The sequence below is a fragment of the Macaca nemestrina genome, chromosome X (assembly GCF_043159975.1).
Source record: "Macaca nemestrina isolate mMacNem1 chromosome X, mMacNem.hap1, whole genome shotgun sequence".
Taxonomy (NCBI): domain Eukaryota; kingdom Metazoa; phylum Chordata; class Mammalia; order Primates; family Cercopithecidae; genus Macaca; species Macaca nemestrina.
The window spans coordinates 129,951,914-130,096,092 of NC_092145.1; the positions used below are offsets into that span (position 1 = coordinate 129,951,914).

Sequence of the window (144,179 nt, forward strand, 5' to 3'; positions counted from 1 at the left end):
AATCCCTCGTTGTTGTCAAAGGACAGGGTTAGTCTCCTGTTTAGGAGGACACTTCCTGTATTTGGTCTACCTGGCATTACGTAAAGGTATGGCCTCATAACAGGCTCTCAGCAAATATTTACTTGCTGCTTGACAAGTGTTTTTTCTTCAGTATAATATGTTTTTTTAACCTGGTTTCGACCTAGGTGACAACCTCCACAATGGTTGGTTCATGAGAAAATGGTATCAAAAGAATGAGTGCAGAGTGAGGAGGGTTTGGGGTTGGATTAGGAGTGGAAATTTTGCGTGGCTTTGGACATGTAAATACAGGGAAAGGCAGCTGAGAGACCCACAATTATTGTGTCATTTTCAAGGCAATATAATGAGCTTCTTTCATCTGAATGGAGCTGCTTATGTAATGTGGGCGTGGGTGTTGAGTTGGGGGAATGAATAGGGAGCACGTTCATGCCTTTCTCCAAGCAGACCTATAAGAACATTCCTGTCACCCCCTACCTCTCTCTTCTCTTTTCATTCTACCCACTAAGAGGAAAGACAGGAAGCAGCAAAGTCCACTTCAAATCACACTAAGTAAAAAGCCAAGTATCCTTGTGTACTTAGCATGTTATTTAAATACGTTGCTGCTGATGGTGACATACCCTGAAAAAGTTACATAATCTGGTTGTGAAACGCACAACAAAGAAAGGCAATATCTTCACTGGCAATTGTCTATAAGTTGCACACTGTAGGGACCAAGGGAAAACATTCCCTTCACCCTCTGAAGGTTTGCTGAAAATCACAGACAAAAGGCAGATGCAAATTTATTTGATCATAATTTTACATGAATGTGGGAGCATTCACAATGAAAACTCAAAGATACAGAAGAAACTGTCCATTTTTCTGCTGAGGTTCAACAAAGTACCGATAGCTGTGTAGAAATGTGTTTGGACAAAAACGGTGGGGAAACCTGGTAAGGCCTGTCTGTCTAGATTCTTCTTGGCCTCTGAGCGTGCATTCCTTCCTTCTGGGTATGGGGCAGGTCCCTCTCTGGAGTGGGGGTGTCTCATGACAGTCAAACAAGGTAGATTAGGTAGTTTTTCTTTATGGCCAGTTTCTACACAGAAAGGCAGGGAGAAAGTTAGAGTAATAATTTTAGGTTTTATGGCTGGCTTTGGGAGAAAGGGTTTCTGACTTCTAATTCATTTTGGGGAAGAGGGATTCTAGTTTCTGTAGCTAGCCTTGGGGGAGAATGAGAAGCCAGCAATAGGAGGGCAGGAGAAAGTCAGAGATAACTGCTTCTGAGACCTTCATTTTGGGGTATCATTTTCTGAGACCCTACAACACCTATCTTTTCCTTTGCTCAGAGTTGAAAACCAACTTGCCCATCAGCTTCAGAATTCACAAAAATGGGCACAGCAACTGAAAGACAGGTGTCATTATTCTTTTAAAATCCGAAGAAGGCCAACCCCAATGACTTTTATAAAGCTGTATTTCCTGAGTTAATGGAAAGAAAACTTTAGTATTAGACATTTAATGGTGTCATGCTTTATTTTCTCTTATCCAAATAAGGTTTATTTCATAGCTTATCTTTTTTGTCTGTGTCCTTATTTTTGGAAGTTTTAAGTTTGTAGTACCTTTATCCTGACTACAGATCAAAACCAGTTAAACGCCCTTTAGCGAAGAAGAACATATTGAGAAATCACAAATCATTGCTGTGTTTACATTTCTATTATAAGAGTTAAATATTTGTTTTAAGTAAGGGATTATTGTTACTCTTAGTTGCTTCCTAATGAAGGTTGTTTAGCAAAGCCACTTCAAAGCTGTGAGAACACGAAAATTTTGTATCTTTCTTCATATTTTATAGCAGGAATCAAAGTTCAGTCAGGGCTCCAACTTGCAGAGACCTCCAACTTAGGTTAATAAAGAACTAGTCTTTTATGTGGATTTTGTCGTTGTTGGGCAATATTTAAGGGACTTGCTAATAGTTCTTTGGAAATTAAAGAGTTAGTTGTGGAAGACCAATAGAAGGGCAGGGAAAACATTACTTGGGTGAAGTAGCCTGAAAACTTAGTTCTAAGGCCATAACTTATTAACTGAATGACCCTGGGCAAATCACCTTGCTGAACCGAATTATTGGAATTGCACTGGAATTGAGGAAAAGGTAGCTGAAAAACCCTAACATGGAACAATTAGTATATTGGTCCTGAGCAAGCACTCTGGAATCAGACTGCCTGGGTTCAAATTCCAGCTTGGTTGACTGCTGCATTTGACCTAGAGCAAGTTACTCAACCTTTCCATGTGTAAATTCACTATCTATAAAATGTGGACGAAAATAGTACCTACCACATAGAGTTGTATGGTGAGTAAATGAGCTGGTATATGTAGAGCACATAGGAAGTTCTATTACTTCCAAATGTGAGTTAGTATGCTTACAGTGGTCTTAATATTGAAATCGGTTAATGATCAGTTCACGTACAGAATAATTTGCCACATAGGATGCTTAAATTTTTATGATCATGAAGAAGAAAAAGGCCTTACGGATGACAACCAAAACCATCTACACCCACAGAACTCACTATTTACAATCATTGATGTGACTTTACTACTCCATCCTCCACTGTCTTTATTTTTAAAGTTTTAAAATGTTTAAAAATTTTTATTTTTAAAAAATATTTTATTTGAATTTTGGTGGGTACATAGTAGGTATATATATATTTATGAGGTACATGAGATATTTTGTTACAGGCATGCAATGCATAATAATCACCTCATGGAAAATGGGGTATCCATACCCTCAAGCATTTATCCTTTGTGTTACAAACAATCCAATTCGACTCTTTTAGTGATTTTAAAATGTACAATTAAATTATTATTGACTATAGGCACCTTTTTGTGCTATCAAATACTAGGTTTTATTCACTCTTTCTGTTTTCTGTGTACTCATTAACCATCGGTAACTTGCCCCCACCACCCACCACTATCCTCTCCAGCCTCTAGTAATCATCCTTCCATTCTCTATGTCCATAAATTTCATTGTTTTGACATTTAGATCCTACAAAGAAGTGAGAACCTGCAATGTTTATCTTTCTTTGCTGGGTTTATTTCACTTAGCAGAATGGCCTCCAGTTCTATCCATGTTGTTGCAAATGACAGGATCTCATTCTTTTTTATTGCTGAATAGTACTCCATTGTGTCTAAGTACCACACTTTCTTGATTCATTCCTCTGTTGATGGACACTTAGGTTGTTTCCAAATTCTGGCCATTGTGAACAGTGCTGCAAGAAACATGGGAATGCAGATATCTCTTCAATACTCCAATTTCCTTTCTTGTGAGTAAATACAGTATATCCAGTGGAATTACTGGATGATATGGTAGCTCTATTTTTACTTTTTTGAGGAACCTGCAAACTGTTCTCCATAGTGATTGTACTAATTTATTCCCACCAACATTGTACAAGGGTTCTCTTTTCTCCACATCCCCGCCAGGATTTGTTATTGCCTATCTTTTGGATTAAGCCATTTTAAATGGGGTGAGATGACATCTCATTGTAGTTTTGATTTGCATTTCTCCAATGATCAAAGATGTTGAGCACCTTTTCATATGCCTGTCTGCCATTTGTATGTCTTTTTTTGAGAAATGTCTATTCAAATTTTTTGCCCATTTTAAAATTGGATTATTAGATTTTTCCAGTAGAGTTGTCTGAGCTATTTATTTATTTATTTATTTATTTATTTATTTATTTATTTATTTTGAGACGGAGTCTTGCTCTGTCACCCAGGCTGGAGTGCAGTGGCCGGATCTCAGCTCACTGCAAGCTCCGCCTCCCGGGTTCACGCCATTCTCCTGCCTCAGCCTCCCGAGTAGCGGGGACTACAGGCGCCCGCTGTCTCGCCCGGCTAGGTTTTTTTTTTTTTTTTTTGTATTTTTTAGTAGAGACGGGGTTTCACCGGGTTAGCCAGGATGGTCTTGATCTCCTGACCTCATGATCCGCCCGTCTCGGCCTCCCAAAGTGCTGGGATTACAGGCTTGAGCCACCGCGCCCGGCCTAAACTATTATTCTTACCCAATAATAAGACTCCTAATTGAAAGGCCTGCCTTAAGTCAGATTTCAAACTCTCATAAATATCTTGACTTTCCCCTCCCTGCCCAAGATTCTGTCAAGGTTTCTTTCTTTTACTTCAATAAGAATAAAGTCATCTTTGTCTGATCAACAAGTCATCTTGATGATATTTATGGGAAGCCAGTCTTCCACATGGATTAATGGAATTAGCTCTGGAATTTGAGTTAGAAGAGTTTAAGTCATAGTTCTGCTACTTGGTCCACTAATTTTTAGATACCTCTTCTGTAAAATGTATGTGTATATAAAAGTGCCGGGCCGGGCGCGGTGGCTCAAGCCTGTAATCCCAGCACTTTGGGAGGCCGAGACAGGCGGATCACGAGGTCAGGAGATCGAGACCATCCTGGCTAACACAGTGAAACCCCGTCTCTACTAAAAAATACAAAAAACTAGCCGGGCGAGGTGGTGGGCGCCTGTAGTCCCAGCTACTCGGGAGGCTGAGGCAGGAGAATGGCGTAAACCCGGGAGGCGGAGCTTGCAGTGAGCTGAGATCCGGCCACTGCACTCCAGCCTGAGCGACAGAGTAAGACTCCGTCTCAAAAAAAAAAAAAAAAAAAAAAAAATTAAAAAAATTAAAAGTGCCTAGTATAGTGTGTGATAAAGGATACTTAATAAATGTTTCTTACATTATCCTTACTTTTCTTTTTGGTTACCTGCTGGAGAAGGGAAAGCTGGGGAAATGAGTATACTGTTAGTCTGTTTAAGCCATCATCTTTGGGTAAGTGCTCCTTGGCCACTAGGAACTCACCTTATAAATATAGCTAGTGCTAGTTGAAGACCCTGGGGGATGGGCATACTTCTCTCTGCCAGGGCCACCATAGTTTTCTGAAAGCAGTGCACACAAGACCCAGAGCAAATAGTAACTTTTCATAACTGCAGAGAACTAGTAGCTAATCCTTATGGGCAGAGGGCTGAGGAGGACCAGCACTCAACTACTTTCTATACATAAGAACCTTGTGTGTATGCAGGAGGTGTCCTATGTAGGCATTTCCTAGGCCTTCCAAGGGTTTTCCCCATGAACATAATCTTGCTCACTGGCTCCTCTCTGCTTTCTTTCTCACTTCCTGTGCCAGTTATTGATTCATTGACTCTCAGATCCATATTCACCCTTTTTGCCTGCTATGGGAAAATGGATCTGGGCCTTTTAAATATGCTTCTTTTGCCAGCTGCACAAAGTTCATCTTTGTCAGTAGAAGGTGCTAGAGAGACGTTGTAGGAGAAAAGTATTTCATTTCATGCTCTGGTATGCTTGCTCAGGCACTCTCCTGTAGGGCTCTGGGCTTCTCCAGTGTAGACAGTTTCTCCAGTCCCCAGTCCCCACAGTGCACAGATGCCAGCAGCATGTAGTGTCCAGCAGCTTCACCTGGCCCCCATCTTGGGTGGTTTTGTAGTAGAGTGCCTCTCATGAGAAACCTCCCTGCAAACATCTTCTTGGGAATCCTTGATGATGGATTTTGTTTTTCTAGCAAGTTAACAGAAGGTGGGTTTCTAGCATTAAAGTATTAAATTTCAACAAATTGATTTTTAAAAATATAATTGACTTTTATTAGTAATTTATGAACTGGGCATCATCCAGTCTACAAAATAGACAGAAATTCCACTGGGCATAGCAGAGCAGTCAGTTTTTGTAAGATAACTTTGGCGGGAACAAGGAAGCAGCATAGTGCAAAAGGTGAATTGGTTAACAACAGGTTACTTTTCTTGTATGAGTTAAAGCAGAGGGGATTTTCTTATCCTGCAGGCTCAGGTTGCCTTGGCCCCTTTTGGTTGGTTGCTCTGAATCTCCTGTTTTTGTTTTAGAAAACTGGCCCATTTGGGAATTTGGCTCTCATTTCTTTCCTGATTTCTTGGAAGGTCAAATCTTACAAGTAAAGAGCTTAGGTTTCAGTTTGATTATATCGAACCTTAGCATGAGTGACTCCATTTTGGGCTGGTTTATTGGGGTATAGTACATCAGCTCTGTCCAAATCAATTGCCTTCCATAAATTTTATTTAACACCAGCAAATTCTGCTGGTGAGGCACCACAACTTCTCTGTCAGTGAGTCATAACCATGACTTGCTGACGAGGTCTGGATCTCATCCCTGGGTGAGGTAATCTTCCTTGGGAACTCTATTTTGGGACCTGGTCTGTTTACTTCTGTATCTGCTATTCTTATATTCTGTAGTGTTCTCCTTACCTTTTACTAGGCAGTCTCTCATTTCTCCAATCCTCTGTTATAGTTAATAATTGTTTTTTGTTGTTGTTTTGCTTTGTTTTGTCTTGTTTTGTTTTTTTGAGATGGAGTCTCACTCTGTCACCCAGGTTGGAGTGCAGTGGTGCAATCTGGGTTCACTGCAACCTCTGCCTCCCAGGTTCAAGTGATTCTCATGCCTCAGTCTCCCAAGAAACTGGGATTACAGGTACCTGCCACCACCCCCAGCTACTCTTTTTTTAAATTTTATTTATTTATTTATTTTTTGAGATGGAGTCTTGCTCTGTTGCCCAGGCTGGAGTGCAATGGCGTGATCTCAGCTCACCGCAACCTCCGCCTCCTGGGTTCAAGTGATTCTCCTGTCTCCGCCTCCCGAGTAGCTGGGATTACAGGCATGTGCCACCATGTATGGCTAATTTTGTATTTTTAGTAGAGACAGGGTTTCTCCATGTTGATCAGGCTGGTCTCAAACTCCTGATCTCAGGTGATCCACCCACCTCGGCCTCCCAAAGTGCTGGGATTACAGGTATGAACCGCCACGCCTGGCTACTTTTTATTTTTAGTAGAGACAGGGCTTCACCATGTTGGCCAGGCTGGTCTCGAACTTCTGACCTCAAGTGATCTGCCCACTTTGGCCTCCCAAAGTGGTGAGATAACAGGCGTGAGCCACTGTGCCTGGCCAATAATTGTTTATAATAACATTTCTTTGTGTATTTTTCCCCTGATTGAACCCAAACTGATATGCTTCTCAAGCCATTTCTTTATCTTATCCTCTTTGATTTAATGTGGTGTACCAGGCTGTTCTTGCATTGCTATAAACAAATACCTGAGACTGGGTAATTTATAACGAAAAGAGGTTTAATTTGCTCATGGTTCTGCAGGCTTTACAGGAAGCATGCTGCTGGCATCTGCTTGGTTTCTAGAGAGGCCTCAGGGAGCTTTTACTCATGTTGGAAGGTGAAGCAGGAGCAGACATTTCACAGAGCGAAAGCAGGAGCAAGAGAGAGATAGAGCCGGGGGAAGTGCCAAAGACTTCTAAATGACCAGATCCCCTGTAAACTCAGAGCAAGAGCTCATTTTATCACCAAGGGGGTGGCCCAAGCAATTCTTGAGGGATCTGCCCTAGGATCCAAACACCTCTCACTAGGCCCCACCTCCTACACTGAGGATTACATTTCAACAAGAGATTTGGGCCAGGATAAACATCCAAACTATATCACTGGGAAAGGAGACAAGGCCCTGCCCTAAGTATTTGCCAAATCCCCCATTAGAAATAACTAAATCACAGTACTCATCGGTCTTTTCTGGAGCTTTGGAGATTTTGTAGCTTCAAGTACCCCTAATTTCAATGTTTTTTTCTCCTCCTTCCAGTCACCACTGCTCCAAGGCAGACAGTTTCAGAGCCTTGTAGTCTGTATTATGGAAAGAGCATCATAGGGAAGGGGGGCATAAAGAAGAGGGGCTCTAGTTGATCTTCTAGAGAATTTGAGAGCAAACACATCCTGCCTTCACAGAAATTAATTTTCTTTGAAAACTTCCTCTACAAGAGGCAAAAGACCCAGTTATATAAGAAAAATCCATTGTTCCTTTTATTTCCTTTTATTTATTGGGAGCTAGAACCCTGTCTGAATTACGTTAAAAGAGCATTTTGGGCCGGGTGCAGTGGCTCATGCCTATAATCCCAGCACTTTGGGAGGCTGAGGCGGGTGGATCATGAGGTCAGGAGTTTGAGACCAGCCTGGCCAACATGGTGAAACTGTGTCTTTACTAAAAATACAAAAATTAGCTGGGCGTGGATGCGTGCGCCCGTAATCCCAACTACTTGGGAGGCTGAGGCAGGAGAATCTCTTGAACCCGGGAGGCGGAGGTTGCAGTGAGCCGAGATTGCGCCATTGCACTCCAGCCTTTTTGAGACTTCGTCTTAACAAAAAAAAAAAAAAAAAAAAAAAGAGCATTTTGCCTTCTTTCAGCCATAATTTACATTACAAGGCATGATACATTATCTGGTAATGTCCGGTCACAATGATTTCAATCTCCTTCTTCATGTGCTGTGTGTGTATTTCCCTGTTTTTTAAATTTAAATGAAACAATCTCAAACTTCAAAAAATAAGACAGGCTACTAACAAAATACATTTAGAAATAATTTATGAAATTGAGAATAAACAGCATTTATTTATAAAATTGCTTCCCCTTTCTGTACTAACTTTTTACTCGATTGAAGTTATTTTTACATTCTTTTAACCCACAAGGCAGCTGCTATTTGACCATGTCCCTCATTCTGTTCATTACTTATGAGTGTTTGTAATCCTCTCCTGCATCTTCCATTCCAAGGCAACCACTGATCTGTTTTCTGCTGCTATTGATTAGTAAGCATATTCTAGAATTTTATGGAAATGGAATCATACAGCATGCACTCATTTTTGTTTGACCTTTATCACACAGAAAAATTATTTTGAGGTCCATCCATGTTGTATGTGTCAGGCCCCTGAGCCCAAGCCAAACCATCATATCCCCAGTAACCTGCACGTATACATCCAGATGGCCTGAAGCAACTGAAGATCCACAGAAGTGAAAATAGCTTAACTGATGACATTCCACCATTGGTGATTTGTTTCTGCCCCACCTTAACTGACCAATGTACTTTGTAATCTCCCCCACCCTTAAGAAGGTTCTTTATAATCTTCCCCACCCTTAAGAAGGTTCTTTGTAATTCTCCCCACCCTTGAGAATGTACTTTGTAAGATCTGCCCCCTGCCCCCAAAACATTGCTCTTAACTGCACCGCCTATCCCAAAACCTATAAGAACTAATGATAATCTCACCACCCTTTGCTGACTCCTTTTTCGGACTCAGTCCACCTTCACCCAGGTGAAATAAACAGCCTTGTTGCTCACACAAAACCTGTTTGGGGGTCTCTTCACACGGATGCGTAAAACAGTATGCACTGCTAATCCATTCCTTTTTCAGTTCAGCAAATGTATTTCTCAGTTCCAAGATTTGTTTTTATTTTAAATTATTTCAATCTCTTTGTTAAATTTCCCTGATAAGTTTCTGAATTGCTTTTCTCTGTTATCTTAGAGGTCACCGAGTTTCCTTGAAGCTACTATTTTGAATTCTTGGTCAGAGAGATCACATACCATCATCTTGTTAGGGTCAGTTACTGGTTCCTTGTTTTGTCCATTTGGAGAGGTCATGGTTCCCTGTTTGCTGTTGCTTCCAGTGTATGTCTTTGCATTGAAGGATGAGTTATTTATTCCAGTCTTCTCTGTCTGACTTTTTTTTTTTTTTTTTAATTAGATATATTTGCTTAGAGGTTGTTTACTGCTAGGTCACTGCCTCCTTTTAGCTCTAGGTGGTGCTTGAAGCTCAGGTTCACCTTTGCTCTAGTAAACAATCAGAGCACTGCCCAACCCAAATCGGGGAGGTCCTAAAGGGGATAGCCCAGCATTTTGGGAAGGCTATCTAGTGGTTCATGCCCAGGGGATCTATAGGATGAACCTCCTACAGCATGGTGATACTGAGCAGCCACTCTGATTTGGCGTCTCCTGCTTATGAGTTTTCAGGTCTGGGAATGGTAGTCCTGCCTCCCGCCTTTGTCACTGCCTGTCCTCAGGATTATTTTTCCCTTCAGGCATTCGCGATGCTTCTGGTGGGTTAAGGCAGAAACATCCTGCCCAGGAACCCAAGATGGTGGGGAAGTTGATTGTGCACCTCAATCTTACTTTTTCCAGTGTAGAAACAGTGAGTTGGGGGAAAACTTTCTATGCACTTGGTGCCAGGCAGAATGGGGCAAGGGCACTGTGGATGTTGAAGTTTGATTCTCTTACCGTCGGCTTAGAGTTTTTTACTTCTCTGCTGCCCTGGAAACAGTCTCATCTTCATATATAAGATCTAGGATGTTTCTGGTGATAATCTTGGCAATGTATATTTGTTTTTGGTTTTCTGTGGGGAGGAGAATGAAGTGAATTTGCTTCTATATCATCATTTTGGAACAAGGAGTCCCAATCCTTTTTATGGTTTAGTAGTATTCCATTGCATGATACATCACAACTTTTTTTTTTTTTTTTGAGATGGGGGTCTCTCTGTGTTGCTCAGACTGGTCTCAAACTCCTGGGCTCAAGCTATCCTCCCACTTCAGCCTCCTGAGTAGCTGGGATTAGAGGCACACACCACTATGCCTGGCTTACATAATTTTTATTCATTCACTTGTTGATGGATATTTGCGAAGTTTCCGGGTTTTGGCTACTGACAAGTAAAGCTGCTATGAACATTTGTATACAAATCTTGTGTATGTATGCTTTGATTTCTCTTTCGATGAGCAAATACTTAGGTATATGTTTAACTATTTAATAAACTGCACAATTGTTTTCTGAAGTGGTTGTACCATTTTACATTTCCACCAGAAATGCATAAGAGTTTCAGTTGTTCCACATTCTCACCAACACTTGGTATGATCAGTCATTTTAGTTTTAGACATTCTAATAGGTGTGTAGCAGTTGCTCATTGTGATTTTAATTTGCATTTCCCTTTACTAATGATGTCGAATCATCTGTTAATGTGCTTATTTGACATCCATATATCTTCTTTGGTGAGGTGTCTATTGAAAATTTTCGCCCACTTTTAATTGAGTTGCTTCCTTTATATATTCTGGATACTAGTTCTTTAACAGATATGCAATTTGCATACATATTATCCCAATCTGTGGTTTGTCTTTTTATTCTCTCAGTATTTTTTTGAGGAGTGAAAGTTCTTAATTTGGTCGAAGTCCAATTTTCATTTCTTTTATTATATGTATCATGGTTTTGATGTTGTATCTAAGAAATCACTACCAAACCCAATGTAACAAAGATTTCCTCTTATTTTTTTTTCTAGAAGTTGTACAGTTACAGACTTTACCTTTGGGTCTCTGATATATTTTTAGTTAATTTTGTATATACCGCAAAGCGTGAATTTAAGTTTGCTTTTTCGAATATGGTTGAATATCCACCTGTTCCAGCACTTGTTGAATAGACTAGCTTTTCTCTGCTGAATTGCCATTGTACCTTTGTAAAAAGCCAATTGACTATATTGATATGGATCTACTTATGGATTCCCTATTCTGATCAACTGACCTATTTATCAATCCTTACACCAACACCAACTGCAACTTTATAGAGTAGCTTACTCTTATCCTCAGTGTATATGTTCCAAGACCCCCAGTGGATGCCTGAAACCATGGATGGTACCAAACCTCATCTATACTATGTTTTTTCCTATGCATATAAAACTATGATAATGTTTAATTTATAAATTAGGCAAAATAAGAGATTAATAACAATACTAATACAGTAGAATGATTATAATAATATACTCTAATAGAAGCTGTGTGAATGTGGTCTCTCTCAAAATATCCCTTTTTAAAAGTTTTATTTTATTTTTAATTGACACACCATAATTGTATTTGTGGGATACAATGTGATATTTTGATACATGTATATTCAAAATATCTTCTTGTACTGTATACATCCTTCTTCTCTGGCATATCTGAATTGCTGGCATCACTACTCTTGTACTTTAGGGCCATTATTAAGTAAAATAAAGGTTACTTGAACACAAGTACTGCCATACCATGACAGTCAATCTGATAACTGAGATGAATACTAAATGACTAATAGGTGGGTGGTGTATACACAGCATGGATACACCGAAAAAAGAAATGATTCACATCCTTGGCAGGAAGGCACAAGGTTTTATCATGCTACTCATAATGATGTGCAATTTAAAACTTATGAATTCTTCATTTCTGAAATCTTCCATTTAATATTTTTGGACCATGGTTGACTGCAGGTAACTAAAACCACAGAAAGCAAAACCATGGATAAGGGGTCACTACTGAAGTCAAGTAATATAAGTCCTCCAACTTGTAGGAGTTGGAGGACCCCTACAAATCAAGTAATATAAGTCCTCGAACTTGTTTCCTATTTTTCAAAGATATTTGAGACATTCTAGGTTCTTTGCATTTCCACATTAATTTTATAATCATCTTGTTAAGCTTTAAAGACAATCATGCTGACATCTTATTTGGGTTTGCTTCAAATAGACATCTTCACAATATTGAGTCTTTCAATCAATGAACATGGTGTAGTTCTCCATTTATTTAGGTCTTCTTCAATTTATCTCAGCAATGTTTTTCAGTTTTCAGTGTGTAGGTATCACATGCACTTTGTCAGGTTTATCTTCAAGTATTTTATATATATATACATACTTGAGATAGGTCTCACTCTATTGCCCAGGCTGGAGTGCAGTGGTGTGATTATGGCTCACCACAGCCTTGACCACCTGCGCTCAGGTGATCCTCCCATCTCAGCCTTCCAAGTAGCTGGGACTACAGGTGCACACCGCCACACTAGGCTAATTTTTTTTGGATTATTTTGTAGAGATGGGGTTTCGCCATGTTGTCCAGGCTGATCTCGAACTCCTGGGCTCAAGTGATTTGCCTGCCTTGGCCTCCCAAAACGCTGGGATTACAGACATGATAGTATTTTATATTTTTGTTGTCACTGTAAAAGATATTGTTATAATTTATAATTTAAATTTCCCATTTTCATTGCTAGTATATAGAAAACACAATCTATTTTTCATTATTTATCTTGTATCCTACAACTTCGCTAAACTCACTTATTCTAGTATCTTTCTTGTAGATTTCACAGGACTTTCTGCGTAGACAGGAATGTCATTTGTGAATAAAGACAGTTTTATTCTTCCCTTACAATATGAATGCCTTTCATTTTTGCCCTATTTCACTGGCTGCAGCTTCCAGTACAATTTTGAATAGAATTGGTGAGAGTGGATCCTTGCCTTGTTCCTAATCTTAGGGGGAAAACATTCAGTCTTTCACCATTAAGTGTGAGGTTAACGGTAGGTTTCTCATAAATGCCTTTTATTAGGTTGAGGAGGTTCCCTTCTATTCCTAGTCTGGTGAGAGTTTTATTGATTAAGTTTTGAATGCTAAACCCATCTTGCATTCCTGGGATGAACCCCACTTGTTCATGATGTATTTTCCATTTTATATATAATTGGATTCAATTGCCTGGGGCAATTATAGAGCTCACTTAGTTTTTTTCTTGTTTCTCAGCGATTATTGTTCATTGCCCAATGTCCAATGTCTTGAAAACTGCTGTTTTACAGTTTTGTCCCTGTAAATTTGGTCCCCATTACTCCATCTTGACTAGAAGCAGAAGTTCAAATGTTGCATTATCAACGTGAACTCTGGAGAAACTGTGATTTAAAAAAACTGTCTTTTCTGAATCATAAGCCAAAATAATGTGTATGTTTCCACACTAAATAGCGATAACAGAGACTCAGAAATGCAGCAAATAGAAATGGAAATCCAAGGCTCAAGAGGCATCTGTAAGTTTGAGAAAGTTTGCTATTTTATTTAAACAGCAAATTAAACATATTTTGTAAGGTTAGCAGAAACAGCTCTTTTTAAAATGATATTCATAATTTCTATTCGAAGAAAAGAAATCACTAGCAAGTGTGTATACACACACAGAGGAATGGGGAAGCCGTGAAATTAAAATTTTTTTAAAAAAGCAACCTTTACATCAATTGGCCTAGCTCATGCAGAGATCCTTTAAATTGAACCTAGGCATGTTATGCCCAGACCATTTATTCCCCGAAGAAGACCACCAGAGTCCAGAGTCAAAGCTAAGCAGCAAGGATCTTTATTACAGGTTCGAACCTGGAACTCTCCCTCGCTCGTGAAACGAGACGGGCAGGAGAGCTCCCCCACTGAGCTCCGAGCAGTGTTATATAGTCTAAGAAAAGTGGGCATAGAGTTATTATACAAATCAGATATATGATTGGCTAGTGTTTGAACAAGGCGATTTGGCTAACTATGATTGGTTCCCGCCATTTCTGATATTTTGGTTCAAACTTTGAGGCGGGAGAGCAGGTTTATGGCAGCAAGAGTTTATCTTACTTAAACACGTCTTGTGACCTTGCCTCAGAACTTACAAAATCTCTGGTATGTGCAAAACAAAATCTCTGGTACGTGCAGAAAACCAGGTACTCACAGAACTTACGAAATCTCTGGTATGTGCAAAGATTAGAGAGCAGAACAAGGGTGTAGCGGGTGGGGGGCGGGTACACATCTATCTTTGTGTCCTTTCAGGCACTCCAAAAAGAAAATCAATCAAGAGTGGTATCTTCTTATAGGTTAAAAAGACATTCAATATTCATAGAATTGCTTCTCTGCAAAACTTTATTTATTTATTTATTTATTTAGAGACAGAGTCTCGCTCTGTCACCCAGGCTGGAGTGCAGTGGTGCAATCTCGGCTCACTGCAAGCTCCGCCTCCTGGGTTCACGCCATTCTCCTGCCTCAGCCTCCCAAGTAGCTGGGACTACAGGTGCCCGCCACCACACCCGGCTAAGTTTTTGTTTTTGTATTTTTAGTAAAGACAGGGTTTCACCGTGTTAGCCAGGATGGTCTCCATCTCCAGACCTCGTGATCAGCCCGCCTCAGCCTCCCAAAGTGCTGGGATTACAGGCGTGAGCCATCGCGCCCGGCCAAAACTTTAACTTTAAAGATAAGTATACTTGTTATTAGTTATCCCACAAGTTCTGGAATACTTTGAGAATATATTCCAATTTTTGTGATTCTTATTTCTTATTAATTTACAAGGGGAAGTTAAACCTTTTTAGCAGAAGTGGTGGTTCCAGTAACATCTGGTGTTTATAAAGAGTAGCTTGTGGGTGGGGACTATGTCTCCCTAATTTGTCAGTAGTTCAATACTGCATTGAAAAACAAATTGAAGTGGCCTAAAAGCTATAATTTTAAGAATTATGTTAGCCGATTTGAGCTTTGGATCCATTGTTCTGGAGTATTGATTTTCTTTTCCCAGGGATCTTAATTCAGTTTAGTTTTACTTTTCAATGAATTATTTGTTCATTCATATAATGGTGCTTTGAGAGAGGATTTGATATACTGTTTCAGAATCTATTCAAAGGCTCAGATCCAGCAGGAACAAAACACTGCTACAAGGACTTCCTCTAGACACACCTCTTTTCACCTCTGCAGCAATTCACTTTTCACACTATGGACTGGGCTCCCTTTGAGTAACCAATAAATCACAAAAGGTGTGTGTAAACTGTTTTTGTTTCAGTTATACCCGACTGTCTTATTAGGCATAGATCCAAGTGCAGGCTACAATCACGATTTTTTTTTTTTTTTTTTGAGACAGAGTCTCGCTCTGCCGCCCAGGCTGGAGTGCAGTGGCCAGATCTCGGTTCACTGCAAGCTCCACATCCCGGGTTCACGCCATTCTCCTGCCTCAGCCTCCCGAGTATCTGGGACTACAGGCGCCCGCCACCTCGCCCGGCTAGTTTTTTGTATTTTTTAGTAGAGACGGGGTTTCACCGTGTCAGCCAGGATGGTCTCGATCTCCTGACCTCATGATCCGCCCATCTCGGCCTCCCAAAGTGCTGGGATTACAGGCTCGAGCCACCGCGCCCGGCCGATTTTCTTTTTTTTGAGATGGAATTTTGCTCTTGTTGCCCAAGCTGGAGTGCAATGGTGCGATCTCCGCTCACTGCAACCTCCGTCTCCTGGGTGTCATGCGTGTCCGTGTGAAGAGACCACCAAACAGGCTTTGTGTGAGCAATAAAGCTTTTTAATCACCTGGGTGCAGGCGGGCTGAGTCCCAAAAGAGTCAGCGAAGGGAGATAAGGGTGGGACCATTTTATAGGATTTGGGTAGGTAAAGGAAAATTACAGTCAAAGGGGGGTTGTTCTCTGGCGGGCCGGAGTGGGGGTCACAAGGTGCTCAGTGGGGGAGCTTTTTGAGCCAGGATGAGCCAGGAAAATGAATTTCACAAGATAATATCATCGCTTAAGACAAGGACCGGCCATTTTCACTTCTTTTGTGGTGGAATGTCATCAGTTAAGTCGAGGCAGGGCATTTGCACTTCTTTTGTGATTCTTCAGTTACTTCAGGCCATCTAGGCGTATACATGCAAATCACAGGGAATGCGATGGCTTGGCTTGGGCCCAGAGGCCTGACATTGGGTTCAAGTGATTCTCCTCCCTCATCCTCCCAAGTAGCTGGGATTATAGGTGCCTGCCACCATGCCCGGCTAATTTTTGTACTTTTAGTAGAGACGGGGTTTCACCCTCTTGGTCAGGCTGGTTTCGAACTTTTGACCTCAGGTGATCCGCCCACCTCGGCCTCCCAAAGTGCTGGGATTACAGGAGTGAGCCACCGCACCCAGCCTTACAATCATGATTTTTTAAATCTTAAATTTCATCTCCTAATTTAAGATTTCATCTCTTTTGAATAAAATAAAATCTCAGCTACTGGAGTACATTAATTAATGCACCACTTCATATACATAACAGTTTCCCATGTCAGTCTGAAATCCGACTTACATTTTCCTTCAAAACACTTTCCATTTTTTCCAAAATTTAATTATCTATGGAGCAGCTAAATCTCTGCTCCAAAGACCATTAGTAGAATGTCAATGTAATTTAAAGAGGTATTAATAAGATAGCATACCTTAAATTCTGGTTTCACATTGAACTGAATTTAAATATTGGTTTTATTAATTACCAGCTGCAGGACTGTTCCTCAGTTTCCTCTTTTTGTTGCTGGGGGGAGACAGGGTCTCACTCTGTCACCCAGGCTGGAGTGCAGTGGTGCTATCATGGCTCACTGCAGCCTCTACCTCCTAGGCTCAGGCAATCCTCCCACTCAGCCTCCTGAGCAGCTGGGACTACAGGCATGCACCACCATGCCCGGGTAATTTTATTTTTTTGTATAGATGAGGTCTTGCTATGTTGCCCAGGCTGGTCTCAAACTCCTGGACTCAAGCAATCCTCCTGCCTCAGCCTCCCAAAGTGCTGGGATTATAGGTGTGAGCCACCGTGTGTGGCCTGGTTTTCTCTCTCTCTTTTTTTTTTTTTTTTTTTTGGAGAAGGAGTCTCACTGTGTCACCCAGGCTGGAGTGCAGTGGCACAATCTCGGCTCACTGCAACCTCTGCCTCCAGGGTTCAAGTGATTCTCTTTCCTCAGCCTTCCAAGTATCTGGGATTATAGGCGCCCGCCACCACACCCTGCTAATTTTCGTATTCTTAGTAGAGATGGAGTTTCACCATGTTGGTTAGGCTGGTCTTGAACTCCTGACCTCAGGCGATCCGCCCTCCTCGGCCCACCAAAGTGCTGGGATTACAGGCATGAGCCATCGCACCCGGCCAGTTTTCTCTTTTTTTTTTTTTTTTTTTTTTTTTTTTTGAGACGGAGTCTCACGCTGTTGCCCAGGCTGAAGTGCAGTGGCGCGATCTCGGCTCACTGCAAGCTCCGCCTCCCGGGTTCCCGCCATTCTCCTGCCTCAGCCTCCTGAGTAGCTGGGACTACAGGCGCCCGCCACCGCGCCCGGCTAATTTTTTGTATTTTTAGTAGAGACGGGGTTTCACTGTGGTCTCGATCTCCTGACCTTGTGATCCGCCCGCCTCGGCCTCCCAAAGTGCTGGGATTACAGGCTTGAGCCACCGCGCCCGGCCCAGTTTTCTCATTTTTAAAAATGGGATAAAGGCTGGGCACCATGGCTCATGCCTCTAATCCCAGCATTTTGGGAGGCTGAGGCAGACGGATCACCTGAGGTCAGGAGTTTGAAATCAGCTTGGCCAACAGGGTGAAACCCTATCTCTACTAAAAATACAAAAATAAGCCTGGCGTGTTGGCGCATGCCTGTAATCCCAGCTACTGGGGAGGCTGAGGCAGGAAAATCATTTGAGCCCAGGAGGCAGAAGCTTCAGTGAGCCGAGACTGCGCCACCGCACTCCAGCCTGGGCGACAGAGCAAGACTCTGTCTCCAAATAAATAAACAAAAATTAAAATGGGATAAGATTAGTATCTAACTCATAGGGTCGTGGAAGAGAGTAAATGAAATAAAACATATAAAGGGTGTAGTACTGTGCCCAACACATGGCAAATGCTTCACAAGTTGCTGTTTTTGCCTCAGATTAAAACCACTGGGAATGTTTTCAGTGGAGTGTAGAGTTTCTTTTTAAAAAAGATAGAAAATTTGGCCGGGCGCGGTGGCTCAAGCCTGTAATCCCAGCACTTTGGGAGGCCGAGATGGGCGGATCACGAGGTCAGGAGATCGAGACCATCCTGGCTAACCCGGTGAAACCCCGTCTCTACTAAAAAATACAAAAAAAAAAAAAAAAAACCTAGCCGGGCGAGACGGCGGGCGCCTGTAGTCCCAGCTACTCGGGCGGCTGAGGCAGGAGAATAGCGTGAACCCGGGAGGCGGAGCTTGCAGTGAGCAGAGATCCCGCCACTGCACTCCAGCCTGGGCAACAGAGCAAGACTCCCTCTCAAAAAAAAGAAAAAAGAAAAAAAAAAAAAATTTCTGATTTTGAGGGCTTCAATATTTAAAGGGGAAAAGCAGGCTGGAGGGGAAAGAGGGAGGGCATGGTCACATGACTGAATTTACATATTGCAAAAGAACAGGAGCAGGTAGGGGAATAGAATAGTCAATTATGTATTTGTCTAACGCTTAGTAAATTGGCGCTTTACATAAGATAAGCTGAACATGGAGTAGTTACCTGTGGAGATATTTAACCTTGTATGTGTAGCTATTTGCTTTGAAACAAAAGGAAAGGCAGTTTCCTGCATGACTCAACTTTTAGTTTAATTTTTTCCTTTGGCAGAGTGAATTGGGTTTCCAAGATTTTATTTTCCCAAAATAAAATATTGCACCCAAAGTACATGACACAATCTGATTTTATTTTCCCAAATCTAATTTTATTTTCCCAAAATAAAATATTGCACCCAAAGTACATGACACAATCTAATTTCATGTGGCCAACAATAACTTTCACATTGAGCATATGAGAAATCCAGGGAGACTCATGGCATAGACTGTGATATAAATAGAATCCTTAAGTTGTGAAGTGTACCCACCTATACATGGACTAAATCTGTTTTTATGAGATCATCACTGACTCCATATTGAGCATATTAAGGAACCCAGAAACATCTATGGAATAGGGTGTAATATGAATGGTCTGCCTTCAGCTGTGTAATGCACCCAACTGTATATACAGTAAGTCTACTTTCATGGAGTCATCACTCCCTTCCACACTAAGCAAATTAGGAATTCAGAAAGATCCCTAGCATAGACTGTGGTGTGATTGCTGCCTCCTTGATTTGTGTAGTTCTCTCAACCATGCATAGACTAGGTCTACTTTGATATGACCATCTCTAAATCACATTCACATATGAATAAATCTGAATAATTTATGATATATACTGTGCTATAAATGGCAGCCCTTCCGTTGTGCAATGGAACAATCTCTACATGGTGGACCTGTTCTCTATATTTATCCATTCTTTTTTCTTCTTTGAATTTTCAAGTACAGATTCCCTGAATTTTAGCTGAAGAAATGATCACCAAAATAAAGACAACATTTCTCAGCCATTTTTGTAACAAATTGTGGCTATGTAACTACATTCTAGACCATGTGTATAAGGCATGTGAAACTTCCAGGAAGCGTCTTCAAAGTGAAGTAGATACTTTTCCAGAAAATTTGAATGAGACTGGATAGTTGAGGCTAAGAAGTCATATTCGGACATGAAGTGGAAGCTATGTGTGGAGGATAGTAGAGCAACAAACTGGAATGGGCCTGTTTCTTAATGATTGGAGGGTTACTATGCCAGTCCTGGGTTGCTGCCTTTCACTACTTACTTGAGAACTATCTTGTTTATAAGCCACTCCTTCATGTAAGATGTGAGTCCAATGTAGCCATTCCAAATCCCAACTGTTAGGGTTATTTTTCTGTGTCAACTTGGCCAGGCTGTTATGCTCAGTTGTTGGTCAAATGCCAATCTAGATGTTGCTGTGAGGTTATTTTTTTAGATGTGATTGATATTTAAATCAGTAGATTTGAGTAAACAGATTACCTTCCATAATGTGGGTGGGCCTCATCCAATTAGTTGAAGGCCTTAAGAGAAAAGACGGGAAGTCCACTGAAGAAGAAGGAATAATGCTTCCAGATTGCCTTCAGACTCAGGACATCAACTTCTTGCTGGTATTTCCAGTCTGATCTGTGGGTTTGGGTCTTTTCAGCCCCCGCAATCACATGAGGCAATTCCTTAAAATGAATCTTACCATCTCTGTCTTTCTCCTTCTGTCTTTCCGTGTGTGTGTATACACACGTTCTGTTTTTCTGAAGAATCCTGACTAATCCATCAACTAATTCAGTTTTCGGTTTATTTTAGTTCATATATTCTCTTCTACTTCAAAGACCGCCTGCTTAAAAACTATAAATAAATGTTGCAGAAACCAGCTATGAGCCAACAGTGTAACTTTCAGACAAGTGATTTTATACGTCTAAAATTAGGTACAAATAATTAGGCAATAATACTCTGCCTTTATCACAGAACTATTTTGAGGACAAAACAGCTGTGTTTGGAAAACAGAGGCAAAAAAAGCACTTTAAAAAATATAAAAGACTATAATTCTTGATATCCAGAATGAGTTATATATCAACTGTCGTGCTTAACAACTTACTCAACAGCTAAAAAGAACAGACTTTGCAGCTTGTAAAGAAATATGACTCAATTTTCAAGTCAAGCACTTCAAACAGAACTTGAAACGTATGCCTGCAAAATTCCATTCATGACTGGGATATTTTGTCTGGTTATTGCGTCAAGTTAAATGGATAATTGCTTTACTAGGTTTGCATGCCTGGCAGCCCACTATCAGAGTTTTATGGGGATTTTGGGATCTGTAGAAGCTGCATACAAGGAGGCACACTTTTTCTACCTTTACCTCTGTAGCTGAATCTTAGCATCAGAAGTTTACTAGCTAAAGAGAAAGCTTATCCAACCTGCTGCCCGCAGGCTGCATGTGGCCAAGGACAGCTTCGAATGCAGTCCACTGCAAATTCATAAACTTTCTTAAAACACTATGAGATTTTTTTCCTGCAATTTTCTTTTTTTAGCTCATCAGTTATTGTGGGTGTTAATGTATTTTATATGTGGCCCAAGACAATTCTTCTTCATCTTCCAATGTGGCCCAGGAAAGCCGAAAGATTGGACACTCTTATGAGAGCATCTTTTGTTCTTGACCCAAATGGTAGCATAAGTGACTATTCCATCGCTTATCTTTGTTATGAAGAAACCCCTTAAGTAATAAAACAAAACAAAAAACTTTTCTCTTTTTTGATGTATTCCATGTACACAATTATCAATATTTTGGAGTGTTGCCTCAATTGGTCCTTGTGGCAGCCCTAAACTTTTTTTTTTTTTTTTTTTTGAGACAAGGTCTCGCTCTGTCACCCAGGCTGGAGTGCAGTGGCTCAATCTCAGCTCACTGAAACCTCTGCCTCCCTAGCTCAAGCGATCCTCCCACCTCAGCCTCCTGAGTAGCTGGGACTACAGGTGTGTGCCACCATGCCTGGCTAATCTTTGTATTTTTTGTTGAGATGGGGTTTCGCCATGCTGCCCATTCTGGACTTGAACTCCTTGGCTCAAGCAATCCTCCAGCCTTTGCCTCCCAAAGTGCTGGGATTACAGGCGTAAACCACCATGCCTGGCCTAAACTTCTTATAAGTCTTGATTAATTCTATCTAAACTCCAAACTCACCTAACAGATACCATATTTTTTTTTTTTTTTGAGACAGAGTCTCGCTCTGTCGCCCAGGCTGGAGTGCTGTGGCCGGATCTCAGCTCACTGCAAGCTCCGCCTCCCGGGTTCCCGCCATTCTCCTGCCTCAGCCTCCCGAGTAGCTGGGACTACAGGCGCCCGCCACCTTGCCCGGCTAGTTTTTTGTATTTTTTAGTAGAGACAGGGTTTCACCGTGTTAGCCAGGATGGTCTCGATCTCCTGACCTCCTGATCCGCCCGTCTCGGCCTCCCAAAGTGCTGGGATTACAGGCTTGAGCCACCGCGCCCGGCCCAGATACCATATTTATCTATTCTGTTAACCCCATTGGTTTCTGCCATATAAATGTTTTCATCATTCCTCAGTAACAATCTTTCTCATTATGCCACAGTGATTATACACTCATCATACTAAATCTCTTATTCTCTGGGATATGTCACTCTTTGGCATCTTTCCCGAGTCTATCTATGTGTTTTTCTTGTCTTTACATGTTCATAATTACTGTAATATCTCCTAAGCAGGAGTCTTTTTTGCAGGTCAAAGTTAGGTTTCAGCTTGCCTAATGTTAGGTATAATTGTGACTTGTTTCTCAGGCCATTCTTGCCATGGGGAAAAGGTTAAAGACCATCTACCAAAAAGAGGTATTTGGAACAAGCCTGCAAGAATTTTTTAAAATTAATTTTTTGGGGGAATACGTAATACAAATACATAGTACAAAATGGCAGAAAGCTCCCTAGGCACCCAGTTTCTCTCTCTGGAAAGTAAACAACATTGTCGATTTCATGTGACTTCTTTCAGAGATGTTCTAGCATTTAAAAGACATACACCAAATAAAAAAAAAATAGAAAAAGACACACACACATATATGCAAACACACACACACGAGAGAGAGAGAGAGAGAAGGGAGGAGAGCATACTGCATGTACATTATATAACTCCTTTTTTTCACTTAATATATCTTGGGAAATGTTTTATATCAGTACACATACAGCCATCTCGTTCTTTTAAATAGCTGCATTATACTCCATTATATAAATGAGCCATTATTTATCCAATTCCTTATTGAGAAACACTTGGGTAATTTCTAATCTCTTGCTATAATAAAAAATGCTGTAATGAGTGTCCTTATACATACATAATTTCACACACCTATGAAAATATCTCCATAATAACTAAGAGCAAAACTCCATAGTCAGAGGGTTTGTGAAATTACAATTTTTTGTAGATATCTTTGACCATTAGTATAAGGGGAAAATGGAATCTCTCTGTAGTTTCCATTTGCATTTCTCTGATCACAGTGAAGTTGAGTAACTTCTCCTAGCAAATTGTTTTGTTTTTGGTTTTATTTTGTTTTGTTTTGAGATGGAGTTTTGCTCTTTTTTTTTTCTTTTTTTTTTTTTTTGAGACGGAGTCTCGCTGTGTCTCCCAGGCTGGAGTGCAGTGGCGTGATCTCGGCTCACTGCAAACTCTGCCTCCCGGGTTCACGCCATTCTCCCGCCTCAGCCTCCCAAGTAGCTGAGACTACAGGCGCCCGCCACCACGCCCGGCTAGTTTTTTGTATTTTTAGTAGAGACGGGGTTTCACCATGTTAGCCAGGATAGTCTCGATCTCCTGACCTCGTGATCCACCCGCCTCGGCCTCCCAAAGTGCTGGGATTACAGGCTTGAGCCACCGCGCCCGGCGGAGTTTTGCTCTTGTTGCCCAGGCCAGAGTGCAGTGGCACGATCTTTGCTCACTGCAACCTCCGCCTCCTGGGTTCAAGTGATTCTCGTGCCTCAGCCTCCTGAGTAGCTGGGATTACAGGTGCCTGCCACCATGCCCGGCTAATTTTTTCATTTTTAGTAGAGACAGCGTTCCACTATGTTGGCCAGGCTGGTCTTGAACTTCTGACCTTGTGATCTGCCTGCCTCGGCCTCCCAAGGTACTAGGATTACAGGCGAGAGTCACCGCACCCGGCCTCTTCTTAGGTTCTTAATGCTGAAAATCCTCAAGGTATCAATATATCACCTCATTCCCTAGAGTTCTTGATATGCCTATCAAAGCCAGGTGCTTTTTATATGCAGAAGTGATGAGAATGTCCATCCTTGCTCCCCTGGTGTTCCTTACCTCCTAGGCATTGACTCAGGCCCCTGTTTGTGTCTCAGTGGCATTTCCTTTTTTTTTTTTTTTTTGAGACAGAGTCTCACTGTTGCCCAGGCTAGAGTGCAGTGGCATGATCTTGGCTCACTGCAACCTCTGCCTCCCGGGTTCAAACGATTCTCCTGCCTCAGCCTCCAGAGTAGCTGGGACTACAGGTACATGCCACCACAACTGGATAATTTTTATATTTTTGTATTTTTTCTTTTTATGAGATGGAGTTTCATTCTTGTTGCCCAGGCTGGAGTGCAATGGCATGATCTCGGCTCACCGCAACCTCTGCCTCCCGGGTTCAAGCGATTCTCCTGCCTCAGCCTCCCAAGCAGCTGGGATTATAGGCATGCACCACCACACCCAGCTAATTTTTGTATTTTTAGTAGAGACAGGGTTTCTCCATGTTGGTCAGACTGGTCTCGAATTCCCGATCTCAGGTGATCCACCTGCCTCTGCCTCCCAAAGTGCTGGGATTACAGGCGTGAGCCACTACGCCCAGCCTAATTTTTGTATTTTTAGTAGAGACGGGGTTTCACCATGTTGGCCAGGCTGGTCTCGAACTCCTGGCCTCAAGTGATCCATCCACCTTGGCCACCCATGGTGCTGGGATCACAGGCTTGAGCCACCGCGCCCAGCCAATATTTCCTTTTAAAACCAGCTCTTCAGCTTCTGCCTACAGGACATATTCTCAAGGCAGGTCGGTCTGGGAGCAGGGAATTGATATCTGGGACACACAGGCTGTTTTCTTCATTGCCTGAAGCCATCCTGATACAAATAGAGTTCTCCTGACCTTACTCACCAGTATATCATGTAAGCCTGAATCCCAGTTCAGGTGAAACCTGGGGTCACAGCTCTATAAGGCATGCTAGGTCCATCCCTGTGGGGGTCCCTACCCTGCTTTCTCCTTCTATTCCCTGTGCCTCCTGTCTTACACCCCACCTCTAAGTCTCTGTGCTCTAAGTATAGTGAATTATTGGCTATTCCCTAAATGTGCATCAACTTTCACATCTCCTTAACTTTCCCCATGCTGATGTCTCTTCCTGGAATCTTCTTTCACCAATTTCTACTTGAAGATTGCTTCTTCATTCTTTATGACTCAGCTTCAATGTTCATTCACCTGTCAAATCTTCCTCAAGGCCCTTCCGCATTGCAGAGGCCTCTAGCATCCCCCCAGGCTCCTAAATTAACATCTAGTTATTTATCTTTTGTCTATAAATAACTATTTTATAACTACCATACTGTTTTAGTAGTGCTTTTAAAATAATTTTCCTACTAAAAAATTAATGATATTCTGACTTGGAACTATTTCTTAGCCAATCCTGGCAGTCTCTGACTGGGAAATCAAACACAGACAGTTGCTTGATGGTAGGAGTTATTTCTCAGGCACTAACACAGAAGGTATGGTCAAAAAGTATTGGCGATGTAGATGACAAAGTGATTGAATAGATAAGGAATGATGTGGCAGACAAGACAGCAAGCAGGGAGCAAATGGCAGTGCCACAGCTGGGGGCATGTAAAAATGACAAGTGTTTTCCTACTTCTGGGAGTGACAAATTACTTCAGAAAACTAAGAAGGGGATCTGCTGAAATTCTTGACTCATAGGTTAAGGTGCTTTAATGGTACATTCAAGGAGAAGAGGCAGAGTTCCTGAAATCAGGACTTGACCCAGTCTGGGCAGTGGGCCAACTAGCTACTCTTGGGAAGGGGTGTATGTCCTAGATGATTCTGGACTAAGAATATCCTGAGGAGGGGGCTCTTAGGTCTCTTGGGTGTAGGAGGATATCTTGATAGACACAAAGATGTGCCTTGTGGGTGTGTATTTATAGTAAAAAATATGGCACTCGATATATTTAGTGAATAAATAATAGAAAATAATTTAACTTTCAACTGGGCAGCTATTAGGAAGGTATGTATGGAATTGTGTACGGTATATTTCTGTGACAAGTCTGATTTCCACTTTCCCTTGCTTTTTTCTTATTCCTTGAATTTATATAATTTTGTCTTTTATATATGGCAATTTTCCATTCATCTTATTTTCTACTTTATTTTAGATATACAAATAAAACATATTTATTATAAAAGTAGAAATCTCAAATAAGCAAAAATGGAGAGGGAGAAAAATTTTTCCCAAATATCATCTTTTGAAGATAACCGCTGTTAAATTTTGGTGGCTACCTTTATAAAGACGAACATTTTTCTTAGTAATCTTTTTATAATATTGAGTAGAAAATAGCTTTTCTCTCACACTATAACTTTAGTTTTGAAATATTTACTCTCTGCCGGGCGCGGTGGCTCAAGCCTGTAATCCCAGCACTTTGGGAGGCCGAGACGGGCGGATCACTAGGTCAGGAGATCGAGACCATCCTGGCTAACACGGTGAAACCCCGTCTCTACTAAAAAAATACAAAAAACTAGCCGGGCGAGGTGGTGGGCGCCTGTAGTCCCAGCTACTCAGGAGGCTGAGACAGGAGAATGGCCCGAACCCGGGAGGCGGAGCTTGCAGTGAGCTGAGATCCGGCCACAGCACTCCAGCCTGGGCAACAGAGCGAGACTCCGTCTCAAAAAAAAAAAAAAAAAAAGAAATATTTACTCTCTTTTGGCATACCTTCCCAGAGATAATGTATTTAGAACCATAAATATATTATATATAGTTATTGCATTCTAATATATAATAGATTATATTATATCTAGTGGCTGAGATCAGCCACTAGAGATAGGAAGGGAAAGAGGAATTTATGGAGAATGAGCAAGAACTATTGAAATCCTAAAGAATCCCTGGTTTTGTTCTACTCTGTATGTGTGGACAGGGGAAATTCCTGCCTAGCTGCCATCCCCAGTTTGTGCTTTACAACACTGCGTTGTAGCCTATCTGAGTTTCTGTCCTACTTGGTTCTCCTGCCTCTTGCAGTTCTTCTCTCAGCAGCAGGGCTGCCCTGATGTGAGGGGACTCTCAAGGCCAGTCTTGGGCCTGTTTTCTCTGGCCTTGCTTGAGGTGCCTTCTTCACCATGGCTGATACAGAGGCCGGGAAGGACTCAACCTCCCCTCCCCTGAGACTCTCCTAGGGAGTCCAGAATCCTCATTCAATATCTTTCCTATCACAGTGCTGTGTTGGAAAAGCACTGACTTTTCACAAATCCTTCTCTGTTCTTTGCCTAGAGGTGGAAAATCTTGGAGAATTAACAGCCACTTCCTGCTTTCTAAGGGAATGGTCTTCTGCTAACCTTCCGAGGGGCTTAGGTTATCCTTTGTGTAATAATTCTTGAATTGGGGTGGGAATTTCTGCTTACCTCCAGTGACAGTCTTTGACTTGGATCTAGGATTGGTCTTCTTCACGAAAGTAGAGGTTTTGTTTTGTACAATGCCTAAAATAGTCCTTAGGAGAGTCTCTGTCTTCAGAAAAAATATCTGTCGAATGAGTGAGTGGATAAAAATGTAGTTAGGTTTCTAAGGTACCAAAAAAACTAACTTAAGCAGACTGGAAGTGGAGTCTATGCTAAGAAAACTATGGATGAGAACCAATAAGTGTAGCAATACTCGTAGGGGAAATGTCTTCAGAGATTCCTGACCCCTTGAGGCAGCTTTAACTGGGAGAGTACATCCTTTAGTTCCAAGCTTCCAGTGGAGTCCATCTGAGCAGAGACTGGAGTTCTAGAGTTAGGAAACAGAGACTCAAATAGACGATGGAAAGGCCTGAGCAGGGAGTAGCCCATATTAGGTTTGGGGCGGAAGGGCTGGAGTAGGCATGAGGGAGTGGATGAGCGTGGGGAAATGAGGGTTCCTGTGGAGAGGACAGGTTGATTGTCCCTTTCTTTTTCACTTATATCACTGGGGAGTTCTTAGATGGAATGAGCAGAGACTGAAACCTTAGGGTGGGCGGAAGAGGGTAAGTGGAAAGAGAGAGAGAGAGGAGAAGCAGCAGCAGTTAAAATGCTTGGAGCCCTTAGTTACAAAACAGGATTTTCACTTCTCTTTTTTTTTTTTTCTTGCTGGTAGATGCTGTTGCCCGCTGAGGGAGGGTGTTCCTGTCCCCAAAGCCCCTTCCCTTTTTGCAGAGCCCCTTCACCTTACTTTTACCTGGGAAAGCCGAAAGGAGCTATCAGGACTCAGGAAGTAAGACTGAGAAAAAATGTAGATGTAGCAGGGAAACAGAGTCAGAGTCCACAGCAGGGTGTACAGTAGGGGACAGGGAGGTGATGAGGGAAGAACTTCTATTTCCCAACCCCAGCATGATCCAGAGGGAGGCAATTTTTAATCACACAGGAAGGACCAAGTTGTTTGCCTTTGTGTGCTTTTTCATAAGTAAACACGAATAACCTTTCTTTCTGGATAAGGAGTCTTGCATTGGCTGAAGAAATGGAGTTCCATTTAGGAAAAGGAGCTCTTGTCTTGGAAGTTAACATATAAACCCATTTTAGCAGATTGAGTAACAATACCGCACGATTATTTTTAGAAAAAGGAAATATACCCCAAGACGACTAATTATTGTGATGGCAAATGGCAAACGAAATGGTTTTATTGTCAGACCCGTGATTTTTCCAGTGCCCTGGTCTTCTCCAGGAGCAGGTGTGTTCTTTGATGGTCTGTCATATGCTCAGTGTGACATAGACCACATTCCTTTCCCATCTGCAGACTTGACCACGACATCCTGATCTCAAAATCTGAAAATGTAAACTGAACTATACCCCTTTTAGGAATCTATTCTTAGTGATTTCTGTGAATTAACTTCTTGCTAAAATTTCCACACACTTAAGGTTTTTCCACACATGATTTTGTCTCTCCTCGAGGAAACGAAACAAATAAACCAAGATCTTTTGATCACATGACATTTTAGATGCAAACAGGCAAAAGTATTTGTTTCAAGCATTAAAATAGTTCCTTTATTCAAGTAACAATTACAAGTATCTTAATTATAATGTTTTTATTCAGAGTTTTTCATTACTATTTTTAGGAGATGTTGTGTTTTTGTTGTTGTTGTTGTTGTTGTTTTGTTTTGTTTTGTTTTTTGAGGCGTCTCGCTCTGTCGCCCAGGCTGGAGTGCGGTGGCGCGATCTCGGCTCACTGCAAGCTCCGCCTCCCGGGTTCACGCCATTCTCCTGCCTCAGCCTCCCCAGTAGCTGGGACTACAGGCGCCCACCACCTCGCCCAGCTAGTTTTTTGTATTTTTTTAGTAGAGACCGGGTTTCACTGTGTTAGCCAGGATAGTCTCAATCTCCCGACCTCGTGATCCGCCCGTCTCGGCCTCCCAAAGTGCTGGGATTACAGGCTTGAGCCACCGTGCCCGGCCGAGACGGAGTTTCTCCATGTTGGTCAGGCTGGTCTTGAACTCCCGACCTCAGGTGATCCACCCGCCTCAGCCTCCCAAAATGCTTAGATTACAGGCCTAAGCCACCGTGCCTGGCCAGGAGATGTTTTAGTAAAATGGTTTTGAAGCCAGTCCTCTTGGGCTAAAATCTTAGCACCATAGTTACTAGCTGTGTCCTTGAGAAGTTCTCTGGGTCTCTGTTTCCCTGCGTTCTAAAATAGGGTGTATATGGGTATTCGCCTGTTAGGAGGATTAAATAAGTTAATACATTTAAAGTTCTGGGAACTGTTTTTAGTGCATAATAAATGCTTGATATGCCTTAGTATCTATTACTTACACCCTCAACGGTTCAATAGAAGGAAAACAACTTGGTGTAGTGGCGACAGAGTAAGCTTAGAATCAGGAATATATCGATCTAAATCCTGATCCTTGCTTGATCTTAGAAAATTATTTAGCCTTTCTGAGCTTCAATTTATTTATTTGTAAAATAGGAATAGTAACATCTAGTTTATGGATGTTACTGAGTATTAAGACAATAAATAAATAACCCAAGTAATGTGAATACTCTAATCTCAGCAATAAATAGGTAAATACATGCTAAACTTGCCCCACCCACCTCCCCTACCAGTACGGCTTTGTGCTCTTTTAGGTCAGCAGTTCTCCAAGTGTGCTTCCCAAGGCATTTCAGGGGAGTCCATATCAAAACATTCTCAAAATAATACGAAGATGCTGTTTTCCTTTTTCACTGTATTAATGATTGCACTGGTGGTGCAAAAGCAAAAAACAAAATTCTGACCCCTTAGCATGTATCAAGGCAGTGGTGCTAAACTATACTAGTAGTCATTGTATTTCTCATCCCCACACACTCACAATTTTAAAAAGCCCCTCTCGATAGGAGGATCACTTGAACCCAGGAGGCGGAGGTCGCAGTGAGTGGAGATTGCGCCACTGCACTCCAGCCTGGGCGACAGAGTGGGACTCCATCTCAAAAAAATAAAATAAAATAAAATAAATAAAATTAAAAAAAATTAAAAGCCTCTCTCATTTAAGAATGTCCTTGATGAAACAGCGAGAATTATTAATTTTATTAAATCTTGACTCAAGTACACTTAAAAAAATTCCCTGCAATGAAATATGAAGCATGCATAGAGCACTTCTGCTGCACATTGAAGTAGAATAGATGTCGCCAGGAAAAGCATTTGAGTGATTGGGTTGACGGCTTAACAAGTGGCTTTTCTCGTGAAACACTCTTTTTACTCCAAAGAGCAACTGGCAAACTATGGTTTTTCAGACTTGGAGATTTGGCAAACATTTGCTTGAAAATGAATGAAGTCTGTTTGTCACTTCAAGGAAAACAACTGACAGTATATGTGGCCAACAATGAAACTCAAGTGTTCAAATGAATATTACAGTTTTGGAAAACTTATTCCACTATTGGGATTTTGACATCTCAGTACCTACCGACTCTTCTGATGAGACCAGTTGTGATATTAACAAATGTGATGTTTTGATATTATACAGTAGGAAATGTGCCAGCATTTGGAAGGGCTGCATAACTCAGGGAACCGATATTTTTTCAAATGACCAATGTATGATATAAAATCTTGCATGAGTAAATGATACATTAAAAATATAAGATAGATCAATGGATTTTAATATAATGAAGTATAAGAAGTTCATAACAGACTTTCTGTTCCACGTTACAAGCAACCTTTAAGAAATCAAGTTTTGGTGTTGTGTCCGAGAGGAATATCCACAGTTATCTGAAAAGCTTATTAACATACTCTTTCCTTTTTCAGCAGCATATTTCTGAGGGGCCAGATTTTCTTCATATACTTCAGGTTGAATTCTTCAATCAAAACAACTTATCCCAATAGATAAAATGCAGAAACTAGTTGTCTTCTATAAGCCAGGTGTTAAAGAAGTTTGTAGAAACAGAAAAGGATGCTATTCTTCTCATGAATTTTTTGAAAAATAATTTTTTTTTTTTTTTTTTTTTTTTTTGAGACGGAGTCTCGCTCTGTCGCCCAGGCTGGAGTGCAGTGGCCAGATCTCAGCTCACTGCAAGCTCTGCCTCCCGGGTTCGGGCCATTCTCCTGCCTCAGCCTCCGAGTAGCTGGGACTACAGGCGCCCGCCACCACGCCCGGCTAGTTTTTTGTATTTTTAGTAGAGACGGGGTTTCACCATGTTAGCCAGGATGGTCTCGATCTCCTGACCTTGTGATCCGCCCGTCTCGGCCTCCCAAAGTGCTGGGATTACAGGCTTGAGCCACCGCGCCCGGCCTGAAAAATAATTTTTAAATCAAAAGTATGTTATTTATATTACCACATAATGAGTCTATTATTATAATTATTAAATGGGCCAATAAATGTTTCAAAATTTCTTAGTTTTAATTTTGTTTACGGACAATATCAATATAACCCACATGAGAGCTCTTTGAAATTCTCCATAATTTTGTTTGCTTGTTTTGTTTCTTTATAGACAGGGTCTTGCTTGTTGAGTGCAGTGACTATTTGCAGTTGTAGTCGTAGCTCACTGCAGCCTTGAACTCCTGGGCTTAAGCAATCCTCCTGCCTCAGCCTCCCAAGTAACTGGGACTGAAGGCATGCACCACTCTCCACAATTTTCAAGCGTGTAAAGGAATCCTGACACCAAAACGTTTTATAACTGCTACTTTAGATCATTATTTCTGAACACTAGAATGTCTCAACACTAGCATCACCTAGGGAACTTTAAAAAATGAACAACACTTGGCACCACCCCAGATAAATTAGAGTATTTGTATTTGCAACCCGGGTATTAAGATATATGTACTTTTAGAAACTCACCAGGTGGCGCACCTGTACTCCCAGCTACTAGGGGGGTTGAGGCAGGACAGTCGCTTAAGCCCAGGAAGTTGAGGCTTCAGTGAGCTGTGATTGCACCACTGCAATCCAGCTTGGGTGACAGAGTGAAACCCTGTCTCTAAAAAAAAAAAAAAAAAAAAAGCGAAAAAACTCCCCAGATGATACTAATGTACATCCAAAGTTAAAAACTATTGCTGTAGGGTAGTCTAATCATAAGAATCTTCTGAGGCAGTTGTTAAATGTGGCAGTCCCAGGTCCAAATCTAATGAACCAAATCTCCAGGGGAAGGGCCTAGAAAATCTGCATATTTAATAAGCACATCAGGTGATTCGTAAAATGAGATAATTTGGGAAACATTGCACCATTCTCTTCCCAACTTCCTCATTCTTGATGACAGGCTCGTTAGTTGCTAACAAAGGCATTATTCAACTAAATTCAACCCACAGAAGATTGTAGTATATGCCTTAAAACTTCCCCTGAGCAGCTATCTTTTAATGTGAGATTTTGCTGCAGAAATGACTTCAAAACTTAAAGTTTTGAAAGTATAAAGACACAGTAGTTAATTGTTTGACAAGGCACTGTTCTTGTGTGGAAGGTCTCTCATCCAGGCTACTCAAATTTCACAGTTTTGTGGGGGGCACTTTATGAATTTGAGTTGGGTAAATGAATGAATTCTGCATAGGCAGCTGACTCTTTACCTTAAATATTCAGAGGCACCTATGTCAGAGGACCAGCAAGAACCAGTTTTTCTGACTTGATTGTCTTGTAATTCGGATAAAAGCTTTGTAAATACAAAAATATCATGTCCTTATGAATTGCAAGAAGGCAAATAGATCCAAGGAGAGGTTCAAATGGATTACCTTGGAGTGCAGACTTGAAAGGGGTTTATGGGAATCACTGGAGAAGTGAAACTTGCCCGAATAGAATATATCCTCAAATTCCGACTTTTTCTCTTCTGGTGAAACAGGAAGAAGGCACTGCCAGTATTAAATAGTAATTTCCTGTCTGCAACACCACAGTCATTTTTTTTCCTGATCAGAGAAGTCACTGAACTATGAGCCTTTTGGAGGTAGAAATCGAACCTTAGTGGTTTTTACGTGTAAAATGCCTAATACCTGGCTCTTAATAAATGCTCAATAAGTATTTTCTGAATTGAATGAAGTAGTGATCAAGTCTAGATCTCAATGTTAAAAAGGTACAACAATTCAATAATTCTATATGGAACATTTCTTTTTTTTCTTTTGAGACGGATTCTCACTTTGTTGCCCAGGCCGCATACTGTGGTGTGATCTTGGCTCGCTGCAACCTCCGCCTCCCAGATTCAAAAGCAATTCTCCTGTCTCAGCGTCTCGAGTCCTGGGACTATAGGCGCACACCACCATGCCCGGCTAATTTTTGTATTTTTAGTAGAGATAGGGTTTCACCATGTTGGCCAGGCTGGTCTTGAACTCCTGACCTCAGGTGATCCACCCGCCTCGGCCTCGCAAAGTGCTGGGATGATAGGCGTGAGTCACCGAGCCTGGCCTATATGGAACACTTCTTTTTTTTTTTTTTTTTTTTTTTTTGAGACGGAGTCTCGCTCTGTCGCCCAGGCTGGAGTGCAGTGGCCCAATCTCAGCTCATTGCAAGCTCCGCCTCCCAGGTTCCCGCCATTCTCCTGCCTCAGCCTCCCGAGTAGCTGGGACTACAGGCGCCGCCACCTCGCCCGGCTAGTTTTTTGTATTTTTTAGTAAAGACGGGGTTTCACCATGTTAGCCAGGGTGGTCTTGATCTCCTGACCTCGTGATCCACCCGTCTCGGCCTCCCAAGGTGCTGGGATTACAGGCTTGAGCCACCGCGCCCGGCCTGGAACACTTCTTTAAGGTAACTTGTGCTCAACAAAGCTCACATTGAAAATTGTAACAATCTGTAAGAGAAACTTAGTTCTTCCAGAAAAGATATACATAAAATTGAAAACAATGTTTTCCTTTGGAAAGTGGGAATAAGGGAGTTAGGGGAGAAGACTTTTTCCTTTATAGCTCTGTACCATTATATATATTTTAAACCACGAGCAGATATTTTATATAAATTATTTTTAAATGTCAAGTTCAAAATTTGAATTACATAATCATTTAAGTGGAGACGTTGAAGGGACTTTGGAAATCCCTCTCTTCCGCAGCCCCAACTCACAGAAAAGTTCCAACTGCCTCCTCACTATTATCTACATGCAACAGTTGTTAGAGTGCCCACAGTTGTCCACTTCTTCCATCAAGAGGTCGATTAATGAGAGTTAATCCAAAGTAATTGTACAGAAATGTATTGATTAATTTTATCCTTTCCTATCCTATTACTATTTAATTAACTCAGTAATCTATACTTCTTTGATAGTTGCACAATACCAAATTAAAAACCGTAATTTATCTCTTTACGTATAGTCTGATTTCTGCCATTGTACTGTTAATTCTGAATGGTAGAAACTTTTTCTCATCTCTGTCTCAAAACGCTGTGTACTAGATGTATATAATGCATAGAGAATAGTCCTCTGGCTTTGGAGTCAGAAAAACCTGGGTCCAAATTCCTGGCACTGACTTCCTGTGTGACTTTGGACAAAGTAATTAGCCTCTCTGAAATCCAAACTTTTCTTATTTTTAAAAATAATCAAACATGCTCTATAGGATTATTTTGAGGATTAAATTACATAAATCAAACCTTTTAGTCTATAATGCATGTATAGTAGGCATTCTGCAAATAAGAGCTTTTGCTATATAAAGCCTTAAGATGCAGAACATACCTTGTTACTTAAAGTGCAGTCCTCCACAGATGAGCGGCATTGTCATCCCATGGGAGATTGTTAGAAATATAGAATGTCAGGGCACACCCCAGATTTACTGAATCTGGATTTAAACAAGATTCCCAGGTGATTCATATGCGTGTCAAAGTTTGAGAAGCGTTGTCTTAAAAGACCATTCTTATTGTACATGTTTAAAGTGTACAACATAATGTTTTAATATATTGATATTAATATACATATACATAATGATTACTATAGTCAAGCAAATTAACATACCCAGCATCTCATAAAGTTACCTTTTTTCTTTTCTTTTTTGTGATAAGAGTACTTAAAGTCTAAGAGATTTTAAAGTAAAGCCAAGAGATTTGTAAATCAATTTGATATGAATATGTGCAATTAAGCACTTACATCTACTGGATTAGATTCTCGTTAGATTAGATTCTTATCTCATTATTCGATGGGAATTTCTGATAATGAACCCCCAATAGAAAGTTTGCATTATCATATGCTTCATAGTAATCCCTTCAAGATACTTGATAAAAAGGATTTATTTCTGCTCTAAATTTTGAAACTAATTAGTTGATTTCTACTAAATGTGAATGTAGAGGGATTCATGAATTTAAAATTTATCTTGAAAGATTTTTTTTTATTAACCTCAAGCATTGTTCTTCTCACCTGCAAGAGTTAAAGAGCAAGGGAAAGAATTACAAAGAATAGGAATTGCTTTATTGTTGTAAATATGTGCCTGTAAATAGACAGAGTTGCTTAAACAAAACTAGCTCTTGAATCTATAATCTGATATATACATTTGCTTGAACTTTACTTATAGAGGGACAGGACCCAAAGAGGGGTTTGATGTGGTCAGTTGGAGACAGAGATGAAAAATTTCTACCCCAGAAGCCTCTCCATAAAGCGAGGAAATCTGGAGTCTTAAGGGCTCAACAGCACTACTTTCACTTCTCCATTGCTTTGTGAAATAACGTTACTTGGACTGAAGTTCCAGTTTCTCCTCCATAGGACTCATGTGTCCCTGACTGTCTTTATTAACATGAGCCAGTGCTATGGCATGATAAAAATAGAATCAAGGGGGAAAAAAAAACTAAGAAGCTTTCCAAAGAGAAAGTAAATTGCAAAAAACCTGGAACTTTCTCTGGGGTGTAGAAACCCCCCACTTGGCTTTGGAGTGTCTAGTCCCTTTTCCTTAAAAAATATGCCAAAATTGCACAATCTCGTGGGATTAGAGGACACCAAGATTATGCAGGTTTAATTTTTCCAGGCTCTTTTATCTCTGAATATAAGTCTGAGAACTGTTCAGTTGGCTCTCACAAAGGAACCTCTGAACTTCTAGCAACTACTTGATGACAGAAACTAAACTTTTCATAAAAGCTTGGATAAACAGCGATATTTAAACTGCTTGGAAGCTTTGCTCTTGAGAGCCACTGTCCTAAAACAGTCAGGTTGGAAGAGAGAGATGGTTTGGGGAGCCCACTATCATCTTTAGAGTTGAAGGTTTACCAAGCTCATTCTTTCTGTTATAGTTCAAATTATCTAAACATGCAGAGAAAAGGATGCCAAGGAAAACAGAATCCATATCTTACCTCAAAATACAGTTTTAACCTCTTAGTTTAATGTGTCTTTTTCATTTAATTCAGTTCTTTACAGAGTACCATATTTTGGATGTTTCTCCCTTGCAAATCTCATGTTGAAATTTGATCGTTGGGCCGGGCGCGGTGGCTCAAGCCTGTAATCCCAGCACTTTGGGAGGCCGAGGCGGGTGGATCACGAGGTCAGGAGATCGAGACCATCCTGGCTAACATGGTGAAACCCCGTCTCTACTAAAAAATACAAAAAACTAGCCGGGCGAGGTGGCGGGCGCCTGTAGTCCCAGCTACTCGGAGGCTGAGGCAGGAGAATGGCGTGAACCTGGGAGGCGGAGCTTGCAGTGAGCCGAGATCACGCCACTGCACTCCAGCCTGGGTGACACAGCGCGAGACTCCGTCTCAAAAAAACAAAAACAAAAAACAAAAAATTAGCCGGGCGAGGTGGCGGGCGCCTGTAGTCCCAGCTACTCGGGAGGCTGAGGTAGGAGAATGGCGTGAACCCGGGAGGCGGAGCTTGCAGTGAGCCGAGATCGCACCACTGCACTCCAGCCCGGGCGACAGAGCGAGACTCTGTCTCAAAAAAAAAAAAAAAAATTTAATTGTGCATTTAAAAATAACTAAAATAATATAATTAGATTGTTTGTAACACAAAAGATAAACGTGTGAGGGAATGAAGACCCCATTTACTCTGATGTAATTACACATTGTATTATTATCTATATCAAATTATCTCATATACCCCATAAATATATACCCTACTATCCACAAAAATTAAAAATTAAAGGCAATAACAATACAAAGTATTTCCTTAAAGTAAAAAAAAAAAAAAAAAAAAAAAGAAGCAGAACATCAAAATTTGGAAAATTCCCATTCTGATCATGTGGTAGAGAAGGAAAGAGTGTTTTCGGGAGAAAAATCTAAGGGTACTGTGGAGCAACCACTTGCTAAAGAGATTAGCATGGCTAAAAGAGAGCTAGGTGCTAATATTTAATACAATATAGGGCCTGAAGGCATTTCAGAAATTTTTGAGGCTGCTCCTCCCATCCACTAGCTCAGAGGCCTAGAAAGACAGAAAAGTTTTGGGGGAGATGCCAGGGTATTGCTGCCCTGTGCCATCTCAGGATGCTGCTCCCCAGATCCTGACCACTCCGAGTGGAGCAGCCATGGCTGAAATGGCCCTAGGTACATCTCCAGCTGACACTCCAGAGAATACAAGCTGTGCACTCTGGTGACATCCATGTGGTGCTAAGTCTGCAGGCATGCAAAATGCAAGAGCTGTACCTAGTGGAGCTGTAGGAGCAGGGCTACCACTCTCCCGACCTCAGAATTATAGAGCCACTAGTAGTGTGCAACTCCAGCCTTGAAAAGTGACAAGCCCAAATTCCAGTCCATCAGAATAACCACCTGGGCTGTACCCAAAATAGCCATGGGGGTGGGGCTTCCCAAGGCTTTGGGAGCCCAACCCTCCCACCAATGTGCCCAGTATGTAGGTAAGGGAGATTATTTTGGAGCTTTAAGATATAATATCTATCCTGCTGGGTTTCAGAATTGCTAATAGAGCCTGTTACCTTTTTCTTTTGGCCTATTTCTTCCTTTTAGAATGAAAATGTTTACCCAATTACTACACAACCATTGTATTTTAGAAGTAAATAATTTTTGAATTTACAGGCTCACAACTCTAAGGAACTTACTTTAAATCTCAGATGAGACTTTGGACTTTGAACTTTTAAATTGGTGCTGAAACAAGCTAGAACTTTTGAGGACTATTGCTATCGAATGATTGTATTTTGCAATATGAGAAGGACATGCTATTTGGGGGCCAGAAGCAGAACGGCAAGGTTTGCATGTTTGTTGCCCCAAATCTTACATTGAAATTGGATCCCCAGTGTTGGAGGTGGAGCCTTGTGGGAGATGTTTGGGTCATGGGGCAGATCCCTCATGAATGACTTGGTGCCATCTTTGCAGTAATGCGTGTGTTCTCGCGGAATTAGTTCTATGAATGCTGGTGGTTAAAAAGAGTCTGAAACTTCCCTCCCATCTGTTGCTTCCTCTCTTGCCATGTGATCTCTATATAGCAGGCTACCCTTCGCCTTTGCCTTGAGTGGAAGCAGCCTGGGACCCTCACCAGATGCAGATGCACAATCTTGAACTTTCTAGTCATCAGAATTGTGAGTCAAATAAACCTTTTTTCTTTATTTTATTTTATTTATTTATTTATTTATTTATTTTTGAGATGGAGTTTCGCTGTTGTAGCCCAGGCTGGAGTGCAATGGCGTGATCTCAGCTCACTGCAACCTCCACCTACCGGGTTCAAGTGATTTTCCTACCTCAGGCTCCCCAGTAGCTGGGATTACAGGCATGCGCCACCACGCCCGGCTAATTTTTTGTATTTTTAGTGGAGACAGGGTTTCTCCATGTTGGTTAGGCTGGTCTCGAACTCCCAATCTCAGGTGACCCACCCACCTCGGCCTCCTAAAGTGCTGGGATTACAGGCATGAGCCACTGCACCCAGCCAATCATTTTTCTTTACAAATTACCCAGCCTCAGACATTCCTTTATAACAGTACAAACAGACTAAGACACAGAAGCATGAAGAAGAAGAAATAGCAACAGATTCAACTTTCCCTTTTCCTTTCTTCTTTTGAAAGGCACCCAGCAGAAAGGGTAATGAAAGACTTGAGTTTAGGATAACAATCAATGCATGAAAATTGAGATTCTCTACAAATTTGGCTGAGTCTTTGGCCTCCTGGTCTTAACAGAAGCAAATTGTTATGAGGCCAAAGCAGAGTTCATATAAATATTCATTTGTACGAGCTTCAAAGAATAGGTAAATACACAGCATAAGTACAATGGAAATTCTCAGTTGTTCAACTACGAAACAGAGCAAGTGTTTTCTCTTTTTTTTTTTTTTTTTTTTTTTGAGACGGAGTCTCGCTGTGTCACCCAGGCTGGAGTGCAGTGGCGCGATCTCGGCTCACTGCAAGCTCCGCCTCCCGGGTTTACGCCATTCTCCTGCCTCAGCCTCCGAGTAGCTGGGACTACAGGCGCCCGCCACCACGCCCGGCTAGTTTTTTGTATTTTTAGTAGAGACGGGGTTTCACCATGTTAGCCAGGATGGTCTCGATCTCCTGACTTCGTGATCCACCCGCCTCGGCCTCCCAAAGTACTGGGATTACAGGCTTGAGCCACCGCGCCCGGCCAAGTGTTTTCTCTTTAATATCAATTTATGATAGAAGCAATAAAGCATTATCTTGGCTTGAGGAGGAAGTGTCTCTGTGTCCCAAAACCTGAAAATCAGACTGGGGGAGTGATAAGAGGTTAACAAAGGAAAACATAAAAACTAGGGAAGTGAGGCAGAAGTTTGTCAAAATGGGCTTAAAAGAAACAAGCCCTTGTAGCAAAACTCTGTCAAGTATTTCCAGGGGTTGATTTACCTTAGAGTTAATAATAGAGATTTGAGTTTTGGTGTTAGAGTTTTTTGCGAGATTGTTAAAGCAGATAATGTTAGGTAAAAGCAAAGGGTGACAATTAAAAAGCAGAAATCAAAACATTTCATGAGATTGCCAATTCCTTCAGCATTCAGGTATTTGTTTTACTGACTCCGAGTAATACCAACTAAAGGGTAATGGCCAAAAAAAGAGGAGCTATTCTATGTACTATACGTGGTCTTAAAATAAAACATATGAGGATTACATTCAATTTCCCCTTTAACTTATATCATATTTCATTATAAAACATTTTTCAACTGAAAAATATTTTAAAAAGCTTCAGAAACTTTACAAATGCAATAATCATATTATTTGATGCTGAAATGGAAGTCTCTCTGAGTTGGAAAACGGGAGTTATTCAAGAGCAAACAGTATACATTACAATCAATTACATCCTAAATAACAAAATCTCTAGTGCACAAGAAGCCATTACAGCTTCATAGAAATTCAGAATGTTGTACTTAATAAAGCAATTATAGGCCGGGCGCGGTGTCTCAAGCCTGTAATCCCAGCACTTTGGGAGGCCGAGACGGGCGGATCACGAGGTCAGGAGATCGAGACCATCCTGGCTAACACAATGAAACCCCGTCTCCACTAAAAATACAAAAAAATTAGCCGGGCGTGGTGGCAGCGCCTGTAGTCCCAGCTACTCGGGAGGCTGAGGCAGGAGAATGGCGGGAACCCGGGAGGCGGAGCTTGCAGTGAGCCGAGATCGCGCCACTGCACTCCAGCCTGGGCGACAGAGCGAGACTCCGCCTCAAAAAAAAAAAAAAATAAATAAAAAATAAATAAAGCAATTATAATCTGTCATCCCATCCTCAAGATAAGCAGTATTGTTCCAGAGCTTACCTTATGGATTTCTTTGGTATAAATTAAACCTACTGAAGTATAACTAAGAATTTTTAAATGTCATATTAATTTTACCCTATGGGATACGTAACATGTTCCTAAATTCTAATATGTTCAGGTTAATTTTTATAGAATGTCAATTAAAATTAATCTTCTGCAGAGGAAGTGCATTAATACCTTATATGTAATACCGTAATTGTGTCTGCAGGCAATGGCGATTATAAAAATTACTAAGGTAAACTATGAAAGTGAATAAGGGATAATAGGGCTGTGTTTCTAAAGATGTAATGTTAAACATTATTAGGAAAAAACCTTTATTTTTATATCATTATGTACTCTCATATGGGCACCAGCACTTTTTGTTTTGTTCACTTTTCTTTTTTTTTTTTTTTTTTTTTTTGAGACGGAGTCTCGCTCTGTCGCCCAGGCTGGAGTGCAGTGGCCGGATCTCAGCTCAATGCAAGCTCTGCCTCCCGGGTTCACGCCATTCTCCTGTCTCAGCCTCCCTAGCAGCTGGGACTACAGGCGCCCGCCACCACGCCCGGCTAGTTTTTTGTATTTTTTAGTAGAGACGGGGTTTCACCGTGTTAGCCAGGATGGTCTCGATTTCCTGACCTCGTGATCCGCCCGTCTCGGCCTCCCACAGTGCTGGGATTACAGGCTTGAGCCACCGCGCCCGGCCAGAGGCGGAGTTTCACCTTGTTGGCCGGGATGGTCTCCATCTCTTGACCTCTTGATCTGCCCACTTGGCCTCTCAAAGTGCTTGGATTACAGGCGTGAGCCACCGCGCCTAGCTGTTTTGTTCACTTTTCTTAGAGGCATTTCTGATGTTATGACAGCTATGATGTCACTAGGCAGTAGGAATTTTTCAACTCCACTATCATCTTATAGGACCACTGTGGTGTACACTGTCATGTATGCGGTCCATTGTTGACTAAAACGTTGTTATGCAGCACATGACTGTACAGTGAAAATTATTATTATTATTATTTTGAGATGGAGTTTTGCTCTTGTTGCCCAGGCTGGAGTGCAATGGAGTGATCTCGGCTCACTGCAACCTCCACCTCCTGAGCTCAAGTGATTCCCCTGCCTCAACCTCTCAAGTAAGTGGGATTACAGGTGCCCACCACCATGTCCAGCTAATTTTTGTATTTTCAGTAGAGACAGGGTTTCACCATGTTGGCCAGTCTGGTCTTGCACTCCTGACCTCAGGAGATCCACCTGCCTCAGCTTCCCAAATTGCTGGGATTGCAGGCATGAGCCACCATGCCTGGCCCTGTCCAGTGAAAATTAAACCTCTCTTCCTATCTGATATTTGTCTCTCAGATCTCCTCCCCAGAGGCAATCACTATTGTCACCTTCTTGTGCATCAATCCAAAAATTATAACTAGTAGTATGCAATGACACAATATCAACTGGGAGGAGGTGTGGTGACTTTCTTAAAGGAGGGGCTACATCAATAAAGAACTTGTTAAATACATTACTATTGGCCGGGCGCGGTGGCTCAAGCCTGTAATCCCAGCACTTTGGGAGGCCGAGACGGGCGGATCACGAGGTCAGGAGATCGAGACCATCCTGGCTAACATGGTGAAACCCCGTCTCTACTAAAAAAAAATACAAAAACCTAGCCGGGCGAGGTGGTGGGCGCCTGTAGTCCCGGCTACTCGGGAGGCTAAGGCAGGAGAATGGCGTAAACCCGGGAGGCGGAGCTTGCAGTGAGCTGAGATCCAGCCACTGCACTCCAGCCTGGGCGACAGAGTGAGACTCCGTCTCAAAAAAAAAAAAAAAAAAAAAACATTACTATTGGAACATCCAAAACCTGGAAGTCTATGTAGTTATTTAAAAGGATGAGATCAGTCTGCAAGTACTAATGGTGAAAAATTATACAAAAAAGGTAAGAGAACAGCACATGTAGTATCCTACCATTTGTATACAAAGAAGGATATATATAATTTTTGGATTGATGCACAAGAAGCTGAGAATGGCAATTGCCTTTGGGGAGGAGATCTGAGAGATAAAGGTCAGATAGGAAGAGAGGTTTAATTTTCACTGCAGTCATGTACTGCATAATGAAGTTTCTGTCAACAATGGACAGTGTACATGACAGTGGTCCTATAAGGTTATAATGGAGCTGAAAAATTCCTGTTGCCTAATGACATCATAGCTGTCATAATATCATACACAATTACTTTATTTTAAAACTAAAACATGTGTAGCCTAACTGCACAGTATTTATAAAGTCTACAATAGTGCTCAGTAATGTCTGAGGCCTTCACATTCACTCACCACTCACTCACTGACTCACCCAGAGCAACTTCAAGTCCTGTATCCTCTATTCGTGGCAATTGCCCTATACAGCTATACCACTTTTCATCTTTTATACCATATCTGTACTGTACCTTTTCTATGTTTAGGTATATTTAGATACACAAATACCACTGTGTTACATTTGCCTACAGTATTCAGTACAGTCACATGCAGTATAGGTCTGAAGCCTAGGAGCAATAGGCTATACCATATAGCCTAGGTGTGCACTAGGCTATACCATCTAGATTTGTGTAAGTACACTCTGCGATGTTCATACAATGAAATCACCAAATGCTGCATTTCTCAGAATATATCCCTGTTGTTAAATGATGCAAAACTATATTTTTGTACCATTTACAGTTTTTAAAAACATGTATGTAATTTTTTTAAAGAAATAAACTATTGAAAAAGAGAGGGAATAGTGAACAGTGTCAAATACTATAGAAGTGTCAAGGAGGATATAGGGTGAGATAAAGGCTATTAGACTTGATGATTAAGGGGCTTTGGTAACTTTGAGAAAATAGGTTCAGTTGAGTCATTTGAGTATTGAGAGTGGTCAGAGAGCATACTTCAGAAAGACAAATAATTTATCCTGAGATAGTTGAAGTTTGATGGATTACATTTGTGATTGGTCTGTTGTGTGTGTGTATATATACATATATATTTAATATATACTTATATATACCTTTCTCTAGTTATGGAAAGGCAATAATGGATTTTTTTTTTTTTTGAGATGGAGTCTCGCTCTGTTGTCCGGGTTGGAGGGCAATGGCGCGATCTCCGTTCACTGCAACCTCCACCTCCCAAGTTCAAGCGATTCTCCTTCCGAGTAACTGGAATTACAGGCACCTGCCTCCACACCTGGCTAATTTTTGTATTTTTAGTGGAGACAGGGCTTCACCATGTTGGCCAGGCTGGTCTTAACTCCTGACCTCAGGTGATCGGCCCACCTTGGCCTCCCAAAGTGCTGGGATTACATGCATGAGCCACCATGCCCGGCCAGGCAATAATGGATTTTATATGGGACTGGGAATTGGCAAGTAGGATGTGACAGAAAGACATATTGTTGTGGAATTTAGAGTGCCACTAGGAGCACTTAGAGTTGAATAGAGGGTAGCCAGGGTGGAGGAAACCTGGTGAGGACTGAGAGTGAGCTAGGAGGGATGCTATCATAATGGAAATAACTTGGAGGGTGTTTTGTACAGCAGGAAAAGTAATTGAATAATAGGAATAATGTCCATTTAGAGGCACAGATATCGAGGCAATAACTTTAACTACTATTCAGCAGATTAATAGAAAATCATATTATAAGATTTCAGCTACAAGGGATATAATTCTATTTTATTTTAACCAATGAAGAAAAAGCTGTTTAAAGCTGATTTTGTATGCTTAGTTTTTATCAAACGAGAAATAGTAGAAATAGTAGGCTAGCTTGACCTAGTGCACACTTTTTCATTACAGAATTTTTTTTCTGCAAAGGAGGTGTTTCCATCAAAGGGGTAACTTATAGAGACAAAATAAAGAATGGGCATAATCAAAATTCTGCATATTGTATTTGAATAAAACAGTAAGTGTGACTTAAGACAACGTGGAGAAGATGGAATCACCGCACAATGGTTATTTCATTGTACTTCCAGGCGAGTTCTTGGTAACCCACCATAAAGTGTTTCTGGAGGTCGGTGAGACCTACTCTACGGTGTCTCACGATTGTGATTGAAGCTACACTAAAGTGAAATAAATCAATGTTTGTCCCTACAGGTGTTATGGTCTCTTGATCACAGCTAAATCCTTGATGAGCTAAAAATGCCTGAAGACATCCCTGAACCTGATTTTGTATGATTATACTGTAACTGAACCTGCCCCTAGGGCAATGAGTCTGGTGTTTCCTGTGATGGCAGGTCAAGTCAGATTCAGGACTAGTTGAGAAACTGTCCTTATCGTGGCTCATACATGAGAGCATGCCTTCTTTTTTTTTTTTTTTTTTTTTTTTTGAGACGGAGTCTCGCTGTGTCGCCCAGGCTGGAGTGCAGTGGCGGGATCTCGGCTCACTGCAAGCTCTGCCTCCCGGGTTTATGCCATTCTCCTGCCTCAGCCTCCGAGTAGCTGGGACTACAGGCGCCCGCCACCACGCCCGGCTAGTTTTTTGTATTTTTAGTAGAGACGGGGTTTCACCATGTTAGCCAGGATGGTCTCGATCTCCTGACTTCGTGATCCACCTGCCTCGGCCTCCCAAAGTACTGGGATTACAGGCTTGAGCCACCGCGCCCGGCCGAGAGCATGCCTTCTGAAGTGGATTTAAGTAATGTTTCATGAAAAAAATAACGCAGAAAATCATGATTAACAAAAATAAAAATGCTAGTATACTTTTAAATATATGATATTTTAAGACAAGTCATTGAACAAAAGTAAACAAAATCAAATCCATTACGTGGAAATGTTCACCTCTTAAGGGTTTGGAACTTAGCTTTTTTTTTCTTCTCCCCATAGAACTTAGCTTTGATTGGAGTTAGGTAGAAAATGATGAAGTGGTTATGATGTGGGCAGGCTTATTCTTTGTTGGTTAACTTGAAGCAGTCAGGGTAAACCAGTTAAATGATTTTGAAACCCTTAATTTTTCTGCTTTTGGGCAAGAACTGACCCATTTGCAGATAGACTTGTCTGTCCTCCAGAAAAGACATAGATCATAATACATTTGGGCTGTATAATCAAAGTTAGATATGACTTAAGAATGCTAGTTTTTAAAGTGAAAAAGTAATACATACACATAGAAATTTCAAAAAGGTATAGAATGAAAAATGAGTCTTGTTCTTGAAACACAATTGCTTATTTCTGATTTCTTGTGTAGAGTATAGAAAAAGAAATATTCTAGAAAGGCTATAACAAATGCTGGTGAGGATATGGAGAAAAGGGAACTCTCATACTCTGTTGGTGGGAATGTGAATTAGTACAGCCACTATGGAGAACACTTTGGAGGTTCCTCAAAAAACTAAAAATTGGGCAACCATATGATCCAGCAATCCGACTGCTGGGTATCCACCCAAAAGAAAGGACATCCGTACATTGAAGAGCTATCTGCATTCCCATGTTTGTGGCAGCACTGTTCACCATAGGTAAGATTTGGAAGCAACCTCAGTGTCCATCAACAGATAAATGGATAAAGAAAATGTGATACATATACACAATAGAGTACTAGTCAGCCACAAAACAGAATAAGATTCTGTCATTTGCAACAACATGGGTAGAACCGAAAGTCATTATGTTAAGTGAAATAAGCCAGACACAGAAAGACAAACATCACACATTCTCACTTATTTGTGGGATCTAAAAATCAAAACAATTGAACTCATGCACATAGAGAGTAGAAGGATGGTTACCAGAGGCTGGGAAGGGTAGCGGAGGGCTGGTGGGGGAGGTAGGGATGGTTAATGGGTACAAAAAATAGTTAGAAAGAATGAATAAGACAAAGTATTTAATAGCACAACAGGGGTACTATAGTGAACAATAACTTAATTTTACATTTTAGTATAACTAAAAGAGTATAATTGAATTGTTTGTAACACAAAAGATAAATGCTTGAGGGGATGGATACCCCATTTTTCATGATGTAATTATTATGCATTGTATGCATGTATCAAAATATCTTATGTACCCCATAAATATATACACCTAGTATACCCACAAAAATTAAAATACAAAATTTTAAAAGGAAATATTCTATTACATAAGCATGTGTATACATATATTGCTTAAAAATACAAACTGAAAAATGAGTTCTTGCTAAACAAGAATATGTTAGAGATCTTTTCTTTTCTTTCTTTCTTTTTTTTTTTTTTTGAGATGGAGTCTCACTCTGTCGCCCTGGCTGGAGGGCGGTGGCATGATCTCGGCTCACTGTGACCTCCACCTCCCGGGTTCAAGGGATTCTCATGCCTCAGCCTCTGAGTAGCTGGGATTACAGGTGCCCACCACCACGCCCGGCTAATTTTTGTATTTTCAGTAGAGACAGGGTTTCACCACATTGGCCAGTCTGGTCTCAAACTCCTGACCTCAAGTGATCCACCTGCCTCGGCCTCCCAAAGTGCTGGGATTACAGGCGTGAGCCACCGCACATAGCCTACATAGGATTTTAAGTATGCATACATTCTCATTTATTTGGCCAATATCTTATTTATGGATATAATTTTTTCTAGTCATGTATTTTCTCAAGCAATGCCGCAACAAATATCTTTTCACATAAGTCTTTGTGTACAAGTGCAAATATATAGCTTGGATAAATTTATAAAAATACAATTGTTGGGTCAAAGGGTATGAATATTTGCATTTGAGAGATACTGGGAAATTGCCGTCTAAATATGTTTACAATCTCATCAGCAGTGTTTGAGAGTGCTTATTTCTTCACAACTTTGCCCACACTGTGTATTATTGTTTTGACCTTTGGTATTTGGAGAGAGAAAACTTTTTTCATTTACGTTTTAAAAAATTATAAGTACCAATGAGAAATAATACTTCTTAAAAATTATAGATGAGTAATGAAACAGATTTCTCTAAAGTCATATCTGACTTTGGCTCTCTTTTGGGCGAAGGATCCCAGATAGTGTACTGTTCTAGAAAGAAACTTTAATTCTGTTGTTAGGGTTCTTACAAAATGTGTAACCATAAACTATTTTAATAAGAGACAGTTTCGTAGATAGGTTTCATTTTTCGAAAAAGGGGAAGAAACACCATTCTGTGGCTTGATGTGGCTTTGTCAGTTACTGCCTCCCCACCTCCCGGGACTTCCCACTGCCTCTTTAGCACAAATCAGACTTAAGCAAAAACAACTCTTTTTCCATGGGATCAGTTATAAAAAGAATGGCTTTGCAGTGAGCAGTGCAGTCTACTGGTCTCGTCAGTGAAAGGCTTGTGAAAATTTCTGGAAAGAGCACTGGCCGGCTTGTTCATCTCTCTGTTTGGTCAATTGCTGTGTTTCTGCTGGATCAGATGAGCAGATTGGTTAGTGAAGGTAAGAAAAAGAAAGCAAAGGACCCTAGAACTCTGCTATTATTTTTTGTCATCTGTCTTCTCACGCTTTCTTAACCCTTTATCACCAGAGCACAGATCCATTCTTATGACATCTAAAATGCTTTTCTAGCTTACCATATCAGAGGCAAGTGGGAGTTTAAACAAGCATTCAGTGGAGTTGAAAAATAAAGAGAAATTAAGCCCAATACTTCCTTTTCTTACCTCCTCGTGTCCACATTCTAAGCATTTCTAAAATACATATATTTTTGCCTACAATTTTTGACTGATCTGATCAAATATTTATTGTATCATTTTTGCAGTCCTCTTTCACTAATTGCTACACTGGTTTAGCGTCTGCATTTTTAAAAGAAGGCCTAAAAACCTAAGCAAGGTTTTGCAGGGACAACACAGCTCTTGAATTCAGTTATGGTGATGCAGTTTTAGAGACGAACACAATCATAATCCTTTCCAGTTGGATTTGACTCTCAATTATTCAGTTCAGCAAGCTTGTGATAGTGTTTTTCCATGTGGCAGGATGTATTCAAAATGAATGTGATCTATAGTGAGGATGCTTTTCAACTTTCATCTGGGTGATTTGGGGAAAGCTTCCCTCTTGGTATTAAAGATAGCGCATGTACGAGTGGATTTTTGTTTGAATTATCTTTAGACTCGCTTGAACATTCTTTGTCTTGTGCATATGAATCTGTGCTTAAATATAGACCTGGTTTGGACAGAATATTTATACTGATATTTTTATAACATTTCTTGCGTAGGTCAGTGTGAGAAGATTGTTTCTGAGCTTGAGAAGCTTCTGGAGGATTGAAGAGTATTTGAAGTCTGTGTCAAACATCCACATCATAAGTGGAATTTTGGAGATATTCAAAGGTAGTACACTAATTCTATTATCTCAGAGCAAAGTGATGTTTGGAGTATTTATATCAAGTCACTGAGACATTTCCCATCACATATGTAATGATTATTTTAGATACATAAGATATTGTCCCTCTAGGCTCTTAATAAACATTATACAATGTAAATATGCCTTCATTAACTAAATATGGTTATTTCCCCTCCCAATTTTTGTTTAAAAACGTTTCAAATCTATATAAAAATTGAAAGAATAGTACAACGAACACCCATATTTTCATCATGTATATTAATCAGTGGTATCCTTTTGCCACATTTACTTTCTCTCTTGCTTTGTCTTTCTGTCTCTGCTTGTCCTTTTATATATATGTATAAATGTAAATAAATATAAATATAAATACACACACACACACACACACACACAGTTTTTTCCCTGAATGGTTTGAAAGTATGTTGCTGACTTTAGGACACATGTCACCCCTAAATTCTTGAGCATGTATCTCCTAAAAATAAGAGCAGTCTTCCATAACACTGTTACAACACCACGGAAACATAACATCGACACAATACTGTTATCTAAGATGTGCTACACATTCAAATTTTCCCAATTATCCACATGTCCTTTAGAACCTTTTTATTTTTTAAATCCAGGATCCAATCAAGAATCTTGCATTGCATTTGTAGTTGACATGCCTACAGTTAAGTAAATGTTAATGATAATTGGCATAATTAACATGATTAACAATGATTAACAATTATAACACCAAGGAAATTTATATCAATACAATACTATTATGATAGGTTTTCTTATTTTTGTAGTCCTCTCATTTTGCATCAAAATACGTTGAAAGTGATTCAAGAAAACGATCCATAAGGTTTAATTTTTCAATTTATGGTATATCAAGAAGGAGTATAAAGAAAAATCCAAACTATGATAAAAATATATTTACTAATATTTCTTCACCAAAGTTTACATCTTCTGAACTAAGAAAATTCACACATCAGATCGTCCTTGGAAGTAGCCGTTAACTTTGGTCATAAGAATCTAAGCAGAACCAAACACAAAATTATTTATTTACTTGGTCATATTAATATGAAGAACAGAGGGCTTTTGATTTATGATTGTACTATCTTAGCCATCAAGTTATACTTTCAGAAATTAATTTGTTAAGTAAGAATTGCTTCATATTTGATAGAAGAATAGATAATCCCAAATTATATGATTTGTAACAGAAATTGAAATATTTTTTTTTTTTTTTTTGAGGCGGGGTCTCGCTCTGTCACCCAGGCTGGAGTGCAGTGGCCGGATCTCAGCTCACTGCAAGCTCCGCCTCCCGGGTTCACGCCATTCTCCTGCCTCAGCCTTCCGAGTAGCTGGGACTACAGGCGCCCGCCACCTCGCCCGGCTAGTTTTTTGTATTTTTTAGTAGAGACGGGGTTTCACCAGGTTAGCCAGGATGGTCTCGATCTCCTGACCTTGTGATCCACCCGTCTCGGCCTCCCAAAGTGCTGGGATTACAGGCTTGAGCCACCGCGCCCGGCCCAGAAATTGAAATATTAATGAGCAATATTTTAGAGCATTCATCAGTAAATTCAGTACAAGTTGAAATAATAGGGATATAATCTAAGGTATGTGATGAAGTGATTATTTCCAGGTCTAAGGAACAGGTATTTTTAAAGATAAGAGTAAGGAAACTGCAGATGCTATTTTATACAGGGAGGTCCTTCCTAAAGAAGCTTTTTGTTTTAGATAAAGGTCTTGCACCATTCACTGAAAAAAAAAAATTGGAACATGTAATACAGATTTGGTTACATTATCATAATTAAATCATGAACAAAACAATATTCAAGTTTTTCAGTGATCACTTTTCAGCAATTTACCTGCAAGTCCCCCACATCAAGAAAGTCTTAAAAAGTTTACATTGGAATTATGGGATTTAGAATTTATATTATAGGATAATATAATATAGAGGTAAAGAGATGAAATACGGGATTTTGAGTTTTGCGGGTATTAAAAAATAACACATGACCTACATACAATCTTAACAAGACAGTTCACTCTCTAATTTGAGACAAACATAAATTAGCTCATTTGATTGGAAAATTTAAAAAAAATAATGTGCTAAGGAATGTCAATGAAAACAATCTCAAACATTGCTGGTGAGAGAATACATTGATCCAAGCTACTTGAAAGGAAATTTGGCAATAGCTTTGATCCGGTAATTCTGCTGCTCTAAGTCTGGCCTGTGGAAATACTCACGGAGGCATATGCAATAATTATACATAGAGGAAAAGCAAGACTAACCTCAGTGTCCCTCAAGAGAAATGATTTACTAAAATAAGATGTGTCTTTAGATGTACTATTTCAAAAACTCTTAAAAGTTATATCTCTGTAAGCAGACATGTTGACAGGTAGAAGCCAAACTGCACCCCTGCTAGCTAGGCTCAAGATCTATGAAACAGCAGATAACAAATGTTTTCCTGTCTATAATTGCAAGATGTTATAGCCCATGATGGTGGAAGGCAGTCCCATCCCATTGCCTCCATTTGTGTGTGGCTGCTAGAAGTTTTTGCGTCCATCTCAATCCAGCCTCTTCGGGTGTCTTAGTTCACACACCTCCACAATGTTCTTCAAGAGGCAGGATCTGTTTTGCCTCATCATCCAAAATTTCCACACTCCCTACCAATCCTCAATCTTGTTTTCCTTTTGCTCGTGTCAATTTTTCCTTCTTTCCAAAGACTATTCCAGTGATTTATCTTTTCTGTTTTATTAAAGTTTCATGAAATCCTGATGAACACCTTGGGGTAGGGGAGAGAAGAGCCTAGAATCATTTTTCTAATTCAGATGCAAGGATTCTGAGTAGATGGCCAAGGGTTCTGAAATGTTAACATATGAGGTGAGACTTGAAGGTTATGGGTGGCGGACCAGAGGATGGGTAGGGAACCAGAACTCTCAGGACAGAAGACAAAAAATGCACAAATCCCTGGGATAGGCATGGGGCTCAGGTGAACTGGGAAGGGATCAGCATGGCTGGGGTCCTGGGTCCTGTGGGAAACAGGCAGAGATGAGATTAGGAAGACAGATAGGGAGCACACATCACAGGCTTACCCTGTATGAACTTAATCCCTGAGGTGATGGGAAGTGGTTTGTATTTAAACAGAGAATCTGTATTATTTATTTATTTATTTATTTATTTATTTATTTATTTATTATTTTTGAGATGGAGTCTCGCTCTGTTGCCCAGGCTGGAGTGCAGTGGTGTGATCATGACTCACTGAAACCTCCACCTCCTGGGTTCAAGCAATTCTCCTGCCTCAGCCTCCTGAGTAGCTGGGACTACAGGCACTCACCACCACACCAGGCTAATTTTTGTATTTTTAGTAGAGACAGGGTTTCACCATATTTGTCAGGCTGCTCTCGAACTTCTAACCTCAGGTGATCCACCCACCTCAGCCTCCTGAAGTGCTGGGATTATAGGCATGAGCCACCGCACCCAGCCTGTAATATTAAATTACCCTGTGAAAGATGGTTGTAAAATTAAAGATGAGGCAATGCCAGGCTATAGCAGTGTCATGGTTTAGGAAAATGTTCATATGGTTAGATTAAAAAACAGAGGATAAATTAATTGTATTCCTGAAAGACATATGAGCATTGATACACAATTGGGACATACGTGTAGTCATCTGGGCCACCCCTCTGGGGTGAGTGCTGGCTTTCCCCTGGAGCCTTCCTTTTTGCACTTCACTGCACCTTCCTTCTTTTATTTGGCAAGTGCTGTTGTTACTACATGGAATCAGGGCTGATGCCCTTTTCCTGGAAGGACTAATTGCTTGCTATTATGATTGCGTGATATTAACTGCTCTTAGCTATACAATAGTGTGATATGTTCTAAGAACAGAACACACACTTTGGAGTTTGTAAACTTGGGCTTGAATCTTGCCTGTAGTACTTAGTCATTGTGTGACCTTGGAAGGGGTATTTATCATATCTGAAACTAGTTTTCTCATTTAGAAAATCTAGATAATGATAAAGATAAAAAAATTAAAAGATTTTTAAAGAGATATGTCCGCATCTAGATTATGATCATGTCTAATCTGCAGTGTTGTTGGAAGGTTAGGGGCTATGCCTGGAAAGCACTTGGCATACAGCTGTCATTATGATGCCTATCCCATTTATTGCATCTGCTTTTTGACTTAGGTCAAGGGTAGGCAAGCCACAGCCCAGGACCAAATTGGCCCCCTGCTTGTTTTTGTAAACTTTAGTAGGAGCACAGACACAGTCATTTGTTTACATATTGTCTATGATTTCTTTCTTGCTATGCCAGCAGGGCTGCAACAGAGTTTGTATGATTTGCAAAGCCTAAAATCTTAACTCTCTGGCCCCGTATAAAAAAAGTTTACTGATCCCTAACTTAGGTTTTTTTAAACGTTCCCCCTTATAAAGTTCTTCTCTCATTAAGTTTTCTCTTTGACTCCACGCTTGTGTCGTTTAGATGTAAATTAAAAGTGTGTCCTTTGATCAGCATGCTCAAAGGATACAAAATTACAGTTATATAGAAGAAATAAGTTCAAAAGATCTCTTGTACAGCATGGTGACTATAGTTGATGATCTATCATATTCTTGAGAAATGATAAGAAACTGAATATAAGTATTCTCACCACAAAAATAATAACTGTGAGGTAATATATATGTTAATTAGATAGATTTTGCCATTTCACAATATATACACTTCAAAATACCATATTATACATGAGAAATTCATACAATTTTATCCGTCGATTTTTAAAAAAATCAATAAAAAAATGTGTCTATGTGAAGAAGTGATAACAACAGCTTTTGGAAAAACTAAATGCTAGTCTAGAAAGAAGAACCTATGTTGCAGTTTCTTCTGAAAAGCAAGTAAATGATTTAACAAGGCACTGCACTTTAGCACATATTTCTAAGTTGTGAATTTGCACATAAGGTTAATTTTGGCATTCCCCTATCTGTTAATGATTAATGTGGGCTAAATTTGCCTAGAACATCCCCTCTGCAAATGTTCTCAGGTGTCTCTTCCTTCACACCTAACCAATCTGGGAGAATTTTATACATTTTATATATGTATATTTTATATGGAATATATATAGCTTTACATATATATAGCTTTATATATATATAGCTTCTCTAAGATGAGAAACAAGAATTCAAGTGACAAAATATCATTGAACAACTGAAGTAACCCATTGGGTTAAATTTTGGTGTCTCCGATGAAATCGATTCTAACAAATATGTTAACATTTGTTTGAAGTGTACCTTTTATATACCTTTGAAGATATCCAGTGACATCTTACTAGAATTTCAAAAATACTGGAAAATTATTAAGAAAAATGCCAGGGCCGGGCGCGGTGGCTCACGCCTGTAATCCCAGCACTTTGGGAGGCCGAGGCGGGCGGATCACGAGGTCAGGAGATCAAGACCATCCTGGCGAACACGGTGAAACCCCGTCTCTACTAAAAATACAAAAAAAAAAAAATTAGCCGGGCGTGGTGGCGGGCGCCTGTAGTCCCAGCTTCTAGGAAGGCTGAGGCAGGAGAATGGCGTAAACCCGGGAGGCGGAGCTTGTGGTGAGCCGAGATCGCGCCACCGCACTCCAGCCTGGGCGACAGAGCGAGACTCCGTCTCAAAAAAAAAAAAAAAAAAAAAAAAAAAAAGAAAAATGCCAAAAATCAGTCAAAATAAACTCAATTAACTTTTCTTGATGTCTCTAAAATTTTAGGATATTGTGATGTGCAATGCTGTCTTTATTCTAGTGGTGCATTAAAGGGTGCAGTAATGGGCCTTTTTTTTTTTTTTTTTTTTTTGAAATGGAGTCTCGTTCTGTCACCCCGGCTGAAAGGCAGTGGCCCAATCTCAGCTCACTGCCCACCACCCCACCCCCATTCAAGCGATTCTCCTGCCTCAGCCTCCCGAGTAGCTGGGATTACACACATGCAGCACCATGCCCTGCTAATTTTTTGTATTTTTAGTAAAGACAGGGTTTCATCATGTTGGCCAGGCTGGTCTTGACCTCCTGACCTCATGTAATCCACCTGCCTCGGCCTCCCAAAGTGCTGGGATTACAGGTGTGAGCCACTGCGCCCGGCCTTGAATGGGCCCTTTTAAGTGCATTGAAGTGGAAGATGAATTGAAGCAAAGGGCCTAAACTAGGAAATTAATTATGAAGATTAAATGTGTTAGTATCTGTACTTTTATTTATGTTTTATTACTCTGCATAGCTTTAGAAAGATCTTTTAAAAGCTTCCTTAGTGTGCTCTCTGCTGCCCTCTGCTGCTAATTTTCAGAAATTAATTTTGATTCTGATTAATGCTCACTTTACTCTTCATAATCTCATTCAAAATTAAAGCTTGATGGTACTCAAGACAGAATTTAATCCCACACTCTCAATTTACAGATGATAAGTTGAGTGTCTGAGAGGTTAATAACATGAACTTGGGCTCCGTTTCCTGACTGCTGGTGATTTGGGGCACATTACTCAATTTTGTCATCTGTAAAACGAGCATAATAATAGTACCTAAATATTAGAGTTTTTTTGTGATGATCAATTAATTTAGTACACAAAAAGCATGCAGAATATTTTCTGGGTTGTAGCTAGTAGTATGTTAGCTATTTTATAGATTTGGCAACAACTAAACTAAAACCACTGCCAATGACAAGATCAGAGCTAGAACTCTGGTCTCTTAATACTAGTACGTGCCCTCTCTCTCTCTTCATATATATATTTATGTGTGTGTGTGCATTTATGTACACACACATATATATTTTATAAAATACATACAATTCTCCATGATTTGTTAAGTGTGAAGGAAAAGACACCAGAAGACATTTGCAGATGAGATGCTCTAGGTAACATACATATATTTATATATATACACCACATATGTATATTGCCTGAGTGAGTATGAAATTAAATTTTGCCTTCAAATATAGGGTTTTATTTTTTGATGGAGTCTTGCTGTGTCGCCAGGCTGAAGTGCAGTGGCTCAGTCTCGGCTCACTGCAATCTCCACCTCCCGGGTTCAAGCGATTCTCCTGCCTCAGCCTCCCGAGCAGCTGGGATTACAGGTGCACGCCACCACGTCCAACTAATTTTTGTATTTTTACTAGAGATGGGGTTTCACCATGTTGGCCAGGATGGTCTCGAACTCCTGACCTCGTGATCCATCCACCTCGGCCTCCCAAAGTGCTGGGATTACGGGCGTGAGCCACCGCACCTGGCCTGAATATAGATATTTAAAATGTGACTTGTTCACCGCATCCAAAGCTCTTGTAGTCTTTACAAAGCCCTTGCTGCTGCTCCTTCCTCCTTGTACTCTTCCAGGTGGGCTCCCCACAGAAGAAGCTACAAACCTAGAAAGCTCCTCAAGCCCCCAGTATAAATTCCTACTGCCTGCAATTGGAAGGTGACTTCACTGTGGACTTTAAGTAGCTTCTCTAATAAGCCGCCTACCTGAATCTCCAATGGACAATGACACACTTGCACCCAGATAGTCTATCTCTTGTCAGGCTCAAGAAGAGCTAAGCTAAACCCATTGCTTCCTTCACAGCTCCTCCTGATCTTCCCATTTTGGTCAATGATGGTGCCATTTTCCCTACATACCCACACTCAGAGTTACTTTTGGCTCCTCTCTCTCCTTCACTTCCATGTCTGGGGGTCTTGGTCTCTCAAATGCGTTCCTTCTCTTTCTTTTCTCCTACCTCCCTCTTGGTTCCTGTCCCAGTCATCTCAGGCTGGGATGAATCCAGCAGCCTCCTAACTTGGGTCCTTAACACCAATCTCACTCTGCTGAAATTAATTTTGCACTTTATTGCTATATTATATCATGTGGTGAATCAGCTTCCTTACTTGCCAGAACATTGTATCGCCTACAGGATGAATCAAATGTACTCAGTCTTGCATGTCCCAACTTACCTCCCTGACCTGACCTTATCTCCCACTCCTCCCTCCCAGGAATCTTTTTTTCTTTCTTTCTTTTATTACAATTTTTTTTTTGGCTGGGGACACGTCTATCCCTAGAGACTAGGATGCACTTTCTGCTTTTCCGGCATCGGACCCACCACTTTACTGGTCTGTCTTGGGTCCTGCACATCAGAATGATAGAGTTCTTATTCTGCTGGAATTAAGATACCAGCAAATTTCTCAGTTGACAACAAATAGGAAAAGGGGCCCATTACTGTACTCAAAATTCTAGGCCCTTTTCCTTCATTGCTATGAAGGACTGTGGAGATTATCTGGAGTACTTATAAACCTCATCCACATACAATGAAAGAAGACTCCGTTAGGGCTGATTGTTTAATATGAAGAGAAATAAGATAAATAGTGGGAGACTTGGGGTATGTCTGAATGGGGGTCCTAAAGGGGGGATTCGGCAAACTGGGACATTTCAAGAAATGGCTTTCTGGGCCTTCAAGAAAGGCTCTTAGGTGAGCATGACACTGACAAACAACGCTTGCACCCACCTATATTGGTGTCTGTTACTGACCCACGTGAAATTGACAACAGAAACCTCTTCACTTTTATTGCCCTTCTCTCCTCTGTCTGCAATGTTTTCCCTCTTCTCACTGCCCTTATGAATCCTTTCTGTCTGTAGGGCCAAATAAAGGTTAACCTATCACACAGTCATCTCTCTCTTCTTCACCCTTAGAATGTGCATCATCTTTAACCACAAACAGCTGTACAGGAAATGCCATCTGCTTCTCCCCCCACCCCCTTAGTTACTATTTATTTATTTATTTATTTATTTATTTATGACAGAGCAAGGCTCTGTCATCCAGGCTGGAGTGCAGTGGTGCAATCTTGACTCACTGCAACCTCTGCCTCCCCAGTTCAAGTAATTCTCCTGCCTCAGCCTCCTGAGTGGCTGGGATTACAGGCGTCTGCCACCACGCCCGGCTAATTTTTGTATTTTTTAGTAGAGATGGGGTTTCATCATGTTGGCCAGGCTGGTCTCGAACTCTTGACCTCAGGTGATCCGCCCTCCTTGGCCTCCCAAAGTGCTGGGATTACAGGCATAAGCCACCGTACCTGGCCCTTGGTTACTTTAAAATATTTATCTTTAGTTTTTATTTTAATTAAAAATTTAATCACAGTTATACTTGCACATAAATTGGGTCAAATAATTCTGAGAAGTTTGTTATGAAAAACTGCTGTCCTTGCCTCCTTTTCCAGAAGCAACTACTTTTATCTCCCTTAACTAATTACTTGATATTTACCATCATTTCTTTAAATGACATGCTTGTGCTGCAACTTTTGGATTGGGGGCATTATTTCTTGACTTGTCATCATGAAGAGGAGGATTTAGTTCTCATTCCTCTCCTGGCCTCACCAAGGATATACAACTTTGTCCCCTTCCTCTCACTATATGGAGTGGCCACCTAGTCTGGACTCACAGGCCAATGCCTAGGATGATTTTTATTGGTATCATTGTACTATATATATATTAAAATAGTATTTTATACATACATGATATTCTGCTATATATGATAAAAATATTTTATCTTTGTTTACTGACTTTATGGTCACCTTGTGGTTATATTTTAAATTGAGTTAGATCCATTTTCAGTGCTTTATATTATTATGTGCTGTATTATCATGACTCTATAAAAGCTATTTATAGCTCAGCCATGTAGTAGATCATGGGTTGTTTTTGTTTTGCTTTGTTTTTCGCAACACAACTTTCTTTCCTTTTTTTTTTTTTTCTTGAGACACGGTCTCGCTCTGTTGCCCAGCCTGGTGTACAGTGGCACAATCACAGCTCACTGCTGCCTCGAACTCCTGGGCTCAAGCGATCCTCCCACCTCAGCCTCCCAAGTACTGGGACCACCACACCTGGCTAAGTTTTGAATTTCTTGTAGAGATATGATCTCCCTATATTGCCCAGACTGGTCTCAAACTTCTGGGTTCAAGCGATCCTCCCGCCTCAGCCTCCCAAAGTGCTAGGATCACAGGCATGAGCCACGGTGCCTGGCTTTACTGCTACACAACTTTCTTAAAATTATGAATTGGAGATTATAATTGTCTGGATCTGTCTATATGGCAGCTACTAGCCAAATGTGGCTATTTAAATTAAATTAGATTAAATCAAATTAAAATGTCAGTCACAGTAGCCACATTTTAAGTGGCTATTGGCTATCATATTGGAAAGCACAGATATTTGACATTTTCATCACTTCAAGACGTTCTATTGGATAGCACTTTTGTTGCCTCGGAGTGACCTAAAAGAATGCACAATTAAAATGAAAATATCTTTACAATTTTTCTTTGAACAATTCACACAGGCATTCTAGACTTCTCCAAATGGAAGCATTTAAAAAACTTTAAAATAAATTCTGTATCTTCCTTGTTTCAAAATAGTGAAACAAACAAAAAAAAGCCTCAAATAAGTGTTCTAGTCCCATTTCATTACCAAACATCTAATAGTTTATGCTCTGGCTTTGCCATCTCTTTTTTTTTTTTTTTTGTTTTTGAGACAGAGTCTCACTCTGCCACCCAGGCTGGAGTGCAGTGGCTCAATCTCGGCTCACTGCAACCTCCATCTCCTGGGTTCAAGCGATTCTTCTGCCTCGTCCTCCTGAGTAGCTGCGATTACAGGCATGCACCACCACGCCTGGCTTATTTTTGTATTTTTATCAAAGATGGGGTTTCACCATGTTGGCCAGGCTGGTCTCAAACTTCTGACCTCATGTGATCCACCTGCCTCGGCTTCCCAAAGTGCTCGGGTTACAGGCATGAGCCACTGTGCCTGGCCTGGCTTTACTATCTTTTGTTAGCTCCTTTCTGACATCCCTTGAAAGGAATACAGAAACAAATTAATTACTCAGATGTTACTTTAGTATGCTAAAAATAACTGTCATAGTATGCTGTGATGGCGATCCACCAATGAACTTTAAATTGCAATTATTGGCCAGGCGCAGTGGCTCATGCCTGTAATCCCAGCACTTTGGGAGTCCAAGGTAGGCAGATCGCTTCAGGTCAGGAGTTCAAGACCAGTCTGGCCAACATGGTGAAACCTCATCTCTACTAAGAATACAAAAATTAGCTGGGAGTGGTGATGTGCACCTGTGATCCTAGCTACTCGGGAGGCTAAGGCACGAGACTCACTTGAACCCGGGAGGTGGAGGTTAGAGTGAGCCGAGATCACACCACTGTATTTCAGCCTACACGAAAGAGCGAGAATGTCTCAAAAACAAAACAAAACAAAAAAACCAAAAAACTGCAATTATAATTAGCAGTCTTCAGTATTTAAAAATTTTATGTTATCACCTTCACTATTTTCTAAGTCTTTGCTGTTCCATAGAGTAGTCATGTGACAATTAAAATCAAATTAAATTAAATTAAAAATTGAGTTGCCTTAGCCATATTACAAGTGCCCAATAACTACATGTGGCTATTGGCTGCCATTTTGGACAACACAGATATTGATCATTCCATCATCCCAGGAAGCTCTGTTGGACAGTGCTGGTGTAGATTTTTCATTTGCTTAGCTTTTTCTAATTTATCCTCAAAGTTTGTGGTCAATTATATAAATTGTATTTCATGATGGTCAGACCTTTTCAGTTGTCTTTAATTTTATCTGTAGCTTCAGAAGCCTTCTGATCTGTTCTAATCACCTGGTTGCCTTTTTTTTTTTTTTTTTTGAGACGGAGTCTCATTCTGTCGCCCAGGCTGGAGTGCAGTGGTGCGATTTCGGCTCACTGCAAGCTCCGCCGCCTCCCGGGTTCACGCCATTCTCCTGCCTCAGCCTCCCGAGAAGCTGGGACTACAGGCGCCCGCCACTACGCCCGGCTAATTTTTTTGTATTTTTAGTAGAAACGGGGTTTCACCGTGTTCGCCAGGATGGTCTCGATCTCCTGACCTTGTGATCCGCCTGCTCAGCCTCCCTAGAGTGCTGGGATTACAGGCGTGAGCCACCGTGCCCGGCCCCTGGTTGCCTTTTAAGCCTGTTACATACGCAGCTTTCATCCTGGAACGTCTTTTCACTGTCATCATGGGTAGGTCTCCTCTTCACAACTCCTGGGCCTAGGACGAAAAATGGGGAGCCTCAGTCTTCAGCCCTTCCACCTTCTTTGCCCAGTCCTGGCTATCCTTGACATTCGGCCCATATACCTAAGCTCTGTCTACAGCCCTCGTTAAAAACCACCTCTTCATCATCTTTTGGGCCTAGGGGTGTGTGCACATTCAGTTTCCCCAAGTCTGTCCTAATCGTGATGGATTTGGGGCAGAGCCTGTACAGACTCTGTAGTTGGGTCTGCCATCTGAGCAGGGAATTCCGAGGTCCTGAATACCAGAAGTGTGAGCTAGAAGGCAGCAGTATAGAGGCTGGGTGGCCTCCCATCATGTTGGACTCTAGAACTCCTTACCCTGTTGGGAGAGGTGCAACTTAAGGAGGGCCAGAATGAGGCCCTTTACATTACTGGGTTCAGAACAAGGGCTCAGGCTATCCTGGTTTAAGGGCTGTTTGTTTCTCTCCTGTGCTGTATTTCCTGTTTCCGGTATCCTTTGTCTCCATTTTATTGTTTTACTTACTCCTTTCAGTGGAGCACATATTCTATTGACTTTCTGAGAAAGGTGCTTGGAAAATCAGCTATTTGAGGCTTGTAACCTAGAAATATCTTTATTCTATCATCACACTTAATTGATAACTTGGTCTTGGTTGAAAATAACTAGTTGAATGAAAATTCAGAATTTGTAGACATTTTTTCATTGTCTTATTGTTTCTTATATTACTGTTAAAAAGTCTGAAGATTCTGATTCTTGGTCTTTTTTTGTGACTCTTTTTTCATTCTGGAAGCTTATAGGATATTCTCTTTGTCCCAGGTGTTCTATCATTTCACATTCATGAGAGGAGGTATAAATCTATTTTCACTCACTAGTTTGATAACTTATGTCCTTCCATTCTGGGAAATATTCTTAAATTGTGTCTTTGAATTTCTCCCCTATTTTCTCTGGTCTTTCTGAACCTCCTATTATTCAGATAATAGATAGATCTCCTGGACTGGTCCTCTCTAATTTTATTTTCCATCTTGTAATTTTGTTCTCCTTTCAAAATAATAATTTGCCTCAACTTTACCTTTCAATCCTTCCATTGAGGTTTAAAATTCTCATTTTTAATTTCTAACAGCTTTGGAATTCTTCTTTTTTATAGCATCCTATTTGTAATTCATGATTATATTATACCTTAACTCTTTAAGAATATTGATGGTAGAATCTGCCACCTCCTTCACCCCGCCCTAACTTTGTTTCCTCCAAATGACTATTTTGGTCTTTCTCATAGCAGACCTTTCCTCAGATGTTTCAGAATTCTACTCATATTTAAGGATAAAGATCCAAAAAGCTGAATAGGCTCTATTAATTGTGGACTTAAATAAAGAATGATCTGGTTGCCTGTTGAGTTGGGGAACCTCTGATGTCAATTGCTCTTCTCAGACAAGTCAGATTCCCCAAGACATTCTTCCCAATATTCTGCTTAGAAGGTGGATACTCCTCTTGCTATCATTCTTTGAGCTGAGTAAGGGGAGAGAGGTCATGGATCTCAGCAAAAATATGCATATGTTTATTTAATTGATCTATTAGCAATTCAATAATTTTACCCTCAATTGGTATTCCCTACTCCAGAGACCCTCTGTTTCACTCTTTAGAGACTACATTTGAAGTTTTTCTTTGGGGTTAAGGATAGGGAGTGTCACCTGGCTGCATGGCCAGGTGTGAAAGATGATCTGGGTTTCTCACTGCTTTTTAAATAGACTTTCAATATTTCTTACCTTAGATATATCCCCTTTACTCTCACTCCAAAAAGGTATGTGATACCACCAATTCCTCAACACTGAGGGCAATTTAAGTCAGATTGGCTCTTCGCTTTTCCCATGTATATTAGTCTGTTCTCATGCTGCTTTAAAGAACTGCCTGAGACTGGTAATTTATAAAGGAAAGAGGTTTAATTGACTCAGTTCTGCAGGGCTGGGGAGCCTCAGGAAACACAATCATGCTGGTAGGCACCTCTTCACAGGGTGGCAGGAGAGAGAATGAGTGCCCAGAGAAGGGGAAAGCCCCTTATAAAACCATCGGCTCTCATGAGAACTAACTCACTATCACGAGAACAGGATGGGGGAAACCACCTCCATGATTGAATGATCTCCACCTGGTCCCTCCCACAACACATGGGGATTATGGGAACTACAATTCAAGATGAGACTTGGGTGGGGACACAGCAAACCATATCCCCATGGCTCTTGTAAGATTCAGTGTTCTTAGGTCTCCTGTCATTAATCCTCAATCTCCTGCTTCCCAGCTTCTAAAATGTTATTGTACTGGTCTCTTCTCCTGTTTTTTCGTGTGTGTGTGTGTGTGTTTGTGTGTGTGTGTGTGTGTGTATTATACCTTGTTAAAAACCATTTATTGTTGTTTTAGTGAAGTTTGGAAAGGAAGAAAAAATACATGCATGTGCCTATTCTGCTGTCTTTCCTAGGGATCCTTGCTTTCTTCAACCTCAGTTGAATATCTTTTTTGAGCTCACGTTCTCCAGAGTGGTGGGAAAGTACTCACTGTCAATCAGGATTTCCTCAGTCACTTCAGGGCTCCCTCCTCCTTGGATGTGTGTCTAAGTTTTAGATTGTTTATATAAAACCATAGGGTCAGCTGAGGATGGGAGTGGGTGGGAGATATCTTTGGTTGTCATCATGTAGCTGTACTGGTATCCATGGAAACTTATCATTCATCTGGTCCCTGGTTTGTAGTCTATGGAGATCATGTCTGCAATCTTTCCATCCCAACTGTAGGTCTTCTCCAGGGTTTCAGGTTCTCAGCAGCATGCTCGTGTGTGAGCAGACTTGATGAGGCAGCCTCATGCTGGCCTGCCCAGGTGATGCATGTGGCTGTCTCTCCTTCTGCTCCTGCAACATGCTGGTCATGAGATAATTTTGCAAACTTTTCTACTCTTGGCTCCCAAATCTCTCTGGAGACATACTTTTTCCCTCTATGGGGGACTCAGTCTACTTAAGTTTATTATTACTGCATAAATATTATGCCTTAAGTCCTTCATGGTTCTGGATTCTGAGGTGTAGAAGCTCAGGTTATGGTTTCTCAAAAGTCATTTCTCCCAAACGATTATTTCTGCCAGGAGTTTCTAAAGCCCATTTAGATACTCAAAAGTCAACAGATCGTTTTTGCTCTGATTTTCCACAATGATATTCTGAGGACTTGAAGGTGGAACGCCCTAGCTATAGCCTGGGTGGGGGTAGGGTGTTGAGGGCCAGGAAGTAACTGCATCCCCATTAGTTCTTTATGATAAACTCTTTCCCTGTTTCTTATCTTTCCATGTAGGTAAGATTGGCCTTTTCACCTGGATATTAGGTTTGAGGGCAGAACTTCATATAGATTTTTAAGGAAAGGGCAACTTTTGTTTTTATCCCTATAAGTATGTTCAGCCTACAGTAATTACTTCATGGATTTGTTGAAGACCTTTAACTTAGTATCTTCATGGCACATAACTGTGCCCAGAATATAGTAAACATTAAAAAAATTGAGATTTGCTAAATAAACCAGGAATAGTTCCAAAAAGAGAAAAAAAATTTTACAATCTGACCCTTCTACAATTTTTAAAAAAGGGAAACATTTTATTTACCTGGGAAACAATAATTACATGAATGTAAAAGAGATGTTAACAATTTTTAAAAGGACCTTTATGTATGGTTTAAAAAGAATCCTCCTTTTCTTATTTGACGTTTCAAGTTCAGGCTCAAGTTGACAGGTCTGTTTCAGAAGCCCAGCTCTCAAGGCCCAAGAGGACCAGTTTTCCTCGCTGTTGCCTCTTGCCCCAGTGCCAGGAATGCCAGTGTGTTCTGTTTTTAGAAAATGCAGCTGCTGGTTTCTAGCCTGTTCTAGCCACTCCAGACCAGTGACAATTGCTGGGGGTGGGGAAGGGAGGCAGATGTAGGGAAAGCCCGTGGTCAGGAAAGCTCCTTGGTAACTAGGAGGTAAACATCAGTTAGATACAGAGACATTTTCAGGATATATTCTGAGAACTGGGAGAGACAGAGAAAGAAATTTACTCTGGGATACAAAGACAGGGTAGACTTTGTGGTACTTCATGATGTATTGAGCACGAATTAATTTCATACCATGTCATTGTTGAAAATTCTGTAACTCAAATTAACAAATACCTTTTGAGTCTCTGTAGAAATGCAAATAACTGTGCTAGCTCCCAGGGATCCAATACAAAGTTAAGTAAGACACAGCACTTATTTTCAGTAGAATTTGCCGCAAATTTTCTCATTGTTTGCTCATAACCCACTAGCCATGTTTCCAATCTGCAACTTCTAGGTCACTGTTCATTTCCTATGGGGCAGAATGTAAATGCTTTTGCCTGACTGCCAAGGCTCTTCACGATCCAATTTCAGCTTATTTTCCCAATTCCTAATGCTTGTGCTCAGCTTCTTTGTATGTGGTGGGTAGGTCATGCTGCCATATTCTCTTATAACCCTGTTCCTATGGCTGGAACTCCTAATTACTCTTCAGCATTCAGCTGAAATGTCACCTTCCCTATGAGACATCCAGTGACTTCTCCCCTTTGCCCCAGGCTAAGTTAGGGACCCCCACCCCCTGTAGTTCCTTTGTACCTATCACTATTATAATCCTCAGTGATATAATATTGGAATTGTTTATATCTAGTTAATTTTTTTCCTATAGTGGGAAACTTTCTGAAGGATGGAATTGTATGTTTTTCATTTTTATATCATTAGCACATGCCATAGTCCTGGTACAAAGTAGGCACAGACTTAGTAAGAGCTTGGTGAATGTATAAAGTGAATTTATTCATTGTCCTTATTTTTGATATATCAAGTGCCAACTTCTAAAATTTCAGTATTCTTTTTCCCCATTCTTACTCATCGATTCTCTTTCCAGAATGCTGTCAGAAGGGTATCTCAGTGGACTTGAGTACTGGAATGACATCCACTGGAGTTGTGCCTCTTATAATGAGCAGGTGGCTGGGGAAAAGGAAGAGGAGACAAATTCTGTTGCTACTCTTTCCTATTCCTCTGTGGATGAAACACAAGTCAGAAGTCTCTACGTGAGCTGCAAATCATCTGGCAAGTTTCTCTCTTCAGTGCATTCAAGAGAGAGCCAACATAGCAGAAGTCAGAGAGTCACAGTGCTGCAGACAAACCCCAATCCTGTGTTTGAAAGCCCAAACTTGGCTGCAGTTGAAATATGTAGAGATGCCAGCAGAGAGACCTACTTGGTTCCATCTTCTTGCAAAAGTATTTGCAAGAATTATAATGACTTACATATTGCAGGGGGCCAGGTGATGGCCATTAATTCAGTGACAACGGATTTTCCCTCTGAGAGCAGTTTTGAATATGGCCCTTTGCTGAAGTCATCTGAGATTCCTTTACCCATGGAGGATTCCATTTCTACTCAGCCCAGTGACTTTCCTCAAATACCTATCCAGCGGTACTCATCCTATTGGAGAATAACAAGCATCAAAGAGAAAAGCAGCTTGCAAATGCAGAATCCTATTTCTAATGCAGTGCTGAATGAGTACCTGGAGCAGAAGCTTGTGGAGTTATATAAACAGTACATTATGGACACCGTGTTTCATGACAGTTCTCCTACTCAGATTCTGGCATCTGAACTCATCATGACAAGTGTAGACCAAATCAGTCTTCAGGTGTCTAGAGAGAAGAACCTGGAGACCTCAAAAGCCAGGGATATAGTCTTTAGCCGCCTATTGCAATTGATGTCAACTGAAATTACTGAAATTAGCACTCCTAGTCTCCATATTTCTCAGTATAGCAATGCAAATCCATAGAGAGAATGTTTCCATTACTGTCTCTCATTTACTTAAGCATGAAGCAACACTTTATCCATTTATTCTGAGAATGTGCAGGAGGGAGTGGTGAAGGGGAATTAAGGGCTAGAGAAGTAAAGGTCAGTTGGAAGTCATGTGTGAATCATGGGGAAATCTCATAATATTACACTTGATGAAGGAATATGGTAAGAGGAGCCATAAGGAATGATTTCAAAGAGAGGTGTGTACAGCAAGGAAGCAGAAATAAAAATGATCAAAAAAAGAAAAGGTTAATTCATTTAAAGAAACATAGGAATTAAAAAAGAAGACAGCAAATTAGATGAAACAAAAAGGCCAAAAGGTAGCTGGGCGCGGTGGCTCAAGCCTGTAATCCCAGCATTTGGGAGGCTGATGTGGGTGGATTACCTGACGTCAGGAGTTCGAGACCAGCCTGGTCAACATGGTGAAACCCCATCTCTACTAAAAATACAAAAAATTAGCCGGGCGTGGTGGTGGGTGCCTGTAATCCCAGCTACTTGGGAAGCTGAGGCAGGAGAATCGCTTGAATCCGAGAGGCGGAGGTTGCAGTGAGTCGAGGTCGTGCCATTGCACTCCAGCCTGGGCAACAAGAGTGAGACCCCGTCTCAAAAAAAAAAAAAAAAAAAAAAGCCAAAAGGTTTCAGGGTAAAGAGTTAAGAAAAGAGTTAAGAATATATTTGTTACCCAAATAAATTCCTCCAACTTGTTTATTTTTGAAGGAAATGAACTGTAGAAACCTGCTATATTTGGGTGGAAAGATAGGGTCAAACAGTTTTCAAAATATGTTTCTCTCCCATTTGTCTATTCTGTATCAGATCATTTAAAGGTTTATTCTTTGTAAATATTAAAACTGTAACAAATTATAATTGTGTTTTTATTTTTGAATGGTTTCTTAGTTACAGACACAGTCACAGAACAGCCACTCAAATCTCCTACATCTATTTCCTGGTAGAAATGAAGTTGTCTAAATGAAAAACACCACATAGCACTAAATTTAGTGTTATTTTGCTGTGTATGATTTTCTTGGTACTAAGCTTCAAAAGAAATTATGAGTCCGGGCGCAGTGGCTCATGCCTGTAACCCCAGCACTTTGGGAGGCCGAGGCGGATGGATCACCTGAGGTCAGGAGTTCAAGACCAACCTGGCCAACGTGGTGAAACCCTGTCTCTACTAAAAATTCAAAAATTAGCCAGACGTGGTGGCAGGTGCCTATAATCCCATCTACTTGGGAGGCTGAGGCAGGAAAATTGCCTGAACTCAGGAGGCGGAGGTTGCAGTGAGCCAAGATTGCACCATTGCACTCCAGCCTGGGCAACAAGAGTGAAACTCCATTTAAAAAAAAAAAAAAAGAAATTATGAATCTTATTGTTTCCCTTTTTTCCCTCTTCCTTTTCTCCATGCTCTCTTGACCTGGAGCCAGGAAGGAGTCTTCCATGTCCTTGGAACAAGGTTACAAGCCGTAGGGTCCCATGATATCAAATTCTGTCAACTCATTCACTAGAATAGTAGCTTCACTGCTCTGCATTGCATCTTTCCTCTGGCTCAGGGATTGTCAAACTATGGCCCATTGACCAGATCTAGCCTGCTGCCTGCTTTTGAACTCCCATGAGCAAAGAATGGTTTTTCTAATTTTTAAATAGTTGGGGAAAAAGAAAAAAAAGCAAAATAAGAATGGTATTTTGTGATGGGTGAAAATTATATAAAATTCAAATTCAGTGTCCATAAAATACAGTTTCATTGGAACACAGCAGCGCCCATTTGTTTATGTGTTGTCTCTGGCTGCTTTCACACTAGAATGGCAGAGTTGAGTAAAAGTGATAGAGAATATGGCTCACCAAAGCCTAAAACCCTTACTGCCTGGACAGAAAACCCTTACTTACTTGACAGAAGAAGCTTGCCAACCCCGCCTAACAGTAGTGTGTTGTCCATATAGTGGTTGTTGGCTTAATTCAGGTTCGCTGGGAAGGCGACTCTGAGATGGAGATTGGTAAATTTCTTGAGGAGTGGTCTTGGGAACAACATCTGTGATGAAGTGAAGAAAGCAGAAGAGATTTCCACAGAGGCCTCCGTCCATCTCACAGGGAGCCCTGGAGCTAGGGTGACCCTTCAAAATGGTTACAAATGGAAACAAGAGGGTCAGATGTATACTCCAGCATCCACCAGGAGCGGGGTGTAACCTTAGCCGAGGCAGTTCAGTGGAGGGCAATCCCCAAAGTAGGAATCGACTGTGTCTTCAGCAGGCAAACTCCAAGCAGCTACTGGGAGAATGAGCTCCTCACCCCGAAAGAGCAATCTGGGTGGAGCAATCCTCTACATTTAGCAATATTTGTATTTGTAGAGTGAATGGATATATATATATATATATTTGATATATGTTTTCTCACAATATATACTATTGTGTAAGGAAATCTGGTTTTGAAATAATTGTTAGAAATGTTATTCACTGTTTTAAACCTATCACAATAATAACTGCAATGTTCTAATTGCTTGCTCTATGTCTAGCACCACGTTAAGAATTTTACATGAATTATCTTACATAATTCTTATAATAATCTTATGAGGGGGAATGTCTATTATTATCACCATTTTACAGATGAGCCAGCTGGGCTCAGGGAAATTAAATAATTTGTCCAAGGGCACACAGTAGATAGTGGAACTGGCTTTGGGTTCAGTTTCATTTAACTTGAAAGCCCTGGTTCTTAACCACTGTCACCTACTCTTTCTGTTCATCACTCTATTTGTCTCACTAAAGATTTTTTCCTGCTCTGAGTGGAGTCAACTCATTAATTTCTTACGTTATCTCATCTTTCCTTTTTAGTGTTTTGCTTGATATACTATTTATTTGTATGTCTTCCTGCCCAGAATATGAACTTTGATTTATCCACATGCTTTTCCACATCCCAAACATTACTTGCATATAGTAGGCAATCATTTCATATTTGTTAAATGGATAAATACGTTTTGATCATGTTGGCTACTGCATTTGGTGACTGAAGTAAAAGACCATCAATATGAAAACCAGATCATTCTGACTAGGAAAAAAGTGCTTTGAGGTTTTCTCAAGGCATAAACTAACTAAATAAATGAGTCTAATTTATTATAGCAGGTTAGTAAATTATACAATAGAATGCATGGTTATTTTCCGTTGCTTCCCAAGACATAATTTGTTACAAAGTAAATTGGTTCATTTTATTTTTCAATGAATATTTATTTGATGCGGTGTTTTTGTTTTGTTTTGTGTTGATTTTTGAGTTGGATCACTGTGTATTAAGCATATGGAGGGAAGACATATGCATGTGTACACACACAGAAGTAGACCCTGCTCTCTGAAAACTTACCATATTGTCAGGGAGACCTGAAAGATAACTAAGGAAGAAGTAACAAAGCCATTTATTAGGTAAGAACTTGGCAAAGTGATACAAACAGGAATAAGATGATCAATTATTGCAACTCAAGTGTAGTGAGTGATGAAAAGGAGACATGGTAGGGAGTTCCACACAGTGGGGGAGCCCAATGTAGGAAATGCTTCCAAGGGGGAAGTGACGGTTTAAATAACTCTTGAAGAACAAGATCAGATCTAAGTAAATGGATAGGAGAAGTGTTCAGGAGATTGCAAGTCGATGGCTGTAACTGGAGCTGAATGAATGCATGAATAGGCAGGATATTTGTTTTTAAAATTGCTATTGTAACAAATTGGTAGAGTTTAGTGGCTTAAAACGACAAAAGTTCATCATCTTACATTTCCAGAGATCAGAAGTTCAAAGTCATTCTCACTGGGCTAAAATAAAGTTGTGGGCAGGGCTGCCTTCCTTCCAGGGTCTCTAGGAAAGAGTAAGTTTTCTTGCCCTTTCCAGCTTCTAGAGGCTGGCAACATTCCTTGGCTCTTGACTTTGACCTCTGCTTCCATCCTCACATCTCCTTCTCTGACTCTGATTCTTCTGCCTACCTTTTATAAGGACCCTTGTGATTACAACTGGGCTCACCTGAATAATTGAGGATAACTTTCACATCTCAAGATGCTTCATTTAGTCATACTTGCAAAGTCCCTTTTGCCATGTAAGTTAACAGTTCACAGATTCTGGGGATTAAGATGTGGACATTTGCAAAGGGGGAAGGTAGAATTATTCTTTCCAACACAGACAGAAACAAAATCATTTTTGACTCTTAATTGTCAGAAATTTGCCTCTCTAACACTAATTCTCTTTAAGATGGATAAATCCATGTTTGTTTATGTATAAAATAGTTTGCTTCTCTTTTTGTCTCCTGTCATCCAACACTATATATATTTTTTCTGTATACATTAATTCACTCTCTCTTGCTCATTTTAGCTATCCTTCCCTGTACTTTAATTTTATTCTTATCTTTCTTTCCTTTAAAATATTTCTTTTTGCATTATAAAGATAGTACCTGCTCACTCTAGAAGACTTGGATAACAGCAAAGTAGAAAAGCAAAGAAAAAATCACTTTCAATTCTCCAATCCCCAAACATTCATAGTTTCAAGTGAATTTCAAGTGAATTTCTTTCCAGTTTTCTCTCCATGCATTTTTTTTTTTGTTTTTCTGAGTAGCAGTCATGTTATCTATGAAGAAAATACTGTCTCTTTTGTTGTTTGTTTTACTTACACTATAGCAGAGCTAAAAGTTCTAAAGCTGATAGATTTACATTGCTTGCCTGAGGATCATATATTAATTTTTCTTTCTTCTCCATTTTACTATTTGATAATGTCTGATATTTTGTTGACATTTTTCTTATCTGTTATTGAACACTGGGCCAATCTACTCAGGAAATTGTGTATATTAACAATAGGTCTCTCTTTGTGTTATGACTGCTAAGTCAGGTTGGCATGCAACATAATTTGAATTATTTCCCTTTTATATACTACTTGTCCATACTGAAAGTCAACTGCTCAATTTTTACCTACTCACACTATAAAATGAACTAAATTCAACAAATGTTTTTGGAGCATGAACTATTATACAAAGATGAGACAGTCCCCATTTAAATAGTTTATGTAATACAAAACCTATAAAGCAAGACACACTAAGTGTAGTGAGACATGTGCGATGACTGTTTAGGGTGTGTTGAGTAATTTTTCTTTTGCAACTTATTCCAATTTAGCATCTGCAGCCCTTGCCCACTGCTTATTTTATTTATTTTCTTAGTTTTTGCCCTCATTCCCTATTACAGGGTTATGACTGGAACCTTCCTTACTAAGTACTCTGGGAGAAGATGAAGGGGTAGGGGTTGAGTAACTTCAGTATGGATGTTAGTAATCATCCTGGCTTTGACTTTGACTTGGCCTCAATCTCAGAGTGGTCATGATGCATGGGTATTGCACACTTGGTGCTGAAACCGCTCTGTTCCTTCCCAAAGCGCTGATTTCAGTCTTTCTGTGCCCAGTTCCTGCCGGGAACAACCCAAATGTTGAAAAAAATTTCAAGTAGAGAGCCTCTCAACATTTCATTTGAGACTTGCAGAGAATACTTGTTAAATTTGCTTCTGTTATTTAATAATTTTGGGTATTAGGAGCATGAAGAAACCAAGGCAAGTGTGGGACTTATTTTTGCGGTTTTTTAATTTTGCAAAATATAATTACTTTTCTTTATGTTAAAAAATAGAGGCAAAAGTCAAGTTTCAGGGAGCCAATATTTCAGCTCAAATAGTGAGAGAAGTTAATTTTTTTTTTTTTTTTTACTCTCAGTATATCCTAGTCAGAAGAATATTTTGATTTTTCAGACTTCTTTTCCTTTCTTTTCTTTTCATCTTTTCTCTTCTTTTCTCTTCTCTTTTCTTCTTTCTTTCTTTTTCTTTCCTTCTTTCCTTCCTTCTTCCTTCTTCCTCTTTCTTTCCTTCTTTCTTTCTTCTTTTCCTTCCTTCCTTCTTTCCTTCCTTCCTTCTTTCCTTCCTTCCTTCTTTCCTTCCTTCCTTCCTTCCTTCCTTCCTTCCTTCCTTCCTTCCTTCCTTCCTTCCTTCCTTCCTTCCTTCCTTCTTTTTTTTGGACAGAATCTTGCTCTGTCACCCAGGCTGGGGCAATGGTGCAATCTCAGCTCACTGCAACCCCCGACTCCCGGGTTCAAGCGATTCTTCTGCCTCAGTCTCCCAAGTAGCCAGGATTACAGGTGTGTGCCACCACAACTGACTAATGTTTTGTATTTTTAATTGAGACAGGGTTTCGCTATGTTGTCCAGGCTGGTCTCAAACTCTTGGCCTCAAGTGTTCCACCCACCTTGGCCTCCCAAAGTGGTAGGATTATGGATGTGAGCCACCATGCCCTGCCAAGACTATTTTCTTAAGTAAGGTAAATTGGGTGGTTGTAGGAAGAAGAAAACATGGCCTGTGGGTCCTAGAAAATCAGGAACCTGGAACTGACAGTCTCCTGTGACCCCCACCCCTCCCTCTGCAGAGGTGGCATGGATTCAGAGAGGACCAACCTGTGGAGAATGGGATCAGAGGAAACCCTGAAAAATTACTGGGTTCCTTCTGTAGTCTGGAAGCAGCAGACACTTGAGGACTGGAAGGGGCCATGCAGACAGAATAATGGGCTTCTTGGTAACCTGTAGTAACCTGTGTCCACTGAAGACCAATAGTCTATGGCTTGAAGATCACCCACAATCTCCTGCCTTGCCCTTCACTGGCACTGCATGACATTCTAGGACTGTGAACCAACCCTGGGGAGGATTGAAGAAACCAAGAATGACTGAAGTGAAATTTTCTGCCACCATGGAAGAATGGAGGTCCAGCTTCAGAAATTTAGCCATTCTGGAAAGAAGAAAAAAAAAAGGAACAAAGGAAAAAAAAGAGGAAAAGAAGGAAGGAAGAAAGGAAGGAAGGAGAAAGAAAGAAGGAAGGAAGGAAAGAAAGAAAGAGGAAGAAGAAGAAAAAGAAAGAAAGAGAAAGAAGAAAAAGAAGAAGAAAAATAAAGAAAGAGAAAGAAAGACAGAAAGAGAAAGAAAGAAAGGAAAGAAAGAAGAGAGATGTTATTAATTATACTTCTGAGTTTGTGGAGAAGTTGAAGTTAATTAGATTCCTATTCCTCAGCTCTGTCCTGGGAAGAAATAACCCAAAGACAGAAATCTCTTACTTCTGAAGTAACATTATGAAGTAACTTCTGAAGTAGCATTACGAGAGGGACAAATGAGAAACTAGGTTTAGATCTAGTCTAGGAGGAAGAGGCAATGGAAATTAGGAAATTGTGTTTCTCCCCTCCTTCTCCCTTCCTCTTCTTTCTTTCTTCTTTGTTTCTTTCTGTCTCTCTTTTCTTTTCTTTTCTTTTCTTTTCTTTTCTTTTCTTTTCTTTCTTTCTTTCTTTCTTTCTTTCTTTCTTTCTTTCTTTCTTTCTTTCTTTTCTTTCTCCTTCTTTCTTTCCTTCCTTCCTTCCTTCTTTCCTTCCTTCCTTCCTTTTTGTTTCTCTCTGTCTCCCTTCATTCTTTTCATTTATTTCATTCATTCTCTTTCTCTCTCTCTTCCTCTTTCCGTCCTTTCTCTTCCCTCTCCTACTCTCCCATCCTTTCCATTTCTTTCCTTTTCTTCTTCTCTCCCTTCTTTCCCTTTCTTTCTTTTATTTTTTCTTCCCAACTTTTTTCCTCTCTCTCTGTTACTGTTTATTTGATAAAATGCTAATTTCTGAAATTCCAAAAATATTTCTCCATTTTATTTTATGTAATGCTAATGAATAAGAAGTTAATTCATGAATATTGCATAAAAGAAATTCAAATAGTGATGACTTCTCACTTCAGCACCCCTTTCCTTTCCAGATTCCCTGCCAGCAAGGCTCACAATAGTCTACACTTGTACAAATATATAAATTTTTATATATATATATATATATATATATTTTTTTTTTTTTTTTTGAGACAGAGTCTTGCTTTGTCGCCCAGGCTAGAGTGCAGTGGCACAATCTCGGCTCACTGCAACCTCCGCCTCCTAGATTCAAACAATTCTCCTGCCTCAGCCTTCCGTGTAGCTGGGACTACAGGCACCCGCCACCATGCACAGCTAATTTTTGTATTTTTAGCAGAGAGGGGGTTTCACCATGTTGGTCAGGCTGGTCTCAACCTCCCGACCTCAGGTGATCCGCCCGCCTCAGCCTCCCAGTGCTGGGATTACAGGCGTGAGCCACCATGCCTGGCTATAAATTTATATTTTTAAACAAATGATACTGTACTATTCTGTCCTTTTGTCACTTAACTGTACACATTTACATAGGAAGGAGTGTTGTAAAGGGTTTGAATCATATATACTCTGTGAGGAGGATGCCAAGACCCCATTCTACTACAGCTTTCTCTAGAATGGGAAATATAGAAATCTGAATAGACAAACCTCAGTACAGGAAAAACAATGAACACTATCTCCTTGTAGGCCATATATTTCTTAATGGAAAGACTATTCACACAAAATAAAAAAGCCTTTTTCTTTTTTAGGCACCTAGTGTTAGAGAGTGTAAAATTTAGCTGAAACACACAGGCATTATACTGAAATGGACTGACAGATTGACACTGGTCCATTAACAAACTCCTCACTTATGGTCCACAAATTCTAGACTGGATTTTCATCTAGCTTTTATTTCTTTTTTTTTTTTTTTTTTTTTTTTTTGAGACGGAGTCTCGCTGTGTCGCCCAGGCTGGAGTGCAGTGGCCGGATCTCAGCTCACTGCAAGCTCTGCCTCCCGGGTTTTTACGCCATTCTCCTGCCTCAGCCTCCCGAGTAGCCGGGACTACAGGCGCCCGCCACCTCGCCCGGCTAGTTTTTTGTATTTTTTAGTAGAGACGGGGTTTCACCGTGTTAGCCAGGATGGTCTCGAACTCCTGACCTCGTGATCCGCCCGTCTCGGCCTCCCAAAGTGCTGGGATTACAGGCTTGAGCCACCGCGCCCGGCCCTAGCTTTTATTTCTATGTCTTGTCCACAAAGATATTATGTTGACTAATGTGTTGTTATGTGACAACTTGACTGGACCATGGGGTGCCCAGATATCTGGTCAAACAAATTTGGTTCTGAGTATGTCTGTGGGGGTGATTTTAAATGAGACTAACATTTGACAAGGTAGACTGAGTAAAGCACATTGCCCTCCCTAACGTGGGGAGGGCAATTAGTTGAAAGCCTAAATAGAACAAAAAGGATAACCCTCCCCTGAGTAAGGTAATTTCTTCTGCCTGACTGCCTTCAAACAGGGACATTGGCTTTTCCTTGCCTTTGAACTCAACCTGAGACATTGGCTAGTCTTGGGTCTTGAGGCTGCCAGCTTTCAGATTAGAACTACATCACTGGTTCTCCTGGGTCTCAGGTCTTCAGACTGGAACTACATCCTGCAGATTTTGGGACTTGTCACCTTCCATAATTGTGTGAGCCAATTTCTTTTTTTTTTTTTGAGACGGAGTCTGGCTCTGTCGCCCAGGCTGGAGTGCAGTGGCCGGATCTCAGCTCACTGCAAGCCCCGCCCCCCGGGTTCATGCCATTCTCCTGCCTCAGCCTCCCGAGTAGCTGGGAGTACAGGCGCCCGCCACCTCGCCTGGCTAATTTTTTTTTTTTTGTATTTTAGTAGAGACGGGGTTTCACCGTGTTAGCCAGGATGGTCTCGGCTCGATCTCCTGACCTCGTGATCCGCCCGTCTCGGCCTCCCAAAGTGCTGGGATTACAGGCTTGAGCCACCGCGCCCGGCCGAGCCAATTTCTTATAATAAATTTATCTATCTATGTATTCATCCTATTGGTTCTGTTTCTCTAGAGAACTCTTACTAATAAAGATTTTATGACACATTTTCCAGATGCCGTCCTGAAAATAGGATACATTAAGCCTATGGCCCCTTCTTAAGCTATCAGCTTAGTGACCCTATCAAAGAGTACAATGAACTTGATCTGGCATAACTGGTTTGTGATGTGTCATCCAGTAATTAGTCTTTGTAGGCACTCACCCAACATCCTTTAAACCAGGGGTGTCCAATCTTTTGGCTTCCCTGGGCCACATCGGAAGAAGAATTGTCTTGGATCACACATAAAATATACTAACAATAGCTGATAACCTTAAAAATTGCAAAAAAACTCAATGTTTTAAGAAAGTTTATGACTTTGTGTTGGGCCACATTCAAAGTCATTCCAGGCCATATGTGGCCCACGGGCTGTGGGTTGGACAAGCTTGCTTTAAACAGTCTGTTTAGCATTTTCCCCTGATTAATACTAAATTCAGGATACATATTTTTGAGATCTTAACTTAAACAAATTTGGACACTTCATTTCTTTAAACTTCTAACATTTCCCTCATGTTCCTTTATATATGGAGAAGGATTGAAGTGGTTTAGTCATCATGTTTGTTAAGCTGATAATATCTTGAGTGGTGATGTGCCTGAATTTGGAGACTTTAATTCATTGAAATGAACTTTGTATACACAAGCATACATATTTACATATATTTTAGTATATTTCTTGTTGCAAATATTTTAAATTTATGTTTCTACTCTTTCCTCTAATTGGAAAATCACTTTTCTAAATACAGTTAAACTATATGTTCAAGGTGGTTTAAGTTACATCTGTTTGTTTTAAAGTAGACTTTATTAGGCTAGAGAAAGATTGTTTATTCATGTTCTGAGCACAGAATCTGATATTGAAATCACATTATGGAAATACAAACAGGAAAGCAATATTTACATTTTAACTAATGTCATGTGGTATAGGTAAAAAAAGATAAGGTAGCAACTATCTTCTTATGTTATGAAGAAACATTGCTTTTTGATAAATGACGTAGATTGAACAGAAATAAGTATATGTAATTCTGAAAACATTTAGAGCTGCCACTAAAATAAACTTCCCTAAATTATAAAATAGAAGACCCAATTGCTATGAAGTTTTTACCCTCTGCCAGTCCTCTTGGGGCAGTTTATAAGGAGTTTATGAGAAGAAGTTTAGGGTGTCTTGCAGCTTTGGGGAAAGAGATTTGGCAATTTTCGCCATCTCTGAAGTTTTTTCTTAAGGGGTACAGGTAAATTTGGTACCCTTCTGATCCCATTAATCGTTTCAAGGATTAGGATACTTATTATCACTCCATGTGGGCCATTCACTGTTCAATACAAAAGAAACTGAAATTCTGAATGTTTCAAATATAATCTAGGATTTCCACTCATTTAAAATTAGATTCAAACCTGGTGTGGGGGCAGGTGCCTGCAGTCCCAGCTACACTGGAGGCTGAAGTGGAGGACTGCTTAAGCCCGGGAGGTCAGGGTCACCCTAAGCAACATAGTGAGACTCCATCTCTAAAAAATAAAATTAGATTGACTTTTACATAAAATTAATCCATTTAGTATATAAAAAATACAATTCATTATAAAATATTTCCTCTATCAATGAACATTTGTTGAATTAAAATACCATTATTTCATACCCTCCAATGAATTAAATGGAGCTAGGAAGTGAGCATCAATGTCCACTAATATAATAGAAGAGAACGAACTGGACATTATGTGCTTCCTGATTAAAGAACAAAATACCACCCAATGGATGGAACCTGAGTCTGATCAAGCCTCTAAATCAGCTGTCAATTTTCAGAAAATACAGGGGAAAGATGAATATGTTAAAGTGCCCCGTGAATATGCAGTCTACAAGACTCAGACTAGAGGAAACTAGTGTCAATTTTTTCAACAGGTAAATTGTAAGTAAAAGAAAGAGATCAAGGGTAGAGTTACAGATTTAAAAATACTTAAAAGGCATATCAACTTATTTCTAAATGGGAAAGACTGAATTAGAGTGTCTAGGGATGCACATTTGGGTGAAAATACCATCAAGAAAGACAAGGACGTGATTACTTTGTAAGTCAAGATAATGGTTACTTTTGATGGGAAGAGGGGACTGCGATTAGGATGGGTCACATGGAGTGATTCTGCAGTGTCTGGTGAGTTTCTATTTTTTAAAATTTGAATCAAGATCCAATAAAGTTCATATATTGCCATTGGTTAATATGTTTCTTTTTTTCTTTTTTCTTTTTTCTCTTTTTTTTTGAGATGGAGTCTCGCTCTGTCGCCCAGGCTGGAGGGCAGTGGCCGGATCTCAGCTCACTGCAAGCTCCGCCTCCCGGGTTTACGCCATTCTCCTGCCTCAGCCTCCCAAGTAGCTGGGACTACAGGCGCCCGCCACCACGCCCGGCTAGTTTTTTGTATTTTTTAGTAGAGACAGGGTTTCACCGGGTTAGCCAGGATGGTCTCGATCTCCTGACCTCGTGATCCGCCCGTCTCGGCCTCCCAAAGTGCTGAGATTACAGGCTTGAGCCACCGCGCCCGGCGGTTAATATGTTTCTATAAGTATCTTTTAACCTATAAGTTAAATGTTCATCCTGATTTCTTTGTTTTCCTTACAGTTTATTTGTGAAGGAACTTGGTCACTTTACTTGTCCTACAGTTTTCTAGATTTTGCTGATTGTATTCCCAGGGCATTATTTGACATGTTTTTCTATACTCTGTCTTTCTTTTAAATTAGTAGTGAGATCGATAGGCTTGATCGATACAGGTTTTGCTTTTCCTTTTCCCAAGGAGAATCCATGGGTAGTGTTGTGTCCTTCCATGAGGAGGCACCTAATGGCTGGTTGCATGATATTTTATTTGAGAAAATATTATTCCAACTGCTAAATGGCAAGCTTTATACTTTTTAAAAATATTGAAGTGTATATTTCCCAGGTGCTCTTTCTGACTCCATTTTTCTTTTCGTTTTTTAAAATATTGAGATTAGGTCTATGTTGCTCAGGCTTGCCTTGACCTCCTGGGCTCAACCTCCCAAGTAGCTGGGACTATAGGTGCACACTACCATGCCCAGCTCCGTTTTTCAACAAATATTTTTACAAGACAAAATGGGTCCAGTACATTGTCTCTATTTTTGATACTTTGGAATGTTTTGCCAAATTTAAATGTTGCAAACTTAGAACCTTCTCAGTCTTCTTCTGGTAATGATAATACATTTATCCAATTAAAATTCAGAGCTCCACCAGAATATTCTTCCCACAAGTGGAGATATTCCAAGCCCAATAATAGAATTTCAAAATTAAATCTTGCATACGATTTGTGCTATCATCATTCCATTTGTTTAGTTCCTCCTTTCTCTTTTGCAAAGATAAATTTCCAGTCTTTCCTTTTGCAAGTTCTATTTTCAATAATCACAATTTTCTAGAAGCTTTAAAGATTTCCAATGACCAAATTTGAGAGCGCTAATTTACATAGAAGTGTAATATTATTGTAAGGCACATAGGTTGATCTACATAGTCATTTTTCAAAGGTGCAATCATTTCTAAAATCGGACGATGGGAAGCTGGGAAGACTCATGCTGCCATGTTAAAGTACTTTTAGTTTTCAATATTAGTTTCATCACAAACATTTTATAGTTTACTTATTCTGTGTATTTATAAATTTTTTTTTTTTTTTTAAGATGGAGTTTCGCTCTTATGTCCCAGGCTGGAGTGCAGTGGCGTGATCTCGGCTCACTGCAAACTCTGCCTCCTGGGTACAAGCGATTCTCCTGCCTCAGCCTTCCTGACTAGCTGGGATTACAGGCATGCGCCACCATGCCCCGCTAACTTTGTATGTTTAGTAGAGACAGGGTTTCTCTATGTTGGTCAGGCTGGTCTCGAACTCCTGACCTCAAGTGATCAACCCGCCTCGGCCTCCCAAAGTGCTGGGTTACAGGCATGAGCCACCGCGCCTGGCCTATAAAAATACTTTTAAAATACTTTTAATATTAATAGCTTTCATTTCAACTGGTAGAGTATTACTTCTTGTTTGGATACATTAAGAGTTTTGTGTTCACTATGACCTATTGTATTTTCTTGCTTTCAAAGTTCCTTAATTTAGTGAGAACATTGCCTTTACTATGATGCTTGCCCTACCAAAATTAGTAATCATTTCATCCTCTCAAAAGTAAAAACTTTTTCTTCAAAGTTTAACTTTTTAATTGAATTTGCAATAATACTGACATTAATGTCAGATGTTTTATCTTCAATAGAATGAACATTTAAAAGCTTTACTTTAATTACATAAATTGAATGGAAAGAAATCACTATTGAAATTAACCTATTTTTTACTTGAAGCATCTGGGGTTATTTAACTTTATGAGAAATTCTTCTGTGTTCACGGTAAAAGCATATTTATAACTATTGACTTGCCTTTTTTTGCACATGACAAGAAAACTCAGCACTGAAAATTATCACAATTAATTTCCCATGGGTATTTGATCTCAGGGAAAAGCGATGTGTCATATACCTTTGATCTTCTTCAGGTATAGTCTTTTTAAACAAGTATAACGTTTTGTGGTAGTTACTGATGCTTCTTCAGCAGATTTGTGTTTTCATGTACTCAGTAATAACGTTGTAACCCCCATGATTGATGACAAGTGTTAATACATATTTTTCTCAAAAGTTACTCATTCACCATATTTTCTTGAGAAATGAGAATCCAGTTCCTAGTTACACTTAATACAATTCCTTTCTCATACAAAAGTTTAGTACAAAAGAAAAGCATCACCATACAATAAAATAGATATATGAAAGTAGATTCACAGTATTCAACTTTGTAGTAAGAATGCTAATATTTCTCTGAGCATCTTTATCCCATACATGTTTCATATACACCTCACTTAATCATTTTTTAGGTTTCCCATTGATTTCACTAACTGTTGGCCTGGTGACACTGTGTGTGTGTGTGTGTGTGTGTGTGTGAGAGAGAGAGAGAGAGAGAGAGAAAGACACTGAGTTTCTCTTGGGTGTACACCTAGGAGTTGAATTGCTGGGTCATAGGTTATGTGAATTTTCAAATTAAAGTGAGAGATAAATCCATTATCAACAGCAATATATGAGATGTCTTGTCAAGCAACATCTTTGCCAAATCTTGACATGGTAAAACTTTAAATTTGTGGCCAATGGAGTATATACAGAATGGTATTTCATTTGGCTTTAATTTATATTTTCCAGATCACCAAGAAAGTTGAAAATCTTTTCATATGTTTAATGGCTATAGGTATCTCGTCTTCTGTAAAATGCTTATACATGCCTTTAACTCATTTTTTTCTCCTTTTAAAAAAATAAACTTTAGCCGGGCGCGGTGGCTCACGCCTGTAATCCCAGCACTTTGGGAGGCCGAGGCGGGCGGATCACAAGGTCAGGAGATCGAGACCACGGTGAAACCCCGTCTCTACTAAAAATACAAAAAAAATTAGCCGGGCGCGGTTGTGGGCGCCTGTAGTCCCAGCTACTCGGGAGGCTGAGGCAGGAGAATGGCGTGAACCCAGGAGGCGGAGCTTGCAGTGAGCCGAGATCGCGCCACTGCACTCCAGCCTGGGCGACAGAGCGAGACTCCGTCTCAAAAAAAAAAAAATAAAAATAAATAAATAAATAAATAAATAAATAAATAAATAAACTTTATTTTTTAGAGAAAGTGTATGTTCACAGCAAAATTGAGTGGAAGATACAGAAAGTTCCCATATACCCCATAGTACTTTGTTGCTATTGATAAACCTACATTGACAGATCATCATCCAAAGTCTATAGTTTACATTAGAGCTCACTCTTGGTGGCGTTCATTCTGTGGGTATTGACAAATATATAATGACATGTATCCACCATTATAGAATGATACAAAGATAGTTTTGTTGCCCTAAAATCTTCTGTTTTCGGCCTATTCATCCCTCCTTTCCCTCAATCCTTGGCAACCATGAATTTTTTTATACCTCTATAGCTTTGCCTTTTCCAGAATGTCACATAGATGAAATCATGCAGTATGTAGCCTTTTCAAATTGGCTTCCTTCACTTAGTAATATGCATTTAAAATTCCTCTATTTCTTTTCATGTGTTGATAGCTGATGCATCTTTCAATGAAATATTATAAACTGTAGTGTAGCTAGACAATGAAATATTATTCAGAGCTAAAGAGAAATCACAGTTTATCCATGTAACTACTGAAGAACATCTTGGTGGCTTTAAAGTTTTGGTAATTATGAATAAAGCTGCTATAAACATTAATGTGAAGGTTTTTATGTGGACATAAGTTTTAAACTTCTTTGGATAAATACCAAGGAGTGTGATTGCTAGATCATATGGTAAGAGTATATTTAGCTTTGTAAGAAACTTCTAACTATCTTCCAAAGTGGCTGTATTTAATATCATTTTGCATACCTACCAGCAACGAATGAGAGTTTCTGTGGCTCCATATCCTCACCAGCATTTGGTGCTGTCAACAGTTTTCATTCTGGCCATTCTAATAGGTGTGTAGTGGTATTACATTGTTGTTTTGATTTGTAATACCCTGATGGCATATGATGTGGAACATCTTTTCATGTGCTTATTTGCCATCTGTATATCTTCTTTGCTCTGAAGCATGTTCAGATCTTTTGCCCATTTTTTTTTTTTTTTTGAGACGGAGTCTCGCTCTGTCGCCCAGGCTGGAGTGCAGTGGCCAGATCTCAGCTCACTGCAAGCTCCGCCTCCCGGGTTCCCGCCATTCTCCTGCCTCAGCCTCCCGAGTAGCTGGGACCACAGGCGCCGCCACCTCGCCCGGCTAATTTTTTGTGTTTTTAGTAGAGACGGGGTTTCGCCGTGTTAGCCAGGATGGTCTCGATCTCCTGACCTTGTGATCCGCCCGTCTCGGCCTCCCAAAGTGCTGGGATTACAGGCTTGAGCCACCGCGCCCGGCCCTTTTGCCCATTTTTAAATTGGGTTGTTCTTTTTCGTATTGTCAACTTCAGCTTTTCCATATACTTTGAATAACAGTCTTTAATCATGTCTTCTGCAAATATTTTCTTCCTATCTGTGGCTTATTTTCTCATTCTGATGACAGTATCATGCTCAGAGCAAAAGCTTTCATAATTTTAACAAAGTGCAACACTCATCAATATTTTTTTCATGGTTCATTTTGGTGTTGAATCTAAAATATCATAATCATATCCAAGGTTATCTAGATTTTCTCCTATGTTATCTTCTAGAAGTTTTATAGTTTTGTGTTTTACATTTAGGTCTAGGATCCATTTTGGGTTAATTTTAGTGAAAGGTGTAAGATCTGTCTAGATTCATATTTTTGCATGTCTTGTTGCTTTAATACCATTTGTTGAAAAGACTATGCTTTCACCATTGTATTGCTTTTGCTCCTTTGTCAAAGATAATCAATTATATTCATGAGGGTATTATGGACAAATAAAATTGTGTATTACGCAGGTGCAAAAGTAATTTTGGTTTTGGAAAGTGAATTTTAAATCATTATAACTAGGCTCAAACACATCTTTATTAATCAAAATACGAAGCATTACGATCAACACATTTTTGCCAACGAGAAATGTTTGTTTTATTCCTGTAGAGTAAAAATCCGTGCTTCGGGACTCGACGAACTCTTGGAAAGCATTTTCTGCATCCTGCTGGTTGTGAAAGCGTTTTCCCTGCAAAAAAAAGTTGTGGAGATGGCTGAAGAAGTGGTAGTCGGTTGGCAAGAGGTCAGGTGAATATGGCAGATGAGGCAAAACTTCATAGTCCAATTCGTTTAGCTTTCGAAGCCTTGATTGTGCGATGTGCGGTCCGGTGTTGTGGAGAATTGGGCCGTTTCTATCGACCAATGCCGGCTGCGTATGTTACCGTTTTTGGTGCTTTTCATTGATTTGCTGAGCATACTTATCTGATGTAACGGTTTCACCGGGATTGAGAAAACTGTAGTGGGTCAGACTGGCAGCAGACCACCTAACAGTGACCATAACCTCTTTTTGGCGCAAGTTTGACTTTGGGAAGTGCTTTGGAGCTTCTTCTCAGCTCAACCACCGAGCTGGGCATCGCTAGTTGTCATATAAAATCCACTTTTCGTCGCAGGTAACAATCCGATTGAGAAATGGTTCGTTGTTGTTGCGTAGAAAAAGAGAAGACGACACTTCAAAACAATGATCTTTTAAAATTTTTGCTCAGCTCACGAGGCACCCAATTATCGAGCTTTTTCACCTATCCGATTTGCTTCAAATACTGCAGGACCGTAGAATGGTCCACGTTGAGCTCTTCTGCAACTTCTTGTGTAGTTGTAAGAGGATCAGCTTCAATGACTGCTCTCAATCGGTCGTTGTCAACTTCCGATGGCCAGCCACTACGCCCCTCATCTTCAAGGCTATTGTCTCCTTTGCAAAACTTCTTGAACCACCACTGCACTGTACATTCGTTAGCCGTTTCTGGGTCAAGTGCGATGTTGATGTTGCGCGTTGTCTCTGTTGCTTTATGACCCGTTTTGAACTCGAATAAGAAACTCGCTTAAATTTGCTTTTGGTCTCACATCATTTCCATAGGCTAAAATAAGCAGAAAATAAACAGCAAGTAATAAGTCATTAGCCAAAAAACAAACAAACAAACAAACAAACAAACAAAAAACAAAAAAAACCCCCAAAAAACCATAAAAATAAAAATAAAAAAACCCATAAAGCGAGAAAAGCCCACTAAAATTATGTGTAACGTAACCACATTATTTAAGAATTTATTCCAATATCAAATGGCAAATTCCAACATTTCAAAAACTGCAACTATGTTTGCACCAACCTAATATATTTAAGACATACAAAGTGATGGATTTGATATGCATATACATTGTGAAATGATTATCACAATTAAGCAACATTGCTGGGCACAGTGGCTCACGTCTGTAATCTCAGCACTTTGGGAGATCACCTGAGGTCAGGAGTTCAGGACCAGTCTGACCAACATGGTGAAACCCCGTTTCTACTAAAAATACAAAAATTAGCTGGGCGGGGTGGCACATGCCTGTAATCCCAGCTACTTGGGAGGATTAGGCAGGAGACTCACTTGAACCCAGGAGGCCGAGGTTGCAGTGAGCTGAGATCATGCCACTGCACTCCAGCCTGGGTGACAGAGCAAGACTGTCTCAAAAAACAATAATAGTAATAAAATAAAATAAAAAGTTAAGCAACACATTCAATTACCTCACATAGTTACCATTTTTTTGTGTGTGCTGCAAACACTTAAGATCTGCTCTCTTCACAAATTTCAAGCATACAACACAGTATTGTTAACTGTAGTCACTACGCTGTACATTAGATTTCCAGAACTTATTCATCTTGCATGACTGAAACTTTGTACCCTTTGACCAAAAACTCTCCATTTCCCCACTACCTCTCCCACTGGCAACCACCATGCTACTCTCTACTTCTAAGAGTTTGACTGTCTTAGACTTCATATGTAAATGAGATCATACAGTATTTGTATTTCTATATCTAGCTTATTTCACTTATCGTAATGACCTCCCGGTCCATCTATGTTGTCACAAATACAAAATTTCCTTCTTTTTGAGGCTGAATAATATTCTAACATTATATATATATATGGCATATATAATAATATAATATTTGCAAACTATATATAGGCATATATAATATATAGTATATATGGACATATATATTACATATAATACATGGGCATATATATTACATACATGTAACATATATATATTTTACCTTTTATTTAAATTATTTTAGTTTCTTGGCTATTGTGAATAAGGCTGCAATGAACATGGAAATGGAGCTATCTTTTAAAGATAGAGATTTTATTTCCTTCGGATGTATATCTAGAAGCGAGATTGCTGAGTATTATGGTAGTTCTATTTTTCAAGGAACCCCCATACAATTTTCCATGATTGCCATACCAATTTACATTGCTACCAATAGTGTACAAGGCTTCCCTTTTCTCCACATTTTTGCTAACACTTGTTTTCTTTTGTCTTTTTGGGAACTGCCATTCTTACAGGTGTGAGGTGTTATCTCATGGTGGTTTCAATTTGCATTTCCCTGATGATTAGTGATATTGAGTCCCTTTTCATATACCTGTTCACCATTTGTATGTCTTCTTTTGAGAAATGTCTATTCAAGTCCTTCACCATTTTTAGATTGGGTTATTTGTTATTTCTTCTTATTATTGCTATTATTATTACTATTATTATTTTGAGACAGAGTTTTGCTCTTGTTGCGCAGGCTGGAGTGCAGTGGCTCAATCTCGGCTCACAGCAACCTCCACTTCCCGGGTTCAAGAGATTCGCCTGCCTCAGCCTCCCGAGTAGCTGGGATTACAGGCGTGTGCCACCACGCCCGGCTAATTTTCTATTTTTAGTAGAGACGAGGTTTCTCCATGTTGGCCAGGCTGGTCTCAAACTTCTGACGTCAGGTGATACACCAACCTTGGCCTTCCAAAGTGCTGGGATTACAGGCATGAGTCACCATGCCTGGCCAAGCCACCGTGCCCGGCCTGTGTCTTTATGGTAGAATGATTTATAGTCCATTGTTTATATACGCAATAACGGGATTGCTGAGTTGAATGGTAATTCTGTCTTTAGATCTTTGAGGAATCACCACACTGCTTTCAACAATGGCCGAACTAATTTACACGCCCACCAGCAGTGTATAAGTGTTCTCTTTTCTCTGCAACCTCACCAGTATCTGTTATTTTTTGACTTTCTAATGGTCATTCTGACTGATGTGAGATGGTATCTCATTGCAGTTTTGATTTGCATTTCTCTAGTGATCAGTGATGTTGAGCTTTTTTTCATATGTTTCTTGGCCATATGTATGTCTTCTTTTGAAAAGTGTTAATGTCCTTTGTCTGCTTTGTAATGGGGTTGGGTTTTTTTTTTTTTAACTTGTAAATTTGCTTAAGTTCCTTATAGATTCTGGATATTAAACTTTTGTCAGAGGCATAGTTTGCACATATTTTCTCCCATTCTGTAGGCTGTCTGTTTACCCTGTTAATAATTTCTTTTGCTGTGCAGAAGCTCATTAGTTTAATTAGGTCCTATTTGTCAATTTTTTTTTTTTTTGTAATTGTTTTTGGCATCTTCGCCATGAAATCTTTTCCCATTACTATGTCCAGAATGGTAGTTCCTAGATTTTCTCCCAGGGTTTTAAAAATTTTAGGTTTTACATTTAAGTCTTTAATTGATCTTGAGTTGATTTCTGTATATGGTATAAAGAAGGGGTCCAGTTTCAGTCTTATGCATATGGTTAACCAGCTAGCCCTGTGCCATTTACTGAATAGGGAGTCCATTCCCTATTACTTGTTTTTGTTCACTTTGTGGAAGATCAGATGGTTGTAGGTATATAGCATTATTTCTGACCTCTCTATTCTGTTCTATTGGCCAATGTATCTGTTTTTGTACCAAACTGCTGTTTTGGTTGCTGTAGCCTTGTAGTATAGTTTGAAGTTAGCTAACGTGATGACACGAGCTTTGTTATGTTTGCTTAGAATTGCCTTGGCTATTCAGGCTCTACTTTGGTTCTATATAAATGTTAAAATAGATTTTTCTAATTTTGTGAAGAATGTCATTGGCAGTTTGATAGGAATAGCATTTAATCTGTAAATTGCCTTGGGCAGTGTGGCCATTTTAATGGTATTGATTCTTCCTATCTATGAGCATAGAATGTTTTTTCATTTGTTTGTGTCATCTCTGATTCCTTTTTTTTTTTTTTTGAGATGGAGTTTTACTCTTGTCACCCAGGCTGAAGTTCAATGGTGTGATCTTGGCTCACTGCAACCTCCACCTCCTGGGTTCAAGCAATTCTCCTGCTTCAGCTTACCGAGTAGCTGGGATTACAGGTGTCTACCACAACGCCCAGCTAATTTTTGTATTTTTAGTGGAGACAGGGTTTCACCATGTTGGCCAGGCTGGTCTCAAACTCCTGACCTCAGGCAATCCACCCGCCTCAGCCTTTCAAAGTGCTGGGATTACATGTGTGAGCCACTGCTCCCTGCCTTGATTTCTTTGAGCAGTGTTTTATAATTCTCATTGTTGAGATCTTTCATCTCTCTGGTTACCTGTATTCCTAGGTATTTTATTCTTTTCATGGCTATTGTGAATAGGATAATTTTCTGATTTGACTCTCAGATTGAAATGCTACTGATTTTTGTACATAGATTTTGTATCCTGAAACTTTGCTGAAATTGTTTATCAGATCAAGGAGGTTTTGGGCAGAGATTATGGGGTCTTCTAGTTGTGGGATTATGTCATCTGCAAACAAGTATAGTTTGACTTCCTTCCTTCCTGTTTGGATACCTTTTATTTCTTTCTCTTGCCTGATTGCTCTGGCTAGGACTTCCAAACTATGTTAAATAGGAGTGGTTAAAGAGGGCATCCTTGTCTTATTCCAGTTTCCAAGGGGAATGCTTCCAACTTTTGCCAATTCAGTATAATGTTGGCTGTGCGTTTGTCATAGATGGCTCTTATTATTTTGAAGTATGTTCCTTCAATGCCTGGTTTGTTGAGGGTTTTTAATGTAAACAGATGTTGAATTTTATCAAAAGCCTTTTCTGCATCTATTGAGGTAATCATGTGTTTTTTAGTTCCGTTTATGTGATGAATCACATTTATTGATTTCCATATGTTGAACCAACCTTGTGCCCCAGGGATGAAGCCTACTTAATCGTGGTGAATTAGCTTTTTGATGTGCAGCTGGATTTGGATTGCTAGTATTTTATTGAGAATTTTTGCAAATGCTATTTTTTTAAGTCTATATTAATGAACAAAATAGGTTTGTTATGCTCCTTTTTTGTACTGCTTTTATGCATTTTTGATCTCAGATATATGCAGGATTAATAGATGAGTTAGGGAAGAAATCCCTTTTTTTCTTTTTATATTCTCTGAAAGCATTTGAATGAGAGTAAGATTATCTGTTTTGAGATTGGTATTTGCTTTAAAAGATTTGAAATTATTGCTTTCATTTCTTTAATATTAACAAGACCATTCAAGCTTATAATGTATTTCTCAAATCAATTCTGCTAATTATATTTTTCTAGAAATTGTCCATTTTGCCTAATTTGTTAAAATTGATGTGTGCTTATTATCTTTATATTCTCTGCTTTATCTAAGTTAGGTTATTTTTCATTTATCATTTTTACTTTGGTGCCTCCTCTCTTTCTCTTTCTCTGTCTTTTTTTCTTTGTGAATCTTGCTGAAAGTATACTTATTTTGCAATTTTTTTCCCAAAAACCCAATTTTTGTCTTTGTTGCATTTTTGCATGTGTCACTCCTATTTCATTGATTTACACTCTGTTTTTATTCTTCTTCTACTTTCTTTATGTTTAGACTAATATTCTCTTTCAGATGTCTAATTAATTCATAACTTCCCCCCCTAAAATAAGTATTTAAGGCTATAACATTTCCTTCAAAGCACTGCTCTTCCTATATGCCTTAAGTTTTGATGTACAGTATTTTTATTATAATTTTCTTTGAAACATATTACAATTTTCATTATGAGTTACTCATCAGTGTGTTTTTGAAATTTCTGAAAACATGGATATCAACCCATCATGAGAGATTTTACCCTACTTACAAGCTAATAAGTTAACATCCTTGTTAACATCCAAGTTCATAGATGATGACAGATTTGAGACTGTCAGGTCAGTGACAAAGGACCTTATAAAATACAGCATTAGCAGTGGTCAGTGTATCAGCATTTTCATGTGCTGAGTCCTCAAACCCCAATTTCACCAGGGTGATGAAGGGAGCCAGGTGACATGTGCATTTACAGCGAGTTGTGTTACAGGAAAGAATTCAGAGCTTAAGAAACTCAGATCTTTTATACTGCACAGTAAGTATGCTTGCCCTTTGCTCTAGAGGGAGATGCTATCTTTATCTTCCAAAGCTGTCTGGTATGCAAATATCCTTGAAAAGATAGCCTGAGAAAAAGCCAGTCAGTGCCTCTGCTCATAAGACTTGCAGAAATACAAGACCCATGGAAAATGGTCTCGCAATAATAAGTATATTTGTTGATTATTTTTGTTATCTTTCTAATTTAATTGAGTTGTCAGAGAAAATAGTCTGCGTAATACCTATGCTTTGAAATTTATTAGGGCTCATTTTGTGGCTCAGTACATGATCCAGTTTTTTTACTGTCTCATTTACAAAATCTATATTACAAAATATAATTACAAAATATATATATATATATATATATATATATATATATATATATATTTTTTTTTTTTTCTTTTGAGACGGAGTCTTGCTCTGTCGCCCAGGCTGGAGTGCAGTGGCCGGATCTCAGCTCACTGCAAACTCTGCCTCCCGGGTTTAAGCCATTCTCCTGCCTCAGCCTCCCAAGTAGCTGGGACTACAGGCGCCCGCCACCTCGCCCGGCTAGTTTTTTGTATTTTTAGTAGAGACGGGGTTTCACTGTGTTAGCCAGGATGGTCTCGATCTCCTGACCTCGTGATACACCCGTCTCGGCCTCCCAAAGTGCTGGGATTATAGGCTTGAGCCACTGCGCCTGGCCACAAAATATATTTTTTAAAAGAATGCAAATTCTCAAATTTCAGGATACAAAGTTCTATGTAGGTCTATTAGGTCAAGATTTTTAATTGCATTATTTAGACTTTTTATATCCTTTCTGAATTTTATCTCCTTAAGCCATGGATAATTGGGAGAGGTATATTGAAATCTCCCACCATAATGGCATCGATTTCTTTTTTTTGCTTTTGTTGTTCTATCAATTTTAACTCTACATATTTTGAAGCTATTTTGTTAGGTTCATTCATAGTTAAAAATTTCTATACTTTTTTGGCAAAATGAATGTCATTTGTACTGACCTGCTCTCACTCTAATAATGCTTTGTTTGAAAAAAAAATCTATTTTGTCTGATACTAATGTAAATACTGGGCTTCTCTTGGTACATATTTGCCTTATATGACTTCTTTTAACCTTTCGTTTTCAACCTTTGCACGTCCTTGATGATTTAGCTGTGTCTCTCATAAAGAGATGTATTGTATTATGTATATTATTCTTTTTTAAAACAAGTGTTCTCTGTGTTGTAAGATTTCTGCTTTAGATGGAATCTTTTCAAATAGTTTTCCCTTGAAAGAATCCTGTTCTTCAGATATCTTGATGTATTGGCCTGTTGACATATTTTTTGGAATATGAGCTACTTTTTTTCATCAATGGCTATGGGGAAAGGGTCAGAGGTCAGATCTCAACCTGCATGAGCTCAAATGAGTTTCAAGAAGTCACTGTGGGGGGAATATGCCCCTTATGATGGGCAGCCCCACATTTAATCACTCCTCTGTGGCAGCATTAACAGAGGTCTCAGGACCCACTCACGATGTTGAGAGACAGGACTCAGGGCATTCATTTTGCTTGTATCAATCGTAGCGGAATGACACGCCTCTGGAGCTCACAGCAGCAGTTTCCTGATCATGGCGGTTTCCTGCTGATGACAATAACAACACAGTTCTGGAGCCAGGAGCCTCCTGATCACATAAGAGGCAGCAGCTGCCCTGAAGCCAGGTTCCATGGTGAGTCCACAGAAGTTGTTCCTGAAAACTCAAACTAGAGTTTTTTTCTTCAGCTCCTACCACAATTCTATAATGAATTCTGATATGGTTTGGCTCTGTGTCCCTTGAATTGTAATCTCACCTTGAATTGTGATAATCCTCATGGGTCGAGGGTGGGATCAGGTGGAGATAATTGAATCACGGGGGTGGTTCCCCCATGCTGTTCTCTTCATAGTGAGGGAGTTCTCACAAGATCTGTTGTTTTTATAAGGGGCTCTTCCCCCTTTGCTGCTGGGCACTTCTCCTTGCCGTGTGAAGAAAGTGCCTGCTTCCCCTTCTGCCATGATTTTAAGTTTCCTTAGGCCTCCCCAACCATGCGGAACTGTGAGTCAATTAAACCTCTTTTCTTTATGAATTACTCAGTCTCGGGTATTTCTTCATAGCAGCATGCGTATGGACTGATACAAATTCCTTCCTGCTTGAACTAGCCAAAGTGCAGTCTGCCCTGTACAACTGAACCCTGACCTAGACAATACGCTAAAGGATCTAAGAAAGTTGAACTCATAAAAGTAGAGAATTGAGTGGTGGTTACCAGAGGCTAAGAGGGGTGAATGGGGAAAGGGGAGATGTTGATCAAAGCGTGACAATTTTAGTTAAACAGGAAGAATAAGCTTTAGTGATCTATTGCATAGAATGGTGACTTTAATAAATAATAATGCAGCCGGGCGCGGTGGCTCACGCCTATAATCCCAGCACTTTGGGAGGCCGAGGCGGGTGGATCACAAGGTCAGGAGATCGAGACCATCCTGGCTGACACGGTGAAACTCCGTCTCTAATAAAAAAAAAAAAAAATACAAAAAATTAGCCGGGCGCAGTGGCAGGCACCTTTAGTCCCAGCTACTCGGGAGGCTGAGGCAGGAGAATGGCGTGAACCCGGGAAGCGGAGCTTGCAGTGAGCCGAGATCGCGCCACTGCACTCCAGCCTGGGCGACAGAGCGAGACTCCGTCTCAAAAAAAAAAAATAATAATAATAATAATGCATCATGTATTTCAAAATTACTGAAAGAGAAGATTTAAAATGTTTTCACAACAAAAAAATAAGTGTGTGAAGTTATGGATTTGTTAATTAGCGAATGATTTAATCATTTTATATTGTAAATATATATCTAAACATCACATTGTACCTCATAAATGTCTAATATATACAATTTTATTTGTCAATTTAAAAATTTAAATACAACATGCTAAAGGGAATTATAAGAGTTTAAAAAATCTTATCCCCTCAAAATCTATATCAATGTGCTTTTGTCTTTTGCATTTGTATTACAAAACTTTTCCTCTAGTTGTGGCGGTGATCAGACAAATTGAAAAGTTTTCTCAACTCAGAAATTCTGTTAGTAGTCAAAACTTCAAAATGGACTGCTTGCACTATTTACAATAGCAATGACATGGAGTGAACCTAAATGCCCATCAATGGTGAACTGGATAAACAAAATGTGTGATACATACACACCATGGTGTACTATGCAGCCATAAAAAACCCAAAGTCATGTTTTGTTTTGTTTTTTTTCTCCGGCAACATGGTTGCAGCTGGAGGCCATTATCCTGAGAGAATTGACACAGAAGCAGAAAACCAAATACTGCATGTTCTCACTTTTGTAAGTGGAAGCTAAACATTGAGAACACAAGGACATAAAGATGGAAACAATAGAGTTAGAAAAATGAACAAGGCTTACTATTTGATAGCACAACAGGGCGACTATAGTAAATAATGACTTAATTGTACATTTTGAAATAACTAAGAGTATAATTGGATTGTTTGTAATACAAAGAATAAATACTTGAGGTGATGGATATTTCATTTACTCTGATGTGATTATTATTCATTGCATGCCTTTATCAAAATATCTCACGTAACCTGTAAATATATACACCTACTATGTACTCACAAAAATTAAAAATAAATTTTTTTAACAAAAGATAGGAATAATGGACAGTGGGTATTATTAGAGGACGGAGGGCATAAGGGGAGCAAATGTTGAAAAACTACCTATTGGGTGCTATGCTTTCCTGCTATAATATCCCAACCTCCACATCCCTCACACTACACATATGGATGCATCTGGCCACTTAAACAGTCATATATATTAAATCATACTAACATATTTTAAAGTAGCATCTCTGTTGTAAATATTTATAACTACTTCTTTAAGATGAATTCCCAGAAATTAAATTGCATCATGAACATTTTTCACTGCGGATACTTATTTCATATCACTTCCTAAAGTGTTTTGCTACTGTATTTTCTGTCCACAATGTAGGATTTTTTCCTAGCACTTATCCATTGCACAATTACCCCAAATAGGAATCCTGGCAAAGTATCTTTTGCTAATTTGGTAATAAATGACGGTCTTTTATTGTTGTCTCGATGTGCATTTTTGATTACTGGGATACTTGAAAAGTTTACAATATTTATTTAACTAAACGTATTTCCATTTCTTGACGGAGTCTTTAAAGTCAGAGAGATTTTGTTTGTAGAGTAAAAAGATCACTTGGATTTTGCTTTATTTACAAGTCTAGTGTGAACAAATCTGGCAGTTATTTTTTTCTTAAACACATAGAGATTAAATGCTGTCTTAATTAAATTTCCTTAAACAATTTAAGCTCCAATAACACATTTAATGTAACTGGTTTTCTTTTTGAAGACTTCAGACACTTTATCAGCAGTGTAAACATTTCAAACACCTTCACCAGTAATGATAGCACGAATAAACACAGTGATTGCTACACTTATTCTACAAAATAATTCCTTGGGTTCCAGTTTAAGTATCAACGAAGATGGTCAGCTAAGACAACTAGCTACCTTAGCCAAAATTGATCTCTGAGAGATACTGTAAAGGTATGGAGAAAACTGAGAAGCTCCTCCGAGATTCAAGCCCTGGTATGAGTGTTTGCAGAAGCAAAATCAGGGTAGTGAATAAATAGTGCTGAAGATCTGAGGAAAATGGGTGGAGATTGACTAATTTGCCACAGTCACATGCCCATTGTACTCCCAAACCCCAGGCCTGGTGCCTCTTCCAAATAAATGGTCTTGTGGGTGGAATTACTGAAGGGAAAACCTTGATATGGAGAAACAGCTTCGCGGAGTGAGGAGTGATTAAGTATGGGGCTCCCCATCACATGAGGGGCATATTCCCTTCCACAGACTCATCATAGAACCTGACCATCAGGGCAGCTGCTGCCTCTAACATGATCAGGGGGCTCCTGGCTCCAGAACTGTGTTGTTATTGCCATCATCAGGAAACCACCATGATCAGGAAACTGCTGTTGTGAGCTGCAGAGGTGTGTCACTCTGCTATGATTCATACAAGCAGAATGAAGGCCCTGAGTCCTGTCTCTCAACATCATGAGTGGGTTCTGAGACCACTGTTAATGCTGCCACAGAAAATAAAATACCTGCAAAATCATTCTTGCCCCCAAACCTAGTACTAACAGCAGAATCTCAGCCTTTGTGTCACTCTCACCTTCTAAATTTTGCATCGAAGTATCCGATTGCCTGACTTTAAATCACATCTAGGATTCTAATTGCAAGGAAGCCTGGGAAATGTAGTTTTTGTTTTCCAGCCACTGCAGAACAAGAGGGCACAACCGAGGAGGGTGGAATAGACATTGAATGCCAAGTTACTATACCAGGATGCATATTAAAACCCAGGCCCAGGGACTTCATGGTAATGAGCACATAACCTAGAGTGGACACTGTCCATCGTGCTTCCTCTAGGTCTCCTCCTTTGTAATTAAAAAAAAAAATTGTTTCTGTATACCCCTCTGTCAACTTCAATGCCAACTTTTGCTTTCAACCTCCTCCTTCCCACCCACCAGTTGGAGGAGGGTCACTGGACTCCTGAAGTCAGTTTTTCTGACAAGTACAGAGAGTTAGAACTACTTAGATGTTTCCACCCTCCTGGGAAAGCTCTTAGCCAACAGCTGAAGAATGCACTACTGTGAAAGTCAAGCCCCTTTGTCTCCGATTGGGACAAACTCTAAGGCACCATACTTCAGAGTTACCCCACAGGATTAGGCTGTGGTTGTCCTAAAGACTGTCTCAATTGCAATCTTGCAAACCTTCTCCTACTTTCTTATCCATCTGCTCTGTTCCTGTATTTTTTATCAGTTTATTTCAAGAAAATTTCCTTCATAAATCATTTGCACGTGGATATGTGCTTCAGGTTATTCTTCCACTGAACCCTACCCTCAAATGCTTCATCCACCACTAAGACTCAGTGCCCTCAAGAAATGTAGATACCGGGCCGGGCGCGGTGGCTCACACCTGTAATCCCAGCACTTTGGGAGGCCAAGGCGGGCGGATCGCGAGGTCAGGAGATGGAGACCATCCTGGCTAACACGGTGAAACCCCGTCTCTACTAAAAATACAAAAAATTAGCCGGGCGTGGTGGCGGGCGCCTGTAGTCCCAGCTACTCAGGAGGCTGAGGCAGGAGAATGGCGTGAACCCGGGAGGCGGAGCTTGCAGTGAGCCGAGATCTGGCCACTGCACTCCAGCCTGGGCGACAGAGCAGACTCCGTCTCAAACAAAAACAAACAAACAAACAAAAAAAGAAATGTAGATATCAGCAGGAAGCTGGACTCTGGGCATCATGTACTACAAATTTAGTGGCTTCACGCAGAAGTTGGCCGGAGCGTGGGCTTCGGAGGCCTATAGCCCGCAGGGATTAAAGCCTATGGTTTCCACAGAAGCACCACCTATCATATTTGCCACACCAACTAAACTGACCTCCGATTCCACAGTGTATGATTATGCTGGGAAAAACAGAGTTCCAGAGCTTCAGAAGTTTTTCCAGAAAACTGATGGTGTGCCCGTCTACCTGAAACGAGGCCTGCCTGACCAAATGCTTTACCGGACCACCATGGCGCTGACTGTGGGAGGGACCATCTACTGCCTGATCGCCCTCTACATGGCTTCATAGCCTAAAAACAAATGAGTTAGGCTGCAGAGGACTGGTTTGTTTTGTGGCATAAACCCTTTGAATTTCCTTTTTCATTGTTAAATTAAAAAAAATTTTTTTTTACTTCGATGGCTTAATATTTTTGCAAGAAAAATAGGAAGATATGAAGATGATGTTTTGGTTTGTTTATGAAATGCATATGGCTTGTCAGAGCTCATTTGACCGTTAAAGCCATTGTTTAAAGAAATGGCGCTTTGCTCTGTGTTTGTGCTCCTGATTTCCCTGGAGGTTCTGGATGAAGGCTGCACACAGGCTTGTCAACGTCAGTCTGTGCTGAGGACCTCAGGGACTTGAGGTTGCATTTTTGAGCATGGGGTGCAGAAGACTTCCTGGATTTGGATGTGGCTGTGGAAAGAACACAGAAGCCAAGGTCATGTGCATGAAATGAGGGGTTTGAGTTAGTCACCTCGGGGATTTTTTCCATTTTGCAGTAAAATGTTAAATTAATGTAGCCTGCCTCTATTCGTTGGGCAGTTAATTTCAAAGGGTTATTTGCCTCGTCTCCTATCTTCAGTGAAATCTTATGTGTAATTGTGTGTATTTACTCCACCATGGGAACAGAGAACACCTGTTTAGTGTTGCACTTTAGACCGGTGTCTGTTTTGTTAATGCAGCTGTGCCACAAATTGTCCTTTATCTTTTAAAAATGTTATAGCTTTAAATTATGATTTATTTTGACTGTGGAATAAATACATGAATAAAAAAATGTAGATATGTACTACTCAAATACATACAAGAGTGAAAGTAGAAAGCCACTCACTTCATTAGTAGAAAGCTCATGAGATTGTAGGACGAGTAGGAGAAGTGAATGTGGGGTAGCATATTGTATCCTGATCTCCCTTCTCTAGCCTTGGGGTTTGGAATAGGAAACTACAACACATACTGCAGATTAGGTCACTTCACATCCATTGTAACCACTTTCTAGCTTACTTTTCTGGATAAAAGTAGTTGGAAATTTAAAAACTATGCATCTCAGATTTCCTTGCCTTTAGAGTTCTGCATGTGACCCAATTTCTTAGCATCAGTGTTCAACTTGGAGGCAGCAACAGGAGTTGGTGGTTGCATGTGGGAAGAGGGGATCATCTGGAAAGTTCAGGGGTTGAGGCATTTGATCTTCAGCTGTGGTGGAGTTTTTGGCATCCAGTGTCAAAGGATCTGAGTGTTGGATTTGTGATATAATTGGATTTGTGATATAATTTGTGTTTTCCCAGACTTGTGTTTTCGCAGGATTTGCGATATAATTGTGCGTTTTCCCAGACTGTATTTTCTCTCAATGCTTTGATCCTGGGACTACAGCATATAGGTCCATTCTTTGGTCCTCTCAGAGTATCTGCCTAGCATATTTTGATATGCATTTTATGCCTAGATTAGCAGATCCTGTTGTCTGCAACTAAGAATCCTGGCAGGTGGACAGGATGTATATAGGAGAGGTTGAAGATAAACCTGAGGGGGGTTCATTTCCCCACTTATCCCAGAAACAAGGGACAATGGAGTGGTTAGACAGAGAAAACTAGAGTTAGTATTCCAAAGCTGCCCTTGGGTCTTAAATGGCATTATTTCCATATGCCCCCAACAGGTTACCTAGTCTAATTGAGTAGTATACCAGAGTGGGTTGCTATGGCACTTGGTAATTTTATTTATTTATTTTTTGAGACAGAGTCTCACTATGTTGCCCAGGTTGGAGTGTAGTGGTGCGATCTCGGCTCACTGCAACATCTGCCTCCTGGGTTCAAGTGATTCTCCTGCCTCAGCCTCCTGAGTAGCTGCAATTACAGGCACGTGCCACCACGCCCAGTTTATTTTTTGTATTTTTAGTCGAGATGGGGTTTCACCATGTTGTCCAGGGTGGTCTTGAATTCCTGACCTCAGGTCATCTGCCCGCCTCAGCCTCCCAAAGTGCTGGGATTACAGGTGTGAGCCACCATGCCTGGCCTTCTTGGTAACTCACTGGCAATCACAGCATGTTGTAGTTTATAAAAATGGCCACAAATTATTACTTTCCATCTACCCATGCCCTTTAATAGTGTGCTCCTACACTTGCTTTAGCCAATGGGACATTAGAAAATATTATATAAACTTGAAAAGTGACTTGAAAAGCAATTGCGCAGTAGAGTTTTCCCCTCTGTCTGCTTTTGGAATAGCTGCTTTTTTTCAGTGGTGACATGAAAACCTCCATCTAGCCTGCCAGATAACCAAAGGTAGATGGGCTAGTAACTCCCGTTGTACCTGTCAACCACCAGACATTTGAATGGTGAGGCCAATCGGTTATGCACTGACCTGCCAACTAACCATGAATGCATGAACAACCCAACTGAAATCACTTGAGCCTTGTCCAGACAATGAAGTGCCCAGCAGAATCATGAGCTAGATAGTTATTTTAAACCACTAAATTTAAAAATATTTTATCATGCTACTAAAGCCAACTGACGCATACTGAGACGTCTTGAGGGATTTCATAGGCACCCCTGAGAACTAAGATAGAGCCAAGTTGTCCGGAAGAACAGTCCACAAGTTTCATCAGCCAAAATCTTCAGCAGCAGGGGCCAACAGAGCACCTAAGGATGGGGCCGGATCAATACCACGGTATGGACAACATTTTCTTCCCACAATGCCATGAGGTAGAGTAAACCCTGTGAACTTCTTAGAAATAACAGTAGATGCAAGGAAAATCTGAAATCTGGGCCCATTCCAATAAAACTCAGTTTAAATTATTTAAATTAAGACTTAATGGAGTTATCGGGTTGGGCTAAACCTTAATTTTTATTCTACCCATAGAGTGAAAAATATACCAGTTATACAAAATGAAAGAGTTAGTGTAAGCGACATTGCATAGTCAAGATCATTTTTTGCATAATTTATTAAGTTCAGTGTAATTTATGATCATGAAAATTAATGTATCATTAAATATTAATTAAAAGAAGATAAAAAAGAAAGTTTAATCTGTGATACAGCATTAGATAAATTATTTTGCAGTGTTGGGAACAGGCCCCCAAATTTGGCCATAAACTGGCCGCAAAACTGGCCACAAACAAAATCTCTGCAGCACTGTGACATGTTCATGATGGCCATGATGCCCACGCTGAAGGTTGTGGATTTACCGGAATGAGGGCAAGGAACACCTGGCCTACTCAGGGTGGAAAACCACTTAAAGGCCTTCCTAAACCACAAACAATAGCATGAGTGATCTGCACCTTAAGGACATGTTCCTGCTGCAGATAACTAGCCAGAGCCCATCCCTTTATTTTGGCCCATCCCTTTATTTCCTGTGAGGAATACTTTTAGTTAATCTACAATCTATAGAAACAATGCTTATCACCGGCTTGCTGTCAATAAATATGTGGGTCAAACTCTGTTCGGGGCTCTCAGCTCTGAAGGCTGTGAGTCCCCTGATTTTCCACTCCACATTCCATATTTCTGTGTGTGTGTCTTTAATTCCGCTAGAACCGCTGGGTTAGGGTCTCCACGACCGACCGAGCTGGTCTTGGCATTGCAGAACTATATAAAATGCCACTTGTGAAGATTATGTAATAGTGTAGAAAAATACTTCTTCTTTTTTTTTTTTTTTTTTTTTGAGACAGAGTTTTGCTCTTTTTGCCCAGGCTGGAGTGCAATGGCGCGATCTCGGCTCACCGCAACCTCCGCCTCCCGGGTTCAAGCGATTCTCCTGCCTCAACCTCCTGAGTAGCTGGGATTACAGGCATGTGCCACCACCCCGGCTAATTTTGTATTTTTAGTAGAGACGGGGTTTCTCCATGTTGGTCAGGCTGGTCTTGAACTCCCGACCTCAGGTGATCCACCTGCCTTGGCCTCCCAAAGTGCTGGGATTACAAGCGTGAGCCACCGCACCCGGTGAAAAATACTTTTGTTTTAATATTGAGAGAAAAATCATGAAACAATATTGTATGTAGTATTACTTACTGTTACATTTTAAATAAACAAATGACTCTTGCATTAAAAGTAAGCTAGAAGAAAGGACATGTAATACTCAAAGAGATTATATTGAGATAATGGGATTAGATGTGATTTTTTTTGTCTTTCTGTATTTTCCATATTATTTTAATGATAATGTACTGTTTATAATATTGATTTTAAAAAATTTGGACTGTGGTATAGAATGTTTAAAAGTGTCTTCTAGGTCCAAGAGTCAATGATTCTAAAAACTCAAAGCTGTTCATTGAAAAATGGTTTAATAATATATGATGCTTGTGCAATAATTTTATTTATTTTTGTTATAGCCAGTGTTTAATAAACATGAGTGGCTCACTTGCAGTCAAATGAAAATTAATTGTTGGCTGGAAGAATATACATAATTACCATTACTCTTCCATTTCTAAGTAATAAATAATAATGGTTCCTGTTTGACATGCTGGGATATAAGTGACGAATGAAAAACTTCAAGACAAAAATGGGATCATAGCAAAGTTTATGTCTCCCACTTGTTAAACATATGTAGACCCACCACGGGAATATCCATGTCTAGAGGAAAAAGTGTCTTCTAGGAACACAAGCAATAGAAGGAAAACTTTAGATTTCCACGAACCAAAGATTTATGTCTAACTAAATTTTTTGGTAGACTTTGTGTTTTTTGCTGCAAGGTAATTCTGGAAAATACTGTGATACGACAGACAGGACTTATTTGTTTTTCTTTTTTAGAATTATAACATTTTTTCTTGTTAGCTATAAAACTTAGGAAAACTCTCAAGGGAAATGTAGTAATAGAAGAAGCCAGTTTTTGTCCTTGTGTCATCAAGGATAGAAGATTGGGAAACCTATATTCTCTTAGGTATAGATACCTAGAAACTTCAGTGTGGCAATACAGAAAAGTTCGTAGAATGAGAGCTTATTTTTTGTGTGTATATTTGTGTAGTGTGTGTGTAAAAGAACAAGATTGCTTATTTTCAAATTCAATGCTGCTCAAGTCATGGTCCACATACCACTGCTGGGCTGCAAATTATTCTTAGTTCAAAATAGTTATAAATAGTTCATGCATAAGCACTTGGCGTAGGTTTGCTTAGGCACTCCTGGGTCTCAGGCCTTTAGACTTGGACTGGAGCTAACTGCTAGCTTTTTGGGTCTCCAGGTTGCAGATGGCAGATTGTGGGACTTCTCAGCCTCCGTAACTGTATAATCCTTTTTTTTTTTTTTTACGGGATTTCGCTCTTGTTGCCCAAGCTGGAGTGCAATGGCATGATCTCGGCTCACTGCAACCTCTCCCTCCTGGGTTCAAGTGATTCTCCCACCTCAGTCTCCTGAGTAGCTGAGATTACAAGTGTGCGTCACCATGCCCGGCTAATTTTTTGTGTTTTTAGTAGAAACGGGGTTTCACCGTATTAGCCAGGCTGGTCTTGAACTCCTGACCTCAGGTGATCCGCCTGCCTTGGCCTCCCAACGTGCTAGAATTACAGGCGTGAGCCACCACACCCTGCCAACTCTATGATCCTTATAATCACTCTATCTCTCATGTGTGTGCATGTGTGTGTGCGTGTTGTTCTGTTTTACTCAAGAACCATAATTAAAACTCCTACCTCACTGGACATCTCAAATGACAATAAATCCACATGTTTGGTGGTCCATGCTTTTTTTCAGATTAGATTTGATTATTATAATACAATTATTACTTCAGTTGAGTGAAAAATCTAATCTTTCCATGACATCTAGCCATTGTAGATGTTTACAAATAAATTATTTTTGAGAGGGATGAATATGTTCATTTTCTTGATTGTAGTCATGTTTTTGTTGTTGTTGTTTTGAGACAGAGTCTCGCTCTGTCACCCAGGCTGAGGTGCAGTGGTGTAATCACAGCTCACTGAAACCTCAACTTCCCAGACTCAGGTGATTCCCCTGCCTTAGCCTCCTGAGTAGCTGGGGCCACAGGCACGCATCACAATGCCTGTCTAATTTTTATATATTTTGTAGAGATGAGGTTTTGCCCTGTTGCCCAGGCTGGTCTCAAACTCTTGGGCTCCAGCAATCTGCCCGATTTGGCCTGGGATTGCAGGTGTGAGCCACCACACCTGGGTAATGTGTTTAAAACTTACCAAATTGTTGCCAAGTGTTTTGCTGTCACAAAAGAAGGTTGGATGTAACAACGTGAATGAATCTCAAGAGCATCATGCTTAATAAATGAAGCCAGACTTAAAAAAAAAAACAAAAAACAAACTTATCACATTATACAGTTAAAACACGCACAATTTATAAAATGTCGATTATCCAAAAGACTAATATCAAGAATATACGGGGAATTCAAACAACTCAACAGTAAAAAGCAATATTATTATTTTAAAATGGGCAAAGGATATGAATGGAGATTTTTCAGTAAAAGGCAAACAAATGGTGAACAAGTATGAAAAAATGCTCAATAGGGCCGGGCGCGGTGGCTCAAGCCTGTAATCCCAGCACTTTGGGAGGCCGAGACGGGCGGATCACGAGGTCAGGAGATCGAGACCATCCTGGCTAACACGGTGAAACCCCGTTTCTACTAAAAAAATACAAAAAACTAGCCGGGCGAGGTGGCGGGCGCCTGTAGTCCCAGCTACTCGGGAGGCTGAGGCAGGAGAATGGCGTGAACCCGGGAGGCGGAGCTTGCAGTGAGCCGAGATCTGGCCACTGCACTCCAGCCTGGGTGACAGAGCAAGACTCCGTCTCAAAAAAAAAAAAAAAAAAAGAAAGAAAAAAGAAAAAATGCTCAATATCACTAATTACCAGGGAAATTTAAATTAAAACCACAATTAGGTGTCATCTTATGTCAGTTAGAATAGCTATTATCAAAAAGACAGAAAATAACAAATGCTGGTGAGAATGCAGAGAAAATGGCTGTAAATTAGTAAAGACATTAAGGAAAACTGTGGATATTTCTCAAAAAACTAAAAATAGAATTGCCATATGATCCAGCAATCCCACTACTAGGTATTTATCCAAAGAAAAGGAGATCAGCAACAGATAGCTACAGCTTCATGTTTATTAAAATACTATTTACAATAGCCAATATATGTAATCAACCTAAATGTCCAACGACAGATAAATGAAGAAAATGTGTCTCATATATACAATAGAATACTCTTCAGCCATAAAACAAATGAAATCCTGTCATTTGTGGCAACATGGATGAGCTTGGAGGACACTATGTTAAGTGAAATAAGCCAGGCACAGAAAGATAAAAATGCATGTTCTCACTCATATGTGGGAGCTAGGAAAAGTTAAGCTCATAGAAGTAGACAGTAAATTGTGGTTATTAGAGACTGGGAAGGGTGGGAAGGAGGATAGGGAGAGGTTGGTTAATGGATGCAAAATTACAGCTAGATAGGAGGAATAGGTTCCAGCACTATATAGCACTGTAGGGTGAACATAGTTAACAATAATTTATCGTACATTTTCAGAGACCTAGAAGAGGGGATTTTGAATGTTCCCAGCACAAAGAAATGGTAAATATTTGAGGTGATGGATGTGCTAATTACCTTGATTTGGTCATTGCCCATTGTACACAGGTATCACAGGTTCACTCTGTATCCCATATGTATGTACAATTTTTGTATATCAACTAAAAGGAGAAAGAAAAATGCCAATTATACTTTAATAAAACTGATTTTGCAAAGGAAATATGGAAGAACCTAGGAAGTATAAAAAGAAGTGTTCCCTCACACCTGTAATCCCAGTACTTTGTGAGGCTGGGGCAGGTGGATCACCTGAGGTCAGCAGTTTGAGATCAGCCTGGCCAATATGGTGAAACCCCATCTCTACCAAAAATACAAAAAAATTAGCTGGACCTGGTGGCAGGCGCCTGTAGTCCCAGCTACTTGGGAGGCTGAGGTAGGAGGATTGCGTCAACCTGGGAGGCAGAGGTTGCAGTGAGCCAAGATTGCACCACTGCACTCCAGCCTGGGCAACAGAGCAAGAAAAAAAACAAAAATAGAAGTGTTCCTTTATATTATCCTAAACTCACATAACTATTGGTATACTGAAAAACCATCCAGTCCACATCTTCAGGCAAGACCAGACTGAAAACAACTCATGAAATTGTCAAGTCATTTCTGAAAACTCTTCGAAACAACTTCTAATATCTTTCAACCTTTAAAAAAATTTTTAAAAGATACAAAATTATAGCTATATGAGGAATACGTTTCAGTGTTCTATACTACTGTAGGATGGCTATAGTTAACAATAATATATTATATAGGTTCAAATAGCTAGAAGGAGGGTGTTAAATGTTCCCAACAGAAATAAATGATAAATGTTTGAGATGATCGATGTACTAATTACTCTGATCTGGTCACTATACATTATATGTATTGAAATATCACTATGTTCCCCATAAATATGTATAATGATTACGTATCAATTAAAAAATAAAGTATAAAAAGTGAAATAATTTTTTGTAATATGTAACTACTAAAAACTTCTACTCTAATTTAAACCAATTGCCTCTTGTCTGTATTAAGCAAGTGTGAAAAACAGTTGTTCTTTCTTATTGGGGTTTCCTTATTCTCCTACATATTAACTGGCATTTAGATAACTAAATTCTTTAAATCTTCCTAAATAAATAAAAGAATCATCTCTCAACATGTGTATAAATTAATTTACAATATTTTATCCATCTACAGTATATCTTATATATGTTATATACTAAAATATTTAAATATCTTGATTCCATATGTGGAAAATTGAAGGTTAGAGAAGTCTAATGGTTTTACCCATGTTGCACTGACAGTCCATGTACAGGATTGGGAACAAGTTGAGGCCTGGGATAGCGTCATATTCATTTTTAATTGCATTGTGATCAGCCTGGCATGTAAGATGACTCAATTAGTGTTTGAAAAATAATAGTGTGAATGTCTTTCTCTGTTTCCTCCTGAAAATATTTAAAAAGCAAGAAGGGGAGAAAATATTGAACAAACCCCATTTTGAATGAAACCAGGAGACAAATAATCTTCATATTCCAAAATACATTATATCAATATATTTTTGTATATGCATTATATTTATATGCATTTATGTGAGCCTATCACATGAAGCTGAGACTGAGTATAAGCTGTACAGGAGGTAGTGAACAGAATAAGTCATTGAGAATGATGAGAAGAGCCAATAGAGGAAGATCTCAGAAAATTCCAGAAAAAATATACTGAAAGAAGGTGAAGGACTTACTTGGATGTGCTAAAGTGATACTCACTGTTTGTAACCATAGATGCAGGAAATGCATCAATTGGCTTGGTTGGTAGCAGAAGCTCAAAAGGCCCAATGTGGGTCAGAGAAGTAAAGGAGCTGGGGCTGCACAACGGATCACAAAGGTGAATCATAGTTGTAGGAAGTAATTTGTCCTTATGGTAGTAGCAGAGATTTAGCCTTTGATTTGTGATGTTGCCCTTGCCCATTATCCAGCCTTACTTCTGTGCCATAGGAATGTACTAGAAATAGCTGACCTCAGGAGAATATAATCTATTTAATTATGAGTAATAGAAAAAACAGGAACAAAGATACTATTAAAAAAAAAAATTGTGGCTGGGCACAGTGGCTCACGCCTGTAATCCCAGTACTTTGGGAGGCTGAGGCGGCCGGATCACCTGAAGTCAGGAGCTTAAGACCAGCCTGGTCAACATGGTGAAACCCTGTCTCTACTAAAAACACAAAAATTAGCTGGGTGTGGTGGCGGGCGCCTATAGTTCCAGCTGCTCAGGAGGCTGAAGCAGGAGAATTGCTTGAAGCCGGGAGGTGGAGGTTGCAGTGAGCCGAGATTGCACCACTGCACTCCAGCCTGGGGAACAAGAGCGAGACTCTGTCTCAAAAAAAAAAAAAAAAAAAAAATGTATGATAGAGGAGTAAAACTTACTGACACATAAAGAGCATTCTCCAGAAAAATGTTGCCTCAGAACTGATGAAAAGTGTGAGTAGCAGATGCGTCATCCCCTTTGTACTCAGAGTTTCTAGACAGGCTGACGATTTTTTGCTGCATGCCTCTTTGACTTCATGACAGCTTTCTCTGACTGATTTTCTGACATGCAGAGCAAGCTGAAAGTGCCAGAGAGCTTACAGCCCCAGGAATATTGCTCAACCAATTACAGACAGGAATTGCTTCACCCTGGGAAATGTGAGGGAGGGACAGTGCTGAGATGAATTCTGCATCCCTGTTACTCAGCATTGTCTGGGATGGTTTTATGAGAAATGCAGAATCTCAGACCTTATCTCAGACCTGCTGAATGAGAACCTGTGTTTTCTAAAAATCCCCAGATGATTTGTATACGTATTAAAGTTTTATAATCCCTGTTTCACAAAGTCTCCTAGAGGAACTCAGAAGGGTTGGGATCCACTTGTTATAGCAGTGATTGGCTCATTCATGCACTCTGCATTGACTGTCATCCCTTCCTGGTCTCAATTTATCAAACTCACCCCAATGTTTCTTGGGGTTATCTCCAAAATTACAACTTGCCCTCACACCTTTGTTTTCTTCAGAGGGAATCCAACTTCTGATGATGGCCAAATGTTTGGTGACCACATATGGTGACCTACGATGGTGACAATTTTTTTTAAATAATGAAAGCAATTGCCTCTCTGAAGAAAAGTTACAAATACAGAATATAAGAATTCAGGGAAAAAATGGGCAGACATCAGGAAGATAAAGAAGTGAGCTGACAGAACATGATAGAATATTAGGAAAAAGGTCGGGCGCGGTGGCTCACGCCTGTAATCCCAGCACTTTGGGAGGCTGAGGCAGATGGATCACGAGGTCAAGAGACAAAGACCATCCTGGTGGTTTCACATGGTGAAACCCCATCTCTAGTAAAAATACAAAAATTAGCTGGGTATGGTGGCGTGCGCCTGTAGTCCCAGCTACTCAGGAGGCTGAGGCAGGAGAAGCGCTTGAACCCGGGAGGTGGAGGTTGCAGTGAGCTGAGATCGCGCCACCACACTCCAGGCTGAATGACAGAGTGAGATTCTGTCTCAAAAAAAAAAAAAAAAAAAAAAAAAAAGAATATTAGGAAAAAAATGGCAGAATCATAGAAATAAAGACGGAATTGGAAGGAAAGCAAGAGATCATAGACATTGTTATATACATTATAGCCAACAAGAAGTAGGGAAATAGAAGATAGAAGTAAAAATAACGAACCTAATGATACAGAAGTATCAAAATAGTTAAAAGAGATTAGAGAGAAAAAAATAGTTATAAAGACAGACAAAGAACATCCCAGAGGAGAAAAACAAAATATGGAATGGGACAAATATTTAAATATGTAATTCAAAATACTTTCCTGAAACCAAAGACAATCTTTACATCATTGTGTAGTAGGAAAAGAGTGACGTAGAATGGTCTACATTAAAGCATGTCCTAGTAAATTTACTGAAACTTAAAGCCAAAGAAACAGTACACTGGACAACCAGGCAAAAAGTTCAAGTCACTTAGGCTACCTCGGATTTCTTCATAGTATCAGTGCAGGCCAAAGACACTGGAGAGTGTCTCACAAATTACTCAAGGAACAAAAGAATGAGCTAAAGATGTTATATCTAGCCAAGCTGTCCTTCAAATGTAAAGGCAGTAGAATATACAGACATACTTCAGAGATATTGCAGGTTTGGTTTCAGACCACAGTAATAAAGTGAATATCACAATAAAGCAAGTCTCACAAACTTTGTGGTTTCCCAGTGTATATAAAAGTTATGTTTACACTATACTGTAGTCTATTAAGTGTGCAATAGCATTATGTCTTAAAAAATAATATGCATACCCTAATTTAAAAATACTTTATTGCTTAAAAATACTAACAATCATCTGAGCCTTCAGAGAGTCATAATCTTTTTGCTGGGAGAGGGTCTTGTCTTGATGTGGATGGCTGCTGAGCAATCAGGATGGTGGTTGTTGAAGGTTAGGGCAGCTGTGGCAATTTCTTAAAATAAGATAACAATGAAGTTGGCTGCATCAATTGACTCTTCCTCTCAGGAAAGATTTTTATGTAGCATGTGTTGCTGTTTGATAGAATTGTATCCATAGTAGAACTTCTTTAAAATTTTCAGTTAATCCTCTCAAAACCTGCTACTGTTTTATCAACTAATTTTATAGAGTATTCTAAATCGTTTTTGTCATTTCAACAGTGGTCACGGAATCTTCACCAGGAGTAGATTCCATCTCAAGAAACCATTTTCTTTACTCATCCACACTAAGCAATGTATCCATTCAAGTTTTATCATGGGATTGCAGCAATTCAGTCACATCTTCAGGCTTCACTTCTAATTCTAGTTATGTTGCTATTTCCACCACATCTTAGTGACTTCCTCCACTGAAGTCTTGAATGCCTCAAAGTCATTCATGAGGATTAAAATCATTTTCTTCTGAACTCTTCTTAATGTGGATATTTTGACCTCCTTTCATGAGTCACATATGTTCTTAATGGCATCTAGAAATGGTGAATCCATTTTAGAAGGCTTTCAATTTACTTTGTACAGATCCATTAGAGAAATTATCATCTATGGTAGCTATAGTTTTACAAACTGTATTTTTCAAATAATAAGAGTTAAAAGTCAAAATTGCTCCTTTATGCATGGTTTGCAGAATGAATGTTGTGTTGGCAGGCACGAAAACAACATTAATCTCCCTGTACATCTCCATCAGAGGTTTTGGGTGACCAAATGCACTGTCAATGAGCAGTTAATATTTTTGAAAGAAATCATTTGGTTGTTTTTCTTTTTTCTGAGCAGTAGCTCTTGACAGCGGGCTTAAAAATTCAGTATACCATGCTGTAAACACATATGTTATCATCCATGCTTTGTTGTTCCACTTGTAGAACACAGGCAGAGTAGATTTAGCATAATTCCTAAGGACACTAGGATTTTAGAATGGTAAATAATCATTGGCTTCAACTTAAAATCACCAGCTGTATTAGCCTCAAACAAGAGAGTCAACCTGTCTTTTGAAGTTTTGAAGCCAGGCATTGACTTCTTTCCAGCTGTGAAAGTCCTAGATGGCATCTTCTTCCAATAGAACGCTGTTTCATCTATATTGAAAATCTGTTGTTAAGTGTAGCCACCTTTACCACATGTCTTAGCTGGATCTTCTAGATAACTTCTTGCAGCTTTGCCATCAGCACTTGCTGCTTTACCCTGCACTTTTATGTTATGGAGATGGCTTCTTTCTTTAAACCTCATGAACCTACCTCTGATAGCTTCCAACTTTTCTTCTGCAACTTCCTCACCTCTCTCAGACTTCAAATAATTGAAGTTAGGGCCTTGATCTGTATTAGGCTCTGGCTTAAGGCAGGGGTCCCCAACCCCCAGGCCAGTACTAGGCTGTGGCTTGTTAAGAACCAAGCCACACAGCAGGAGGTGAGTGACAGGGGAGCGAGTACTGTCAACCTGAGCTTTACCTCCTGTCAGGTCAGCGGCAGCATTAGATTCTCACAGGAGCCCAAAACCCTATTGTGAACTGCACATGCAAGGGATCTAGGTTGCGTGCTCCTTATGAGAATCTAACTAATGCTTGATGATCTGAAGTGGAACAGTTTCATCACGAAACCATCCTCCGCCCAACCCTGGTTCATGGAAAAACTGTCTTCTGTGAAACTGGTCCCTGATGCCAAAAAGGGGTTGCGGACCGCTGGCTTAAGGGCATGTTGGCATTGGTTTGATCTATGCAAACTAGTCAGACTTTCTCCATATCACAAATAAGGCTGTTTCACAATCTTGTCATTCGTGTGTTCACTGGAGTAACACTTTTAATTTCCTTCAAGAACTTTTTCTTTACATTCACAACTTCGTTAACTGTTTGGCACGAGGCCTAGCTTTCACTCTGTCTCAGCTTTTGAGATACGTTTCTCACTAAATTTAATCATTTCTAGCTTTTGATGTAAAGTGAGAGATGGGCAACTCTTCCTTTCACTTGAACACTTAGAAGCCATTGTAGGTTTATCAATTGGCCTAATTTCAATATTGTTGACTCTCAGGGAATAGGGAGGCCCAAAGAGAGGGAGCGAGATGGGGGCATGGCCAGTTGGTGGAACAGTCAGAACACACACATCTTATGTGGTCATAGTTTGTAGCACTCTAAAACAATTGTTGTTGTAACATCAAAGATCACTGATCACAGATCACCATAACAGATATATTAATAATGACAACGTTCGAAATATTGCGAAATTACCAAAATGTGACACAGACAGAAAAAAGAACATATGCTGTTGGAAAAATGGCATCCATAGGCTTGCTGGACTCAGGGTTGAATATGCAAGACCGCAAAGGGATATTGCTATCATGAGCTCTTCTTGAGAAAAGTACAGGGGATGAACTTCAGTCAACTAATGGATGACTAGAGAAAGGACCAGTGGGTGAGCACCAAATGCATTTTAAATGTAGAGTTAAGACTAAAACACATGCAGGGATTAGAATGACAGATAGGAATATAAATGAATATGTCCAGACAATGCTAGGAATGATGCATTTAAAAATAATGTGAGAAAGGCCAGGCGCAGTGGCTCATGCCTGTAATCCCAGCACTTTGGGAGGCCAAGGCGGGCGGATCACAAGGTCAGGAGTTCGAGACCAGCCTGGCCAATATAGTGAAACCCCGTCTCTACTAAATATACAAAACAAAAAACAAAAAACAAAAAACTAGCCGGGTGTGGTGGTGCACACCTGTAGTCCCAGCTACTCGAGAGGCTGAGGCAAGAGAATCACTTGAACCCAGGAGGTGGAGGTTGCAGTGAACTGAGATTGTGCCACTGCACTCCAGCCTGGGCAATAGAAGGAGATTCTATCTGAAAAGAAAAGAAAAAAGAAACATAATGTGAGAAACAAGGTGACAAGTAAGTTTTCTGGGTTGCCTTAACTGGGTGACAAAATATATCATTTTATTTATTTTTTATTTGTATAAATTTAGGGGGTACAAGTGCAGTTTTGTTTCATGGATATGTTGTGTAATGGTGACATCTGGGCTTTTAGTGTAACTATCACCTGGAAAATGTAAATTGTACATATTAAGTAATTTCTCATCCCTTACCCACCTCTCACCCTCCCACCCTCCCAAGTCTCCAATGTTTATCATTCCACACTCAGTGTCCATGCGTACACATTATTTAGCTTCTACTTATAAGTAAGAACATGAAGTTTTTGACTTTTCGTTTCTGAGTTACTTCACTTAAGATAATGGCCTCCAACTGCATTCATGTTGCTGCAAAAATGTGATTTTAGACTTTCAAATAAAAGTCATAGAAATGTAAATATATATAACATATTAAACAAATCAAGAAAGATTTATTTAATAAGGTTGTCTAACTCATAGAAGCAGAGAGTAGAATAGTGGTTACCAGCAGCTGGGGGCAGGAGAAGTGGGGAGATATTGGTCAAAGGTACAAAATTTCAGTTAGATAGGAGAACTAAGTTCAAGAGCTCTAGTGTACATCATGGTGATATAGTTAATAATAATGTGTAGTATATTTGAAAATCACTAAGAGAGTAAACGTTAATGTTCTCACCATAAAAAAGATAAGTGTATTAATCTGTTCTTACACTGCTGTAAAGATACTACCTGAGACTGGGTAATTTATGAAGGAAAGAAGTTTAATTGACTCACAGTTCCGCATGGCTGGGGAGGCCTCAGGAAACTTAGGATCATGGTGGAAGGGGAGGCAGGCACCTTCTTCACAAGGTGGCATGAGAGAGAAGAGAGAAGCGAGAGGGGAAGAGCCCCTTATAAAACCATGAGATCTCATGAGAACTCACTGACTATCAAGAGAACATGGAGGAAACCACTCTCATGATTCAATCAACTCCCACCAGGTAACTCCCTCGACATGCGGGGATTATGGGGATTAAAATTCGACATGAGATTTGGGTGGGGACGTGAAACCTAACCATATCAGTAAGTATGTGAAGTAATATGTTAATTAACTTGATTTAATCATTCCACAATGTATGTTTATTTATATATATATGGAACCATGTTGTATATTATAAATTTATACAATTTCTATTTGTCAATTAAAAATAATAAATTTAAAAAGAAGAATTGTTAAAAGACAAGGAGGAAAGGGAGAAGAAAAAAGTGAATAAATTTGGGTTATTTGTTTGCAAATATCATTCGAATTATTGTTTTGTACAATCAACATTTTTTAGTTAAAATGTATCAGAGGCCGGGCACGGTGGCTCACGCCTGTAGTCCCAGCACTTTGGGAGGCCAAGGTGGGTGGATCAGCTGAGGTTGGGAGTTCGCGACCAGCCTGACCAGCATGGAGAAACCCCGTCTCTATTAAAAATACAAAATTAGCCGGGCCTGGTGGTGCATGTCTGTAATCTCAGCTACTCGGGAGGCTGAGGCAGGAGAATCACTTGAACCCAGGAGGTAGAGGTTGCGCTGAGCCGAGATCACGCCATTGCACTACAACCTGGGCAACAAGAGCGAAACTCCGTCTCAAAAAAAAAATTTAAAAAAATAAAAAAAGTACCAGAATCCTATTTAATGAAAAACTAAATTATTAAGATTAAACTACTTAGTTGCAATTTATGAAGGAAGAAGATTTGGAGGTCTAAGCATTATGGTGAAATTGAAAGATAGTATGATTTTGTGAATAGATAGGAGTCTGTCATTTACGTGGCATTATATGAGATTTAAACCACAAAGCTCAACATGGCTGAAAGAATGAGTGATGAAAATAGGATTTCTCATGCAAGTACTTATTTTTTAGATAAAAAACCTTATGCATAAAGTAATTGTGAAGTGATCTCTTATGACACTACAGATTTTCCTTCCATGGAAAAATGAACTTCCAAGTAGCTAGAAAAGTATAGGAGGGGAAGGGGGGCTCTTGCCCATCATGAGTACGTAATGATTCTAACAATTGTGCTCATTTAGAGTGCACCATCATAATTAACCTCATAAAATTACTTTGTGTTAACTTATCTTATGGAAGTAAGTGTAAATGCCTTTATATGTAGAATGCATAACTAATTCCAAATTAGCACTAAGGAAATTCATAAACACATTCTGTAAGCACCTAACCTGGATACTTCAGTTGATTCAGGAATAAACAACTCAAAAATTCATGCTGAAAATGTGCTTTGTGAGATTTTCTTTTCATGCTGTTTTCTGCTCCCTGGAGAAGGCAATGCTTTGTGAAGTTACCTAACAGACCAAGAAAACTCACTGAGCTAGTGACTCATAGGCAAAAGAAGTTTCAAAGCAGACATCTCAGGCATCATACCACACTGATCAACTAAATTGAGAGATAGAAACTTCAGTTACTCATCCATGTATTTGATCTATATCAGTCCATATACTCCTATAGAAAAAAGAATTGATTTAGTGATTCTCAAGCTTTTCAAATGTGAGAATTTCCTTTTAAAGATCAAAACATTTTAAGAGCCACACATATTGAGAAAATGTGTTATTGTAAGTGACCATTATGTATTCTACAAAGCTATAACGACCATCATATTTTTGCTGGTCAGCATCCCTTCCCCTTATTGACCTCAGTAAGTACCCCAATTTTCCTATTGTAAAACATCCCTTCCTTTTTCACTCCTGGTCCATTCACGCTGGGTGATTTAGACTCTACCCTTGGCTGCAGCGGTGGGTATATATCTTAGGCCTGGCCTATAAAAGTATTTCATATCCCGGATCACAGTAATTACCTCCCTGATGGGCATGGGCTACCTAATTTGAGACAGTTTCAGAACCTTTGCTGGGACTGTTGAAAGTGAGGCAGTCCCTTTTATCTGTTGGGATTTGCCTATATAAACCTGTACCTGCTGGCAACCACCTACACAGTGTTAAAGTATGCATGAGAATAAAGCGCAAAGGCAGGAAATGAAGCTGAGCTATTTAAAGAGATGGAGTCCTATATTCATGGTTTGTGCCACTAGATCTATTGATGCATGCTCAGATTTATCCATATTCTTTTCAGACATGTGTGTCCCCAAATTTCGTTTTTAGTTTGAATTGGGATTCTGCCACTTGAAATTTTCTGACACAAATGCTTTGCAATGATATTTTATTGTATGAATCCCAATAGCAAGTAATATTTGAAACAGCACAAATATGCATGAGACACATTATTTAGTTAATATGAGAGTAACACTCTGTGTATGTGAACATGAAGACCTTTTACAATTAACTACCACCAGAGGTCAGAGGTCTCTGGGTTTGAAACCATTTTAATTTAAGTTTTGGAGGTCACATCAACACAGATTAAGGTCACATTTATACAACTAAAATGTGGAGTAGACTGTGATTATCTTGAAAATCTAGTGGGGCTTAGAAAGCTAATCAGCACTGCATTTTCTCTCTGTGTCAGCATAGTTTCAAAGTCAAATGTGGCTTGCATCTAAAAAATATGCATTGCGGTTAGACGGTGTTTTATCATGATTGAAAATACTCTAGGGAACGCAATACAATTTTGTTTTCGCATGTAGAATATTTAGAACCTCAGTAAGTCTTCAAGGGATTATTGAGTAAAACAAGTTCATTCTCAATGTCGACATAAAATGAATCATGAGGATATGTACATAAAGCTATTTTTTCAAGCATCGTTTTATTACTTTGTAAGTTTGTTGAGCTAATCTACAGTTTTCCAAGTGCCTCCAAACACATTATTTTATTTAATTCTAACAATAATTTTGTAAGGAAGTGAACTAGAAGTTATTGAGACTATGTTGAATTCTATGGTGGGGAACACATAAGCACACATACATGTATTTTAAAGTAACATTATAAGGTGACTGTTATTATAACTATTTTATATGCAAGATAATTAAGGCTCAAAAGGGAAATAAGTTGTTCTAGTTCACACAAAAAGCTCAAATTAATACTAAAAGTTTTGAATTCAAGATCTCTATTTTCTACTTCTAATAGTTCTAAGTAGGGTCTATATGGGTGAAAACAGAATTAACAAGTGAAGATTTGCTTTATCGGATTAATGGTATTGAGGACTGGTATATCTGGATTTCTTGCCTCCATGTTGACTTGAATTATTGAAATCAATCATATTTATGTGATTCTAGTGCACATCAATAAAAATCAATCTAAAACTCTTCCTCTCTTCCTTCCTTCCTTCCTTCCTTCCTTCCTTCCTTCCTTCCTTCCTTCCTTCCTTCCTTCCCTTCTTGTTCTTGTTTTTTTCCTCCTCCCATTCTTCCTCCTCCTGTTCCCCCACTCTTTCTTCTCTTTCTGTGGTAGTGATATGGTTGAGGGAAAATCTTGCTTTGCTAATGTGCCATTTTTTTACTTCCTTCCTTAGTCTGACACAAATGATGTTTTCTGAAGTCCACTTTAGACACAATATTTTGGAAACCCTGATTCAATTTTACCAATCTATAAGCATACTAATCTACAAGGGCTGGTGGCAAGGTGAAAAACTAGGGTAGATCTGATAGGCTTGAAGAAAAAGACGGAGTGATTCTAGGTAACACATTAAGAAAAAAATACAGAAATCAGGAGAAGTAAGGAGATTTGATATAGGGAAATAAATCACAGGGCTCCTCTTTTAACCTGTCCAACCTAGACTCCAAGAGCAGCCATCCGAATACCACTTTTGCTAGTAATTTGAAGCACTTATTCTCCTTGACCTCATTGCAGGTGGACCTTGGCAATACCCAGCGCGTGACAAACTCTACTTTCTTCTTACACGTGGATGAAATCACAAAATTGAATGGATCTACTGAAGGTCATGCCATCGAGCCAAAGAGGAAATTCCTACCTGATTGCTCCATTAGGGCCTCAAATTCAACATATTTTTAGATCTGAACAAGTTATCTCTTCCTTTTCCACATGTACCCCGCCCCTCCTTTTTTTTTTTTTTTTTTTTTTTTGGTTTCCCAATTTATATTAATGCCACACCATTTTCCTAGTCACATAGACTTCACAACTAATTCATGTTTTTCTCTACCCATTTAGTCTTCACATCCCAGCACTTACAAAACCCTGGAGATTATGTCTCTTTATATCTCTTGAATTTGAAACGTTCTTTTCACTCCCTCTCCAGGGGCCTTGGTTTCAAATCTCATTACTGGGCCATTACTATAATAGATATCTTGTTAATGTCCACTTGAATGGGGTCTCTCTCTCTCCTTATCCCAGTCTCACATTGCTTCCAAATTAAACAGTAGCTGAAACTGTATTTCCTCACTTTGAAGCATTCTCACTGATTATCTTATAAATTCTAAATTCTTGGCCCTGGCACTCAAGGTCACCCCTACTTTATTCCAGACTCAGTTTTTCAGAATTTTTCCCACTGCTCTCTTGACTCCTAGGCGACATTTCACATCTCCTTGACAACTCCTGATACTATGATTATCCCATGTCTTTAGACCAAGAATGGTCTTACGTTTCCAGTTCTGGTTAGTTTTGAAGTTATCTTTTCTTTCTCTTAGCATTGTTGGCACTTTTGACACATTTCTAAAGCAATCATCTTATTAATCTGTACATTTAAAATATTTGTGTAATCTCTTGTTGTCCCAGCTAGATTGGGAGCTCACTGAGAAAAGATATTACTCATGTTTGCATTCCTCACGAGGGCCCCTTACATTCCATTTACACTTTTGAATGAAAGTGATTAAACCTTAAGTTTGGATTGTTTCTTTTATGGTGACTGAAAACAAGGAGAAGAGTTGCATCTGTGTGTGTGTTCATTTTGACCTCTGTTCTGAACCTCTCTTGAAAGATGAACTTAATTTAGGATTCTAAGTAGTTAAGGAATAGGAAAAATGCCTTTCTTTGTTCTTTGTGTTGTTAAGGCACTGTTGGGAGCTGTTTTAAAACCATGCAGATAGAGAGAAGGCAGAGTTCTATAATATTTTAAAATTTAGATAGATGCAGTGTAAATCATTTCTGGAGGTGACATAGTACCCCACCGTAGTACTGTATCTGAGAGGGCTGTTAGATGAAAGTAATCTTTTCTAAACTCAAACTGACATGGGAACAGTTAAGTCTGATTTGTGAGCTACTGAAGTGTCATCTTTTATTCTTCTCAAAGACCTTAACAACTTGAAGGTGAGAACAAAGGGAAGGAAAGAAATGGAGACTCATTTATTTTTCTTGATGTAGAAATTGATGTTCATCAAAATCTTCTCTCTAACGACTTGCAATGATACAATCGATGGGTCATAAAAATGTTCACCAAATTTTGACATATTGGGTCACATTTTAATTTTATTTCTGGAGAATTTTGAGATTCAGCTCTCTTTTTGTGAAGGTGATCATGCCCCACTACGTAACAGTAAGGATATTAATGACCACTCACACATACCATAATTTGCTATAATTCCCCAGGCATTTTTCTCACCTTATTTTATTCTGAGTATATGAATCAAATTTTATAATTTGCTTATTCATAAAAAATCTTTTTTCCCCACTAAGGTACAAGAAGAGGAAACAGTTCATATATTTGTCTAAGAATTGAAACGTATTTATTTGTCTAAGAATTGAAACGTATTCCCACTTCTGATGGAACTTTGAACTGCGGAAGATGGAAATGAAAAAAATAACCAGAAAATCTGACAAAATACTTATTATGCTTTTCTATTCCAACCCTATGCGGGAGTTCATTAGTATTTTCTTACCATTTCAGAGACAAGTATCACAAAAGTCAATTACATTTTCTTGATATCTGTACTTCTTTTTAATTCATTCGCCCATCAAATATTCTTTCAGTACTTACCCTATGCCAGGTAGACTTCCGGGTGCTGGCATTCAATAGCAGATTCTTAATTGATGGGGCGACATCCGCAATCCCATTAACATCTTTACCCACTACATGCTGTCCAGCACTGATCATGGAGTATTAATATGTTATTTTCTACCCATTTTCACAGTGTTTTGCATAGTATATGTGTGACAAAGTAATCCTCAGAAATTTATCATGATGTCAAGACGTTTAAGTCTAAAGCAAATGGAAGTTTCTCATAGCCATGCCAGGAGGGTAGCTATCTCATATAAGGATTTCTATGAAGGGGGATATTGCAAGTCTGTTTCATTTGAAGATGTGAGTCTCTCCCTGTGACAGGTCTCAAGTCTTATTGTTAGTGGCTGCTTGACTCATCCTGAAATGGGAGTTCTTGATTTCCTTCTTATTTAGAAGGGAACAGGGTTAGCACCTCAACTACTGCAATGCATTACAGGAATTAGAAAATTTTAGTTTTCTCACACAGGTAAACAAGTGATTGTCTTTTATGTATCTCTTGTTTGAGTACTGGAGAGCTTTCATTTTATCTCTCTCCTGAGGTCACCTGGAAGAAATCTCTTCTCTGCCTCCTAACTCCACATTTTATTTAGTCTATTTTAATAGATGTTGACTGATCGATTGCAGGAACCTCTTAACTAATTTGACTCCTTTTCTCTCCTGCCTGAGTGCTTTTTTCAGCCAATCTAATAATGCCTTTTTGCATCTTTAAAGTCACTGATGGCTTTTCAAGGCCTGTTTGAGCTACAGAGGCTCCCATATAGGGTGGCTCTCCTGACCTGCCATTTTCTCTCTCTCTGATGGCCAAAGACTAGATCATTCCTTCCTGTGCTGATTCCCATACCACTCTTTTTATACCTGTAATGTTGCCGTGATTACACTGTAATCTAGCTAGTCATTTATATTTCTGTCTTCCTCACTTCCATTTTGAGCACGTTGAGGGCAAAGAGAATGTCCTATTCATCTTTGCCTTTCCAGGACCTAGCACAGTGCCTGGCACATAATAGGCACTAAATATTTGCTGAATCGAATTAAACAAATACACTGGAAGTTTCCAGAGAAGTCCTGAAGAATTTTATGAGAAACACTAAATTCCTCTCATATCTTATGAATTTGTAATTTTCAGCAACCACCTGTTACTTGATAGTATATGCTACCTCCAAAGAATAAGTCATCCTATAGTAAGTCAATGAGTTCCGTATTATTTTTGCTCTTGATAAGGCACAGTTGATCATTTACCATATGATTGACTTTAGATGTAACACACTATCAGATAACCCTATCTATGCCCATTTGATCTATTTCCCCCTTTCTAGTATCTATACTAAATGAGAAAAATAATTTTCTTCCTTGGGCAGTTTATTCCAAAAAGATATGGTTTGAAAAGGAGACTTTGAGCTCTGGATCAATCAGAATTTTCACAAATCCCACAATAAGAATGGAATCCAAAGGAAACCCACCTACTTGGTTTTCCCCACAGAAGGCGAATGAATGTGCACCTCCTAAGAGCTCTGTATTCAGAGAAATGATCTCTATATGGTACTAGCTGGAGCTTGCTTCATGAAAAGGTGTTTGTTAGACAAAGCTTGCCTCTGTTTTGAATTCACTTCATGTTTCCACTTTCATCTCCCTTTTTTCTAGCTCATTTTTTTTTTTTCACAGATTCTCCTGACCTCTTTTCACCAAGTCCCATGGATATTTAGATCTCACAGTTCCTACCCCACCTACCTGTGCCATCTGTAGGCCATTCATGAAAACCCGTTCAAAGCTAAGGTATTAATAGACTGATGAATTATTTCTCTACAGAGGTTTTACCCTTTTAGAGGGGCTCCTGGACAAGAAAATGCCCTAGACCAAAGGAATATTAACCAATTGTCAATATTCAGGCACTATTGCAAGCTAAAGGGATAACAGATTTCACATGCAACTCAAATCCCACCATATCGGCCCTGGGACCAAGATAGCTTTATGCATTCACAGAGGTTGTGAGTGGTTCACTGTGACTGGAAAGAAGAGAGGATCTACCAGATATTCTTAGCATGAGAGTTTATATTTTGGGTTTTCAAACTGTGTTTCTCAGTACCAGGGGATTCTGCAGAAGAACTTCACAGGTCATCAAGGACAATAGGAGAGACTGACCAAGAGAACAAACAGGTTTTGTCTCTTTTAGCCACCCCCTCCCCCTGTCAACTAATAATAGACTATCAATAATTACATTAACATTATTTGACCAATAGAAGAATAACAGTATGGTCATTTATCTTTTAATAATTTGGATTTCTAATTAAGTTTGTTGGAAGATAAAAGTTTTATTTCCAAAGTTTTTTCTTTTTTACAACTGCTGTTTAAGCTCGCGTGCTCTGTGTCCAGGAATCCCTAGTTAAAATGTGTAAGTCTTTAAGCAAAAAACCCATTTACCCATTCAGCTGTCACTATCAAAGATGGTGTTAGCTATCAGACAGAGAAGTCTCGAAGTGCAGAGGGTTGAGTTTAGTGGAAGTGGGCTTACAGGGATATTTTGTTAGGGGGACAGGAGAAATAGATAAGACAGAGGCACGAAACCAGGGATGATTAGAGGTGAGATTGAGCAATGTCAAGGGCAAATTTATCTGCTTCATAATTTAGCACATGATGGAATCTGCCAATGATTCTAGACTTCAGGTTTTCAGAACTTAGAGATATATCACCTCTGTCTTGCTTAATTGATCAGATTTAATATTATTTCAGTATTCCAGAGTATATCAGAGTGTTAAGCCATCCCTTTCCTCGCTGTGGACACATACATCTCAAATGATTTATGAAAGATTATGCCACTATGGGAGCCCACTGACATAGTGAGTGGGTTATGTTGAATTTTTTTTCCAACATTTTATCCTTTCCTATATCCACACTTTGCTATGTAACTTTGCATGTTCTTTCACTAAAAGAGGAATATACTTCCTTCCTTACCCCTAAACTTTGGGCTTGGTTACCTGACTTGTTATGGCAAATGGGATGTGGATGGAAGTAACACTGTGTCAGATATGAGCTTAAGCCTTATGAGACCTTGTGTGTTTCATTTACCCTCTGCATTTCTGTCATCACCATGAGAATACCATGGTCCAGCTAGTCTGCTGATCCCAAGGGGTTGAGAGACATGTGGAGCAGAGGTGGATTCAACCTGCAGCTTGAAACCACTCAACTGAGCCCAACCAAGATCAATTGAACTGAGGTAGTTCAGCCGATGTGCAGACATGTAAGAAACAAATCTTTCCAGTGATATGCCGTTGATATTTTGTGTTTGTTTATTATGCAGTGATACCTGGTTGGGCTTGAGTTTGCAGTTAGACAGACTTGAATTTGGGCAACTTTCCTAAATATTCAGCATTCTTTTCTGTAAAATGCATGTAATCACAATAACTGTACCACAGCATCATAGGCATTAAATGAAATCATACATGTAAAATATTAGGCACAATGCCTCGCTATTAATATTCTACTTTCAGAGAGAAAGATACTCTGGGATTCCAAAATCTAATAAAATAGGATGCACTCATAGATTTCAAGATGGGGATTTAGTTTTAGAATATATGGTAGTTTTAAAAAAGGCATTTATTATTCTGAAACTTGGGGCACATCAATTCTTTTTTTTTTTAGTTTAATGACTGCTAAACTTCATAAATTTACTACTTGAGAAGATGAATAATTGGCTAGGAAATTGTTTTCTTTTAAAGGGAAATGAAAACATGACTTTACCGACATCACTTGGTATATAAAGTGCTATTAGTCACATGCTGTAGTTAGCATGTTTGACTTGTTTGTGACCAAGAGTTCAGGTGAATACATTTGAGATTTATTTTGTAATTTTCCACATGCCAATATAAAACAGCTTTTTTTGCCCCTCCATTGCCATCAAGTCGGAATAAATTGACTTTTGATGCAAAGTTGTGGCCAGAGGTTGAAATTTACATGTGATTGATGGTCAAAGTGCTTACTAGTCGCACCCCCATCTTTTTTTATATTACCTCCTGGGCTGGGATCTGTTTTGTGTAAAATATCGAGATACTCACTGGTCTCTCTGCCCCTCACATGCCATTGAAAGTGAAGAAAAATAGTTGACTAAATTGGCTTAAATTGGCTGTTAAAGAAAAAAAAAAAAGACAACTCCTAATGAATGAATAGATTTTCTAAGATGCATTTCTAATTCTTGGGTCTTCGAGTATGCAATCTTAATATATTATTCCTGAGCCAATTAGTAAATTAATTGGTTCAACCAGCTCTCAGCACCCAGTTCAAGTTTTCTTACAGGGATTTTAGAATGGATACAAAATCCCTGGAGTAGAGATGCCCTCTTTCCTTACTGAGGCAATTCCCCTATGTTGAACTTCTATTTCCATAAAGAGAAGGACTCCAGAGGAACAGCAGCAGGGCTGCCAGCGGCTGTAAAAGGCTTTACTGTTGCAGTAAAACCAAAATAGGCTAGACTTGTCTTTGTTCTTTTCATTTTGATGTGTTGCTAATTAAACTAGTAAAAATGCTTAGAACTAGTTTTTTTTTTCTTTGAAACACATTTACATGTGTGTATATAGAGCATGGGTACATCATTGGGTGTTTGTTTGTTTTTTGTTGTTGTTTTTTGGTTTGGATTTCTCCAAAAGCTGGCCCTGAGACAATGATTTGAGCGCACATAGTTTATTTGGTAGTGATGCCAGGAAGCATAGAGAAGGAGTTAGGAATAGAGGAAAGACAATAAAAGGTGCAAATTACTGTTGTAGGCAGCTGGAGTTTAGTTCTGCTGAGGTCCTCCCGAGAGAGCATGTAGAAAACAATTCAGAATTGTCCCACTAAGAGGGGGAAGAAGCTGAGGTATTTATTTATCCCTTTGCCCCCTTGCTTCCGAGTGGTTCATGGGATTGCTAACTTCCAGGTTATTTCCTGACTGCCCAGCATAGGCAGGACTCATTTCTGCAGCCAGAGATAGACCCCAGGCAGAGATAATGCATGCAATGTATTTCCGTCCACCCAAGCCACAAAGGGTCAGTGGAGGAAACACGGAGAAAATCTCCAAGAGCATCTGCTATGGGCACTCAAGGGAAAAACGTGTTTCCTCTACTTTTATTTAAAAAAATAGAAACAAATCAAAGTTTCTCTTGTCGTATGCATTTAAAAGGTAGAATATGTTTTGTTCTAAACAGTGAGTTGATGGAATAAAATATTTGCAGCACCCTGGTCTATTCCATAAGAGGGCTTTTATTCCCTAAGTTAAACTATTTTGTCTTTGTTAGTGTGAAACGTATAAGTCAAAACCCCAGAATTTTTTTCTCACAACCAAAAGCTAAAATGAGAAAAATTCATTTTATCTACAAGAGCAAAAATTTAATGTTTTTTCCTCCTTCCATTGTACTTGGCTTCCTTATATTGATTTTTTTTCTAACGTTAGAAATTTTGTTACCAATTCTTGCCACAAGATGTCACTATTTTACCAGACTAATCTCTAAATGCTTTTCTGCAAATGTTTAAAACTACCTTCTATGCTGATGTTTCAATAACTTATTGAAATGCATCCATGAAAATTGTCAAAATCTTTCTGGTAGAAGAAGTTATAAGATTTCATTTGAACAAAGATCAAATCACAAAATATCTAGTAATCTCCCACAGAATCCAGGATCTTCCAGGGGCTTTGAAGGGAACACATACACGTTGGATAAATGTATCACAATTCAATAAAATATTTTACTTTTTCACTATTTGCTTCATTCTATGCTTTTAAGATTTATTTAAATTATTTATTAATCCATTTTTTTAATTCAGCACTTCTCAAACATTACAAAATACAACCCCAAATGATATGTTTCTGGAAAATTCTTTTTGAATTTTAATTTAGCTGGCAAAGGAGAAACTCCTGTGAAACGTGGATGAGTAGCATATCACATATCCACTATCAAGCACCTTCATAGAAATTAAACCTTCAGGCAGAGGCCAGACTCCTTACCAATTGTGCAATTCTTCATAGGAGTAACCACTCTTAGGTTTATAATTCCTCTCCATGGAGTTTTCATGTAGAATCCATTTTTTTTTTTTTTGAAACAGAGTCTTACTCAGTTGCCCAGGCTGGAGTGCAGTGGTGCAGTCTCAGCTCACTGCAACCTTGGCCTCTTGGACTGAAGTGATTCTCTCGCCTCAGCCTCCAGAGTAGCTGGGACCACAGGCGTGCACCACCACACCCAGCTAATTTTTGTGTTTTTATTAGAGATGGGGTTTCACCATGTTGGCCAGGCTGGTCTCAAGCTCCTGACCTCAAATGATCTGCCCACTTCAGCCTCCCAAAGTGCTGGGATTACAGACGTGAGCCACTGTGTCCAGCCCAGAATCCATTCTTGATAGCTGCATTATGACTATATTTCCCATACCTAATGGGATAAAAGAGTTTCATTTGGAATATAAAAGCCTCCTTATGGAAACACACTAGAACCCTGCAAGTATATGGTTCAATCAGCCCATTGTTTTGAACAAATACTTTCCCTTTGAAATAAAGACGTGTAAATGGGACACTTTGATTTGCTTCTTTTTATTTATTAACAGGAGAAGAAACTTTTAGGACAATACACAATGAAATGTGCCTTGACAGTTCATATTAGCCAGTATGATAGAGGAGAATGGTCTGTGGGCTTCAAGTCACACCTAGCTGCCAAGCTTGTCTCTATCATTCTGTGGCTGTGTACATTGCCTAGTTATTATTTATTTATTTTTTACCTCTCTTCCTGTCTCATTTGCTTCATCTGATACACGCGTGAGTAGTTGTACAGCAATAATGCCATCCTTCCAGAGTGGTTCGGAAATTAGAAATTGTGTTGGTATCCTATTGCTGCTGTAACAAATTCCCACAAATTTAGTTGCTGTTTCACAAATACATTCTCTTACAGTCATGGAGGCCAGAAGTCCAAAATCAGTTTCACCGGGCTAAAGTCAAGGTGCTGGCAGGGCTGGTTCCTTCTGAAGGCTTATCTAAGGGACAACCCACTCTTTGCCTCTTTCAGCTTCTAAAAGCTATGAAAATTCATTGCCTTCTGTGGCTCATGGACTCCTCTTCCTCCGACTTCAAAGCCAACAGCATGGCATCTTCAACTTTCTCTAGTTCCATCTTCTCGTTACCTTTTCTGTTAAAAAGACACTTTTGATGGCATTGGACCTGCCCAGATAATCCAGGATAATCTCTCCACCTCAAGAACCTTTATTTAATCAAATTTGCCATAAAGTAACATTCACAAGTTCAGGACATGGGAAAAACATTATTCAGTCTACCACAGCAACGTTATATGTAAAGGCCTCCTCACTGAGTAAATGCTCAATAAATAGTACTGCTTATTATGATACTCTATGAAATATTAATTTACCAGTATGGTGCTGTGTCAGTGAACGACCCAATAGTAAGATGGCATTCTTCAGATTTTGAGTTTAGTGAAAGGATACTGGTATTTAATTTTCAATATCTACTCAGGTAAGAGGTTAATTTATAAGAAAAAAAGTCAAGTTAGTCTTCAAATACAGTATGTAGAATAAGTCATGCATTTCCTTTGTTCAATCGAATAACTTTCATTTTCTCTTTGCTTTAACAATTAAAGAAAGTCAGTGTTTTTTACAGAGCAACATCTAGTTACTGGTCAGCAAAAATACCATGTCTTTGTGGGGCTTTTCTTAAGGTACTTTCTTTTGTTCTTCAAATCAGCCTGAAAAAACTGTATAGGATATTGGGAATTTGTAGCCTGATTTCATAAGAAAAACTAGTTGTGAATTTATGGAGAAAAATTAAACACATAAAGTTTTAACCTCATTATTTTCATTTTATATTTTTCATATCTTGTTGACATTTTCTATGTTATGTAATCTTGAATATACTTGAAGCTATTATTTAAAAAAAAAAGGACAACATTTTGTCAGCACTCCAACTTATGTGGAATAATTATACTGAAGAGACTATCATTTGAATACTTCAGTTTTGTACTGAGTTTAAACGACGCATTTCACCAATATGCAATTAATTGAAGTAGAGACACCTGCAAAATAATGTGATCAAATCAAGTGTGTAAGTAGAATGTACACTTCAGCAAAGTGGCCTATCTTCCATTCACATACTGCAAATTTAAGATGGCAGCAGAATTAAATGCTGTTCAATTAAGAACAGTCTACTTAATGAATTGCAGCCTTTGGAAGACCTACCAGGTGGATGAATATGGCATATTCTACCCAGTGGATGAGTAGAATAAAATTCTACTTAATAAACTAAAGCCTATGGAAGACCTGCCAGGTGGATGAGTATGGCATATTTTACCCAGTCTTATAGATTGTTCTAGTGCCCATTGCCATGTGAGTTTCCCATTCACACACTTTTCATTAACCGTGTTTAGGAATAATCAGTTGCTTAATCTTATTAGACCAGTGGTTTTAAATATATAATTCAGCTAAAATGGGATCTAGTGAGGGTACATGAATCTCCTCAAATTGTGTAAGAAATTGTGTGCATGCCCACATTTTTATGATGTGATTTAACCTACCAATGGATAGCCAATATCCATTCTTCTTGTTACTACTTACATGAATTTTATTCTACCTGGAAGGATGCTTGACCAAAAAGTGCATGTGTCTATTTTCCCGCTTATTTTTAAATCTAGGCTTGTCCAGTAAAACTTAAGTGCACATTGTTGGTGGGACACTGGGTCTCCATAAGAAAGATCAGACAGCAGGCATGTGTCTTTGTCCTTTCATCTTTCCATTAGTTCTTCTCTCTACTGCTTGGAATACAGATGTGATGGCTGGAGCTTTGGCAGTCATTTTGGGTCTTTTAAAGTGTCAAGTAAATACACTATCACAAAATTTTGTATTGAGGTAAAATTTACATACAGTGACATACTGAGATCCTAAATATACTGGTCAGTCAGTTTTGACAAGTATGTATTAAGACCCGTAATATTTCCATCATCTCAGAAAGATCTCTCATTACTGGAATGATGGAAATATTGTGTGATTGGCTGTTAGTCGCATGATGGAAATATTGTGTGATTGGCTCTTAGTCAGTCTCTGTATCCCGACTAAGAAGCAACCATTACTCTGATTTGTATCACCATAGGTTAATTTCGTCATTATGGAATTTCATATAAATGGATTATATTGTGTGTACTCATTTTTGCATCCAGATCCTTACACTTAGGATAATATTTCTGACAACCATCTATGTTGTTGCATGTTAATTCCTTTTTTATTGCTGAGTACTATTCCATGATATGAATATACCACAGTTTGTTCATATATTTTCCTGTTGATAAACATCTGGGATGTTTGCAGTGTTGGGCTATTATAAATAAAGCTACTGTGACATGCATGTACAAGTCTTTACGTGGACTTACGGTTCTCATTTATTTTGGGATGTAATTGCTGAGTATATATAGATAACTATTTCAAAAACTTCCAACATTTTTCCAAAGTGTCGGTAGAATTTTACATTCCCACCAGCAATGTCCTTGCTAACATTTGGTGTTGCCATTATTCTTTATTTTAGTCATTCTAGTGGGTATGTAGCAATATCTGATTGAATTTTTAATTTGCGATTCCTGATGATTATTGGACATTGATTTCCATATGATTATTGGGCATTGTATTTTTTTTTTTTTTGAGGTGGGGTTTTGCTCTTGTTGCCCAGGCTGGAGTGCAGTGGCACTATCTCAGCTCACCGCAACCTCTGCCTCCCAGGTTCAAGCGATTCTCCTGCCTCAGCCTCCCAAGTGGCTGGGATTACAGGCATGCACCACCACGCCAGACTAATTTTTGTATTTTTAGTAGAGATGGGTTTCTACATGTTGGTTAGGCTGGTCTCGATCTCCCAACCTCAGGTGATCCACCTGCCTCGGCCTCCCAAAATGCTCGGATTACAGGCGTGAGCCACCGCGCCCAGCCCATGGACATTGTATTTTTAATGCAGTTTTGGAGTAGAGGGCAAGACCTTCAAGGGACACATGATGGTTAATTTTATATATCAAGTTAACTGGGCTAAGGCACAGCCAGGGAGCTGGTAAAACGTTAGTTCTGAGTGTCTCTGTGAAAGGTATTCTGGAAGAAATTAGCATTTGAATCTGTACACTGAGTAAAGAAGACCTACCGTGACTAATGTGGGCAGGGATCTTCCAATCCTGAGTGCCCCAGTAGAACAAAAAGTTGGAGGAAAGGTGAATGCAGTCTCTCTGAGCTGGGACACACATCGTCTCCTGGCCTCAGACATTGGAGCTCCTGGTTCTGAAGTCTTCAGATTTGAACTGACTATTACATCACTGGCTCCTCTTGGTTTGAGACTCAAACTGAACTACACCACCAGCTTTCCAGGTTCTCCAGGTTACACAGCGTAGACCATGGGACTTCTCAGCTTCCATAACTGTGTGAGCCCATTCCTATAATCTCTCTCTCTCTCTCTCTCTGTGTGTGTGTGTGTGTGTGTGTTTGTGTGTGTGCGTGTGTGTGTGTATCTTTTTGGTTCTATTTCTCAGAAGGGAGAATGCTGACAAATACAGACACATTCCAAGAACCCTAATGCTCATTGAAACCACTTTTAAAGGACAATGGGTATTGTTAACTGTTTAACTGGGCTTGCATACTTTGAGCAAGAACTGAACACTCTGGAGAATATTGGGCTCTTTGAAAGATTTGTAGTACAAAGGGAAAAACAAAAGAGACCTGGGGCTACTGGGGTAAAGAAATGAGAATTTCAATGGGGAATTTAATTGAGTTTTTCTCTGAAGTGTGTGATGCGAACCCTCTTTGCCGTTTATCATAAAAATGTCAAAAACACAAACAAACAAACAAACACCCTACATTATTTATGTGTGCAGGAGTGGGCAGACTACAGCTTTCGGGCCAAATCTGTGCCAACATCATTTTTGTGAATAAAATTTTATCGAAACACTGCCACACTCATTCGTTTACGTGTTGTCCGTGGCTGCTTTCATGTTACAACTGCAAGTTGAGTAGCTGTAGCAGAGACCATATTGCCTGCAAAGCTGAAAGTATTTACTCTCTGGACCTTTATAGAAAAAAATCCTCAACCTTTGAACTACTAAACTGGGGCTGTTTGGGGAAAGAGAAGCTGCAATGAAGTGCTGAATACTAGGTCAAGGTGGGAGGAGTAATCATCTGGGAGGTTTGAGCCCCTGTGTTTTAACCCTAGGAAGGACACTGGTAGATTCTCTTGTCTCAGCAGCAAAGTATTTGAAGATATATCAAGTGATGTTGCCAGGTAACGACTGAGCAGTTATTGAGCTGCCTCGTTCCTCTTCTTCTTCTTCTTCTTCTGATTGAGTAGTTATTGAGCTGCCTCTTTCTTCTTCTTCTTCCTCCTTCTCGTTCTTCCTCTTCCTCTTCTCATCCTTCTTCCTCTTCTCCTCCTCCTCCTCCTCTTTCTCCTCCTCCATTTTCTCCTCCTCCTCTTTCTCCTTCTCCTTCTCGTTCTCCTCCTCCTCCTCCTCCTTCTTTTTCCTCTTCTTCTTTGCTACTGTGCTTGGCTGTACAAAATAATTTAGATTCACACAGTCCATACCTCCTAAGCTAGATGATATTGATTTTAGGGACATGAAAAATCACATGACCAAGAAAACAAGGATGCTAAACCATAGCTGACATTGAAATATTTTCATAGATGATCTAATTCCCCTTTCTCTGACTTCATGTTGACAAAGCAATTTTTTAAACAAATCCAATTTGTAGAATCCAATCATGGATTAAAGAGCAAACAGAAATAGATGCTCTTTGATCAACTATAGCTCCCTCTATGAAACAAAAACATTCCCTTCTTGATTCAAATTGGTTTCATGTGACTTTGGTGTGCACTATTTTCTCTGGGTTTTATAACTCTTAAGTAACCTAACCAGTAAATACTGAAATTTAAGAAAGGCCCCATGGGCTCTCAGAAAGACTATAGCGCTGAGGTCAAATGGGACAGGGTTTGAATCTTCGCAAAGTTTACTAGTTTTGTGACTTGGAGTGACTTATTTCATCTCTCTGAGCCTCACCACTATGGTTTGCTCTGTTAATGGAAGTAATATATTGAAGCCCTGAGCCCAGTGCCAGAATAGAATAAGTGGTTTATAAATAAAGTGCCCTTTTCCATCTTCTGCATGTAGGGCTGAGAGATCAGACTTTGAACAGTGGTGCTATGGGCTGAATTATGTCCCTGCAAAATTTATATGTTGAAGCTCTGACCTCCAATGTGATGGTATTTGGAGATGGGGCCTTTGAAAGGTAATTGGCTTAGATGAGATCAAGAGTGAGGGCCCTCCTGATAGGATTAGTGCTCTTTTAAGGAGAGACACCAGAGAGCTCACTTTCTCTCTGTCTACATGCCCAAAGAAGAGATCACGCAAGTGCACTGCAAGATGGCAGCCACCTGTAAGTCAAGAGAAGAGGACTCAGAATAAAAACAATCATGTCAGCATCCTGGTTTCATCTTGGACTTTTCAGCCTCCAGAATTATAAGAAATAAATGTCTGCTGTTTATAAGCTACCCAGTCTATGGCATTTTGTTATGGCAGCCCAAACTAAGATGAACTGTAACCCAATTAAGCCCAGTGTTGAAAAGCTTTCCCAATCCCCATTTATCTCAATTCCAAAGGATTTTTTGGTGGATGTGGCAATTTAAGGAACTATCCTAATAATCTGTACTTTTGCATTTCTGAAAGAGGGAACACTCACTAGTCATTTACTTGCTTGTCATTCTCTACTGACTTATTATTTTATCTTTTGAGCCATTTCAAGCCATTAGATGCTTTAAGTTTCAAGGAGTTAAGCTGAGTCTGTGATGTGTGGGTAGAAACTTTCAAACTATTTTACTGAGAGCCCAACTAAAGATGAAAGCGGGGTTTGGGCTAAGGATGTAATGGGTTGAGAGGGTTATGTGGGCCCTGTTTTTGTGGGAAGAGTTTAGGAATTCTATTTAAGATTCAGAATGACAGGCTGTCTGATTCCAAAGCTCATAGTCCCTAATAACTATGTGCTGCTATTTGGTCAATAAATACCACCCTGTTCAATGGCCAGGCCAAGAAATTTCTGGTATGCTTGATTGAATATAGGCTTTCAAAATCTCAGAGTGCCAGCTGTGACTATATTTAATGTTTACGTTCAATGAAAAAGCTTTGTTTAGGTACGTTTTGCTTTCTTTTTTCTTTTTCCTTTAATCAGGGACTAGATATAACATGTCTGCCTGGCCAATATGATAGAAGTTAACTGAGATAACTCTAAAATTTGCCACAAAACCCTGATTATCTATCAGTCAACAAGTTATATGGAAACATATTTTTCGTTTATATCTAAATGATTCTTATCAATTATGCAGAAATTTGCTCCTGCTCTTGCATTAGAAAAATCATATGAAACACAGGAGGGTTGTATGTTAGAATGTGGCTTCTCCATTTTGGTCCCACTATGCATTGAAATAAGATTTGAAATATTTATTTGCTGCTTTTTAAAAATTTTTCTTCTTTACTGTAGTGTGCTAAGCGTGCTAACATCTGGTGGAGGAGAAGCCTGTAAACATTAAACATTGCCAGTTTTCTGGACAGTTGTAAGTTTCCCTAGGAGGACTAGGAAATTGATTGTAATTCCACCCATTGGTTGTAAACTCCACTAAGACAGGGACTTTGCCCTGTTCACCTGCTTACTGATTGATCCCAATCTTTAAAGCAATGCTTGCAGACAGTGGTTACTCAGTAAGCACTTATAAATAAAGAATAAATAGTGGGCTAGGTGCGGTGGCTCGCGCCTGTAATCCCAGCACTTTGGGAGGCCAAGGTGAGTGGATCACTTGAGGTCAGGAGTTTGAGACCAGCCTGGACAACATGGTGAAAACCTGTCTCTACTAAAAATACAAAAATTAGCCAGGTGTGGTGGTGGGTGCCTGCAATCCCAGCTACTTGGGAGGCCAAGTCAGGAGAATCATTTGAACCTGGGAAGTAGAGGTTGCAGTGAGCCGACATTGTGCCATTGTGCTACTGCACTCCAGCCTGGGCGACAGAGTAAGACTCCATAAAAAAAAAAAAAAAAAAAATGAATAGTGAAAGAAAGCACATGAATTTGTTTGGGGAAAAAATATTTTTTCTAATATTAAATTTGAGAAAAGCATTTTAAGGATATTTTATATATTTTTTTAAATAAAAGGAATTGAGCATACAAATTACTGCTTTTTACAGAAAGTTTTCTTCTGGCCATTTGTTATATAGGACCTTGCTTAAAAATAACCCAAGAAAGGATACAACATTAAAATCTTTCAATGCACTGAAAATATATCTAGGAAACTGAACTGGGTTGGCTTCAAGGGCATGAGACCCATGTGACTGCACAAGGTCCCGTTTTCAGACGGGCTTTGTTTAATGCTCTGCTGTTGCTATTTTGAAATTGTTAATCATTTTTGAACATGGGGCCTCACTGTTTCATTTTACATTGGGCCCTGCAAATTATGTAGCTAGTCCTAGAACTGAGCTACTATATTCCAAGGCCATTCCATACTAACTTGACATTAAGAACAGAGTTTAGAGGAGCTAAAAAATATAGCACATCACTAACAAGTTCCTTCGTCCCAGTTTTTCAATTATCTGTTGTCTAAACTGTACCTTGGGCAAGAACTGGTGGTTATCAATTTAAAATTGAACTTCGTAAAGAGTGTGTAAAAATTGCTGATCGAAGATACCGGCTGTGTTAGCAACATTAATATTTTGTCATGAAAATGAAGGAGCCTAACTTGATTTCTGCCTTAGACAGAAAGGCCACTTCAGAGTAACCAATATCATAACCAGATCTTACAAAACCAAGCAGATACATGGCAAAAGGTGGCTGATTTTTGTCATTGTCGTCTATCAGGATTTCATTTTCTGTAATATAGGGCGATATTTTATGATGGATTGAGAATTCAGGTCTTCATACAGATCTCATGCTGTATCCCTACTTAATTTCTAGGTTGTCCTGTATAGGGGGAAGGCTGCCAACCACTGAGACTGAGGTGGGTAGCACATTTGAACTACGGGGAGGTCAATGACCTGTGGTGATGTGACTTCACTCGGAGCCTCAGTTTCCTCATCTATAAAATAAGAATGGCAGCAGCTACTACACAAGTTTATGAGGATTATGTAAATAAGATATGTAAGTATGTATGTAAAGTTTTGGGTAGGAAAGTAGGTGCTCAATAAACACGAATCTTCTTCCCTATCTACCTTTTCTGATGTATCATTTCTTGTAGTGCTTTTTCTTGCATAACATTATGTTTTGAAATTTTTTTCCTGTTGAAATTAAAGCCAATATGTTTCATTTTAATATTTAGCAACTTTATATATTCTGGAAATTTTGACCAATGTAATTTTCATTTGAATCACATGAATTTCCTCATGAGTTACTCTTTTTTTTTTTTTTCTTTGAGACGGAATCTCGCTTTGTCGCCCAGCCTGGAGTGCAGTGGCAGGATCTCTGCTCACTGCAAGCTCCGCCTCCCGGGTTCACGCCATTCTCCTGCCTCAGCCTCCAAGTAGCTGGGACTACAGGCGCGCATCACCACACCCGGCTAATTTTTTGTATTTTTAGTAAAGACAGGGTTTCACCGTGTTAGCCAGGATGGTCTCGATCTCCTGACCTGGTGATCCGCCTGCCTCGGCCTCCCAAAGTGCTGGGATTACAGGCGTGAGCCACCGCGCCCGGCCATAAGTTACTCTTTTAGCATTCTTGTATAGAGAATAGAGTCAGAATTATTTGGTTTACAGCCTATTTGTGCTACTTACTAGTTGTGTAATTTCCAGCAAGTCACTTAACTTTTCTCTTCCCATATGGATAAAAATTGTCTCATCTTCATACAGTTAATTGTGAGGTTATATGAGTCAACGCTAAAGAATATAACACATGTATATAACACATATGTATTTTTTAGAACAGTGTCTGGCATACAGTAAGCTCTCAGTAAATATCAGCTATTATTTTTATAGTAGTTAATAAGAAAACCTAAGTCTAAAATTTTCACCCTCATATGGATGGCGTTATGAACTGAATGTTTTTATCTCCTCCAAATTCCTATGTTGAAATCTTAATTCCCAATATAATGGTATTAGGTGGTGGGGCCTTTGAAAGAGGATTAGGTCATGAGGGCAGAACCCTTATAAATGGGATCACTGCCCTTATAAAAAGATATGAGAAAGCTTCCTTCCTCTGTTACTACTCTTGCCATATGAGAATACGATGAAAAGATGGTTATCTGCAAACCAGGAAGTGGGCCCTTATCAGATACCAGATCTGCTAGTACTTTGATCTTGGACTATCCAAGAAATAAGTGTTTGTCGTTTAAATCACCCCGTCTATGGTAATTTGTTATGGTAACTTGAACTAAAGCAGATGCTTTTGTTTCTCATATATTAGTACATTTGCCAGGTATTTAAATAATCTAGTGTCAAGAAGTCATCATCGAATTGGGTTATTTGAGGATAGCTTAATAAATAAATATATAAACAAATGGTCAAAGTGTAAAATCACAGAGGATTGGCATACCCCAGGGTGGTAAGTACTGAATGTTCTTATCACCTCAGGGCTTAAGGTAATAAGGAGGAGGGAAATGTTATTGGGAGGTGGAGTCAGAGAAGGCAGTGTGGAGGGGATAGAAGGGTAGTAGAAGCTGCAACTGTTGATGGAGGAAAGCAGCCAATATTAGGTGACTATGCAGAAAGGGAGCAGGGGTACTGAACTGTAGCCTCAACTCCCTCCCACCTAACCTGCCAGTGCTCCTAGTGGTCAAATGGAGCCTATAACTACCAAAGCCCACTGGTGCAGCCCAACTAGGGTAGCCTTCTAGCACACAGCAAGGGTGGGTGAGAGGGACAAATGAGCAGTTATCATGCTAATTCTTCAACTTAAAATTCTGACAGTTTCATAAAGTTATATCTAATTCTTCAGCAATAAGCCTTTTTTTTTTTTTTTTAGAAAGAAAAATCTTTCATATAAGGCCAATATCTATTAAAATGGTTGATACGTCTATGAGCTCTACATGTGTAGGACTCGTGTTAACTTTAGGATTTATACTGGGGCCCACGTGTCTCTGAAATGAAGAAATCAGGTTTGTTGGAAAAAATGCTATTTTAAACCATAGTCAATAATCTTCTAAATAGTTGTGCTTGGCTGTAAGAAAGATAAGATTTCAAGAGTTTGGATGGGCTCAGCCCGTTCCATCTCCAAAAATGTAAAGACTCCATATTTATGTCCTATCATCAGATGGATCAGTTGCATCATCTGTATAGATGAAGATGTATGAAATACGCAAAAAGATAAATGTAAAATTTGGTCTTTTTTTTTTTTTTTTTTTTTTTGAGACGGATTCTCGCTCTGTCACCCAGGCTGGAGTGCAGTGGCCGGATCTCAGCTCACTGCAAGCTCCACCTCCCCGGTTCACGCCATTCTCCTGCCTCAGCCTCCCGAGTAGCTGGGACTACAGGCACCCACTACCACGCCCGGCTAGTTTTTTGTATTCTTTTTAGTAGAGACGGGGTTTCACCGTGTTAGCCAGGATGGTCTCGATTTCCTGACCCGTGATCCGCCCGTCTCGGCCTCCCAAAGTGCTGGGATTACAGGCTTGAGCCACCGCGCCCGGCCAAAATTTGATCTTTGAAAACTCGGATATGCTTCTAACATCATATACAGCAAAGAAGTCCTTTTTTTTTTTTTCATTCTGTTGCTTCCTGCTCACAAAGACATCCTACCTTGCTTCCTGTATACATGCTTTTGAACTGAAAAGCCTTGATCATCATTTCAAAATTCAGCATTTCATTTTCCATTAACAGGTTTTAGCACAAACTCATTTCCCATTAGGGACAGCCTTGATAGATCCTTCCCTCTCTTCTGCTAACACAGATTATCCAGTGGGTTCCTAAATTTGAGTTCACTGACAACCCTCTTTCCCAGCATGGCCCCTTTACTTCTTGCAATTGTACCAAGGGGGAGCAAGATGGTGTCCCTGTTTTTATTGCTGTATTTCCTTTGGATCTCAAGTTCAGCTTGAACATTTAATAAGAAAATTTGCTCTCATCTACTCTAACTTTTAGTCATCCCCAGATCTACACTATTATTTTCTAAACTCTATGGAATCAATTAAAAATATTACTCAGCTTTCCTTTCTTCATATCTCTGACACAATAATGGGACCCAGAACCTATAAAGTTCCATTAAAAGTGCATAAATTCCTCCCTAGCTCCCACTAAAAAACATTTCCCATGTTTCTCTTTATCTAGCAGATTATTGTTGTCGTTTTTATACCAGACTGTTGGAAGTTTAATGTTAAGTGCTTCATTAATAATGTTTATGCTTTAGAAAAATTTGAAACAGATAAATCTTGACAGTGAACAGAACTTATTTATTTTATTCTTTGTGTTTAACATCACAAGGAACAGTTTAAAAACAGTTTTATTTGTACTTCAAGATATAAAAAGCAGTATTGTACAAACCACAGCCACAGAAATAGAACTAATTACTGGAAAGATAATAATGGTTTTACAATTTGAAACTAAATGTTTGCTTCTATCAGTAATAAAAGGATAAAAATTGCTACATTAAAAGAAGAGAAAAAAGAAAAAAACATATATATTTTCCTGGAATGATAGGGCAAGCTCATGAGTTGTTAACAAAAGAGTTTGTACAGAAAAATAATTAAAATAGAAAAGTTCTAGCTTTACTTTCTTTGAAATGAATTTGCGACTCTCATTTTGGCAATATTTGCCAGTAATTCTGTTTCCACTGGAAAATAACCTTGACTTAGTTTTCTATTCAGTTTGGTACTCTGCACATTATTTTTCTAACTAACTCATATAAAAGTGGAAATAGAGTTTCTTTTGACATTCCCAACAGCTCTCTTTCTCCAAATCCCTCCTGCTCACTAGTTATATGACCTCCAGCAAGTTTCTTAACCTCTCTGTGCCCCAATTTCTTCATCCATAAAATGGGGATAATAACAGCACACACCTTGTAGGATTTGTGGCCAGGACTAAATGCATCATTACACACTCACAGTCTCTGACAAACAGGAAGATCTCTAGGATGTTATTATTATTATTATTATTATTATTTTTTATTTATTTTTTTTTTTTGAGAGGGAGTCTCGCGCTGTCGCCCAGGCTGGAGTGCAGTGGCCGGATCTCAGCTCACTGCAAGCTCCACCTCCCGGGTTTGCGCCATTCTCCTGCCTCAGCCTCCCGAGTAGCTGGGACTACAGGCGCCCGCCACCTCGCCCGGCTATTTTTTTGTATTTTTTAGTAGAGACGGGGTTTCACTGTGTTAGCCAGGATGGTCTCGATCTCCTGACCTCATGATCCGCCCGTCTCGGCCTCCCAAAGTGCTGGGATTACAGGCTTGAGCCACCGCGCCCGGCCAGGATGCTATTATTTTATATTTATATTCCACCAAGCACATATTCATGCTACTCTGCATTTCCTTTTTCATGCAATGCTTCCATTATTTTTCCTAAAGAGCCAGTTTATGACAATGATTCAGCAAACGTTTTTGATTGTCCACTGGGTACCTGATACTGGGTACTTTGATCCCTTGAATCAAAGCACCAGATATAACCTTGAATCTGGTACAGAACTTAAATGACACCAGATCAGCCTTATTTCAAATTAAAAGAAAAATTTCTGCAACATCTCTGAGAGTTGGCCACACTGTCTCCTTAAACACTTTTAGTGAGGGCAGCTCACCCTTTACACTTGGAGGGCCATTTTATATGTGTCTAATTGTCAGGCCTTCTGCTGAGCAAACATCTGCCTCCCTATAACTTTGTAGCTGCTGGTTCTAGGAGGCTGCTGGAACATCACAGCCTGCTTGTTCTTTCTCCCACCTGACATACCTCTTCAGATTTTAAACACCAGTGTTATGTTTCTCCAGGTTTCTTTGCTTCAGGATAAATATTTGTAGTTTTCTCAAGTAACTTTTTTTTTTTTTTTTTAAGACAGAATTTCATTCTTGTTGCCCAGGCTGGAGTATAATGGCGTGATCTTGGCTGACCGCAACCTCTGCCTCCGAGGTTCAAGAGATTCTCCTGCCTCAGCTTCCTGAGTAGCTGGGATTACAGCATGCACCACCACACCTGGCTAATTTTGTGCTTTTAGTAGAGATGGGGTTTCACCATGTGGGTCAGGCCACCTTGGCCTCCCAGAGTACTGGGATTTCAGATGTGAGCCACCGCACCCAGCCGAGAAACTTTTTAATTTGTCAAAGTTCTTTACGTAGAGGATCTAGAAGTGCAAAAAATAGTTGAGATATGTTCTTACCAGCGCTATCAGACTGCATGATTTGATGATACTATACCCCTGTGCAAGTAGGATAAAAATTTCATTTTTACGTTTTTATTGGACATTTTATATTGTGGGCTCCAATTAATCTCGTGATTATCTAAAACTTCACATCTTTTCCCAGTGATTTGAGATCCAGTGTGGCCCTTCATTCTAAACTTTGTATTATTTACTTATTTATTTTTTGAGACGGGGTCTCATTCTGTCACCCAGGCAGGAGTGCAGTGTTGTGATCACGGCTCACTGCAGCCTTGACCTCCTGGACTCAAGGGATCCTCCTTCCTCAGTCTCCTGAGTAGCTGGGACTACAGGTGAGCGCCACCACATCCGGCTACTTTTGGTATTTTTCATAGCGACAGGATTTTGCCATGTTGCCCAAGCTGGTTTCGAACTCCTGGGCTTAAGCAACTCACCTGGCTCGGCCTTCCAAAGTGCTGGGATTACAGGCGTGAGCCACCATGCCTGGCCTAAACTTTTTTAAATGAAATTTTAGTACCTAAATGTAAGATTGACTAATCATCTTCTTAAAATGTTACATTCTTATTCCAACTCTATTTTGGATTTTAATGATACCATCCAATGCATTACTTTCAAACATTATGGCATCTGAAAATTTGAATAGCATGCCCTTGATATGTACTTGATGTGGATAGCACATCACTAGAGTCCTCACTGTGCTAGAAGTCAGTATACTAATCATGGGTCAATAGTAGTTTGGAAGACTTTAAGTGTTCATAATTGATAAAAAAAAAAAAAAAAGATAAACCATCACTATTTAATTTTTAAACTGATATTACTGAGTGCTTGGTTGTATCAAGAGCTGTGCCAGGTACAGTAGATTATTGCTGTAACACACCCCATTTTGTTCACACTTTCTATATCCATGCTCTTGCGTATTCTAAATCTGGGCATGGAGATACAACTTGCTTTGGCCAACAGGTTAATAGCAAATGTCATACAAGCAGAAGCTTGAAACACATTTGTGCATTAGGGCTTACTCTCTCTTGCCAGTCTTAGACGACTGACACCTCCATTATGTGAATAAGTCCATACTAGGCTGCTGGAGATAGGCGGCACTGTCACCCTTTCCACTCCAGCCAATAGTCCAGCACCAACTGACAGTCAGCACCCACCGCCAGGCATGGCAGTGAGGTCATCTTAGGTCAATTTGTCCCTAGCAAACTCACCGGATGACTACAACTCAAAGAGTGAGTCCAGATGAGACCAGCGGAAAAACTACTCAACTGAGTGCAGCTCAAATTTTCAAATCACATATATCATAAACCTAATAAATGACTGTTGCTTTAATCCACTAAGTTTCGGGGGGGCTTTTTAAACAGCAAACGCTTCAGTGGAGAACATATCAGACATAGTCCCTGACCTCATACATTTTTTTTCTAATAAGATTCTTTTTTTTTTTTTTTTTTGTTGAGACAGAGTCTCCCTGTGTCGCCCAGACTGGAGTGCAGTGGCCGGATCTCAGCTCACTGCAAGCTCCGCCTCCCGGGTTCACGCCATTCTCCTGCCTCAGCCTCCCGAGTAGCTGGGACTACAGGCGTCCGCCACCTCGCCCGGCTAGTTTTTGTATTTTTTAGTAGAGACGGGGTTTCACCGTGTTAGCCAGGATGGTCTCGATCTCCTGACCTTGTGATCCGCCCGTCTCGGCCTCCCAAAGTGCTGGGATTACAGGCTTGAGCCACCGCGCCCGGCCTCTAATAAGATTCTTAATGGATGTGGTAAGTTTTTCAATTTTCCATCCCTGCTCATATCCATTCCCTCTTCTTTGACACTTTTTAGTCATTCTCACAAGATACAGAGAGCATTCTTTTTTTTTTTTTTTTTTTTTGAGACAGAGTCTCAGTCTTGTCACCCAGGCTGGAGTGCAGTAGAGCGATGTTGGCTCCCACCTCCCGGGTTCAAGCAATTTTCCTGCCTCACCCTCCCCAGTAGCTTGGATTATAGGCACCCGCCACCATGCCTGGCTAATTTTTGTATTTTTAGTAGAGACAGGGTTGTGCCATGTTGGCCAGGCTGGTCTTGAACTCCTGACCTCAGGTGATCTGCCCGCCTCGGCCTCCCAAAGTGCTGGGATTACAGGCGTGAGCCACTGCGAGCATTCTTTCTGGGCTTGGCCATTTCACTTGTCTTGGCCCATGAAATGTGGGGAGAAGTGATAGTATGCCAGTTTTGAGTTGAATTCTTAAGACTCACCGTATGTACCTGCTCACCGTTTTGTGCTTCTGCACCATAAGAAAAAGATGAAAGAGATATAGAGCTCACCTGGATGCAATGTGAATCATGGCACCAAGCCCGTCTGAGGCCATCCCAGATCGGTCAGCCCTCAGCCAAACTGCAGATGTGAGAACAAGGAGAAATCACTGCTGTTTTGTGCTGCCCAGTGTCAGGGTGGTTTGCTTTGCTGCATTTTTATGTTGATATCTAACTGACAAAGTGGAGATGGTTAAAGATACTGCTATGTCAACAGGATCCTTTAAAGTAACAAAGTCACAGATCATAGTAAACTACTGGTTGAATTTGATGTACTAATAAATTTTTCCATTGGGATAAACTAAAATAGTAGGTATCCAAATACTACTCAGATGGTTAGAAATCATGGGTCACCGCAACATCTGGGAAATGAGCAGTAGCAGTGGCTTTTAAATTTCGCAGTTTTGTCATATTTCTAGGTCCTACCACTGGGAGCCACTGTTGCTACTATTACTATGATTCAAGGTTGTTCTTAGACACTTTCAGTACCAATCGTCTTGTCATCTTTCCCCTTTATTAAGCAAGTTACTTAACTGCTCTTGTTTAAGTTTTCTCATCCGCAGAATGGTAGTAAAATAGTACCTACCATGTAGGGTTGCTGTAAGGATTAACGTCATGGGAGGTGATGATTAAGGTGTTAAGAGTTAGTGGATATAAACAAGATTTCCATTAGAGGTATTTGTGCTTAGTAGGGGGTTTCTTAAACATCACAAGCCTTCAGTACTCAAAGGAGTTAGGTTACAAGAATGGTCTGACATGAAGTGTGGTTTATATTTTGGGACGGACAGCCTCCTTTCTATGCAAGTCATAGAAATGTAGATTGCTCCATGCAGCTCCAGCTGGTTTATAATGTCAGCCCTGCTGGTCCCCAAGAGCCAGTAAGAGAATGTTTTCGTTTTAAATTTCTGATTCACCAAAGTCTGGTAATTTTGAAAAATCACAATAAACATGGATTCCTAGATGCTGCTGCAATATAAAATTGCTATGTAAGTTTCTGTTTACGCCTCAGCTTCTGTAGCTAATTCTTTGGTGGACTGGCAACATGGAATTCATAGCCCAGGACCAGCCTGCTGACCACACTGTGAATAGTGCTGCCGTGAGGTATTTTGGAAGGGAGGGGTTGTCAGAGAAATGCTCTGTTTTATTTCCTCCCCTGCCAATACCATAGCCACCTTATTGTCCCAGGCAAGCAGAAAATTATAAGCGTGAAAGTATCATTGCTTAGAGGAGATCACTGTTACATATAATAGTATTCAATAATGAGTAACAATGAAATGATGCAATCAACACCTTCTTCTGCCAACCAATGTGTTTATCATGTTTTAGTATGGTAAGACATGATGCGAGTTAACTAAATCATCAAATATATACTGAACATCTGCCATATGCCAGACACTATCCTAAAAGCTAGAGATACACCACTGTATCAAACAGACAAGCCTTACAGTAACCAAAACAGCATGGTACTGGTGCCAAAACAGATGTATAGACCAATGGAACAGAACAGAGGCCTCAGAAATAACGTCACACATCTACAACCATCCGAACTTTGACAAACCTGACACAAACCAGCAATGGGGAAAAGACTCCCTATTTCATAAATGGTGTTGGGAAAGCTGGCTAGCCATATGCAGAAAACTGAAACTAGACCCCTTCCTTACACCTTATACAAAAATCAACTCAAGGTGGATTAAAGACTTAAACGTAAGACCTAAAACCACAAAAGTCCTAGAAGAAAACCTAGGCAATACCATTCAGGACATAGACATGGGCAAAGACTTCATGTCTAAAACACCAAAAGCAATGGCAACAAAAGCCAAAATTGACAAATGGGACCTAATTAAACTAACAAGCTTCTGCACAGCAAAAGAAACTACCATCAGAGTGAACAGGCAATCTACAGAATGGGAGAAGATTTTTGCCATCTATCCATCTGACAAAGGGCTAATATCCAGAATCTATAAATAACTTAAACAAATTTATGAGAAACAAACAAACAAAAAACCCCATCAAAAATTAGACAAAGGATATGAACAGACACTTCTCAAAAGAAGACATTTATGCAGCCAGACATATGAAAAAATGCTCATCAACACTGGTCATTAGACAAATGCAAATCAAAACCACAATGAGATACCATCTCATGCCAGTTAGAATGGTGATCATTCATAAGTCAGGAAACAACAGATGCTGGAGAGGATGTGGAGAAATAGGAACACTTTTACACTCTTGGTGGAAGTGTAAATTAGTTCAACCATTGTGGAAGACAGTGTGGCAATTCCTCGAGGATCTAGAACTAGAAATACCATTTGACCCAGCAATCCCATTACTGGTTATATACCCAAAGGATTATAAATCATGCTGCTATAAAGACACATGCACACACGTGTTTATTGCGGCACTATTCACAATAGCAAAGACTTGGAACCAACCCAAATGCCCATCAGTGACAGACTGGATAAAGAAAATATAGCACATGCACACCACGGAATACTATGCAGCCATAAAACAGGATGAGTTCATGTCCTTTGCAGGGACATGGATGAAGCTGGAAACCATCATTCTCAGCAAACTAACACAAGAACAGAAAACCAAACACCACATGTTCTCACTTACAAGTGGGAGTTGAACAATGAGAACACATGGACACAGGGAGGGAAACATCACACACCGGGGCCTGTCGGGGTGGGGAGCTAGGGAGGGAGGGAGAGCATTAGGAGA

General features: G+C 39.7%; 1 protein-coding gene, 1 long non-coding RNA gene and 2 pseudogenes across 3 annotated transcripts; 3 read left to right on the forward strand and 1 right to left on the reverse strand.

Annotated features, from left to right (window-relative positions):
- The first annotated feature begins 717 nt into the window (after window positions 1–717).
- LOC139360615 (uncharacterized) lies at window positions 718–45,189 on the forward strand. Its single transcript, XR_011618119.1, has 3 exons — window positions 718–946; window positions 38,667–38,759; window positions 44,994–45,189. It is a non-coding gene; the product is annotated as an uncharacterized lncRNA (long non-coding RNA).
- Window positions 45,190–47,796: 2,607 nt separating this feature from the next.
- Window positions 47,797–67,601, forward strand: TASL (TLR adaptor interacting with endolysosomal SLC15A4). Its single transcript, XM_011755881.3, has 3 exons — window positions 47,797–48,237; window positions 49,010–49,121; window positions 66,041–67,601. Exon 3 carries the CDS (start codon window positions 66,042–66,044, stop codon window positions 66,945–66,947), a length of 906 nt encoding a protein of 301 aa, XP_011754183.1. The 5' UTR covers window positions 47,797–48,237; window positions 49,010–49,121; window position 66,041; the 3' UTR covers window positions 66,948–67,601.
- Window positions 67,602–84,202: 16,601 nt separating this feature from the next.
- On the reverse strand, window positions 84,203–85,231 carry LOC139360836 (histone-lysine N-methyltransferase SETMAR-like; annotated as a pseudogene).
- Window positions 85,232–96,839: 11,608 nt separating this feature from the next.
- LOC105490358 (cytochrome c oxidase subunit 7A2-like, mitochondrial pseudogene) lies at window positions 96,840–97,943 on the forward strand (annotated as a pseudogene). The gene has a single exon (XR_011618256.1). The product of XR_011618256.1 is annotated as a cytochrome c oxidase subunit 7A2-like, mitochondrial pseudogene (transcript).
- The last annotated feature ends 46,236 nt before the right edge of the window (window positions 97,944–144,179 follow it).

Coding starts and splice junctions, on each gene's coding strand:
- TASL (XM_011755881.3), top strand. CDS start 66,042: ATGCTGTCAGAAGGGTATCTCAGTGGACTTGAGTACTGGAATGACATC.